Below are 142,206 nucleotides of genomic sequence, written 5' to 3' on the forward strand. Positions count from 1 at the left end.
GGAAGAGTCAAAGAGAGGTGTCCCTCAAAGTGGAGCTTTCCAGGGCAAAGCAGTGGCTGGAAAACAAAGCCTTTGTTTGCTCTGCTGCTCTTGAAGTTCAAAATTCACCCCTTTTTTCCCCACACAACAGAAAAACGTTCCATGGGATTGATTTTTTTTCTTTTGAATCTCACCCAAAACTCCACGTTTGGTGTGGGAGGGACCTGGAATCCCATCCCATTGCAGCCCTTCCACTCTGCCAGGTTGTTCCAGTCCCTGCCCAAGCCAGCCTTGCAGGGGTGCCCATCCACAGTCTGGGGGCTGCTCATCACACCAGCCCATGAGCCAGGACACAGAACTGCCCAAAACACCAGAAACAAACCCGAGATAACCCAGGGATCAACACTTCAGTTTCATTGAAGCTCCAACATCCAAGTTCTCCAGCGGGTTTGGATCACAGAATGGGTTGGGTTTGGGGGTTGGTTTTTTTAAGAACTGAGTTTAAGAACTTTTACAAACAAATTATCTGCAAATGTGGCTTTTACAGGGCCAAAGCATCATCAGGATTGGAAGAGACCTTTGTCACAGACATCTTTTATGAAAAATCCTTTCCTTAGGATTTCTCCTCCTGAGAAGCTGGGAGGCCTCAGGAACAAAATGTAAACATTGATTATCTGCTGCTGTGGAATGCAACAGGTGCATCTGGGATTGGTCCCATGTGGTTGTTTCTAATTAATGGCCAATCACAGTCAGCTGGCTTGGTCAGTGACAAGCCTTTGTTATTCATTATTTCTTTTTCTATTCTTAGCCAGCCTTCTGATGAAATCCTTTCTTCTATTCTTTTAGTACAGTTTTAATGTAATATATATAATAAAATAATAAATCAGCCTTCTGAAACATGGAGTCAGATCCTCGTCTCTCCCCTCATCCTCAGACCCCTGCGAACACCATCACAGACCTTCAAAACGCCCCAGCAGCACCAGCATCACCCCAGGGCCACATCCTGAACACTCCCAGAGACTGCAGCCCCTCCCTGGGCAGCTCATCCCAAGGCCTGACCGCCCTTCCAGGGACAAACATCCTCTAATTTCCAACCTGCACCTCCGTGGGCTCCCAGCTCCACCTGAGAGCACAGATCCAGCCTGTGGTGCCCGGGCCAGGCCTCCAGCAGCCGCCCCTGGCCAGGTGTGCCCAGCCAGGGCTGCTTTTCCTTTCAAGCTGTGCCAGCATTTCCCTCCCTCATGCCCCAAACAGCCACTGGCCAGCAAAGCAAACGCACTCAGGGCAAGGTCAGTGCAAATAATTGGGGAGTTTTCTCCCCTTCAAAAGGAGGAGGAGGAGGATTGCTTCCTCCCCAGCCCCACCCACAGCAAACCCAGCACAAAAGGCTTCTGTTCTGTCTCCCAGAGAAAAATCCCCTGGCGTTTCACTTTGATTGATGATACACAATAAACCGAGGCAGGAACCCAGTGCATGTGTTGGGTTGGAACCCAGGGACTCCAAACATGGATCCTGCCCCATTCCTGGGGCTGCTGATGCCCAGGGACCCTGGAACCAGCCCAGGGAGGAGCTGGAGCTGCTGCAGAGCCCAGAGGAGGCTCCAGGATGGGCAGAGGGATGGAGCAGCTCTGCTGGCAGGAAAGGCTGGCACAGCTGGCATTGTTCACCTGCACAGGAGAAGCTTTGGGCTGAGCTCAGGGTGGCCTTGCAGGGCCTGGAGGAGCCCCAGGAAAGCTGGAGAGAGACAATTGCCAGGGGATGCAGGGACAGCACCCAGGGAAGGGCTGCCAGTGCCAGAGGGCAGGGCTGGGTGGGATCCTGGCCATGAGGAATTGTTCCCTGGCAGGGTGGGCAGGCCCTGGCACAGGGTGCCCAGAGCAGCTGGGGCTGCCCCTGCACCCCTGGCAGTGCCCAAGGCCAGGCTGGACACTGGGGACAGTGGGAGGTGTCCCTGCCATGGCAGGGGTGGCACTGGGTGGGATTTGAGGTCCTGCCCAGCCCAAACCATTCCATGATTCCATGCTTGTCCCTGGCTGATGCTGACATCCCCTGCAGGGGCGCCTCTCCCCGTGGTTTCTGTCCCAGTCCCTCTGAGTGGAGCTGCTGTGCTGCTGCAGGATCTGAGGGATTTCTGGTGCAGGATCTGAGGGATTTCTGGTACAGGATTTCAGGAATTGCTGGTGCAGGATTTCAGGGATTGCTGCTGCAGGGTCTGAGGGATTGCTGCTGCAGAGTTTGAGGGATTGCTGGTGCAGGATCTGAGGGATTGCTGGTGCAGGATCTGAGGGATTTCTGGTGCAGGGTCTGAGGGATTGCTGGTGCAGGATTTCAGGGATTGCTGCTGCAGGGTCTGAGGGATTTCTGGTGCCGGGTTTGCTGCTCCCTCTGGCAGCCACTCACCCCGTGGGCAATGGAGATGTTTGGAAGCAAGGGAAGCAGCACCTGCAGACGGCAGAGCCCTGGTGGCAGCCAGGCTGGGACCATCGGGAGCCTGGCATTGCCAGAGGCAGGATCCAGGGTTCTGCAGTGCCAGCACTGGGGTTTGGGGTGGCTGATGGCACCGAACCAGCACCAAATCCCCCTGGGCAGAGGGTGGCCTCTCCCTGGGGTGTCCTTGGGATGCAGGGCGCTGTTATCCCGCGGGGATGGAGCAAACCCAGCCCCTGCGTGCCTGTCCTGGTGCCCAGCAGGCGGGCTGGGCTCATCAGGAGCAGCCCTGGGGACCCAGCAGGACAAAAGGAGGGCTCAGTGCCAAGGACACGCTGGCACTGCTGCCCACTCTGTCCCTGTTCCCCCTTAGCTGAGGGTCTCTGCTCACACTGCAGCTCTCGGGACAGATTTCTGTTCTGGAGCCTGATGTTTGCCAAGGGAAAGCATCACTGTGAGCTTTGGTGGACAATTAATTAATCATGGTTCAATCAGCCCTTCCCTCCTGCTCCTGCAGCCCTCTCTGGAATCATCTCTCCCATTCCAGCATTTCCTCAGCTGCTCTTCCTCACCCTCAGGAGCTGCAGGAACAAGCAGGGAACTCCAGAAGCTGCCAGGGAAGTTGTGTGCAGCCCAGCCATTTCTCCAATGTGAATTTGAGAGGCTGTGTGTGACCCCTGAGAGCAGGGGGAGGGTGAGGAGCACACACAGGGCACACAGGGCACACAGGGAACACAGAATTCCTGGGGGAGGGACTCGCAGGACCCGCCTGGTGTCACACTGGGGGTCAGAGCTGCTGCCTGGCAGGACAGGGACTGCCCTGGGGGCACATGGGGCACCTGTGGTGAAGGACACTGCCAAGGAGTTTTGCTTCTTGTTAGCGAGGAAAAACCTGCAGGGGAAAATCTGGGTTTGAATTGCATTTCCAGTCTGTGTGAGGTGGCTCTGGCTGAACAAGGCACTGCCCAAGGTGTCTCATCCTGTGTTTCTTGGATCCCCAAATCCCCAAATCCCTGGGGCTGGCACAGCCCTGCCAGCCCATGCAGTGCCAGCTGTGCCCACCTTGTGCCCAGCCCAGAGCACTCAGTGCCACCTCCAGGGCACACCTGCAGGGATGGGCACTGCAAAGCTCCCTGGGCAGCCCCTGCCAAGGCCTGAGCTCCCTTTCCATGGGCAAATTGCTGCTGCTGTCCCAGCTGAGCCTGCCCTGGCCCAGCCTGAGGCCGCTCCCTCAGGGAACCTTCCAGAAGAACACAGGGCTGCTGTACCCACCAGGAAAGGCTGGACGAGCCCCAGCTCTTCACTCTGAAGTCTCAGACATCACTATAGAAATCCACATTACATAAAAACCCTAATGCAAGCCCAGCCAAGAGGAGCCCGGGCAATGTGCTGAGGAAGCCTCCCCTCTCCAGGAGCTCAGCTCTGCCCTCCCAGGGCAGCAGAATGGGCACTGTGCCCCAGGTCACTGCCAGGGCAGCCCCCACCCAGCATTCCTGCCCGTCCCAGCAGCTCCTGCGGATCCAGGAGGCAGCTGAGCAGCCAGAATCCATCCAGCAGATCACAGAGCAGGTGCAGCCCGTGGCAAAGCCCAGCTGGGGCTGTGTGGGAGAGGCGTTCAGCAAGGACTCTCCATGCCTTGGCAGCACGTGGAGCCAGCCAGGCTCCCACAGCCTCCCAGGGAAGGCACTGGCACAGCTCTGGGGAGGGCTGTGCTGCTCAGAAAGAAAAGCTGCTTTTTATGGCAGCTCCTGCATTTCCCCACTGGAATCACAGCAATAAATGCATCATTACTTTATTTACAAAGGCTCGACCCAGCACGGTTCAGCTGCTAGAAAAGGTCAAAAAACCCCCACGCTGCTGTGAAAGGCACTTAAATGAACCCCAGAATTGGGCTGGGAGGGATTTTCAGGATCGTTTCCATGTCCCACAGGCAGGGACACCTCCCACTGTCCCCAGTGCCCAGCCTGGCCTTGGGCACTGCCAGGGATGCAGGGATGGAATTCCCTGCCAGGGAACGATTCCCAATTCCCAAAATCCCACCCAGCCCTGCCCTCCTTCAACTTAAAGCCATTCCCTGAGGGCTGGCACTCTCTGCCCGTGTACCAAACCCCTCTCCCTCCTCTCCAGAGCCCCCTTCAGGCTCTGGGATGGGCTCTGAGCTCCCTCAGGAGTCTCCTCCAGGGAGGAGAGTTATTTGGATGAGCTCTCTGTAAATCCCACGTGCCCTGGGGGTTGGGATCACTTCTACAGAGCCACAAGCAGCACCCAGCATTTCCCTTTTCCATCTGGAGAGATTTGCACAGGGAAATGCAGAGCAGCAGCTTGTGAAGGTGGGATCCTGGGAGGCTGAGGGCTGGCAGGGATGTCAGAGATCTTTTCCAGCAGAGCCAGAGCTGGTGTTATTCAGGACAATGAATGCCATTGTTGGGTATTGAGCTCCACCTATGGGCGCCTCCTCGTGCCTCTGGAAATCCTTCAGCTTCAGTGGGACTCAGTCCTGCTTCAAGGCTCCAACCCCAGGTTTTCAAGGTGGGAAGAGCCCTTCAGGAGCACCCAGGCCCACCCCAGCAGCACCAGCATCACCCCAAGGCCACATCCAGACTCCTCCTGGCACTCCCGGGGACAGGGACCCCAAACCTCCCTGGGCAGCTCTGACCCAAACACCCCACAGATCGTCAGAGGGGCACGAAGAAAGAGATTCCTTTCAGAAACTCTCACAAAGGAAAATTATTCACTAGATTTATCTTCATGATTCACTTGATTTATCTTCAATGGCATCAGGAAGCTCTGCTCTCCAGCCCTGGGCATCCATCAGGGTGCCAATGGATGCCCCAGGGTGCCAATGGATGCCCCAGGCTCTTGTCAGCGGTGCCAAGGGACGGGACCAGAGGGATGGGCAGGGATGGGTGCCCAGCAATTCCCCTCACAGGGGGCACAAGCCCTGCCCTGGCAGTGCCCAGCCCCGAGCAGGGACCAGGGGGGCTCTGGGGGCTCCTGCTGGGACATTCCAGAGCCACCTGGGCCCAGCCCTGTGCCCTGAGCCCACTGCAGTGAAGGGAAATTTCCTGTCCCCATCCCCAGCCTGAGCCATCTGCCCTGGTGCAATTCCAGCCCACGGGATTCCCTCTGCTCCTTTCCCTGCCCCTCCTGTCAGGATTTTGGGGAGCACTGAGGTGCCCCCTGAGCCTCCTCTTGTCCAGCTGCTCCTCCCAGGATGTGTTTTCCAGCCATTTCCAAAGGAACTCCAAACAAAAGGAATTCCTGGCAGGAAAACACACACAGCACGACATGACAAAGGCTGGAATGTGACAGTTCCCTGTTACCAATGGAAATTCTGCCCGGGAAGATAAATCCAGCCCTGCCAGCTCCATCCTGTCCCCTGTCACTGGAGTCACCTCTGTGCTCCTGCCTCACTGCCTGTAGCACTGAAAATTTGCTATTAATTGAAAGTTTAGTGTCAAAATGTTCTTTACCAGTGTCTTGGGGAATGTCTTCATCATTGTTTTGTCTTTCCAGATCCATTATGAATTATTAAAAGCATCAGCAAGGAATAATTCTCTGGAAAATGTTTCTGAAGTGTGTTGGGCAAGGCAGGATAAAAAGAACTTGTGTTCCCCAAGCCAAGCAAACTCGAGCAGGCAGGTGATGAAGCCATGGGCAAAATCCCTGCTGGAATTGTTCAAAAATGGTTCAAAAATTGTTCAAATGGCTCCAGAGCTCTGCAGCTCATTCCTCCCCCAGCCCTGCCAAGTGTGGACTGAAGAAGAAGCTTCTGATGGACTCAAAATTTCCACCCTTGGGACTGCTCTGGAAAACAAAACTGATTAAAAACCAACTTTGGTCCTTTTGAGGCTGCTGCCTTCACCTCTTTAATGAGGCAGGGCTTTAATTGGGCACCAGAAATTCCTTTCTGCCATCACAGGACCTCCATCCCTTCACACAGCAAAACCTCCATGGTTTCCCTTAATTCCTTTTGCAGCAAAAGGACTTAAAGTTTTCAGGGGAAGCCACTGAATACTGATGTATTTCTGTATTCCAGGAGCTTCAGAAATCATGGGAGGGTTTGGGATGGAGGGACCTTAAAGCTCATCTCACTCCACCTGCCACCATCCCAGGCTGCTCCAAGCCCCATCCAACCTGACCCTGGACACTTCCAGGGGTGGGGAATCCAGAACCCCTCTGCAAAAAAACCCCAAATTGTTCATTTTTAATAGAAATATTTCATGTATTACCAATGCACAGGGATTATTCTGGAGCAGGAAGATGCTGATACCTTTATCAGGAACTTGAGGCTCAGAAGAATCAGGTTTGATTCTCACACGATCTCCCACGTGGAGCTCATGCAATTCTCTGAGGGTTGGAAACCTTTTCAAGGTGTCACTTTATGAGGGCCTGGCACAACATTCTGCCCCTCTGGAAGCTGAAAATTCCCATTTTGGTGCTGAACTTGGGGTGGTTCTGTGCAGAAAACACCAGGACATTTACAAGAAGACAACAAAATATTTTAATTTCAATCTGCCCCGTGCTATACAAGTGTATAAAATACCAACTAAGCATCCATTGGAACATTACAAAAATAACCAGGAAAAGCAAGCAGCACACTGGAGTCATGGGGACAGGAGGTGGCAGATCCAAGCAGGAACACACTGAGAGCATTCCAAGATTTCCATGGTTCCCACCTCAGGCAGGGGTCAGGTATTAAGATGACAAAAATCAGATTTATTGATGGTTAGAACTGAAAAGCAGCTCTGCTTTTGGAGGGAACACAGCAGCAGCCACCTGGGTTTGTGCTGCCAAAGTCATGCTTTGATTTTTCGTGGAAGAAGGACAGGACAGGAATTACTCCCAATGCTTTGAACTGAATGTGGTGAGACACAGAGTCCAGCAGTCGTTTGAGAAACATGGAAAAGTCTTGGAAAGGCTTCAAGGCAGTTGTGGCAAACCTGCAAAGTTTTCCTCCATCAGTTCCTCTCTTTTGGGTGTTGAATGCAGCACGTGGAGCCAGCTGAGGGCAACCCAGAATAATCTGATTTTCCTGTGTTGCAGCTCCAGCAATCCATGGAATCAGCTCTTCTCAACCAGGGCCAGGCTTTGCTCCACTTCCCAGGGAATCACAGTCCAAGCCAGAGCAGGAAATTCAGTGTATTCCTGGTCTCCAGGCCCTCATTTGTGTTCCAGTCAGGAGTTCCAGGCCCTCCAAACACCCTGTTTCCCTGCACCGTGGCCTGGAACGGCTCCACTCTTTTTAAAACAAACATTATTTCAAAAATCGAGGTGTCAAACAGTCAACATTTGCTTCAATCTCTTCTCAGACCAACTGTGGCAAGGGCAAACCAGGAGACAGCCACAGTCTGATTCCTAAAAACGCAGTGAGAGGCTCCAGCATCCCTTCTCCAAGACCCCAAGTGGCATTTCCTAGGGATAGCAATTCCTGTCTCCTCCAAAAAAATCCTGACCCCTGTTTCAAGGTGAGGATCTCCAGTTTAAAAAACAGTATTAAAATATTTCTGCCATCTTTCTTCTTTAAAATTTGCATTTAGGAGCCTTTAAACACTGCCAGAAAAAAGCCCTAAAGCTTCTCCCACATATTCCCATTGCTTAAATCAGCATTCCTTGGCATGAAGCATTTCATCCCAGCTGAGTTTGGAAGCAAATCTCAGAAAGTTTGGATTTTTTGATATCCAAAAGCAGTAGAAAAAGATCCAAGTGTGCAGCTTGGAGTAGGAATGGACAAGGAAAAGGCACTCCAGCTCTCCTCACTGCTTCCTGGGTGGAATTTTCCAATCCCAAGCAAATCTTTACTCACCAAAAATGCAGATTCAAGTTTCTCCATAGTTGTTTTTCTCACTGGAAAAATCCCCCTGCTCTGAATATGCACCATCAGCATTATTTGAGTCCTTTTTTCACCCCTCGAGTCAAAGCTCCCAAACAAATCATATTGGAGATATAAATTACCTGAACTTAAAATAATTTAAAATCCACGTATTCCAACAATTCTCCTATTGCACGTTTTTCCACTGCTTTGCCAGGTAAAACCCTCTGCAGGAATTCCAAAGGTTCAAATTTTAAAAGCACAACCTCCAGAGCACCAAAAGCAGGTGCTGGAGGAATCGGATCCTGCTGGAAAACGAGTGCCAATAAAACCAAATATAAATATATCATGTATGTACACATCCAGGAGGAATTCTGGGATGCTGAGATAACAAATACTTCGAAACAATTCCCAGATTTCCAGAAACTTGGGAGAAACTCTACAAAAGAAAGCAAATGACTTGAGAAGACCAAGAAGAAACATGCACAAAAACCTAGCGTAAGAAAAAGGGTCAAATTCCCAAAACTCCCATCATCTCTCCAACCCTGTCATCCCAAGGTTTTCCAAACACCCATCAGGGGCGTCACAACAAGGAACCGTCCCCCGGAACAAGCCCAGTTTGTCCCCAAAATGTCCCCTTCTCCCATCCTGTGCTCCCAGCATGTGGGAATTGGCTCGGCACAGGGATCGAGGCTCCAAACCAAGCAGGGAATTCCCTCACGTGCAGCAAACCTGGGGTTCTGCTCCTGCAGCTGCTGCAGCTGTGCCACGGCAAATCCCTGGAGGGCTCCTTGGAAGGCTCCTTGGAAGGCTCCTTGCAAAGGTGGAATTTCCTCCAGGGCCCGGCTCAGCTCAGCGAGGCGGGGCTGTAGTCGGGCCGACGGGTCTGGATGATTTTGGGTTTGGGTTTCTTGGGCTCCTCCTCGGCCTCGCCCTCCTGGTCGCTCTCACACACGTGGACGACCACGCTGGGGGTGGTGGCTGTGGCAGCGTGCAGCTCGTACTTGTCCCCTGAGGGGAGGGAAAACGGGAATGAAAATGGGAATTCCTGAGGAAAGGGCACCTGGAGGCTTTTCCATGTGGGGTATTCCTGAGGAAATGTCACCTGGGGGCTTTTCCATGTGGGGTATTCCTGAGGAAATGTCACCTGGAGGCTTTTCCATGTGGGGTATTCCTGAGGAAAGGGCAGCTGGGGGCTTTTCCATGTGGGCTATTCCTGAGGAAAGGACACCTGGGAGCTTTTCCAGGAGGTTTTCAGGGGGAGAATTCCTGTGGAAATTTTGGGTTTGGGTTTCTTGGGCTCCTCCTCAGCCTCGCCCTCCTGGTCGCTCTCACACACATGGACAACCACGCTGGGGGTGGTGGCTGTGGCAGCGTGCAGCTCGTACTTGTCCCCTGAGGGGAGGGAAAACGGGAATGAAAATGGGAATTCCTGAGGGAAGGGCACCTGGAGGCTCTTCCATGGTGGGAATTCCTGAGGAAAGGGCAGCTGGGGGCTTTTCCATGTGGGGTATTCCTGAGGAAAGGACACCTGGGAGTTTTTCCATGTGGGGCCTTCCTGAGGAAAGGACACCTGGGGGCTTTTCCATGTGGGGCCTTCCTGAGGAAAGGACACCTGGGAGCTTTTCCATGTGGGGCCTTCCTGAGGAAAGGACACCTGGGAGCTTTTCCATGTGGGGCCTTCCTGAGGAAAGGACACCTGGGAGATTTTCTAGGAGGTTTTCAGGGGGAGAATTCCTGTGGAAATTTTGGATTTGGGTTTCTTGGGCTCCTCCTCGGCCTCGCCCTCCTGGTTGCTCTCACACACATGGACAACCACGGCTGGGGGTGGTGGCTGTGGCAGCGTGCAGCTCGTACTTGTCCCCTGAGGGGGGAAAAATGGGAGTGAAAATGGGAATTCCTGAGGAAAGGGCACCTGGAGGCTTTTCCATGTGGGGTATTCCTGAGGAAATGTCACCTGGGGGCTTTTCCATGTGGGGCCTTCCTGAGGAAAGGACACCTGGGAGATTTTCCATGTGGGGCCTTCCTGAGGAAAGGACACCTGGGAGATTTTCCATGTGGGGCCTTCCTGAGGAAAGGACACCTGGGAGCTTTTCTAGGAGGTTTTCAGGGGGAGAATTCCTGTGGAAATTTTGGGTTTGGGTTTCTTGGGCTCCTCCTCGGCCTCGCCCTCCTGGTCGCTCTCACACACGTGGACGACCACGCTGGGGGTGGTGGCTGTGGCAGCGTGCAGCTCATACTTGTCCCCTGAGGGGAGGGAAAACGGGAATGAAAATGGGAATTCCTGAGGGAAGGGCACCTGGAGGCTCTTCCATGGTGGGAATTCCTGAGGAAAGGGCAGCTGGGGGCTTTTCCATGTGGGGAATTCCTGAGGAAAGGACACCTGGGGGCTTTTCCATGTGGGGTATTCCTGAGGAAATGTCACCTGGGGGCTTTTCCATGTGGGGTATTCCTGAGGAAATGTCACCTGGGAGTTTTTCCATGTGGGGCCTTCCTGAGGAAAGGACACCTGGGAGTTTTTCCATGTGGGGCCTTCCTGAGGAAAGGACACCTGGGAGATTTTCTAGGAGGTTTTCAGGGGGAGAATTCCTGTGGAAATTTTGGGTTTGGGTTTCTTGGGCTCCTCCTCGGCCTCGCCCTCCTGGTCGCTCTCACACACATGGACAACCACGGCTGGGGGTGGTGGCTGTGGCAGCGTGCAGCTCGTACTTGTCCCCTGAGGGGGGAAAACGGGAGTGAAAATGGGAATTCCTGAGGAAATGTCACCTGGAGGCTCTTCCATGGTGGGATTTAGGTGGAGAATTCCTGAGGAAAGGGCACCTGGGGGCTTTTCCAGTACGGATTTGGGGAGGGAATTCCTGAGGAAATGTCACCTGGAGGCTCTTCCATGGTGGGAATTCCTGAGGAAAGGGCACCTGGGGGCTTCTCCACGTAGGGAACTCTTGAGGAAAGGGCACCTGAGGGGGGTTTTAATGGGTGTTTTTAGGTGGGGTGTTCCTGAAGAAATGTCACCTGGGGGCTTTTCCAGGGGGGATTTAGGTGGGGAATTCCTTGGGAAAAGGGACATGGTGACTTTTTAATGGGGTTTTTATGTGGGGTATTCCTGAGGAAAGGGCAGCTGAGGGCTTTTCCATGTGGGGTATTCCTGAGGAAATGTCACCTGGGGGCTTTTCCATGTGGGGTATTCCTGAGGAAATGTCACCTGGGGGCTTCTCCATGGGGGATTTAGGTGGGGAATTCCTGAGGAAATGGGACAGGGTGACTTTTCCATGGAGGATTTAGGTGGGGAACTCCTGAGGAAAGGGCACCTGGGGCACTTCCATGGTGGGAATTCCTGAGGAAAGGGAACCTGGCGGGGTTTAATGGGGGTTTTTAGGTGGAGAATTCCTGAGGAAAGGGCACCTGGGGGGTTTTTAATGGCGTTTTTAGGTGGGGAAATCCTTAGGAAATAGGACATGGTGACTTTTTAAAGGGGTTTTGGGGTGGGGAATTCCTGAGGAAAGGTCTCCTGAGGGCTTCTCCATGTGGGGAATTACTGAGGAAAGGGCGCCTGGGGGGTTTTTCATAGAGGCTTTTAGGTGGGGAAATTCCTTAAGAAATGGGACATGGAGAACCTCTAATCGTTCTTTTTTTAGGAAATGTGACATGGTGACTTTCAATGGGTTTTTTTTTAGGAAATGGGACATGGTGAATTTTCAATGGGGTTTTTAGTTGGGAAAATTCCACAGGAATGCTCAGTATTGGGAAAATGACAAATTTTTTAATGCTTGGAAGGGCCTAAAATATTTGTTTTAAAGTTTCTTTTTGGTTTTCCTAAAATTTGGAAGGAAAACTTGGAGTAAAGGAACAGCAGCATGGAGCAGCTCTGAACTCCCACACAAACTGAGGCTGCTGTGTTATTTATTCATTTATTCATTTATTTACTTTTTTATTCCAAGTGCTCCATCAGAAACAACCTCTGCTTCCAAAACCCATTGCAGGGAAATAAAATCTCTGATAAAAATATTTCATAATAAATTATTAAGAATATTTACTGAGGAGGGTTCTTGATGGGAAGTTTTGAATCCCAGCATGAGGGAGCTCAAAGTTGTGCCCTGCCCTTTTCTCCATCCTTTACAATTCCCTAAGTTTGGCGGTGAACAGGAATTTTAAAAATTCTCCAGTAAAATGAATCTGACACAGTTTTTATTTTCTCTAATCTTATTAATGAGAATAATTATTCTCATATAGTAAGAGTAATTTAATTCTGTTCAATGTTATTAAATGTGACCATTTTTCTCTCCCCTAAAATTAATAATACTGCCCCAAACAGGTTGAATCTGAGCTGGATTTAAGGAAAGATCAATTTGCACCAATTTTCATGGATAAATTGTATAAAATATGGGAGAAAAGGGAAATCAAGGATGTGATCATTAATCACTGGGGAAAGGAGGGGCAGGAATTTATCCCTCTTAAATTCCAAAGAATTTTAAGTTCATACTGATAGTTCCTCCTACACTCAGTAGCAGTTTCCTCATCTGAGGAAAACAGAAATAAAAATATAAAGAAAAAATCGAAATAAAAATAAGTAGAAAATATAAATAGAAAGAAAAAAAGGAAAAAATAGAAAAAGAAAACAGAAGTAGAAATTTATAAAAATAAATAGAAAGAAAATAAATATAGAAAGAAAATAAATATAGAAAGAAAAATAAATAGGAATAAAATAAATAGAAATAAAATATAAATGGAAAAAACAGACTAAAATATAAATGGAAATAAAATACAAATAAAAATAAATAAAATAAAGCCAAGATATAAATACAACTAAAATATAAATGGAAATAAAATTAGAAATAAAATATAAATAAAACCAAAATATAAATAGAAAGAAAATATAAATAGAACTAAAATATAAATGGAACTAAAATATAAATAGAAAGAAAAATAACCAGAAAATAGAAATAAAAATAAACAGAAATAAAAATTTCTTGGAAAAGTTTTAGAAATCCAGGAAGTTTTGAGATGTTTTCCTCCACCAAAGTTCTGGTTTTCCCACCTTCTTACCTGGTCCTAGCTTGGAGATTGCATACAGGAGGTCGTAGTTAATGACTGGGGTGGCATCCTCCACTTGTTTCCAGTCCACAGGAGGAGAGGCAGGAGGGGAGATCAGGAACTGCTTGTCTGGGTTTGGGGGGGCCAGGTGGGAGCTCCCGATGTGCAAAGTCTGCAAGAGAAAGCAGAGCACCCCAAAGTGTCCCTGAATGCCTGAATGCTGCAGCCCTGAACCCCTGAACCCCTGCAGCCCTGAATTCCTCAATGCTGCATCCACACAGCCCTGAATGCCTGAATTCCTGCATCCCATAGTCCTTGCATCCCTCAATTCCTGCATCTCTGAATTCCTGCACCCCATAGTCCTTGCATCCCTGAATGCCTCTATTCCTGCATCCCTCAATGCCTAAATTCCTCAATTCCTGCATCCCTGAATGCCTGCAACCCTAAACCCCTGAATGCCTGCATCCCTCAATCCCTGCATTCCTGAATGCCTGCATCCCTCAATGCCTGCATTTCTGCATCCCTGAACCCCTGCATCCCTGAGTGCCTGCACCCTATAATCCTTGAATGCCTGCATGCCTGAGCCCCTGAATGCCTGCATCCCTCAATGCCTGCATTCCTGAATGCCTGCATCCCTCAAACCCTGCATCCCTGAATGCCCAAATTCCTGCATGCCTGAACCCCTGAATGCCTGCATCCCTCAAACCCTGCATCCCCGAATGCCTCTATTCCTGCATCCCTGAATCCCTCAATCCCTGCATTCCTGAATGCCTGCATCCTTTCACCCCTGCATCCCTAAATGCCTGCATCCCTCTATCCTCTATCCCTGCATCCCTGAATTCCTGAATGCCCAAATCCCTGCATCCCTCAGTTCCTGCATCCCTGAATGGCTGTGCTCCTGAATGCCTGAATCCCTGCATGCCTGAGTCCCTGCATCCTTGAATGCCTGCAGAATCCCTGAATCCCCTAATCCCTGAATCCCTGCACCCCTGTATGCCTGCACCCCTGCATCCCTCAATTCTTACATTCTTGCACCCCTGCATCCCTGAATGCCCAAATCCCTGAATGCCTGCATCTTTTCACCCCTGCATTCCTGAATGCCCAAATCCCTGAATTCCTGCATCCCTCAGTGCCAGCATTCCTGCATCCCCGAATGCCTGCACCCCTGCACCCCTCAATTCCCCATCCCTCAATCCCTGCATCCCCTCATCCCGGGGCTGTCGTGCCCTGCCCGGCACTCAGGGTGGCAGCACCAGCCAGGACACAGCTCTGATCCACCGGGATGCTCTTCCCTAAAACCCAAACCCTTCCAAACCTCCAGGACACAGCTCTGATCCACCGGGATGCTCTTCCCTAAAAACCCAACCCTTCCAAACCTCCAGGACACAGCTCTGATCCATCGGGATGCTCTTCTCTAAAACCCAAACCCTTCCAAACCTCCAGGACACAGCTCTGATCCACCAGGATGTTCTTCCCTAAAACCCCAACCCTTCCAAACCTCCAGGACACAGCTCTGATGGAAATTCCACCGAGATGTTCTTCCCTAAAACCCAAAGCTCTGCCCTCCCACACCTCCAGGACACAGCTCTGATGGAAATTCCAAAGGGATGTTCTTCCCTAAAAATCCAAACCTCCAGGACACAGCTCTGATGGAAATTCCACCGGGATGCTCTTCCCTAAAAACCCAAAGCTCTGCCCTCCCACACCTCCAGGACACAGCTCTGATGGAAATTCTTCCCTAAAACCCAAAGCTCTGCCCTCCCACACCTCCAGCAGGACAGGGCCTCTAAGGCCTTGTGACAAACGGTGCCAGGAGTCATCCTCAAAAGTGGGAGTGGAGGGAATTCCAGCAGGGACAAAAATAACCTGGATCATGGGGGTGCCCAACACTTCTGGATTCATTTTCCCACTCGATTTTCAGAGGGAAAAGCAGCTGGGAAAGCAGCTGGGAAAGCAGCCTGATGCCAGAGCCCGAGTTTGGGCAGGAACAGAGAGCAGGGAGCTCCAGAGCTGCTCTGGTGGAGATGCCCAAGACTGGGATGGGCAGGGAGAGCCTGGAATGGGCAGGGAGAGCCTGGAATGGGCAGGGAGAGCCTGGAATGGGCAGCTCCAGAGCCCTGGAATGGGCAGCTCCAACATTAAATGTGGAGCTCCAAGACTGGCATGTGCACCTCCAGCCTGGAATGGGCAGCTCTGAGCCTGGAATGAGCATCTCTCAGCCTGGCATGGGCATCTCTCAGCCTGGCATGGGCAGCTCTCAGCCTGGCATGGGCATCTCCACACTCTGGATCCCTCTGGACTCCCTGGGTGCTGGCAGAACCCACCCAGCCTCCCCCAGCCCTTTAAATTCTTGGAATATTCTCATTCGCATCCAAGGTTATAAAAAAAAAATGGGAAGTATCAACAGCCTCCAAATGTGTGGAGCTCTGGAACAAGCCTGGATTCTCTAATTCATCTGACAAAAAAACGACCACGAAGGAATTCTGGGATGCTGGGATAATAAACTCTTTGAAACAATTCCCAGATTTCCAGAAACTTGGGAGAAACTCTACAAAAGAAAGCAAATGACTTGAGAAGACCAAGAAGAAACATGCACAAAACCCAGTGTAAAAAAAGGGTTTAGTTCCCAAAATTCCCATCATCTTTCCAACCCTTTTATCCCAATCCCAAAATTTAACCCCAAAATTGGGGTTTTCCACACACCAGCTTGGAAAAAGAAATCCTCCACATCAGCTGGAGGATTTGTGGCAGCCAGAACAAGGAAAGCTTTAATCCCAACCAGCTTTTTTCACCTGAGCAAAATAGAGTCTGAGCTCTTTTCCAAGGAATTCTGTCTTGTCCAGCTGGATCCTGGCATCTGCTGCAGACAAAGGGTTGCTGAAGTTTATTCTCACTCTTTTGAAGCTCTTAAAATACTGGAAGGTGAGGTCCCTGTCATAGGGGCGGAACAGGGACTCAAACTTGGCCTGCAGAGAAAGGAGCAGAGGAGAAAATCAGCATTAAACAGTAAAAAAGGAATTAATTCTAAATGAGAAGTTATTAATAAGGGCAAATTACCACTCTTGAATGTTGATTATTGTAACAGCTTTGTTTATTTTCCTTTTTCTTTCTAGAATGAAGTTGTCTACCTTATCCCTGACTTCTCTGTATCCTCAAAATACATCAATAATAATAATAAATAATAATAAACGATGTTATCACTTATTATCTTATTATCATAAATTAATGTTGGACAAGACACTCTAATTTAGCTACAGAAGATATCAAAATGTTTCTTAGAAAATTAATACCCAAAAACCTTGAGAAAAAACCTCTGCCAAGCCTTTGCCCAGATGTGCAAACTTCAAAGGAGCCACCACAAGTTTTCATAGAGAAACATGAAAAAATCCTGATTTTCCACTAAATCTGATTTTCTGCAGTGACTCAGCACCAAGAAAGAGGTCCATGAACATCTCCTGCTATTCTGAATTTAATTTATGGATCCCTGCAGGATCCCAGAGACACAGGAGGAGGCTCTGGAGCTGCCAGGCCCTTCCCAAGGCTTTTACTCCAATGGATTCAAACTGGGGGAATTCCCAGCTATTTTCTCTCCCTAAAAGCCTCCCAGAAACTCAGGATAAAGCCACAATAAACATTATTCCATTGAGGGAGTTTTACTACAGTATTTTGAATTAGTAGGGGGGAAAAAAGCAGGGAAATTACATAAGAAGGCAGAAATTAATTCAGGGTTTCATTTTCCTCCCTGAGAAGCTGCACTTCACACGTTCACCACAACTGGGTATAAAATCATTCCATTTTAAAGAGATTTTAAAATCAGAGCTGTTCTGCTTCTGCAGCTTCTTCAGAATGAGCTCTGAAACAGGAGCAGGACCCTCCCCACACTGAGCTGGTGTTTGGGAGCCTCAAAATACATCTTTGGTGTATCTCAAAGGTGAGATAGAACCATGGAAAATACACCCAAAAATTCCATTTCCAACTTTTCATTCTCTATTTAAAGACAGAAATCTTTTTTCTTAATTTTAATTTATTTAAATATGTGATTACAGCGATCAGAAATATCACTTTATCACTATGACACTAAAAAAAAAGTTATTTTTGTCCTTAAGGCATCTTAGCAGTAACAGCTCACTGTATCAGGACTGATAAGTATTTTATATTCTTTTATATTTACGTTATTATTTATTTTATATTGCAAATCAGCTAAATACAGACCCAAGAGGATTTCTTATAGTATTACCAGGAAAAAAAAGCCCAGGAGAATCACATGGATTACAAAGTCGTGGATCTTGCTGCCAAAATCAGTGAAGGAACAGCAGCATGGAGCGGCTCTGAACTCCCACACAAACTGAGGCTGCTGTGCTATTTATTCATTTATTCATTTATTTACTTATTTATTCCAAGTATTCCATCAAAAACAACCTCTGCTTCCAAAACCCCTTGCAGGGAAATAAAATCTCTGGCAAAAATATTTCATAACAAATTATTAAGAATATTTACTGAGGAAGGTTCTTGATGGGAAGTTTTAACTCCCAGCATGCAGGAGCTCCACACTGGGCCCTGCCCTTTTCTCCAAAATCAGAATTACAGAGTCCAGAATCACAAGGTTGGGAGAGACCTTCAGGATGGTTGAGTCCAACCTGTTCTGCTCCCTGAACCTCAACTAAACCCTGGCACTGAACCCAGGCTTTGTCAAGCACACCCAGGGATGGGGACTGCACCAACCCTGAGCAGCCATCCCAGAACCCATGAAATATTTGCTGAAAATTCAGAATACACCACACAGTCCAAGGAGTCTGGAGGGAAACTGGAGACAATTTTCCCAACCACAGAGAGCTAAAACTGAATAATTCCCAGAGCTGGAATCATTCCCATCAGAGCAGCCTGCTGCACACTCTCCAAGACTTTTATGGCAAACTGTCCCTGTCATATTTTCTGAAAAATCCTCTTTGCTCAGGATTTCTTCTCCTGGGAAGCTGAGAAGCCTCAGAGAAAAAGGAAAACAACATTGTCTCCTTTGCTTCTCCTGTGTTCTGTGGTTGGAAATTGTTTATCCAACATGAGAATTGTTTTTACTCAATAACCAATCACCATCTGGCTGTGCTGGGACTGAGGAGTCAGCCACGAGTTTTTCATCAGTATTTTGTTGAGCCTTCTGTCTGCATCCTTTCTCCATTATTGAGTACAGTTTTGGTATAGCACTCTTTAATGTAATAGAATAGAATGGAATATAATGGAATGGAATATAGTGGAATGGAATGGAATATAATAGAACTAATATAATAGAATATAACATAATTAATATAATAGAATTAATATAATAACAAATCAGCCTTCTAAGAACGTGGATTCAGATTCTCAATTGCCCCTCTGTCCTGGGACCCAGCAAACACCACAGCAAACTGCAATTTCCCTCTTGTTAATTCTCTGTATCCTTTCTCTGTTCTTTAGTATAGTTTTAGTAAACCATTCTTTAATAGAATAGAATGGAATGGAACAGAATGGAATATAATGTAATGTAATAGAATATAATAGAACTAATATAATAGAATTACTACAATATAATAGAATTAATATAATAGAATTAATATAATATAATAATTAATCAGGCTTCTAAGAACGTGGATTCAGATTCTCAATTCCCCCTCTGACCTGGGACCCAGCAAACACCACAGCAAACTGCAATTTCCCTCTTGTTAATTGTCTGTATCCTTTTTCTGTTCTTTAGTATAGTATTAGCATAGCATTCTTTAATACAATGGAATATAACATAATGGAATGGAATAGAATATAATGGAATGGAATATAATGGAATTTAATATAATTAATATAATAGAATATAATTAATATCATATAAAATAATAGTAGATCAGCCTTCTAAGAATGTGGATTCAGATTCTCAATTCCCCCACTGACCTGGGACTCAGCAAACACCACAGCAAACTGCAATCCTTTCTCTGTTCTTTAGTATAGTTTTAGTATAGCATTCTTTAATAGAATATAATGGAATGGAATATAATATAATGGAATGTAATGGAATATAATGAAATTTAATAGAATTAATATAATAGAATATAATTAATATAATATAATAATAAATTAGCCTTCTAAGAACGTGGAGCCAGATTCTCAATTCCCCCTCTGACCTGGGACTCAGCAAACACTACAGCAAACTGCAATCCTTTCTCTGTTCTTTAGTATAGTTTTAGTATAGCATTCTTTAATACAATGGAATAGAATATAATGGAATGGAATAGAATATAATGGAATGGAATGGAATATAATGGAATTTAATATAATTAATATAATAGAATATAATTAATATAATATAAAATAATAGTAGATCAGCCTTCTAAGAATGTGGATTCAGATTCTCAATTCCCCCACTGACCTGGGACTCAGCAAACACCACAGCAAACTGCAATCCTTTCTCTGTTCTTTAGCATAGTTTTAGTATAGCATTCTTTAACAGAATAGAATGTAATATAATGGAATGGAATAGAATGGAATGGAATAGAATGGAATGGAATAGAATTAATATAATAGAATTAATTGATATAATAGAATGAATAGAATATACTAATAAATCAGCCTTCTAAGAGCACGGAGCCGGACTCTCAGCTCTCCTCCGTCCCGGCACTCAGCGCACAGCCCAGCAGACTCCCCCGGAGCGGCGCTGCCAGCAGAACCCCAGGAACCCAGACGTACCCTGCTCTCAGGCTGGGTGAAGAGCTGCCCGTCGGGCAGGCAGGCGATGAGCGAGCCGAAGCTGTAGTGGAAGTTTCGGAAATGCATTTTCGGGCAGCCGCTCGGGAGCCGCGGCCGCCGCTCGCAGCGCTTATAAAGCGCGGCCGAGGCCAGCGGAGCCAGCCCGGCCCCCGGTGACAAAAAGCTCCCCGAGCACCCCGTGGGTGACAGCGAATTCCTGAGCATGCTTGGGAACAACATGTAAGCGGCACTGGAAAGAGGTGACGTCAGTAATTAGTCAGCTTCCCCCTGCTAATTACCGGGAGCATGGAAAATGCGGCTGAGCCGACGGGGCAGCTGCCGCCGCCTCTCGCACATAGTTTCCACTGGCAGTAATTCCATGCAGCTCCGCTCCGCGCATGGAAAATGTCCCTGCCTTGCTTGGCAGGATGCTCCAGGAGCGGGCTGGGGAGAGGGCAGCAGGGAAAATGCTCAATTCTGATCCTCTGGGGATGGGACACAAATCCCCCAGATTGGTTCTTGTGCCACCAAAGAGCCACAGGTGGAAACACTCTGGGAACAGGGAGAAGGCAGCAGGGAAAATGCCCAATTCTGATGCTCTGGGGATGGGACACAAATCCCTGAACTCACTTCTTGTTCCACTCAATAACCACAGGTAGAAACTCTCTGGGAATGGCCTGGGGAGAGGGCAGCAGGGAAAATGTCTGATTCTGATGCTCTGGGGATGGGACAGAAATCCCTCAGCTTATTCTTGTTCCACCAAACAGCCACAGGTGGAAACATTCTAGAAATGGGCTGCACTGAAGGCAGCAGGACAAAAGCCTAATTCTGATTCTCTGGGGATGGGACACAAATCCCTGAGCTCAGTTCTTGTTCCACCCAACAGCCACAGGTGGAAACATCACCCTGTGTTAAAGGAAAATGTTTCTCCCTCAGCAGCATGCTCTGGGGAGAAGGCAGCAGGAAAATGCCTCATTCTGATTCTCTGGGGATGAGAAACAAACCCTTCAGCTCAGCTCTTGTTTCACTCAACAACCACAGGTGGAACCATCATAGCCCTGTGTTAAACCAGAATGATCTAAAAGCACTTAAAATTTTGTCTGTCTTGTAGCTTTGGAGCTACAGTGCACGGGAGAGTTTCAGATCGCTCGTGAAAGCTTCAGTTTAAACTTTATTAATTAATTGAAATGGTGATGAGCTTTTTTCAGTGGTTCTTGCTTTAAAAAAAAAAAATAAACACACAAAGCAAAAAGACTCCCACCCCCCTCCCAAGAAATCCACAAGAAAAGACCACAAAAAGCTGTGTTGTGTGCTGCTGTTTGGGAAATGCTTGGGGATTCAGGTGTCCCAGAAAACGTCAGGAATTCGGGGAATGGGCTGGGCAGAAGGCAGCAGGAAAATTCTCAGTTCTGATCCTCTGGGGATGGGAAACAAATCCCTGAGCTCAGTTCTTGTTCCACCAAACAGCCACAGGTGGAAATGCAGAGATGGATTTGGGGAAATATTTTCCTGCCATCACAAGGAGGATTCGTTTGGAAGCTTCTTCAAAGCAGCTCTGTGCATTAATTACAGCTCTTGCCTTATTAAGCACCTTCCCAGCCCCACGGAGCAGGGAGGGTTTCCCAGGGCTTGCTTTGTGCCTCTTTTCCCTACCAAAGCCTGTCAGGGTTCCACCAGAACCTGAGACACAGCAGGATGGAGCAGCTGAGCAACCTGAATTCTGACATTTCCTGGGGCACCTGAATCCCAAAGCCTTTCCCAAAAAGCAGCACACAACACAGGTTTTTGTGGGGGTTTTCTGGTCTTTTCTTGTGGATTTTTTTTTTTTGTGTGTTTGTTGGGTTTTTTTTTTTTTTTAAAGCAAGAACCTCTAAAAAAAACTCATCACCACTTCAAGTAATTAATGAAGTTTACACTGAAGCTTTCACAAGCTATTTGAAACTCTCCCATGCACTGCAGCTCCAAAATTACAGCACAGTCAAAGCCTTAAATGCCTTCAGTTCATTCTGATTTAACACAGGGCTATGGCAGAAGCACCAAGTTCTAGGGAATACCTGCAAACAATGCACAGTGCTAAGTTTAAAACCTGATTTCATCACTATTTAACTACACAAAACTTTTCACACCAAGATTATTCTCCATTTTTAGAGGGTCTACTTGCTAAATCCCCATTTAAAGTCAAACCCTCTGCTGTTCTTAGGTTACTTCATACAAATTTTTGGAACCTTTCCTTGGAAAGCATCACTAAAAAATCCAGGATCACTGCATTGGAGAAGCACTTCAGGACTATCAAATCCCACCTGTGCCTGAATCATCACCCACCTTGTCCCCAGCCCTGAGTGCCACATCCAGAAATTCCTGCAGGGATGGGGACCCCAAACCCCCCTGGGCAGCCCCTGCCAGGCCTGAGCTCCTTTTCTGGGCAGGATGGGATGAACTCCAGCAGTGAGGATGGGATGAGAGATCCCACACAGAGCCCAGAAAATGACACTGAGCACATCCCAAACCCTGTCCCTGCCCTGGAATTTCTGTCAGGTGCCCTCAGCCCTGGGGATGTGGAAGGAGCAGAGGTCAGGATGCTCACCTGGAAAGAATGGCCGTGACTCACCTGAGCACAAGCAGGCTGCCAGGGAACTGCAGCTCCTGATAAGAAAGCAGGGCAGGTTCCTGCTCCAGGCTGGCACAGCCCGGGCTCACTGCAGCCCCTCTGGGGACATTTCTGTCCCTGAGGAGTAAAACAGTAAAAATCTCTCTGGTTCCATGCTCAAGGCCAGCTGGGCATTGCTGAGAGCCAGGGAAAATGACTGCAGAAACCAGCCCAAAACCAGAACTTTGTCAGCTAATTCAGGACTAGAGCCTGCCTAGGAACAAACCAAGTGGGGCTGAGAAATGCAACACCTCACAAAAGAATCTTTTCACAGCGTTCTCCAGATTTAAAAGAAACATTTAAGTCCTACTGACACACACAATGTTTGTAATCTGGCTTTTTAAAACCCCAAAGAATCACTTGTAGTATGCTGCACTTTGTCACTGTCATCGTGGTTTATTGACGTGGCTGTGCACCAAATCATGGAATCACAAAAAGGACCTGAAAGCCCACCCAGTGCCATGGCAGGGACACCTCCCACTGTGCCCAGTGCCCAGCCTGGCCTTGGGCACTGCCAGGGATGCAGGGGTGGAATTCCATGCCAGCCCTGCCAGGGAACAATTCCCTATTCCCAAGATCCCATCCAGCCCTGGCCTCCTCCAGCTCAGGCCAGCTCTCTGTGTACCAAATAAACCTCTTTGAATCATTAATGCTAAACTCAAGCACTTTGTCAAAAGGAAAAGCCCCAGTTGCCACTGCCCCTGGCGCAGGAAGAGCTGTTTGGGGCAGTGGAGCCCTGAGATGATGTGGAAACCACGAGGCCGAGTTACAAAAGCCCCGGTGCCCAAGCTGAGTGCTGCAATGTTCCCTTGGGTACCCACAGCAAACAACCCTGGCTGGGACAGGAGCATTGCAACACCTCAGGAGCCCTGGATGGGATGTTCTGATATTATCAGAGGGCAGCTTTGCTGGAGACAGAACAAGGGCAAAATCAGCAGCCCAGGGAGGAGCTGGAGCTGCTGCAGAGCCCAGAGGAGGCTCCAGGATGGGCAGAGGGATGGAGCAGCTCTGCTGGCAGGAAAGGCTGGCACAGCTGGCATTGTTCACCTGCACAGGAGAAGCTTTGGGCTGAGCTCAGGGTGGCCTTGCAGGGCCTGGAGGAGCCCCAGGAAAGCTGGAGAGAGACAATTGCCAGGGGATGCAGGGACAGCACCCAGGGAATGGCTGCCAGTGCCAGAGGGCAGGGCTGGGTGGGATCCTGGCAATGAGGAATTGTTCCCTGGGATGGAAATGAGGGACTGGAATGGATCCCTGGCAGTGCCCAAGGCCAGGCTGGGCACTGGGGACAGTGGGAGGCGTCCCTGCCACGGCAGGGGTGGCACTGGGTGCACTCTGAGGTCCTTCCCACCCATTCCAGGATTCCATGGCTCCCTGGTGCTGCTGCACTTTGGGGATGAAGGCAAAGGCTCAGAGCAGAGGGACAGGACAGCAGGGGCAGCTCCCCCTCCTCAGCTTTCACCTTTGCCCTGCGAGCTGCACATTCCAGGGCTCACATTCTGGAAGCTGAGTTCCAGAATTGCACACAAGGTGCTCAATCAGAACCTCAAGTGCTCCCAAACACCAAGAGCACCTGAGAGATCCTCCAGCACTGCCCAAGGACAGAAATGTGACAGCCCCCCTTTTTTCAGGGGCTGGAAGGACAATCAGAGAGCCCAATAAATGTATGAGATAGTGGCAACACGGAAGGACTGAATGCCATAATTAGCTCCCCAACTTCATCTCCACATGCAGTGGAACAGGCAAGGCACAGAATTGAAGGAAGTGAGGCCACAGAAGCAGAAATCAGGCAAAAGTCACCAAAAGTGCCAATAACTCCAACAGCAAAGTGAAGGGAAATGAATGTGAACTTAAACATGCTGGGAATTCTCTAAGTTGACAGAATTACCCCCAAGAGCCACAAACCAGAACAACCCAGTCCATTCTCCCTCCTCCCTGCAGGTTTTCCAGCTGCCCTTGGAGGTGCTCTGTGTGTAATCCCTGCCCTCCCACTCCAGGCCTGCTGCTCTTTTCCTACCAACACCCAGCTTCTATTCCTGTTCCATGTTCATTATCTGCCTCAGCCCTTCCTCAGCACAGGGATAAACATCTTCAAGTTATCTACAATGAAAATCACACTGCTTTCATTTTCCTGGCACAGCCTTACTCTCATTTTACTGGCTAAAAATAATCCACATTCCCAACCACTCCCTTGCTCCCAACAAAAATAAAATACCCCCCAAACAAAAATCATAAATTCCCAGACTGGTTTGGGTTGGGAGAGACCTTAAAATTCATCCAGTGCCACCCCTGCCATGGCAGGGACAGCTCCCACTGTAACCCAGTGTCCAGCCTGGCCTTGGGCACTGCCAGGGATGCAGGGGCAGCCCCAGCTGCTCTGGGCACCCTGTGCCAGGCCCTCACTGCCCTCAGAGTAAAGAATTTCTTCCAAAAATTTCTGTAACATTAACACTGGGTGATAATTCTGCCTCCCTTGTCCTCCCTGTGTTTGTGACCTGGGTGTGCTTGGCATTGGAAAAATTTACAGGGCTAAGTCAGAGGCTTGAGTGGGTGTGGAGCTATGCCAGGCACGGCCTGTGCCAGGCTGCCAGGGCTCAGGCTGCTGCAGCAATCTGGGGAGAAAACCGTCCTAAAGCAGGACTGCTCTGTTTTACCTCATGAGAAACCCTGTCACACCTGCAGCAAGCAATCCTGCCCAGGTTTCTGCGGAGAGCCTGGTTCAAGCATGGCTTAAAGAAAGAGGCCATGAAGGTATACAGCTGATGGGAAAGTAAAGGGCAGCTGTAAAGCAGCAGTTCCCAGGCTTGATTTTGCAAATAACGAGGTTCTCAGACACCTTTTCTATAAACAGCAGGATTGTCAGACAGTCTTCCCACAACAGGCAAAACACTCTGTCCTTGGGCTCTCTGGGAACAGATATGAAGGTTTTGAGAACTGTTCATATCACAGTGAGAACGCTGGTCCTGTTTTCAATAAACAAACCACAGGTATGGTAAAACAAGAGGAGGGGTTAGAGTTTTCTCTGTAACCTATTGTGAGCTCGGACTGTGCAATATGCAGGAAGTTAATTAACACTGTTACATAAAGTGGCTGATTTTGTCAATAAATCGGAGTTGATGCTGATCAACGACAAGGTGGGTCGGCTCCCTTCACTTTCAACAGGTTTCCTTTCAGACAGAGCAGCTGGGGCTGCCCCTGCACCCCTGGCAGTGCCCAGGCCAGGCTGGAGCAGCCTGGCACAGTGGGAGGTGTCCCTGCCATCTTTAAGGTCCCTTCCGACTGAAACCATTCTGTAATTCTGTGACAGCTTCTGCTTCGTGGTTATAAAGAGCTGTGGTTTAAAGTTACATATTCCAGGTTGTATTTTCTGCATTCCTCAGGAAGGTCCAGTGAAATAAATCCATTCCTCCAGCAGGGAAATCATCTGCACAAAGCAATGTGTTAACCAGCTCAGGAGTCTGAGGGATCTCAGGATGACCTGCACCGATTTACAGCAGAGGAGCCACAGCACAGCAAGGCCACAAAGGGGCTTCCCAATGGCAGGATGCCCTGCTGGAGCCAAGGAATGCCCACATCGGTGGAAAAGGGGCACAGCAGCTGCTGTGGGCTCAGCGCTGCACAGCCCTGCAGGGGCTGCACCCCCTCAGTGCCCAGTGTTTGTGCAGTTTGGGCAGCTGGGAGGAGCTGAACCCATGGGATGGGGCACAAGGGACTGCTGGGGTCCATCCCTGAGCTCCACTGCAGCAGCAGCTGGGACAACTGGAAAATGGCAAAGCCCAGGTACAGCCAGCAGCAGGCAAAGATTTCTCTGGTACAGAGAAAAAAAAATTTTAAAACTTATAAAAACTTTCCTGCACGTTGCTAAAGCTCACAGATAATTGTTCCAACCAATCACCAAAAGCACACAAACACCTGCTGCACACAATGCCTGCTTGACTGCTGTCTATTAACACACAAAACTCCATTATTAAGTTTAAAACCTACTGTCTTTTGAAGCACATTTTTCTGCAGTCTGAAGGTCTGTCTTAGCCAAGCCCAAAACTGAAGCTATTGCTTCATGTCCTTGCTGCACTGCTGTAACTTTTCTACTTTCAGACTCTGCAGTTAGCTCTGAGTTCTCTGCTCTTTGTGTTTCTGTCAGGATGTGAATTTCTGTCAGGATGTGAATTTCTGTCAGAACGTGAATTTCTGTCAGGATGTGAATTTCTGTCAGGACGTGAATTTCTGTCAGGACGTGAATTTCTGTCAGAACGTGAATTTCTGTCAGAACGTGAATTGCTTTCACAGCTCCCTCAAACTCCTCTCACCTTTGCTGTGTTCCCCAAACCTGCCTGGGCTCCACCCAATCATCTGAGTGCTCCTCTCAAGGGAGGAGCCCCTGGATCTAAAACTGCAGCACTGGGAAATGCTGAGATCTTTTCAGAATAAAGACTGTCAGAAATATCTATCAGAGCATTCATTCAGCACAGTTAGCACTGGCTAATGGTACCAGAGATATTTACTGCAAAGGATAAACTCAGCTGACAAGAAAAAATTGAAAACCACATGTCTGGGGTGCAGTGGCACCTCTGGTTTAGGCTTCCAGCTATTCCAGAAAAATCTTCTCCTGTTCCAAACAGAAGGAGAGAAGTGAGTGTTCATTTTCTAAAATGGCAGGCAAACCCACAGGAAAGTCAGGGAAAAGTTATGAGGATTCTACACCTTAAGACACAAAACTCAAATACAAACTCCAGACTCAAATACAAACTCCAAACTCAAACACTTCTCCAGACCTGAAGTTACAGAGGGATAAATGTCAGTGAGTTTGTAAAATAACTCTGCCTATTTCTACTGCCTTTATTTCTGATTAAACTCATTAACTGCTTTACTCTCATTCCAAAATTATCTCCAGATAATGTATTTATAGTAGAAAAAGCACATTATGAAACACCTTTTGCACTAATTGGGTTGGGAGATTAGAAAAGGGAAGGAGAAAGTTCCTGCAAAGTCAATCCAAGAAACATTTCCTTCACCACAGAGAGAGAATTTGGGTCCAGATCACCAAACCAGCCTTCAAGAAGATGCTTTTTAAAAATCTATGAAAATTCCTGAGGAGGACCGTCCAGCAATAATATAATTAATCCATGAGATGTTGGGGTGAGAGAAAGCAAACAGCCAAAGACAACAGAAAAGGCCAAAGATGACAAAGAAGTCATCAAGAACATTCCCATGGGCAGCTGCAGTTTCAGTGCTGATTTTTAGTTCCAATTATGGCAGAAAGGAGGTGACAGGACAAGAGCCCAGTGTCCAGCTCACCATGGAACCCTGCTCAGGCCACCCCAGAAAAAGCAAATTCTGGAAAGGGAAGGGCAGGAAATCCTCCAACAACTCCCCTGCAGCTTGCTGTGGGCTCCTCTAAATAGAGCTGTCTACAGAAATCCTTGCTCAGAGAGGAGCTAAAAACGGGGGAAGAGGTGGAAATTCTCCAAAGATCACCTCTGTTTGTCAGGAACTAGAAAAGGACAAGGACTTTGAAAACAAAATGGGTTAATAGGGCATTTCTCACACTGGAGAAAAGCTATTTCCAGCAGAATTGAAGGAAGTGATTTGTTAAAAATGCTCCTGCAGCCCCCAAGACAAAAAGAGGCTTGTCCCAAGCACTGGGTAACAATGAAATAAAGGAAGCATGAGAGACTCAGGAAAAATCAGCTCCACTCTGACCTTTTCAAGGTTATTTCTTTGAATTAATAGCTCAAAGGGGAAAAAACCCATCCAGACAGTAATTAACAGCTCTGTGGAGCTGCAAGATGAAATAATTCAGAACAGAAAGAAGGGGCACGTTCAAACACGTCACTGCTGAAGCAAAAAGGGGCTTTGGATCATTATTTCTTGAGTGAGGGGGCACCTTCAGCAGGAAGATCTGGCCGTGTTATGGAGAGGGAGCAGCTGTAAAGTTATTTATAAGTGAGTCTGAGCAGAGGGAGAGGTGCAGAGCAGGGCACGAGCTCCCAGTGGCATTCCTGCATTCCTGGAGTGTGTCCTGTGTGCCCTGCCAGGGAGCACAGCTGGAGCCCTGCCCGGCCCCAGTGCCACCTTTGGGCACTGAGCAGGGACCACAGTGCAGAGCAGTTTAACCCAGAGCTGCTGCAATGGTGACAGGGCCACGAGGAGAACAACCCTGAGCTGCCCAAACACGGAGGGACGGGCAAAGGGAGCTCCCACACAAACACAGCCAGGCTGTGACAGCTCCCGAGGGAGGATGGGGGTGAAAGGGACAGAACAAAGCTCAGGGAATCCCAGAACCACCAAATCCCCCATGCAGTGCCAGCTGTGCCCACCTTGTGCCCAGCCCAGAGCACTCAGTGCCACCTCCAGGGCACACCTGCAGGGATGGGCACTGCAAAGCTCCCTGGGCAGCCCCTGCCAAGGCCTGAGCTCCCTTTCCATGGGCAAATTGCTGCTGCTGTCCCAGCTGAGCCTGCCCTGGCCCAGCCTGAGGCCGCTCCCTCTGCTCCTGTCCCTGTTCCCTGGCAGCAGAGCCCGACCCCCCCGGCTGTGCCCTCCTGGCAGGGACTTGTGCAGAGCCACGAGGGCCCCTGAGCCTCCTTTGCTCCAGCCTCAGCCCCTTCCAGCTCCTCAGGGATTCTGCAGCCCCTTCCAGCTCCTCAGGGATTCTGCAGCCCCTTCCAGCTCCTCAGGGATTCTGCAGCCCCTTCCAGCTCCCTCAGGGATTCTGCAGCCCCTTCCAGCTCCTCAGGGATTCTGCAGCCCCTTCCAGCTCCTCAGGGATTCTGCAGCCCCTTCCAGCTCCCTCAGACCCTCCTGGAGCTCCAGCCCCTTCCCTGTTCTTCTCCCAAGCACAGAGTTCCAGCTGTGCCCCCACAAAGGCCCCCTAAAACACTCCCCTAATTCTCTCCTTCCCTGGGAAGAAGGGGGAGTTCCCCACAAAGGATCCAGCAGCGCCACAGTGCAGCCCCACAGCTGCCAGGGCTTTGCTCAGACCCCATGCAGTCGAGGCCAGGGGGCTCAGAGCTGCCCCAGACCCAGCTGTTCCCACGGGAAGCACATCCCTGCCCTGTTCCTGCCTTCCAGCAGCAGCACAGCATAACTGAGGTACAGAACACTGACCCAAACACGGCTCATCATTAACACAGCCCCGTGCCAGCCAGCTGAGATCAGTTCTGCTCCCGTGTGCAGGAGCAGTGATGAACACACAACAGGAGAGCAGCTCTCACAACTTCAGCTCTGGGCTGGTTGTGCAAGGCTGGGATCCAGACCGAGATTCCAGAATCCAAAACAGCCACAAGAACCACGGAGAGAGACAACTGCCAGGGGATGCAGGGACAGCACCCAGGGAATGGCTGCCAGTGCCAGAGGGCAGGGCTGGGTGGGATCTTGGCAATGAGGAATTGTTCCCTGGCAGGGTGGGCAGGGCTGGGATGGAATTCCATTCCTGCATCCCTGGCAGTGCCCAAGGCCAGGCTGGGCACTGGGGACAGTGGGAGGTGTCCCTGCCATGGCAGGGGTGGCACTGGGGGGGCTCTGAGGCCCAGCTCAAACCATCCCATAATTCCATTCCATGGGAATGCCTTGTGGCATTCACATTCTCTACACACACACACAGACACAATTCTCTCTCCCAGGGTTTTTCTGGGAAAGGCAGTGAGAACCTCAGAGAAGAAGAGAAAAATTCTCATCTCTATTCACTGCTCCTGCTGTTTTGCACATGTGGAATGTGTTACAGAAATTGGTTACCTGAAGTAATTTTTTAATTAGACACAGGTGAAAGTTGTTTTGATTGATTAGCCAATCACTCAAAGCTGTGTCTGTCTGGAGACAGTCACAAGTTTTTCTTTAGTATAATACATAATCTTTTTAATATCTTTTTATTACAATTATAATGTAATATTCATGTAATATAGTACAGTTTTAATAAAGTGATTGTTCAGCATTCTGAATCATGGAGTCAGAGCACATTATTCACTGCATGGAGAATGCCCTGATATGAAAAGTCTTCAAAATATTTATTTGTGGAAGAGGTTTTACAGGAACTGCTGTGAGCCAGAGAGAATTCTGATCAGAGGATCCATGTTCACCCCTGAAAGAATTTCCTGCCAAGGTCGTTGACACAGAAACCAAGAAAGAAAGAAGGAGGAATAAGAGAAACTGCAACTCCCTGTTCCAATGAGTATTGGTTTGTCTTTCCTGACCAACGAGTAAAGTGTAAATTTATGAGTTTTGTGAGAATATATAGAAACCATCCATGCTAGAATAAAACCAGGTTTGAAGCCTTCTGAAAATGGAGTGTTGCTTTCTATTGTCTCCATCACAACTACAACATATATCCACTTCATCATCCATATATCCACTTTCTCAAGAGAGAAAGAAGGGACACGTTCAAACACATCACTCCTGAAGCAAAAAGGGGCTTTGGATCATTATTTCTTGAGTGAGACCTTCATAATGTTAGAGCAGGAGCCTGATGTCAGCATCCCAGTCTTTTAAATATTCAAGGAAAAAAATATTTCTTTGGCCTGCTGGCTTGCTGACACACACACTGATCACCACAGCAGCACCGAAGGCAGGTGGAAATTGGAGTTCAGCATGATTCCATCTTCACTGAAACTTTTCTGAGAAGACCAAAGAAGTCAAGATATTTTTACCTCACCCTGTACATTCCAGATATTGAAGGAGGTAAAGATAAAAGGTCAGTACAGAGAAAAAAAAAACAACAAAAGGAATGAATCTGTGTCAGCCTGTCTGTATTCCCTACTCAACATCTCAATCTAGAGTCAATCAGTGCCTATTAAAGGTTCAGGTAAAGCAATTAAACAAGCCCAATTACTTTTTCTTTGAGCAACCAAGGCTTTGCTTCCAATTCTGTTCTGAAAGTCAAAGGGGCTGGAGCTGGGAAGGGCAGGGAACAGAGCTGGAAGGGGCTGCAGAATCCCTGAGGGAGCTGGGAAGGGGCTGCAGAATCCCTGAGGGAGCTGGGAAGGGGCTGCAGAATCCCTGAGGAGCTGGAAGGGGCTGCAGAATCCCTGAGGAGCTGGGAAGGGGCTGCAGAATCCCTGAGGAGCTGGGCAGATTCTCCTCAGGGCATCTCTACAACCTGTGAGACAATTTTGTTCATCATTTAATCCCACACTGGTCTGGGTCAGGAGGGACCTCAGAGCCCACCCAGTGCCAGCCCTGCCATGGCAGGGACACCTCCCACTGTCCCCAGTGCCCAGCCTGGCCCTGGGCAGTGCCAGGGATGCAGGGGCAGCCCCAGCTGCTCTGGGCACCCTCCCCAGCCTGCCAGGGAAGGATTTTTTCCTAATTCCAATCTAAACTTTCCCTCCATCAGTTTGAAGCCATCAGGTCTTGTCTTGTCACCACAAACCGTTGTAAAAACCTCTTGCAAGTTCCAATCTTATTTCTTCCTCCTTCATTTCAAATTCTCACCTTTTCCAGGTGAGAATTCCTGGTTTAATCCAGAATTCTATTCCAGGGCTGTGAATTGCCAACTCAGGCCTGCTCCCATTTAATTCCTCATTTTCTGCATCTCAATTCAACAGCTGCTCCTGGGATAGAAGAAAGAAAACCTTCCAGAAGGCTCCCTGCATCTACTGCTGTCATTTCAAAAGGAGAATAAAGGAGAATTCTGGAATATCCTGAGCGGAAGGGACGCCCAGGATCCCTGATGCAGCTCCTGGCACAGCCTGGGCATCCCTGGCAGCGCTGGCCAAGGGTTCCTGGAGCTGTGGCAGCCTCGGGCCGTGCCCATTCCCTGGGCACTGCAATGAATTCTGTGCAATGCCAGAGCCTGCTCTGCACTGCCAGGGCTGTCTGTCCTTCCAGCAAAAGCTGCAGTGCCCAGGGAGCCCGTGGAAAGGGGCTGGGCAGCACTGGGAGGCTCCTGGGAAGCCAACCCTGAATTCCCACTGCAGCCACCCCACAACGACTCCACTGAAGGATTAAAGAAAGGTTCAAATAAACCCCTGATGGTTTTTTAATGCAAATTCCAAGTGCAGTGCCAAGAAGGAGCTGTTTTTCCTGAAGACTTACAGGATACATTTGAATAGCTCACACTTCAAATGTGTGAGCTGGTGGCACTTTTGCATTAGGAGATCCAAATATATTGAAATCAAATCCCCAGAGCTGTGCTCTGTCACACAAGGGCCATTTACAGATTCCATGGGCCGCACTTTTCCAGCCACCCATCTGAAAAATAAATACCTGCAGTGTGCTTCTTCCATGCTTGGAAAAATCCATGATGTACACTTCCATTTCCAAGCATTAAACACTGAATTCCTGTTCACTGAGTGGGCACTTGGAAATTCCACTACAGAGCAGCTGAGTAACCACCAGCCTCGTCTAGAAAGCTTTTGAATGTGGGAAATATATTCCAAAATGTAAAGGATTTTTCCAACGTGTTTCCACTCCTGCTGGGAATACACTCAAATGATCCAGAGTAAATTAATGATGATTTTGTCCTCATTTTGGGTACTCAAAAGGAAATAAACATTTTCAGACAGTATTTCATGGCAATTATTTTTCTATTCATCTAAAAATAAAATCATTCCATTTGGAAAAACATTCCAACACCTGTGCCATCCATGATTTCCAACCAAACCAGCTGAGAGGAGAACAAAACCCTCTAAGAAAAATCCACAAATCTCTCTGCTTTGTTCAAAAATGGATATTTTGGAACAAAGGAATGTGAGCTGAGGAATCATGATGCTCATTTATCCCTAATCCACTGAAAGGGAAGGAAAATGTCCCTTCGAGGGCTTTCTCCAAGTCATCCTGAGAGACATTTCCCCAAATCATCAGAGAGCAGCCAAAAATTGGAATGTCTGGAGCCTCTTAGAAAATCTCCACCAGGAAAAAGGGTTAAAGGACAAGGGAGAAATGAAAAGTGTATTTGGCAGAGGCTGCAGGTTTGGGTTTTAATAACCAAACACCAAAGTGACAGGAAGGATTCCAAATGGCTCTGAGGCATTGCAAAGTGGATAAAAATTGTGGAGAAATAAAAACCCCACTGGATGGAGGGGTGCAGTGACAGGGTCACCTCAGCTCTGAGGGATCCTGAGTTTCTGAACTGTAAAAATGGCTTTGAAAAGGTGGTCAAAAATGGCTTCAGGTGGATTCACCTGGAAGTGAGGCCTCACCCACTTTCCCAGGAAATTCCAGGTGTTTGAGCACCATTCCTTCACTCTGCTCTCCTCCCAAAGCAGGAGCTGAGCAGGGCAGCTCAGAGGAGCTGAACACAGAACACAGGCAGCAGCTTTCATGTATTAATAACAAAAATTCAACCTATTCCAAAATTCAACCTATTCCCCCCTGGCCTGGCTGCTTGAATCCAGAATATCCCCATGCACGAGCTGCTCCCACAGGAACAGAAACCAGCACCAAAGCCAAGCCACAACAAACCAAAAAACCCAAACACAACCCAACTTCCTCTGCAGCTCCCTACAAATCCTGCAGGCTTCACCTGTGGCAGAGACAGCTCTTGGCAAAGGAGTGGGAGCTGCAGAAAATGGCATTTGGCAGGCATTCAATACTCAGCTCCACATCCCTGACACAAAGCAGCTCCTTCCCAAGCCCAGGAGCTGCCCCAGCCATTTGGATCCACTGCCACAAACTCCCCCAGGATTCACTCCAAGAATGCTGAAAGCTGCAATCCCTCACCCTCCTCAGATTTTTGGTGGCACTTCTGGTTTCTTTGAGCCCTGTAACAGCAGAATAATGAACAGAGATGATGTTAAAACCATGGGAAGGAGTGGGAAAACCATGGAGGTTCTCACACTGCCAGGGATTTGCAGGGGCAAAGCAGAAACTGGAGATAATTCCATTGATAACATGAAATAATTAATTAATCATCAGCCAGAAAAGAAATATTTGGCCAATTTACTGCCTGTGAGGACACCATTCACTGCCAGCTCCTCCCAGCTCCCTTGATGATGCCAGCAGGAAAATTCAGGGAGAAGAGGGAAATTCAGAGAAAAGCCCTTCTGGCTGGTACTAAACGTTCTGTTTATCTCAAAACCAGCATTTTTAGCAATGAGCAGCAATGTTTCACTTGCTCTTTTCCTGAGAGCCTTGCACAGGCTGTGCCACGGTGTGCTCTGCAGGGTGATGGAGAGCTGCCCCGTTTCTGCCAGCACAGGGTGCCCACTGCAGCCTGGCCTGGACTCATTCCTCCCTCTGCCTTTCCCAGCAGCGACCACGGCTGCACCCAGCTCTCCTGGCAGACACTTCTCACAGGCTGCAAGGCATGGAAAGCACAGGGTATTCCCCTGGGCTGCCTTCTCCCCGGGAATCTCTGTGCCTCTCTCTCTGTAGAGACAAAGAGCAGCTTTAATGACTTCATTCCACCAACTCTGATTGAATTATTTTTCCCCTAAATATCAGAAGAAAACAAAACTTATGCATATCTTTCACCCTCTTCCCTGCATATCCTGGTTTCCTGGAACTCCAGCCTTAGAAGCCTCAAACCAGGTGCCTTTTTTTATTATTTTATTGAAAGGAAATGCAGAAAGAGCCTCCCAGAGCACTTGTATCAATTCTGTTCTATTCTTGGAAGTCACAACACTACAAAGAGCCGTGTTACCTCGAGGGGCTGTGCAATAATTACAAGTTCCCTGAGCCTCCGTGGCTGACTGGTTCCCCAAATCCCTCAGGTGTCACTTAAAGCCAAGGCACAGCAGTGGGAGCAGCTCAGACCTGCCCCGAGCCCAGCTGAGCCTGGAGGGGGCTGCCCCAGTGAACCTTCAAAGCAGCTCCAGCCCCCCAGCTCCTCCTGTTTCCACAGGGAACGTGAGGGACCTTTGATCCCCGTGCAGATCCCAGCTGGGGACATTTTCCACTCTGTTATACCTGGGCTGCTGCAACTCCACAGCAAACAAATCCTGCTCTCAGTGCCCAGAGCAGCTGGGGCTGCCCCTGCATCCCTGGCACTGCCCAGGGCCAGGCTGGGCACTGGGGACAGTGGGAGGTGTCCCTGCCATGGCAGGGGTGGCACTGGATGGGCTCTGAGGTCCCTCCATCCCAAACCATTCCATGATTCTGTGATTCATTCTAAGACCAAAACCCATTTCCAGGGTTGTAAAATGTTCCAAGTGAAGGTCAAATAATAAATCTGAGGGTGATAACACACTTGGAGGGAATTCCTAAGGTTTCAAAGGATCCCAAACTGATTTGGGTTGGAAGGGACATTAAAGATCATCTTGTTCCATCCCCACCATGGCAGGGACACCTCCCACTGTCCCCAGTGTCCAGCCTGGCCTTGGGCACTGCCAGGGATGCAGGGGCTCCACAGCTGCTCTGGAAGTTCTATTTCAGCCTCTCCCCACCTTCCCAGGTGGGAATTTGTTCCTAATATCTGATCTGAACCTGTAATTTTTCAGTGTGGAGCCATTCCCTGTGTGCTGTCCCTGCATGCCCTGGCAATTGTCTCTCTCCAGCTTTCCTGGGGCTCCTCCAGGCCCTGCAAGGCCACCCTGAGCTCAGCCCAAAGCTTCTCCTGTGCAGGTGAGCAATGCCAGCTGTGCCAGCCTTTCCTGCCAGCAGAGCTGCACAGGCTGCTTCAGAATTTCTGTTTATGGCTTTCCTCAGCCCCCAGCCCTGCTTTGGAAAATCCCCTCATTCCTTTTTCCCCATGGAGGCAGAAAGGGCCCAAAGGAGGGCTCAGCCCTGAGCTGTTCCTGCTGTGTTTGCAGCTGGTGCCACTCTCCAAGGGGTTTCTGAGGAGCCTCATGAACTCCTGCACCAAGAAGGTTGCAGTGAAAGGGAAAGGCTGTGCTGTGTGCTCAGCCCTCAGCAAGCACTGCCAGCAGGCCCCTGCCCCTCTCAGCAGCTGAGCTTTACCAGTTTCCAGCTGAGCTGGGCTCTGGTTGAGGCACTCTTTAACCTGCAGTGCTTTCAGGTGCCCAAGGGTTCCCCACAGGAACAGCCTGGCCGGGCCTGAGAGCCCCTTCCAGCAGGCAGAGCTGCACAAACTCTGTTTCACATTTTCAGCACCACAAACCAATCACTCCTCAGAGTGATCTGACCCAACAGCCTCTACCCTGACAGTGCCTGCAGCCAGCTCAGAAAATCCCAGCTGACGTTTCCAACCTGGCCAGCAGAGCAAGGAAAGAGCTGAAGCTGCATTTCCAGCTCCACCTTCTGCAACCCCAACGTTCCAGCAGGGCTGAAATGCCAAATTAGAGAGTCCAAATCAGCATTTGCAAGGCAAAGCCCTAAACAGGACAGGCAGCAACAAAGGAGACTCAAATAACTGGGGGGGAGAGAGATTAAACAATAATTTACAAATACATGAAATAAATACAGTCAGAGCTCTCTGCTCATTAGTGAATTTGTGTCCCACATCCAATCTATTTTAAAAAATAAAGATTCTTCACTTTCAGGCTGGCACATGAAAATCTTGCAGCATTTCTTTGCTCATGGTGACTGTGTTTAATTTTTGGATGCAGCTCTTTTCCCCAAACCCTCATGGTCTGTCATGCTGGGTTTTGTTCTCCTCTCCCTCACAGGATCCTTTCCCCTGGGCTGAGTTTATCCTTGGGCAGATTTTAAGGATAAATATAAAATATAATGGTGATAAACCATCAGCACCAAACACTGAACTGGGGCACTTTAACCCAGGCTCAGCCCAGGACAGGGTGACACAGAAGGAGGATCTAACTCTGCTTTCCAATTTACTGAGTGATCACCACCCCATTCCTGTCACTCCATCTGCTCCTCCCAGAACCAAGCATTTGTTACATTTATTTCTTCAGGAGTTTTTTAGATTTTACCTTTTCCAGCACCATTACTCACCAAGGCACTGGAAAGATGCATCTACCACAAATAACTGCAGGGGCTGATGCACAGTGAGAAATGAACACCTCCCAAAAGCAGCCCCCACTGCCAGCACTGCTTCCCCAGCCCAAAGTGGTCCCTAAATAGCAGCAAGCCAGGTCCCAGAATCACAGAAATTCTAGGGTGGAAGAGACCTTTAAGATCATGTCCCAGCTCCTCCTCATGGCCCTGAATTCCACAGCTCAGTGGGGCTGGACTGCACTCTTGATTTATCCTGATTTATCTTGATTTATCTTTATTCCTGCACTGACAACTCCACAGAACCTACCAGAGACAGTCACTGGAATCATTTTAATTTCACCCAAATCCACTCCCCCAGCAGGGCTGGAGGGACAGGACACAGAATGGCCTCAGGCTGGAGGGCAGGGTGGGGTGGGATATTGGGAATGGGAATTTGGGAATGCCCAGAGCAGCTGGGGCTGTCCTGCATCCCTGGCAGTGCCCAAGGATGGATATTGGGACAGGGGGAGGTGGCAATGAGAGCATCCCTGAGCTCCTCTGTCCCAAACCATTCTGATTCCATGCAATGAAAACCTCACTCAGCACTTCCAGATCTCCCTGAACCACAGAAGGGATTCCCAGCAGTGCCCAGGAATGATTCAGCTGCTCATTATTTACCCTGGTTCATTAATTCACTCTGATTAACAAACACTTTGCAGCCATTTTGTGCTTCCCACACACCTTCAGCTCTCTATCATCTCTGGGCTCAGAGGTTTAGGATTTTTTTTGTTTTTGCTTTTCCTGTTTAACTGCCATTTCTGAAAAGTAAAAAAAAATTAAATTAAAAATTCTAACAGGTAAGGCAGCTGTACCTGAAGTGTTTTGCTAAATTTTTGTGGTGTTTTTCCAGCTGGCCCACTGAGTGAAGATGTGACACAATCCCATTGGAGCAGGATGAAAAGTTTATCATGAAAAATGCAGCTGTGTTATGCCAAAACCGTGACTTGAGGGAGAGCAAAGATAAGGCTGGAAACAGCAGGTGTGTCTGGGGTTGTTTTCATTTCCAGTTCCTCCTAACATGACAGCAGGGTTTGTTTCACCCCAATATTAAAGATATCATCCCAGGCAAGCAGAAGTGACGTGTTCATCCCCTGACACATCCCCTGTGACTAAGGGAAAAACAAAAGGAAATCAAAAATTCACCTTGAGCACAGGAGCTGCTGACAGCAGGCTGCTGTTTCTGTGGTCTTTCAAGAATGACATTTTCCACTGCACTCACACAAGGAAGGATGGAAGAGAAACTTACAAAATATTTTCTAAGAATGTTCTGGGAGGGTAGGAAAAAAACTCAGAGCAATTACAAGAAGTTTCTGCATTTCCAAGAACAAAACAAGTGCACCTGGAATTTTCAAAAGGATTTCAAAAGCACTACTAAAGTCATGGAATGGTTTGGTTGGAAGAGACTTAAAAGATCATCTAATTCCAAACCTCTGATAAGATAACAAAAGATAATAAAAGATAATAAAAGGAGCCACAGAAGAGCCTGGAATTTATCCCAAATCTGCTGCATTTTTGGTGAGGTTAATGTAATTATCTTGGCCATTAATTAGTGCCACATCAGCAGCACACTGGCATTTAAAGCTGTTCAGGTACATAACAGCAGAGCTCTGAGGGTGCATTTTATTTCTTGATTTATTCAGATGGCAAGAACCCACCTGCTTTGATTAAAGGGGCAAAAAAAATCAGCATTAGAAAACAAATTTCTGAAAATATTTTAAATTTCTCAATATTCCAGGCAGTGATTTTTGGGTTAGGAACTCCCACTTGCTGAAGGCCAACAGAGTTCTGCATCTCCTACCAAATTCAGGCAGAGAAATGTCTGGAAGTGCCTTTTTCCCAGCAGGGGAGATGATAAAACAAAGATCCCTGCAGGTAAAACAGATAAAACAAAGATCCCTGCAGGTAAAACAGATAAAACAAAGATCCCTGCAGGTAAAACAGATAAAACAAAGATCCCTGCAGGTAAAACAGATAAAACATCCCCTCAGAGCAGTGGGAAGCTCAGAATTGCACCTTGGAAGGAACAGATTCAGGACCAACCTCTCCTGCCAGCAGCTCCAGAGGAGAATTCCTGCACTTCAGCTGCTCTGAGCTTTGGGGTTGGGATAAATCCCTGCAAAACTCCCAAAATTTGGTTTATTTGTACTTTACACAGATTCCAGGCCTTCCCCAAGGGGAGAACACCTCATGATTTCTTTGGGAAATTCTTTTGTGATGGTTTTGGGGAGGCCCTGCTGCTCTCACCTGCCCTGAGCTGGTTTTTCTGTGGTTCACAACCCCAGGCAGGAGCTGCTCATTCTTTCCACTGCCTGGCCCTGCAGCTGCTTCATCCTGGAGCCCCAGAAATTCAAATTTCAGCAGAGTTTCCATGAGCCAGGCAAGGCTGGGCCCAGCTGGATGGCACCAAGGGCCAAGGAATCTGCACAGGGATGGGCAAAAACACCCCAGGGATGGGCAAAAACACCTCAGGAATGGGCAAAAACACCCCAGGGATGGGCAAAAACACCCCAGGGATGGGCAAAATCACCTCAGGAATGGGCAAAAACACATCATGTGGGGCAAAAACACCTCAGGGATGGGCAAAAACAGCCCAGGGATGGGCAAAAACACCCCAGGGATGGGCAAAAACACATCATGTGGGGCAAAAACATCTCAGGGATGGGCAAAAACACCTCAGGGATGGGCAAAAACACCTCAGGTGGGGCAAAAACACCTCAGGTGGGGCAAAACCACCCCAGGGATGGGCAAAAACAGCCCAGGGATGGGCAAAAACACCTCAGGGATGGGCAAAACCAGCCCGGGGATGGGCAAAAACACCTCAGGGATGGGCAAAACACCTCAGGGATGGGCAAAAACACCTCAGGGATGGGCAAAAACACCTCAGGGATGGGCAAAAACACCTCAGGGATGGGCAAAAACACCTCAGGGATGGGCAAAAACACCTCAGGTGGGGCAAAAACACCTCAGGGATGGGCAAAAACAGCCAAGGTGGGGCAAAAACACCCCAGGGAGGGGCAAAAACAGCCCAGGGATGGGCAAAATCACCTCAGGGATGGGCAAAACACCCAAGGTGGGGCAAAAACACCTCAGGGATGGGCAAAAACAGCCCAGGTGGGGCAAAACCAGCCCAGGAATTCGCACTGATTCCCTCTCCTAAAGTTCTGCTTCAGAAACTCTTTCTTGTTATTCAATATCACAACCTGCAAGAAATGGACATTTCAGTTCTTACTTCATCATCTTTTTCCACAGTAATGGATATTTTCATTCTTATTTCATCATCTTTTCCCATAGTAATGGATATTTTCATTCTTATTTCATCATTTTTTTCCAGAGTAATGGACATTTGCATTCTTATTTTCTATTTCCACAGTAGTGGACATTTTAGTTCTTATTTTCTATGTCCATAGTTTTGGACATTTTCATTCTTATTTCATCTTATTTTTCCACAGCAATGAACATTTTAATTCTTATTTCCTACTTCCATAGCAATGGATATTTTCATTCTTATTTCATCTTCTTTTTCCATCGTAATGGACATTTCAGTTCTCATTTCATCACTTTTTTCCACAGTAATGGACATTTTAGTTCTTATTTCCTATTTCCACAGTATTTGACATTTGAGTTTTTATTTCATCACCTTTTTAACAGTTAACAGAAATTTTAGTTCTGATTTTCTTTGTCCACAGCAATGGACATTTTAATTCTTATTTCCTATGTCCATAGTAATGGAAATTTTAATTCTTATTTAATCTTCTTTTTCCCCAGTAACGGAAATTTTAATTCTTATTTTCTGTGTCCATAGTAATGGAAATTTTAATTCTTATTTTCTATTTCCATAGTAATGGTCATTTTAATTCTTATATTCTACTACCATAGTACTGGATATTTTAATTCTCATTTCCTACTTCCATAGTATTGGACTTTAGTTCTTACTTCATCCTCTTTTTGCACAGCAATGGACATTTTAATTCTTATTTTCTATGTCCATAGCAATGGACACTTTAATTCTTATTTCATCTTATTTTTCCACAGTAATGAACATTTTAATTCTTATTTCCTACTTCCATAGCAATGGACACTTTAATTCTTATTTCATCTTATTTTTCCACAGTAATGAACATTTTAATTCTTATTTTCTATGTCCATAGCAATGGACATTTTCATTCTTATTTCCTATGTCCATAACACTGGATATTTTAGTTCTTATTTCACATTCTTTTCCCACAATAACGGAAATTTCAGTTCTGGTTTTCTATTTCCATTGTAATGGACGCTTTAATTCTTATTTCACCTTTTTTTTTTTTTCCACAGTGGGAAAAATGGGACAATGAAACCCCACAGACCCCATTCACCACCTCATTTTTAGTGTTAGCATCCCCAAACATTTTAGGCCACTGACTTCCATCCTTTAATCATGCATCACAGCCACAAAAAAAAATTCAGTGATATTTTAATATTTTAGAGCTCTGTCCAAGTTCAGTTTCACCAAACACAGCCCAGATTTCACTCATTGCCAGAATATTTCTGTATTTTATGAGGGAAAAAAGCACCTGGTCAACAAAGAGATAAAACCCCAATGCAAACAACCCCAAATGGCCACTGGGAAAGGGCTGAATAAATCAATAAACACAAATAAAGCCCAGAATTAATTACCCAAACCCCAGAATTAATTAATTAACCAAACCCCAGAATGAACCAAACCCCAGAATTAATTAACCAAACCCCAGAATTAACCAAACCCCAGAATGAATTAACCAAACCCAGAATGAATTAACCAAACCCAAAATTAATTACCCAAAGCCCAGAATGAACCAATTAATTAATTAATTGGTCCCTGGAGCATCCCTGGGGTCCCTCCCCAGGATTTTCTGTTTCCACACAGGAACAACCCCCAGACTCCACTGCAATTTCTGATTAAACATTAAAAAATAAAAAACATTTTTCAAAAGCTATAGAAGCAAAAAAACCCCAGGAGCATTAAAAATACTGTCACAATTCAATATATGAAATTGCTTCATGGTTTTTTAATTATTTCCCTCATCTTCAGTTCTCAACTTCAGTTAAAACACCAAGAAATATTACTTATTAATAATCAATATTATTTAGAAATTAAAACCTGAATGAACCACTGAATGAACTGCCTCAGCAATAACCTGGCACAGAATTAAACTTTTGGTGCTAAAATGACTTTATCATTTAATCCTGCTCTGCATGGGACAGCTCAGTGACTGCTGACAGTAATAAATAAAAATAAATTAAAAAGTGACTGCTGACAGTAATAAATAAAAATAAATTAAAATGTGACTGCTGACAGTAATAAATAAAAATAAATTAAAAAGTGACTGCTGATAATAATAAACAAAAAACAAAATTAAAATGTGACTGCTGATAACAATAAATAAAAATAAATTAAAATGTGACTGCTGATAACAATAAATAAAATAAATTAAAAAGTGACTGCTGATAATAAATAAAAATAAATTAAAATGTGACTGCTGATAATAATAAATAATAAAATGTGACTGCTGATAATAACAAATAAAAAATAAAAGTGACTGCTGATAATAATAAATAAAAAAAATAAATCAAAAAGTGACTGCTGATAATAATAAATAAAAATAAATTAAAAAGTGACTGCTGATAATAATAAATAAAAATAAATTTAAAAGTGACTGCTGATAATAATAAATAAAAATAAATTAAAATGTGACTGCTGATAATAATAAATAAAAAATAAATTAAAATGTGACTGCTGATAATAATAAATAAAAATAAATTAAAAAGTGACTGCTGATAATAACAAATAAAAAATAAAAGTGACTGCTGATAATAATAAATAAAAAGTGCCCAGATGTGAATTTTGGAACATTTTGGTTCATCCTGGCTGGGCTCTGGTGCTGCCCAAGGTGCATCCATGGAGGCTTTCAAAAAATATTTATTAAATTTTATTTTATTTTAATAAACTATCAAAATTTATGATTAAGTTATTAATTTCTTACAGTATTATAACATAATAATATATAATCTGTTATGTGGTGTCATAATAATTTATCACTAAATTATTATTTAGTCTTTATTATTTAAATAAATAATAAGACTAAATAATAAATATTATTTGTAAGAAATAAATTCCTAAATAATAATATATAAATAATATTATTTATAAATGTTTATACCATTTATAAATGTGATTTATATATTATAAATAATATCTTTTTTATTAATAAATCCCTGCTCCAGCTCAGCCTTCCCAGGGATTTCAGCAACACTTTCCTCAATTTCCCTTTGGTTTCCAGGAAAATGAAATTGTGAATTCTGGGATCTCCCTCCACACTCTGAGCTCTGGAGAGCAGGGAAATCTTTATTTTTTAATATTTCCAACAATATTTGTATCTCCAATATTTAAATCTCCAATATTCTGTTAATATGTCCAACCTCAAACCCATCCATGGCAATTTTCCAACGCTGCTTTTCCAGGTTCAGGTGTTTCATTCTATTTTTGGTGGTTTTGAGGCACCCAACAACCACCTTGTGCAGCAAGAGTTATTCAAATATTGAAATAAATATACAAATATTCTCTATTTCCATTTTTATCTTTACCTAGAAAAGTTGGTTTGAAGTACTGATCAGCAAAAAATTGGCAAAAAATTGACAAAAAAAAAAAATCGGGGTTAAAAGGACCAAAAAATCCCCAGGAATGGGGAGAAATTCCTGTGGGAAAAATTTGAATGAAATTCTGATTTTTGGACCTAAAAATTGGCAAAATATTCCCAAATATCCAAAAAGTAAATCCCAAAAATTTTCTGAGGATTTATTGGGAAACCAGAAGCATTCAAATGTAGAAACAGCCACAAAAATTGAGATTTCTTTTCTTTGGAAACCAGAAGCATTCAAATGTAGAAAGAGCCACAAAAATTGAGATTTTTTTTTTTTTTTTTTTTGAAATCAGAAGCATTCAAGTGTAGAAACAGCCATAAAAATTGAGATTTATTTTTTATTTTGGAAACCAGAAGCATTCAAATGTAAAAAAACAGCCACAAAAATTGAGATTTATTTTATTTTGGAAATCAGAAGCACTCAAATGTAGAAACAGCCACAAAAATTGAGATTGATTTTATTTGATTTTATTTTTTTTTTTTTGGCAGAGAAAGAATGAAAACCTTCAAAACAGATGCGGGTGCCAATAATTCATTTTATATTCCCATGAGGGAAACTTGGCCAAAATCAGGGCTGTGGTCACAAAAATCTATAAATGCAAAACCACTTTTGATTTTTATAGAAATCTGCTTTTAAACTGCTTTGGTTTTAATCCAAGGAGCTTCGAAAACGTGAGGGAAAAGGATTCCAAGGCAGGAAGAGATCAGCAGGAAATTCAGATTCTTCAATATTTCCTTAATATTTCCTTAATATTTACTCAATATCTCCTCAATATTTCCTTAATATTTCCTCAATATCTCTTCAATATCACCTCAATATTTCCTCAATATTTCCTTAATATTTACTTAATATCTCCTCAATATCTCTTCAATATCTCTTCAATATTTCCTTAATATTTACTCAATATTTCCTCAATATTTCCTCAATATCTCTTCAATATTTCCTTAATATCTCTTCAATATTTCCTCAATATTTCTTCAACATTTCCTCAACATTTCCTTAATATTTCCTCAATACCGCTTCAATATTTCCTCAATATTTCCTTAATATTTCTTCAATATTTCCTCAATATTTCCTTAATATTTCTTCAATATTTCCTCAATATTTCCTCAATATTTCCTTAATATTTCTTCAATATTTCCTCAATATTTCCTCAATATTTCCTTAATATTTCTTCAATATTTCCTCAATATTTCCTCAATATTTCCGCAATATTTCCGCAATATTTCTTCAATATTTCTTCAATATTTCCGCAATATTTCCTTAATATTTCCTTAATATTTCTTCAATATTTCCTTAACATTTCTTCAATATTTCCTCAGTATTTCCTCAATATTTCTTCAACATTTCCTCAACATATCCTCAATATTTCCTCAATATCTCTTCAATATTTCCTCAACATTTCCTTAATATTTCCTCAATATCTCTTCAATATTTCCTTAATATTTCTTCAATATTTCCTCAATATATCTTCAATATTTCTTCAATTTCTGCAATACTTCCTCAAGATTTCCTCAAGATTTCTTCAATATTTCCTCAATATTTCCTTAATATTTCTTCAATATTTCAATATTTCCTTAATATTTCTTCAATATTTCTTCAACATTTCCTCAACATTTCCTCAGTATTTCCTCAGTATTTCCTCAACATTTCCTTAACATTTCCCCAACATTTCCTCAATATTTCCTCAACATTTCCCCAGTATTTCCTCAACATTTCAGTTTTCCAGGGAAGTTTTCCCAGAGAAAAGCTGTTCCACGGCAGAACTGCCTGCTCTCAGTTTCTCTGTGAATTTACTCTGTTAATTATGGAAAATTTGCCGCCGCGCTCATTAATTTGCAGCAATTAGCAGATGAAGGTAATTATCACACAGCCATTCAAGGTGGAAGTGACTTTCCCATGGAAATAGGACAAAATGTGGTGTGAAATCCGGAGACAGGTTCAAAATCTGATTTTTAAATGTCTCGAGTGCCACATCCACCACCTCAGAACGCTCTGGGATGGGAACTGCAGCACTCAAACCTCAGCAGCATTTCCATGGGATTTGAGGGAAAATTCTCCCAGTCCCAATCTCTGCCAGCCCCAAAGGCAGAGAATTTCACAGAAATTCAATTTTTACAGCAACAATTTGTGCTGCTCTCGGCCCTCAGAGAAGGGAAATGCAAACTGGATTTGGGGTTTTGTTAAGGTTGGGATTCAATGTGTGGGATGGGATTTTTTATTTATTGGCTTTTATTTATATTACAGTTTCCCAAACTGGGAGTTTTATAGTATTTTATTTCCATAAATTAAAAATGGAGCTGTATTTTTATAAAGGTTTTCAGGAGAAATTGTTTCATTAAGAAATGATACTTTGAGGGGAAATGGAAACTGGATTTGGGCTTTGTTTTGTTAAGGCTGGGATTCCATGTGTGGGATGGGATTTTTTATTTATTAGTTTTTATTTATATTACAGTTTCCCAAACTGTGAATGTTACAGTATTTGATTTTCATAAATTAGAGTTGTATTCCTATAAGGGTTTTAAGGATAAATTGTTTAATTAAGAAATGACACTTTAAGGGGAAATGCAAACTGGTTTTGGGGTTTTTGGTTAGGGTTGGGATTCAAGGTGTGAGATGGGATTTTGTGTTTATTGGTTTTTATTTATATCACAGTTATAATTATTTCTATTTAAAACTGGGAGTTTTATAGAATTTTATTTTCATTAATTAAAAATTGAGCTGTATTTTTGTAAGAGTTTTAAGGAGAAATTGTTTAATTAGGAAATGATTCTAAGGGAAAATGGAAACTGGATTTGGGGTTTTTGGTTAGGGTTGGGATTCAATGTGTGGGATGGGATTTTGTGTTTATTAGTTTTTATTTATATCACAGTTATTATATTATAATTTATTTATATTTAAAACTGTGAGTTTTATAGAATTTTATTTTCATTAATTAAAAATGGAGCTGTATTTTTATAAGGATTTTAAGGATAAATTGTTTAATTAAGAAATGACACTAAGGGGAAATGGAAACTGGATTTGGGTTTTGTTTTGTTAAGGTTGGGATTCAATGTGTGAGATGGGATTTTGTGTTTATTGGTTTTTATTTATATCACAGTTATTACATTATAATCATTATTTCTATTTAAAACTGAGTTTTATAGTATTTCATTTTCATTAATTACAAATGCAATTTGGTTTTTTTTATAAGGGTTTTAAGGATAAATTGTTTAATTAAGAAATGACATTTAAGGGGAAATGGAAACTGGATTTGGGGTTTGGTTAGGGTTGGGATTCAATGTGTGGGATGGGATTTTTTATTTATTAGTTTTTATTTATATTACAGTTTCCCAAACTCTGAATGTTATAGTATTTTATTTCCATAAATTAAAAATGGAGCTGTATTTTTATCAAGGTTTTCAGGATAAATTGTTTCATTAAGAAATGATATTTAAATTATTTTTACTTTTAACTTAATTACTAACTACTTGTGGTTTGTAATGTGGAATTTTAATTTAATTACACAATATTACTTATAGAGAAGGATTAGTTTTTGTTTTAAAACTTTTCTCTTGTTTGATATATATTATTATCTATTAGAACTTATTTAAACTACATTAAAATTTGACACATCCCTGGGGATGAGCCAGGGAAATGTTTCACCTGCTTGGATCTGAGAGCACAAATTCCACCAAAAAACAGCTCCTAAAAATGGGATATCACATGAAAAGGATGGAAAACCACAAAAACCTAATTGGAAATTATTTACTGATACATTTTCTTAAATAAATGAGTACACGGGAACAGAGTTTTTAAAATGAAATTCAAGAATTCCAATTCCTCAAGCACACAGTCAACACTGAAGTTACAGATGCAAAGTGAAAATCAGGTTCAGAAAATCCCAATTTTTCCAATGTAATCTGCCAAGTTGAAGATGAGAAGAAAGGGTTTTATCTGTGGTAATTTCCTGTACTTCAACAAAAGGAAAAAATCCAGAATCTAAAGGAATTCCTAACTGTCATCTGGATAACTTGAGAGGAAGTGCTTGGGTAAATTGATTTTTTTTTACTCTGGAAGGTTTGGGGCTGGTATTAAGAAACTGGGCATGAAGAATTTTTATTTCTTCCAAGAATAAATTGTCATTTAACAAAATTAACAGGAAGGTCAGGGTTTAAGAGACGGCTCACAAACCATTTAAAACTTCTGATTTCTCAACTGGGATTATCAACACCTCAATAACAAAATATTGAAAAACTGAAAAGGAGGAAGAGGAGGAAAATCCAAGCAGCACTTGCAGCACAAATCTTCATTTGGGAGGGACAGAATAGAAACAGTTCCAGTGCCTGTCTTGTCTCACCTTTGATTGGATCAACCCTCCTCAAAGAGGGCAATCCAGGATTATTGAGGGGCCCTCTGAAGGGGGAAAATCCCATTTCAATGGAGAGAAAAATTCCCATTTAACTGCAGAGAAAAAATCCCATTTCAATGGAGAGAAAAATTCCCATTTAACTGCAGAGAAAAAATCCCATTTCAATGGAGAGAAAAAATTCCCATTTAACTGCAGAGAAAAAAATTCCCATTTAACTGGAGAGAAAAAATTCCCATTTAACTGGAGAGAAAAAATTCCCATTTAACTGGAGAGAAAAAATTCCCATTTAACTGGAGAGAAAAAATTCCCATTTAACTGGAGAGAAAAAATTCCCATTTAACTGGAGAGAAAAAATTCCCATTTAAATGGAGAGAAAAATTTCCCATTTAAATGGAGAGAAAAATTTCCCATTTAACTGCAGGGAAGAGGTGTTTTAGGAGCGTTCCACCTGCTGGGAAAAGCAGAGTGTTCACAGAGTGGAACCAACCAAACACAGCGAAATTCAGAATATTTACAAACACTGAGCGTGGGGATCCCTTGATCAGCACCAAATTCCACAGCTCTGCTGCACAAGTTGGCATTTTCTGGGCACATTCTGCACCAAACCAAAGGGATTTTCTTAAAGTTCACCCCCTAACCAAGTGCAGCTTTTAGAGTGACCTCGGAATCCTTCCCAGGTGGTTCAGTGACATTTCAGTGACACCACAACACCTCACACACCTGAGGGACAAAACTCCTGCATTCCTTGGACACCAGAAGCACCAAAAGCGCTGCAAAACTGGATAAACCGTGGCACATGGCAGTATTTTCCTCATTTTTAATAAAACTTTGTTTTTCTTATATCATTCAAATGCTGAGGGCACCTTTGACAGCTCCAAAATCTGGGATTCAGCCTCAGGGCCTCGTTCCACTTTCCCTCTCTGCACCTTCCTGACACGCGGCCAACAAAATAAATTAAAAACGTGGCCAGTCCACGTGGGTTCCTAAAAATGTCATTTATTTCCAGCTTTCAAGAGTTATCAGCTCTTGCCAGCTCTGTCACTTGATAAAACGAAGCTAAATGATGGATTTCAGTGCTGAAATCCAGTGACCACACACCTAAACCAATTTCTCATCCATCAAAAGTCCGTGTGCACCTACCTTCCAAGGACCTCCACCTGCCTTACTTCTGAGTTTTGTGTTATTTCTAAAACTTTGAGACCTTTCTTCCCACCTGGAGACAGACATGTATTCAAGTTCAAGGCAGTTCTCCCATTCTTTACCTCAGAAATGTAATTTATGCAGGATCTATGCATGGTGAAGACGACACAGTTTGTGCTGAGACGATGAGACTCAAATTCATTTGTCACCACTGCCCCATCTTCCATTTGTCACCACTGCCCCATCTTTCAAGTCCATTCTGTTTAATTTAATTAAAATCTGTTTAAAAACTAAGCACCTCCTCCAGTATGAAAGGGTTTGACAGCAAAAACAAGAAAACAAGAATAAAACCACAACATCGGGCGCACCAAACACAACCTTCAGCACAAAGCTCAGCCTAGGGGGTGCAGGGATTTTTGATTTCGTTCCTGTTTCATGCACAGCTTCACCCCGAAGGATGAAGGAATCAAAGGAATGAAGGTAAAGCAGCTGCTGGTGTTGAAAGTCCCGTGGAATCACCGAGGTTTGGGCACCACGGAGTGCCAGCTGTGCCCCGTGGGCACCTTGTGCCCAGCCCAGAGCACTCAGTGCCGCCTCCAGGGCACACCTGCAGGGATGGGCACTGCAAAGCTCCCTGGGCAGCCCCTGCCAAGGCCTGAGCTCCCTTTCCATGGGCAAATTGCTGCTGCTGTCCCAGCTGAGCCTGCCCTGGCCCAGCCTGAGGCCGCTCCCTCCGCTCCCGCAGCCGAGCCCGGCCCCTCCTGGCTCCACCCTCGGAGCGGGCTCGGCTCAGCCCGGCTCGGCACCGAGGGGACGGGCGGGGCACGCAGCCACAGCCTCGCCCCTCATTCCCCGCTCCCCGGAGGTTTCTCTCCTACACAGAGCCGCGGCAGCCCCGGCCCCGCAGCCCGCGCCCCCCTCCCGGCTCCCGGCCCGCCTCACCCGGCACGGGCCGTCCTGGAAGACGCGCGGGTCCAGGTTGCAGGCGATGGTGGCGGTGGGCAGATCGCGGAGCGCCACCGCCTCCATCTCGCCGTCAACGAAGCTCCACTCCGCGTCCGCCTCCTCTTCCTCCTCCTCCTCCCCTTCCTCCTCGTCTTCCCCGGGCGGCAGCGGCTGCTGGAGCGGCGGCTCCTCCATGGCCGGAGGCGAGCGGAGGCGGCAGCAGCGACGTCGCGAAGGCGGCTTCTCCCACCCCCCCGCCCGCCATCTTGTTTCCTTCGCCCCCGCCCCGCAGCAGCCAATCAGAAGCCGCCGCCGCGCCCACCCTGGGCCGTGTCAGCCAATCGGAAGCCGCTGCCGCTGCGGCAACAGGTGGGGCGTGAGGCCACGTCCGCCATGTTGGGCGAGGGCATCGCCGTGAGGGAGCGGCTGGGCTCCCACCCACAAAATAAAATATATATGTATAAAATAGACTATATTTACCGTCTGTACTGTATATTTCGTATACATTGTGTATGTAATACACGTGCCCACTATATATAATATATTCTAGCTGAAAATTTACCATATACCATATTATTTACCATAGACCTTATTATTTACCACATAATATACCATATATTGTTATAAGACCATATATTAATATAATATACCATATATATTATAATTATACTACCATATATATTATAATGCCATACAATATTATACCATATCTAATTTACCATATAATTTACCATATAATATACCATATATATATATATTCTATAGTGTATGTACTGTCTTTATAACATTTTGCTATATTATGTGTAATATAATATAAAAAAATATGCTGTGTGTATAATGCTGTATGTCTATGCTAATACACAGTATATAATACATAAAAAGGTGCTTTATGTAACGATATACTCTGTGTATGTGGGAATATAAATAGCATAGTGTATATAATGCCTATAAAATTTGCTGTATATAATAATATACTGTATGTATATAGATATATATAAGTTTCTATATATAATGCTTTATTATTGCTAGAGATAGAAAGACATGAGCTCCATGTCCCATGCCTGGAAGTGTTCAAGGCCAGGTTGGATGGTCTATAAGATAAATATTAAATATTTATATGAAAATGCCACATGAATATAAAAATTCCTCACTCAAAGACTTACAAGTCAGCTGAAAATTGCCACTGTGTGTTATAATTCACTTATCTGCCTTAGGAACCAGCTGATCCAGCCTTGGTGGGCTTGGCTGGTTAGTCTGACCTAAGAGACCTGGACAAATATTTTTATTATATTTTTAATATAATGTGCCTGTATCTATATAAAATATCTTCTATATTATTACCATTCAGTTTCTTTTTATATATACTTAGCACCACCTCCCAGGGGAAGGCCCAAGCTTCAAAGGTCACAGAGTTTTATGAAGTTATTGCTTTTTATTAAGTTACTGTTTTTTATGAAGTTTTTTATTAAGTTATTTTCAAGAAGTTATTTTTATGAAGTTCTTGTTTATGAAGTTTTTTATGAAGTTATTGTTTATGAAGATACTTTATGAAGTTACTTTATGCAGTTACTTTTTCTCAAGTTATTGTGACATTTGTGCATCTCCAAACATCCCACACCAAATTTCTTCAGCCTCTCTGATAGATTTGGAGTAATTTAAGTATTTTTCTGAGGGATAAGCTAAATAAAAGATGATTTTGTGCTCATTTGTGCTAATTGCCATAAAATCTTCATCCTCTCAGATGCAGACAAATGGTCTCTTGCAAGAAAACAACTTCTCTGAGCAAGGCCAGGTGTTTAATGCTAAATCCAGCCAAAATAAAGCCAATTTTAACTTTTTTTTTTTCCAGAGGTGTTTCACGACAGGACTGGTGACGCTTTCCCCTCTGAGGAGCATCTCTGGATTCTCTGCAGCCCCCTGGAGAAATCCCACCTGAGGAATTCCCACCTGAGATCTGCTGTTCCGCAGAACTCAGAAAATCCAGAAGTAAAACCTGGCAGCAAGAAATCCCCGTCCCTGCAGCCTGGCAGGAAAACCCCCGGGAAATATTCACAATAACCACTTCAGGTGGCACATTTGAAGGGGAAAAGGCGCCACTAATCGCATTTTATGTCATTAATTGTATTTTATGTAATTAATTGGAACTGAGATCTTGCCCTGCAGGGCTCCAAGACCAAAGGACCTCTCTGCCCTAAGATCTTCAAAGTTTTCAGCATGAATTCAACCACAGACGTGAGAAAAAATAAATATACCACGCTGAATCTCCCTCATGTGAGATTTAATTTCCATCTTTTCTTTTTCCTAGAAAGGGAACGCGATGGCGCTTTTGACTGCAAGAGGTGGCGAGAGAGGGGAAAAAAGGAATTTCCTGCAATGTTTGGGGCCAAAAAAAGGAATTTCCTGCAATGTTTGGGGCCAAAAAAAGGAATTTCCTGCAATGTTTGGGGCTGGTTTGAGTGTAAGTGAGGGTGATTAACGCTAATGATTGTGAAAAACGCCAATCACTTGTTTTTAAAATTGTTAAAGTTTAATAGTAATAAAGTGGTTATAAAAATAGTTACACAATTAGAGTAATAACAATTTGGACAAATTGAATTAGGACGATATGAGACAATAAATACAAAGAGTTATGGATGTCTGGGTACCTTTTCTGGGCAGCACGAGCCCGAAAAAGGCCCCACGTTAACAGAGGATTAAACCTTAAAAACAATAACCTGTTGCATATTCATACACCTCATCCATGATGCATAAATTCCATTCAAACACAGGATTCTGTCTGGGCAGTGTCAGCTCCTTCCTCTGGATCCTGACGGCGTCTCCAGGGCTGAGTGAGGCAGGAAGAAGTTCATTTCTCCTGATGATGGAGCAATAAATTCTCTTTCTCTGAAAGATTCAGGTGTCCTGTGGCTGCTGTCTCACTGCAAGTCCTTTCTTTTAAAAAAAGTATCTTACATAGCATCGTTTGTATTTTAACATTTTGTTATAACCTAAAACTATATTTAGCACACTACTTAAGAGAATGAATACAGCATCACTCTCTAACACAACACGTACAACATTCATTTGAACAGTTCCGAAAAGCCAAGCAGAAAACGCATTTCTCCCATGATTAACGCTAATAATTAACGCTAATGATTAGCGGCGGTGGTTTCCCGCAGGAAAGGGACGCGCTGCGCAGCAGGGCCGGGAGGGTGCCCAGCACGGACACCTCCATCTAGCGGCCGTGGAGCCCCGGCGGGACACAGGGAATTGCACTGCGGGGAGCTGTCCCCACAAATCCGCCTGGCACACGGGCATGCGGCTGGCTGCAAGGGAATGAAACAGAATGAAGTGAGAGAAAGTAAAACAGAATAAAATTAAATTAAATAAAATATAAAATAGAATAAAATAAAATTAAATAAAATATAAAATAGAATAAAATAAAGTGAAAAATAAAATACAATTCAAAGATATAAAATAAAATAAAATATGAAATAAAAAATTAAAATAAATAGAATAAAATAAATAGAATAAAATAAAATAGAATAAAATATAAAATAGAATAAAATGAAATGAAAAATAAAATAAAATTCAAAAATGAAATATAAAATAAATTTTTAAATGAAATATAAAATAAAATTTAAAAATGAAAAAATAAAATAAAATATGAAATAAAAAAATTAAAATAAATAGAATAAAATAAATAGAATAAAATAAAATGTAAAATATAAAATGTAAAATATAAAATATAAAATGTAAAATATAAAATATAAAATACAAAATGTAAAATATAAAATATAAAATGTAAAACGTAAAATGTAAAATAGAAAATAGAAAACAGAAAACGTAAAATGTAAAATATAAAATGAAATAAAGTAAAATAGAATGAAATTGAATAGAATAAAAGTAAATAAAATATAAAATCAAATACAATATGAAATTAAATTAAACGAAATATAATAAAATATAATGTCAAATAAAAATATAATGAAATAAAATTAAAATAACGAAACCAAAATGGAATTAAATAGAATTAAATAAAATAGAATAAAATGAAATGAAATAAAACATAAAATAGAGTAAAATAAAGTCAAAATGAAATAAAATTCAAAAATGAAATATTAAAAATTTTTTTAAATGAAATATAAAATAAAATTTAAAATGAAAAATAAAATAAAATTTGAAATAAAAAATTAAAATAAATAGAATAAAATAAATAGAATAAAATAAATAGGATAAAATAGAAAATAGAAAATAGAAAATAGAAAATGGAAAATAGAAAACGTAAAATGTAAAATATAAAATGAAATACAGTAAAATAGAATGAAATTGAATAGAATAAAATAAAAGTAAATAAAATATAAAATCAAATATGATATGAAATTAAATTGAACGAAATATAATAAAATATAATGTCAACTAAAAATATAATGAAATAAAGTTAAAATAACGAAACCAAAATGGAATTAAATAGAATTAAATAAAATATTAAATAAAATAGAATAAAATGAAATGAAATAAAATAGAATAGAATAAAATAAAATAAAAATAAAATATAAAATATAAAATATAATATAAAATGAAATTAAAGATAATATAATATAATATAATATAATATTGCATATTATATATTATATTATATTATATTATATTATATTATATTATATTATATTATATTATATTATATTATATTATATTATATTATATTATATTATATTATATTATATTATATTATATCGTAATGTAATATAATATACATAATTAAATAAAATGAAATTTTAAAAAATGAATAAAATAAAATATAATATTAAATAAAATATAATGAAATGAAATGAAATAGAAAAAAGAAATTAAATAAAATAGAATAAAATAAAAGAAAATTAAATATGAAATTAAATTATAAAATAGAATAAAATATTGATTATCATTCAACAGAGAAAGAATGAACGTCACAGAATTATCGAGGTGAGAAGAAACCTTTAAACAGCAAACCTTGTCCCCAAGGGCCACATGCAGACACTGGGACACTCCCAGGGACAGGGACAGTGACCCCAAAGCTCCCCGTGCAGCTCATTGCAAACCTCACCGCTCTTTCCATGGAATGTTTTCCTGAAATCCAACCTGAACCTCCAGCTTGTGCATTTTGCTTTAAAAAGTCACGAGATGTTTTCAGCCAATGCAGCTGCAAGTAGTGAATGTAAATGGTGAATTCCTTGAATGCTGTTGATAAAAACACCAGCAAATATTAAAATAGTGATCTATTCAAAAATAACTTAAAAAAAAGAAAGAAAACAACAAAAAAAAAAATAGAAAATCTGGTGAACATTTTCCACCTGAAATCTGCTGTTCCACAGAATTCAACAAATTCAGAAGCAAAACCCAGCAGCAAGAAATTCCTGTCCCTGCAGCCCGTGTTGTTTCAAGATGAACAGTTTCCTTAGGAAGAGGTCTGCACCAGGTGTGAAGCCACTTTTAGCAGCTTCAGGAGGAAAAAAGCCACTCCTGAGATGTTTTCAGGGCTGGATGTGCTCAGCTGAGCACAAAGAACAGTGAGGAGAGGCTCCAGCTCAACCTGGAGCACCAGGAGAGTTCTGGTCACAGAGCTAAGAACAAATGGCCCCAGTGATTAAACAGATTTCAGCAAGAAATTAAACATAACTTTAACATTTAGCATCAGAATAAACTGTTCAACGAGGCTGGGGATTTCCTTTAGGTCTGTTTTCTTTTGGAGGGCACGCACTTTGCTCAAAGTGAGGTTAAATTAAAGGATTGGGATTTGGGGGCCTTTATAAACTCCCTTTGAGTGTCTGGATTGTGCTGGGGACGCTCAGGCCTGTGGGTGTGGGACAATCTTGGTGGGAACAACCTGTGTGAGAGAAATCAGCCGAGAGGGGCTGCTTGGCACAGGAAAAGCACCTCAAAAAGTGCTAATTTACCTCAGAAAGTAAAAGGGAGACTTTGCTGAACAGGGTTTTTAGTGCAATATCCCAGGCTGGCAGGAGGGATGCAGCAAGCAGGGGGCGGCCTGTGAGGGAGCCACTGCCTGGAAAGGTCAAAGTGCCCTTGGCACAAGCAGGAGCTGCTCCAGGGCAGGGCAGGATCACACATCATGGAATGCTTTGGGCTGGGAGGGACCTTAAAATTCATCCCATCCATGGCAGGGACATCATCCTCTGTCCCCAGTGCCCAGCCTGGCCTTGGGCACTGCCAGGGATGCAGGGGCACCCTGTGCCAGGGCCTGCCCACCCTCACAGGGAGGAAATTGTTCCTAATATCTGATCTAAACCTGTAAGTTTTCAGTGTGGAGCCTGTGTGCTGTCCCTGCATCCCCTGGCAATTGTCTCTCTCCAGCTTTCCTGGGGCTCCTCCAGGCCCTGCAAGGCCACCCTGAGCTCAGCCCAAAGCTTCTCCTGTGCAGGTGAACAATGCCAGCTGTGCCAGCCTTTCCTGCCAGCAGAGCTGCTCCATCCCTCTGCCCATCCTGGAGCCTCCTCTGGGCTCTGCAGCAGCTCCAGCTCCTCCCTGGCTGGGGCAGCTCTGCAGCTGGGAAATCACCTGAGGGGCACAATCCCAACCCCAACCCCAACCCCAACTGCAATAATAAAAACTAAAATTAAATTTAATTTCATTAAATACTGGATTTAACTAAATTTTCTTAAACAGCATTTTATTTCCATCTTTCTAATGAGAGATTAAAATAAAATGCTGTTTAACAAAACCAGCACAGTGGAGTTGTTTTATGGCAGGCATCCGCCTCAAAAAAGCCACGTTTCGCAAGGGAAATGGAGCGGGCTGGAATAAAATAAAATATAAAATAAAATTTGGCTCCGGAATGAGGTGGGGAGGAGAAATAACAGGAGAGCTAAGAGCTTCCTTGGAGTTTGTTTTCATTTTTATTCTTTTATTTCTTCCAGAGCAATCAGTACCAGCCCCGGTTACTGATTTACAGCTGGGCTCGGTCACGGGTGCTGGGGCACAAACGGGTTTGTCAGGCAGAGCTGCTGAGGGAATCATCAAATAAATGTGAGAACATTTCAGTAAAACCTCTGCCAGAGCTGCTGGGAGAAAGGGCAAGGGTGGGTCCTAATCCTGGGAAAAGGAAAAATCATTGAAAGGGAAGGGAAAGGGAAAGGGAAAGGGAAAGGGAAAGGAAAAGGAAAAGGAAAAGGAAAAGGAAAAGGAAAAGGAAAAGGAAAAGGAAAAGGAAAAGGAAAAGAGGAGGAAAGGAAAGGAAAGGAAAGGAAAGGAAAGGAAAGGAAAGGAAAGGAAAGGAAAGGAAAGAAAGAAAGGAAAGGAAAGGAAAGGAAAGGAAAGGAAAGGAAAGGAAAGGAAAGGAAAGGAAAGGAAAGGAAGGAAAGGAAAGGAAAGGAAAGGAAAGGGAAAAGGAAAGGGAAAAGGAAAAAGGAAGAGGAAAAAAAGAAAAGGAAAAAAGAAAAAGGAAAAGAAAAGGAAAAGAGAAAAGGAGAAAAAGGAGAAACAAAAAAAAGGAAGAAAGAAAGAAAGAAAGAAAGAAAGAAAGAAAGAAAGAAAGAAAGAAAGAAAGAAAGAAAGAAAGAAAGAAAGAAAGAAAGAAAGAAAGAAAGAAAGAAAGAAAGAAAGAAAGAAAGAAAGAAAGAAAGAAAGAAAGAAAGAAAGAGAAAATTAAAAAAGAAAAAAGAAAAAAGCCAAAGAAAGGGAGAAGGGAAAAGGAAAGGATTGTGGCATAACCTGCATGAAAATAAAATAAAATGGTCATTATGAATAAGACAAATTCTCCTTGTACCTCTTGACTGCACATGTCACATCCTTCTACATCAGCAACTCGAATATTTACATTGCTGCTTTGAAATATTCCAGGTTTTATTCCCCACATCCATAATTATCACAAATTCCCTGGGGTGGGAAGAGCCCTTCAGGATGGTCCAGCCCTGCTGTCACCCCAGCATCCCCCCTGAACCCCAACAGTTCCTTTAAAATACATGTTAAACATAAAAATTCCCTGAGTTTTGCAAAGAAGAACTGGAATAAAAGCCAAGATCAATTGGCAGTGGCGCACAATGGAGGGGGAAAATAAAAGCTGTGAAAGATGAAATTAAATTTAAAACAAGAATATTTTTTAAAAATCAAGTGAAGTGTGATTAGGGGTTATATTCCAAGAAACTATTTCAAGAAACAACAGGCACAGTAAATAGGAAACATTTGAAATCAAAGTTTGATGAAGCAGGAGTTAAAATAATGGAGTTCAAGACAATCTGGACACTTTATTTAAAATGAAGAAAACCTCTGGGAGCTTCCAAAAGCCTGGAGTTATTTCCAGGCTCCCAGTAAAATGGCTCTAATTAAGGCTCGCTAACGAATTTTGTGGAGCACTGTGAGGAAAGCAGCGTTTATTGCCCGGAAAACTCGAGTTTATTTAATTCATTCCGAGCCTGAAGGTGTCCCGGGCACCGGGCTCGGGGCAGTTTTATTTGCAGGTTTATTTGCAGTTTTGTTTGCAGATTTATTTGCAGTTTTATTTGCAGGTTTATTTGCAGTTTTGTTTGCAGGTTTATTTGCAGTTTTATTTGCAGATTTATTTGCAGTTTTGTTTGCAGGTTTATTTGCAGTTTTATTTTAGTTTTATTTGCAGATTTATTTTAAGGGCTGGTTTTCATTTGCCTGGAGCAGGTGAAATCCAGCTGAGGTCGGAGTCGTTTTCCACACTCACCTCCCCAATTCCAGGAGGATGAAGAGGATGAAGAGGACGAAGAGGAGGCAATAATGAAATCCCAGCTCCTCAATGAGCCTGGCAAAGGCTCTCAGCATTAAACACCTGAGCGATCCCCCGAGCAAGGAGGGGTTTGGAACTGGGGGTCCCTCCCTAAGGCAGGAATCCAGGAATCCAGGAATTCGGGAATCCGGGAATTCAGGAATTCAGGAATCCAGGAATTCGAGAATCCAGGAATCCAGGAATCCAGGAATTCAGTAATCCAGGAATCCAGGAATTCAGGAATTCAGGAATCCAGGAATCCAGGAATTCAGTAATTCGGGAATCCAGGAATCCAGGAATCCAGGAATCCAGGAATTCAGGAATCCAGGAATTCGGGAATTCAGGAATCCAGGAATTCAGGAATTCGGGAATCCAGGAATCCAGGGATTCAGGAATTCGGGAATCCAGGAATTCGGGAATCCAGGAATTCAGGAATCCAGGAATTCGGGAATCCAGGAATCCAGGAATCCAGGAATTCAGGAATTCGGGAATTCGGGAATCCAGGAATCCAGGAATTCGGGAATCCAGGAATCCAGAAATCCAGGAAATCAGGAGTTTAGGAATCCAGGAATTCAGGAATTCAGGAATCCAGGAATCCAGGAATTCGGGAATCCAGGAATCCAGAAATCCAGGAATTCAGGAATTCAGGAAGAGCCTCTGGAAGCGATGGGAGCAGGGAATTCAGAGCTCGGCAGGGATTTCCCGAGCAGAATCAGAAGCCTGGAGTTGTCCAAAAGGAGCCAACACGAGGTTCCAGGGCAATCACCCGGACTTTGCTGCTTTTCAAATTCCGAATTTAATCCTAAACCACGATTTGATTGAATTAGACTAAAAAAACAATATATAGTGTCTGGTTTTTACCTTGGCTTCATTATTCTATTTTTTCATTATAATTGTGCTGCTTAACCAAAAGAAGAGGAAAATCGAAGCTTCTTTTGGACAATGAGCAGAAAAGGAAAATCGAAGCTTCTTTTGGACAATGAGCAGAAAAGGAAAATCGAAGATTCTTTTGGACAATGAGCAGGTTTAAAGTACTTGAATATAATGAAAGTGACTGAGTTTGATTTCTTTGCAAGCTTTGTTGCTGTTTTTTCAACATATTCCAGAGTGATTTTTTTCAGAATGTAACTCCGGGCTGCTCCTGTGGGAGCCGGGAATTCAGGAATTGAGTAAAACCAGAAGGAAGAGTTGGGCTCGGCATGAAGGAGCATCTCCTCCTTCTCTCTGCTTGTTCGGCCTCATTTTTGGGGAGATTTTTGGGGGGTTTCTGTGCTGCCCAGTGCAGCACCCGGGATTCCCCTGTGCCCTGAACGTTCCTGCCTTTGTCCCGAGCCCCGGAGCAGCTGCCGGGAATTGGGCAGGGATTGGCCCGGATCGGCTCGGCACAGATGGCAGCCCCGCAACCCGCCGGGATTTCCACCAGGACATCCCTCCTCCTCCTCCTCCTCCTCCTCCTCCTTCCTCTGAACCCTCCCAGCCACGAGATACCGGAATTTCACACCAGGAAAATCAAGGAACCCGGGGCAAACGGAACGAACATCCATGTATTCTGAAAGCAGGAAAGAATTCTAGTCCTCCCATAGAATTCTTTCACTTGCAACTTTGTCTTTCCCACAGTTAAAATAGCATTTAAAATAGGATATAGAACGGGCTTATACACAAATAAAGGGGTCTGGGGTTATTTTTTTCCCATCTCAAAGTGTATTAATATTCGGTATTAGTATATAAGTGTTGATAATACAGTATTCATATTCTTATATAGATAATTTTTTATGCCACAAGTGCTTCTTGTCTCCAGCCAGGCAGTTTGTACCTGTCTGTGTTTACCCTGACAAATCCCTCCCTCCATCCCAAGCTGGGGACACCCAATTTAATTCCCCCCCTTCTTCTGGAGCCTCGACTTCCCTCTAATTCCCAGTGCAAAAAATCCGAAGCAAAAGGAGTTGTTTATTTTGTTTGTTTTTTTGTTTGTTTTTTTTTTCCTTATCTCTGGCTGTAAAAAAATATTACAACTTCGGTCTGCAGTGGGAAGAAAAAGGAGTTCCAATAATCCGAGCGAGTCCAGCCTAATTAAAACCCCCCAGGGATAAAAGTTGTCCCCACCAGACTGCGAGGGGATCTTCGGCTGTGGCTAAAGCCTGACATCTGTGAGCATCAATTAATTAATTAATTAATGCCTCCACTCATCCTTTAATAAAGAAGTGTGCGCTAATCCTCCCCGAAGCCGAGCTCCGAAAATCACATTTATTAGCCAAGGGCTGTTTTAGGAACAGATGGGGTGTAAAGAGCTTGACGGAACGGGGGGGGGGGGGAGCGCGGAGAGCGAGAGATTAATTAATTAATTAATTAATTGTTAAGTAATGAGGGATGAGTGAGGGGAGCAAGAAATGCAAAGCTCCGGGATGCCCCTGGGTTTAACATTTCTGTATTCCCAAAATTCCTTCGGGAAACCCAGAGGTGACAAGGGACCTCTTCACCTGTCCCCGGCTCTGTCTGTCCTGCTTCCCGCCCTGTCCCGGTGCCCTCACAAGCTCAGTTCAGCAAAATGACAAAAATCGAGAGAGGGAGAGCTCAGAGAGATCCCTGACAATGATTCCTGCCATTCGCGATGGCATCAAGCACTCCGCCTGAAGTTTGTGTCCCCCAGGAGAATCAGCGGCTGCCCGGGGAGCTGTTAGTCCTCAGCTCTGTCTTTGTAAGGCTCCCGAGAGTGTTTAAACCAGTTAATCTTTTGTTGGGCTTAAACCCGCGCCGGTGTTCGCGGCAGGCACGGCTTAGCGCAGAAAGGGATTTCTGTTGGTTTTTGGTCTGGTTATCACTGAAAGGGTTTGGGCTTTGTTGGCCTTGAAATCCTCACCCTTGTGAGAACTGAAGGCAGGGAACGGGTAAATAAAGGAAAATAGGATCGTGTGTTAATGGATAAGCTGTGCAGGGAACAGGGCACAGGCAGCTCTGCTGGGCTCCACCTGACCGGCAGGACACAAATCCTGGGTCACACTGGGAACCTGAGCCAAACCTGGCACCAACCCAAAGGAGCCGTGCCAGAACCCAAAACATCCAATCACCCAAAGGAGATGTGCCAGAACCCAAAACATTCAATCACCCAAAGGAGCTGTGCCAGAACCCAAAACATTCAATCACCCAAAGGAGCCGTGTGAGAACCCAAAACATCCAATCACCCAAAGGAGATGTGCAAGAGCCCAAAACATTCAATCACCCAAAGGAGCTGTGTGAGAACCCAAAACATTCAATCACCCAAAGGAGATGTGCCAGAACCCAAAACATTCAATCACCCAAAGGAGCTGTGCAAGAGCCCAAAATATTGACAAACTCAAAGGAGCTGTGTGAGAACCCAAAATGTTCAATCACTCAAAGGAGCTGTGTAAGAACTCAAAATATTGATGGACCCAAAGGAGCTGTGTGAGAACCCAAAATATTCAATATTGGGATATTGGGAATGAGGAATTGTTCCCTGCAGGGTGGGCAGGTGCTGGGATGGAATTCCATCCCTGGATCCCTGGCAGTGCCCGAGGCCAGCCTGGACACTGGGACAGTGGGATCATCATTAAAGATCATGGCAGGGATGATCTTTAATGTCCCCTCTGACCCAAACCCTTCTGGAACTCTCTGACATGACCAGCCTTCAGGCCAAGGTTAAGAGCCCTTCAGGTGAGGATGAATAAACCAGTATTATCTCTCCAGAAGTTACCGAGTTGTGTCATTCTACTGCTATCAAACCCCGTAAGAGATCGGGGAGATAATTGCCTCAGGATTGTCTCACCTGCAATACCTTCATTGGCAGGTGCTGAGTTCCTGCTCCTAAATCCTCATGAGCCGCTGTTCCCAAATCTTCCAGGGATGACCCTCTGTTCCTAAATCATCTTCCAGGGATGTTCCTTCTGAGTACAGCTGCCTCCATTCTTCTGTCTCACTCGGGATGCACCTCCGGGCCAGCATCAAAGAGCTGCAGGATTGTTCACTGATTTGGCTGGCCGTGTTTTATCGGGGCAGAGTGTTTGACCCGCTGCAATGATTTATTCTGCAGGATTTCCCCGCTCCTGTCGGCTGCATCTCCCCCCTTCACACCCACTCCAAACCCCGGCTTCTATCCCTGCTTTGTTCCCTCTTAAATGTAAAAATATTTATATTTTATAATGGGGTTATATACTCAAATATAAAAAGTGTATATACAAATACATATATATATATATATACACTATATATATATACACTATATATATACATATATATATACACACACTATATATATACACTATATATATATACATATATATACACTATATATATGTATATATATATACATATATATAGTGTATATATATGTATATACATATATATATATATGTATATACATATATATACTATATATATATATATTTCATTGGATTCTGCTGTGAATCCAATATATACACTATATATATATATACACACACTATATATATATATACATACATATATATATGTATACATATATATATATACTATTTGTATGTACACAAAAGTATATATACAAATATAAAACTGTTTAACTGTCTGTTTTTTTTTTAAATTAGGATACCTCACTCTGGTCAGCCAACTCTGCCTCCGCTGTTCTGTCAGCACCTCGAAAATCAGGATTATTTTCCTCATCTGAAGGAAAAGTTCTGACTTCTTTCTCAGCAGCCGATGGCTCTGCTCAGGACACGCCGTTTCCCACCCCATTTAAATGCAAGCTCGCAGAGGATCCTCGCACATGAATGAAAATTACTTAAAAGCATCGAATCCAGGTGTTTATTTCCTTACACAGAGCGTCGTGTTGTTCCCTTTTACAACTTTCGCGAGCTGATAAGGACACATCTCCCCTTTTAACAGCCTTTGGAGCAGCCCGAAGCGGCTCATCCGTGTTTTTACCCAGGCGTGCAGGCCCGCGGGGGCTGTGCCGGGTCAGAGCATCAGCAGCGGTGTGGGTGTGCAGGGGGCTCCTTCCTGCAGCTGGTTTGGGAAATGAGGCCGGCAGAGCCCCAGCCGCACCTGCCCGCAGGTGTGAGCCAGCCTGGGCACGGCGAGCAGCAAAGCAGGGCACGGACGGGGCGAGGGGTGCGAGGGCAGCCCCGAGCGGGTGCGGGCAACACACACAAGCACGGAGTGGAGATTTTGGGCCACTCTGCAAAGGCTCCGGTGCCGGCGGGCGGGGGTGGCAGCGCTCGGTGCGCCGCGGTCCCGCTGCACAGCGTGGCTGGGCACGGGCTGTGCCCGGAGCGGTGGGACAGGGCAGGGGCTGTGCCCGGAGCGGTGGGACAGGGTAGGAGCTGTGCCCAGGCAGGGGTAGGGACTGTGCCCAGGCAGGGGCCGTGTCCGGAGCAGTGGGACAGGGCAGGGCAGGGGCTGAGTCCGGAGCGGGGCAGGGGCTGTGCCCGGAGCAGGGGCAGGGGCTGTGCCCAGGCAGGGGCTGGGCCCAGGCAGGAGCTGTGCCCGGGCAGGGGCAGTGCCCGGAGCAGGGGCAGGCGGAGGGAGGAGCGCAGCCCCGGCCCCGGCCCCGCCGCGCAGGCACCGCCCCCGCTCCCCGGCCGTGCCCGGCGCTGCTCCGCGGCCGCTCCGCTGCTCCGGCTCGTCCCGCGCTCACGGCGGTCCCGGCATGGCGGAGAGCCCGGGGCGGCCCCCGGAGAGCAGCGATGTCCCGCGGGAGGGGGCTCGGCCCGGGCTGTGCCCCGAGGGGGCGGCCGAGCCCCCGGACGGGCCCGCGGAGCGGCCGCGGCTGAGCGCGGAGGGGGCGCCCGGGGACAGCGGCTCCCCCGAGGGCCCGGGGACAGCGAGCGGGGACAGCCCGGGGACAGCGAGCGGGGACAGCGGGGGGACAGCGAGCGGGGACAGCCCGGGGACAGCGAGCGGGGACAGCGCGGGGCACGAGGGGCGGCCGGGCGGGGAGCCGGGGGTGACGGACGGGCCCGAGGCGGGCAGGGCAGAGCCCGAGGGAGAGGCGGGGGCAGCGGCGGAGCCTGAAGGGGCAGCCCCGGGGGGAATGGAGCCCGAGGACGCGGCTGAGAGCCCGGCGGGGACGGCGCAGGAAGAGGCGGCCGCGGCAGCGACAGAGCCCGAGGACGGAGCCGCGGCCCCGGCAGGGACGGAGCCCGAGGGCGCAGGGGCTGCTCCGACGGGGACGGAGCCCGAGAAAGCGGCAGCGGCGGGGACGGAGCCTGAGGGAGAGGCGGTGGCACCGGCGGGGACGGAGCCCCAGGTGAGAGAGGCGGTGAGGGAGGAAGGCCCGGCGGAGAGAGAGCCCCAGGAGGCGGCCGCGACTGTCCCGGCAGAAGCAGAGCCTGAGGAGGCTGCGGCGACAGCCCCGGCAGGGACAGAGCCCGGGCAAGGAGAGGGGACAGCGCCATCGAGGGCAGAGCCCGGAGAGGCGGTGGGACAGGCGGCCCCAGAGGGGACAGAGCCCGAGGACGCTGTGGCGACAGCCCCGTCCGGGACAGATCCCGAGGAAGCTCCGAGGGAGGCGGCCCCGACGGGGACAGTCGCTGAAGATGCGATGCAAGAGGCAGCCCCGACGGGGACAGAGCCCGAGGAGGCCGTGGGGACAGCTCCAGAGGGGACAGTCCCCGTGGATGCGGTGCAGGAGGCAGCCCCGGCTGATGTGACAATTCCCGAGGATGCGGTGCAGGAGGCAGCCCCGGCTGATGTGACAATTCCCGAGGATGAAGTGCAGGAGGCAGCCCCGGCTGATGTGGCAGTCCCCGAGGAGGCGCTGGGGACAGTCCCGAAGGATGAGCCGCAGGAAGCAGCTCAGGCAGGGACAGTTCCTGAGGAGGGGGCGGCCCCGCTGGGGACAGTCCCCAAGGGTGAGGGGCAGGAGGCAGCTCAGGCAGAGACAGTCTCTGAGGAGGGGCTGGGGACAGTCCCCGAGGATGCGGCGCAGGAGAGAGCTCCAGCAGGGACAGTGCCTAAGGATGAGGGGCAGGAAGAAGCCCCGGCAGGGACAGTCACCCAGGAGGCGTTGGGGACAATTCCCAAGGATGCGGTGCAGGAGGCAGCTCCAGCAGGGACAATCCCCAAGGATGAAGAGCAGGAGGCAGCTCCGGGTGATGTGACAGTCCCCAAGGATGTAGTCCTGACAGGGACAGCCCCTGAAGATGCGGTGCAGGCGGCAGCCCCGGATGATGTGACAGTCCCTGAGGATGCTGTCCCGGATGATGTGACAGTCCCCAAGGATGCTGTCTTGGGTGATGTGACAGTCCCTGAGGACACGGTCCCAGGTGATGTGACAGTCCCCGAAGATGCTGTCCCAGCAGGGACGGTCCCCGCGGATGCTGTCCCAGGTGATGTTACAGGCCCTGAGGACACGGTCCCAGGTGATGTGACAGTCCCCAAGGATGCTGTCCCAGGTGATGTGACAGTCCCCGAGGATGCAGCCCCAGATGATGTGACAGTCCCAAAGGATGCTGTCCCAGATGATGTGACGGTCCCAAAGGATGCTGTCCCAGATGATGTGACAGTCCCCGAGGATGCAGCCCCAGATGATGTGACAGTCCCAAAGGATGCAGCCCCAGATGATGTGACAGTCCCCGCGGATGCTGTCCCAGGTCCTGTGACAGTCCCCGAGGATGCAGCCCCAGATGATGTGACAGTCCCCGCGGATGTTGTCCCAGGTCCTGTGACGGTCCCCGAGGATGCTGTCCCGGGTGATGTGACGGTCCCCGCGGATGCTGTCCCAGATGATGTGACGGTCCCCGAGGATGCTGTCCCAGGTCCTGTGACGGTCCCCGCGGATGCTGTCCCGGGTGATGTGACAGTCCCCGCGGATGCTGTCCCGGGTGATGTGACGGTCCCCGCGGATGCTGTCCCGGGTGATGTGACGGTCCCCGCGGATGCTGTCCCAGGTCCTGTGACGGTCCCTGAGGATGCTGTCCCGGATTCTGTGACAGTCCCCGAGGATGCTGTCCCAGCAGGGACGGTCCCCGCGGAGGGCAGCGCGGACGCTCCCCAGAGCCGCGGGGCCCTGCCCGGCTGTCCCGGGTCCCCGGGCGGCCCCGGTGCCGAGGCGGAGGCGGAGGCGGAGCGGGCACCGGCAGCCCCGGCGGGGAGCGGAGCCCCGGGCCCCGAGAGCGGCTGGGAGCGGAGCCTGAACGGGGAGCGGGAGCAGGAGCAGCTCCGGGAGGACGGGACGGGCTCGCCGGGCGCCCCGGAGGAGCAGGAGGAGCAGGAGGAGCAGGAGGAGCAGGAGGAGCAGGAGGAGGAGGAGGAGGAGGAGGAGGACAAGCAGGACCACGACATCTCCCTCTTCGTCAAGGTAAGGCTGAGGGGCTGCCGGGGAATCTCCGCAGGGAATCTCCCCTTCCTGATAATGTTCCGAGAAGCATCAGCCTCGGGAAGAACCCTCTGGAAGAACAAACCACCAGAATTCCCTGGAGGCTTTCACCGGGTGCTCCCTGATTTCCATTAGCCATGGAACAATGGCATTTACTTCCTTTAGGTAACAATTCCCGTTATCCCAGGTGTTCCAAAGGATCCTGTGGGGAGGAATTTGAGTGTGGCAGGCGCGGGGCCAGCCCGGCTAAGGTGATTTGGTCATTAACGCCCGATATAAACGTGTCTCTGCCTCCCCGTTCCTTCAGGAATCGCTGGCGTGAGGAGCTCCCCGCGGGTTTCCAGATCTCCAAAGCGCAGGGAGAGGGGCTCTCATCATAGGGGCTGGGAGGGAAGAACCTGGGAAATGCCGTTTCAAATGCAATGCTGCGATTTTCTATTTTCTAACGCGAATTATGGGCGACATTTAGAGAATTGTCCCAAATTTTGGCAAGGCTGAATTCACAGTCAGTACACTTGGAATTGCCCAGTTCGTGTTTGTTTGAAGGGAAGATTTGGGTTACAGGGAAATAGGGGAAGAAAACAAAAAGGAGGGGAAAACTAAAACAAATTTCTGATATTTTACTGAGTAGAGCTTTAGACCTTTCTATCCTGTGCCTGGAATCCCACCAAAATCCCTGGGATTTGGCATGGGAACAGCAGCCATCCACAGAGCCTTTATCAACGGGGATTTTTGGTGTGTTGGAAGCATCTGGAGCTGATTTCTTCCCTCTTCTCTGACCCCTCTGGACTAAAATGTGGAGCAGGGTAGGACAAACATAAAGCTAAGGAAATAAACCTGGGGAAGCAGAAGGCATTTGGGAACCTTCTCCTCCACAAACAATCCCATCTTGTCCCTCCTGAGCTGGCTGAGGCTGCTTCTGCCAGCCAGAATTCACAGTCAAAATTATAATTAAAACAATATTAATATTAAAATTAATATTAAAACGTGATGCCTTCCACTTTATGGGAGGAAAACACAGCCAAAACAAGAGAGCAGCCTAGAGAACAAGAGCATTTTTTGTGACTCTGTGGTCCCCAAATATTAGGATTAAACGTGGGCTTTGAAAATATTTGTGAATTAATAAAGGCAGAAGGAGAAGGGAGGAGCATTTTTGTGATGGGCTTCATATTTAAGAATATATTTATATGGGCTTCATATTTAAGAATGCCTAGAAAACAATCCAGCTGCTTTTCTAATTATTTCTGTACTACAAAGCTTGAGTATTTTACCTCACCTGGAGCTGGATTTTTGTAGTTGGGCTTGGATTAGTTTTTAGTCAGAGGCTGGCATGAGTTTCTCCAGGAAAAGGAAAAAAAATCCAGCTGGAGAGCTCAGTGTCTCCCCAGGCACCCAAATGGCCATGCCATGGTTTGATAGCGCAACAGATATACAGAGAAATATAAAAATAAACCCCAAAACGGGGGAAAATGCATAATAAAACAGCACAGGAACAGAGCTGGAATAATCCTGGCAGTTCCCCTGCTGGGGAAGATTACCCCAGGCCAGGCCCACATTAAGATGCTGTGGCAGTGATTATGTTCTGAGAATCATCAGCCTCAGGAGGAACCCCTGGAAGAACAGAACACCAGAATTCCCTGGAGGCTTTCACTGGGTGCTCCCTGATTTCCATTAGCTCACGGAACAATATAATTTATTTCCTTTAGGTAACAATACCCTTTACTCCGGGTGTTCCAAAGGCAAATGTTCCCCAAGGTCACCCAGATATCCTTTCCTTGGGAATTCAGTGTCCCTGGTGCCTTGTGCTCTCTGCTCCTCAAGGACTTTTTCCCCTTCTGTAGCCAAAGCTCTTTATTGATCAGAAAACTTCTGTAAATGTCAGAATTTATTTCTTTTTTACCATTTGAATATACATGAACTCTCACTCAAATTCACTCCATTGATTTTTAAGCAATACAACATTTATTCAAGACTTAAGAGCTTATTTCTAAATTGAAATTGCTATCTAATTATTTATGGATGGAAAACTCAACAGAATCACAGCTGCAGATTTCAGAATTCCAAAGGTGCCCGAGGATTTCTCTGTACCACAAACACTTGGCCAAACAGCCCAGCTGGAGCACAAGGCCTTGCTCATCTCCCTCAGTTTCAGGGTTAAATGGATTTTAGTCAAAGCTGGCCATGAGCACAAGGTGATAGATTTTATCCAGGGAAAGGCGGGGGATTTATCCACTTTGGTGGCATTCTTGGTCTCTACATCATTTCTCTCCGTTCAGAGGATGATTTCATTCCCTTCAGAGACAGAATTTCCCTGAGATACCCCCGAGTGACTTTGCACAGAGCAGTGCAGAGTTACAGAAAGGGCTGGAAAATGGGAAAGGAAAAGCTTTGCTGGGAGTACAGGAATGGGAACAGCTGCATCCCTGCCTGCAGGGTCTGTGCCCAGCTGGAATGGCAATGGGGGTTTCCTACAAAAAAAAAATTCTTCTTTTCTCTGATGTGATGAATCTGGGCCTTAAATAGAACTTGCATTACGAAGCAGCAACTGAATTTTGAGTGCTGTAGGTGAGAATTCCATGTGCAGCAGGAGCTCAGCTCCCTGAACACCTGGATGTCCTTTCCGTGGAGTCTGGGCTGCGCCTGGTGCTTGGTGTAAACACTGCAATTGTCACCACTGGGGAGGTGCTGGTGCTGAAAATCTGGATTTTTCCTCCTCACTCAGGGTGTGACTGGGTGAGGTGAGTGTGGCACACAGCCAGGAGCTGTTGTGCTGTGTCCAAATGCAGGGGGGCAGCTCTCTATGGGCCTTTCTTGGTGCAGACTCACCACAGGAGCTCAGTATTTCAGTGATCTCAGTAAGGGAAATGAAAGATTTCTGTGTGCAGAATTTCCCTGCGCTGCTCCTCGGATACCCTTGAGTGATTTTACTCTCCCTGTAACTTGTGCAGAGTCACAGAAAGGGCTGAAAAATGAGAAAGGAAAAGCTTTGCTGGGAGTACAGGAATGGGAACAGCTGCATCCCTGCCGGCAGGGTCTGTGCCCGGCTGGAATGGAAATGGGGGTTTTGTTCCCTCTTGTTCCACCAGCTCCACACCTGGGGGTTCTGCTCCCTTCTCCTCACTCCGTCTTTTTCTCCTTCCTGAGCTCCACTCCTTGGACCTCAAGGTGCCACTTTTAAAAAAAAGTTAAGTCTTTAAAAACCCTGACATTTTTTGTAAGTTGCTTCCCTCCACCATTCCTTTGGATATTTTCATTTGCATTTTAAGTGAGACTTCTGCTTTTTTAACTGGGGAGTTCTGAAAGCTTTGAGCTGGGGACAAGGTAGGCATGAGGCACAGCTGGGACTCCATGGGCTGGGAGGGCTTTTCCTGTTGTATTTGTGTTTCCTATTGTATTTCCTATTCCTATTGTATTTGGATTTCCCCCAGATGAAGGAAGGAGTGATGAATCTGACTCCATGTTCTCAGAAGGCTAATTTATTATTTTAAGATACTAGATTATATTAAAGAATTATATTATAATATAATTATAAATATAATATATTATTATACTATAATAATAATAATAATAATAATAATAATAATAATAATAATAATAATAATAATAATAATAATAATAATAATAATAATAATAATATACTATTATAATATCATTATTGGTTATTCTATTCTATTCTATTCTATTCTATTCTATTCTATTCTATTCTATTCTACTAAAGAATACAGAAAGGATATTTACACAATGCTAAAAAGATAATAATGAAAACTTGTGACTCTCTCCGGAGTCCTGACACAGCTTGACCCCAGTTGGCCAGTGAGTGAAAATAATTCACAGCAGAATCCAATGAAACAATCACCTGTGGGTAAACAATCTCCAAACACATTCCACATGAGCACTACACAGGAGAAGCAAATCAGATAAGAATTGTTTTCCTTTTTCTCTGAGATTTCTCAGCTTCCCAGGAGAAAAATCCTGGGCGAAGGGATTTTTCCAGAGAATGTGAATGCCACTTTTTCAGCCTCAGGGATCTGGGGATTCTGTGAGAGTGATCCCAGAAGAAAGATGCCCAGCCCTGAGCCCTGTGGGGCTGCCCAGCAGGAGCAGCAGAGCCCCAGAGCTGCTGCTCAGGCCTGGCTGCGCTGATTTGGGGTCTGTGGCTGCACAAAATCTCCAGAGCAGCGTTTCTCCCAAGCCTGAGCAGGAAGTTGGCTCCTTTCCTGTGGGTATTTGCCCTCTCACAGCTCCCTTTGAATGTTTTTTGTTTTTTGTTTCAGCTGGAACATGGCAATTCCAGGTTCCCTAAAGCAGCTTAGAGGAGCTGGCATTACAAATTCCATTCATAACTCCCGGGGTTGTTGCTGGGGGCTCCATGAGCAGCAGCTTCTCTGTGGGTGGGAGTGAGGTGGGCTGCAAGGTCCCTCCCAAACCTTTCCGTGGTTCTGTGATTCCAGGAGGGGCTGAGGGAGCTGGGAAGGGGCTCAGCCTGGAGAAAAGGAGGCTCAGGGGAGACCTACAATTCCCTGACAGGAGAGGCAGTGAGGTGGGGTTGGGCTCTGCTGCTGTGTCCCAAGAGGAAATAAATTGTCATAAATTGCACCAGGGCAGGCTCAGGTTGGAGATTAGAAACAATTTTTCCTTCTGGAAGTGGTCATGCCTTGGGCTGAGGTGCCCAGGGAGGTTTGGAGTCCCTGGAATTGTCCCAGAGCAGTCTGGATGTGGCCTTGGGGACAGGGATTGGGGTGATGCTGGTGGCACTGGGTGATCCTGAAGGGCTCTTCCCACTTGGTAATTCTGGGATTTAGACAACTGACAGACCAACATCCTTTCCAGATTGACATCAACCAACAGACAGAAATCAGTGATCAGAAATACAAAGTTGCATCTAAGTTATTTTTGTATGATTTAGTCAGAGCCACTGACTGGTTTGGGTTGGAAAGGGCCTCAAAGCCCACCCAGTGCCACCCCTGCCATGGCAGGGACACCTTCCAGTATTCCAGATCGTTCCAAGCCCTGTCCAACCTGGCCCTGGACACTGCCAGGGATCAGGGAACCACAACCCCTTTGGGAAAACATTTCCTGGAGTCATCCTTTGCCTGGAAGTGTTAAATAATCTCTGTGGAAGTGTTAAATAATCTCTATGTTCCCCCAGGACTGTTCAGGCCTCAGGCCCCTGCTCATCCCCAGGGCCCATCTCTGTGGTTTGAAGGTTGGTTTTAGCCCCAAAAAAAAAAAAAAACAAACCGAAGGAAAGTCAAGGTCTTCAAAGGCTCCTGGCCCTATTCCTATTTTTACTTCCTCCCTGCAGTAAAGCCCACACCATGTGTTGTGCTTTAAGCACAGGCTTAGGGTCACGTGCAGCGTAAGCCCCTCACTAAGCAGGGAGCCCCCTCCTGATCCAGGCCCAGGACTCAGCCTGGATTTGGGGCTGCCTGGAACCAGCAGAGTCTCCTGACACATCAGCCGGTGCCAAATTCCACCCCTGGGGCCTCTGCCCCTGAATTTTGTCTTTGCACAACTGCTCTTTATGTGAGCAGCACAGAGCGGGCCAAGGGTGCAAGTTCTGCTTGGTGCCCTCAGGCCCTGCTGGGTTGAAATTCCACTTCAGCCCCCTCGGCTCCTGCTGAATTTCCCTTGTCTGAAATTGCACTTCAGCCCCCAAATCCTGTGGGAGAGCCCCAGCCTTGCTCAGGAGCCTCCCCGGGGTGTCCCTCTGCCTGTGGGACATGGCTCAGAGGTGGTCATGGTGGGACTGGGCGAGCTGGAAGGGTTCTTCCAAATGTCACCATTTTGGGATGAGGGGATCATCCTGCAGCTCTGCCAGGGAGTTCTCACTATGCCAAAAAATATTCAATTTTTCTGAGGTTTGATTGATTGTCACAGACATATTTTATGAAAAATCCTTTTGCCAGGATCTTTTCTCCTGAGAAGCTGAGAGGCCTCAGGAACAAAATGTAAACATTGATTATCTGCTGCTGTGGAATGCAACAGGTGATTGGTCTCATGTGGATGTTTTTAATTAATGGCCAATCACAGTCAGATGGCTCAGAATCTCGGGTCAGTCACAAGATTTTATTATCATTCTTTTCTATTCCCTTCAAGCCTTCTGATGAAATCCTTTCTTCTATTATTTTAGTATAGTTATAATATATCATTTTCTTTTAATTTAATATATATCATAAAATAATAAATCAGCCTTCTGAGACATGGAGTCAAGACTCTCATCTCTTCCCTCATCCTGAGATCCACAAACACCACCACATATTGATGTTTTCTGTGGAGGAATAACAAACCAGTCTAGAGAACTCCTGGCATCCACAAATATAAAACATCAGAGTGTGGGGAGTGATGTTCTGGAAAGGGATTTGACCAATTACTTGCAAAATATAACTGTACTAAAATCAAATTATTAAAAACATCAGGGGAACTTTGGAAAGGGCATTCTTTAAATAAAAATCTCCTTGCTGAGATGATCCAATGTCCCCCTGTGCTGAGGCCCTGTGTGCATTTCCATTTGCAATCTGATTATTTCCTGATCAAAACTCAGCTCAAGGGACTCTCTTCAGCTGCTCTCAGTGGCAGCACTGTCTCAGCACTGAAAGTTTTAATTCTTTCCTAAAAATACCGATTTTCTCCCAGAAACAGCTTCCACAGCCTGGCACTGCTGGTGGAAGCACAAGGACAAAAGTGGAATTTCCCTTTTTGCTTCATTTCTCTCCACATTTGAGCACATGTAAAAATATTGCAAATATTCAGAAGTGGAGTTGTCAGAGACCAGAGCCAGGCAGCAGAATGGGAGCGGTGGAAGTGGAGCCTTCCCCGAGTTATTCAAATGGGGCAGTTATAAATGAGTTAAACATTGACTCAGATTGCAGAGAAATTCCCATTTTGTCTTGGTGAATCATTGACATTTCCCTGCTGGCTGCTGTGGAAATGATCTTTAACATTTTCTGTATTTTAATAAATACAGAAAAATCAGTTTTTTCATAATGGAGTAGATGAAACTCAAAACAGGCTCCAAATATACCCAAAATTATTCAAAATTTTTATAGGAATTGGAAGTTACACTGGGAATGGAAATTCAATTTTATTCCATTTTTACATGTTCTTGGAGGGCACCTTCCCACTGCAGCTGACAGGATTTATTTCATTCTTTCTGTGTGGACCAAAACATCACCTTTATTCTATTTCTATTCTTTCTATTTTATTCTTTCTATGTGGACCAAAACATCACAAATTATTTGAGGTGAAAAAACCTCCCACACTCTTCCAATATTTCACTTTTACCTCTTGATTTAAATTAGGAATATCATTGGCAAAGTATTTTCTACCCAAAGCTGCACAAAGGACCTTCTTTATCTTCAGTATTTCTTAGAATTCTTTAAGTATTCTTACTATTCTTTAGTATTTCTCATTTATTTATTGGTTTCCAGCACAAATCATAGGTATTTTAAACATATAATTTATATTTATTTTGTTTGTATGTATTGTATAGAATTTATATGTATTAATTTCTATCACATAAATTAGTTAATTTATTATTAATAATAAATTAATATATTATTATTGATTTTAACTTATTTTATAATTTATTAGAACACATATACTATTTATCTGCATTATTATATTACATATAATTTATTACATATACTACAAATAATTTATAATTTCAGTTTTAATGAATTTATTACATATAATTTCTTACAATGAATTTATACACAAATAAAAATTATATGCATATCAATTCAGAAATATAATTTATAATTTTATATATAATATATATAATTATATATAATTTATACTTTACATACTATTTAGTATTTCTATTTATGGTTTACATACTATTTAGTATTTGGTATTTACATACTATTAATTATGTATTTATTATATGTATAATTATTATATTACATAGCATGTACAATTTCAGTTTTTACTGAATTCATTACATAGAATTTCTTACAAGGAATTTATACACATATATAAAATTGATATGCAATCAATTTAAAATTTAGAAATATAATTTATAGTTTACATACTATTTCTATGTATTAATTATTATATTCCATAGAATTTATAATTTCAATTTTTACTGAATTTATTACATAAAATTTCTTACATAGAATATATGTACGTAAATGAAATTGATATGCACATCAAATATATATAAATATACTATATAATTATATATAATTTATCATTTATATACATACTATTTCTATGTATTAATTATTATATTCCATAGAATTTATTATTTCAGTTTTTACTGAATTTATTACATACAATTTCTTACAAAGAATTTATACACATATAAAATTGATATGCATATCAACTTAGAAATATAATTTATAGTTTATATATAATATATAGATATAATTTTTAGTTTACATACTATTTCTTGTTTCTATTTATAGTTTACATACTATTTATTATTTATTAGTATTTACATACTATTAATTACATATTTATTATACGTAACTATTATTATATTACATAGAATTTATCATTTCAGTTTTCACTGAATTTATTACATATAATTCATTACATAGAATTTATACACATATAAAATTAATATGCATACAATTTATAAATACAATTTTTAGTTTATATATATGATATATAATTATATATATTATAGTTTATATACCTACTATTTATATGTATTTATTACATTACATAGAATTTAAAATTTCATTTTTTACTGAATTTATTACATAATATATATAATTTTATTATATAGGTATATAATAACATATGAAATAATGTATATTATTATATATTTATACATAATATAAATATATAACAATGTATTATATAATATATAATATAAATATAATAATGTATTATATAATATGTAATATATAATATATAATATATAATATATAATATATAATATATAATATACCATATGTAATATGTAATATGTAATGTATAATATATAATATATAATACATTATATACTATATATTATATATTATATATTATATATTATATATTATATATTATATATTATATATTATATATTATATAGTATATAGTATATAGTATATATTATATATTATATAGTATATATTATATATTATATATTATATATTATATTATATATTATATATTATATATTATATATTATATATTATATATTATATATTATATATTATATATTATATATTATATATTATATATTATATGATATTTGACATATAATATATGTGATATTGTTTTATATGTATAAATATATAATATATATAATTATATATATAATTTCTTACAAAGAATTTGTGCATATATAAAATAATACGCATATCAATTAATACATATAATTTTTTTAAAATTAATTCCGAGTTCCATAGGTAGTTTTTATATAATTTTTAGTGCCATTTCTGTATTTGGCTTGGCCCAGCTGTGTTGCAGGCTGAGTGTGAATGCAGCGCAGAGCAGGAAATCCCCTGTAATCCCTTTGCCCAGCCCTGCACCCCGTTTTGAGGAACACAACCCCCTTTGTTGCAGTAATTCCCGGCCAGGGTTCCCAGGGGACGTGGGCAGTTCTGTCCCCGGGCTGAGCTGGGATCGGGAGCAGCAGGGAGGGCCAGAGCCCAAACTGCTGCCCTGGCTAAGGGTAAGAGCCTTTGGGCCGTGCTTGTGACCTGGGAGTGCTTCCAGAACGTTCCTGCCAGGAAGGGATCGCCTGGAATGTTCCCTGCTTTCATTCCATGGCCTGGGGCTGGAGAACAAACTCCTGGGCACAGAATTCCCTGCGCAGGAGGGTGGCATTGCTGCTGGCACATCCAAAGCTCTGGCCTGGAACTGACTGCACCTGCCCTGCTCAAAGGGCTCGGGGCTCCTTCCACTCCTGCAAAGGCTTGGAAATGGTCTTGAAAACTGGAATTAGACTGGGGAAGGATTAAAGGAGTGATACAGCAGGCTGTGGGATGGGGCAGCTTTCCCACCCTCACAGGGAGGAATTTCCTCCTAAAAGAAGACAAAAATTCATCATCATCATCAATCATCTGCTGAAAAAGCAAACAAATGGTGCTGACTCCAATCACTGAGTGAGACACAAACCAAGGACAACCCAAAATGCAAACCAGAATTGCAAAAGGGCATTTACTGCTGTAGGAGAAGGATGCTCCCAAATTGGGCAAGATTAATTCAAGCTCTGCTGAAGTTTTTCACACTCAAGTTTTGCAGCTCAAGTTTTTCAGACTTTCACTCCACAATCTAATTTCCCATTTATTTTGCCATTTAATTTTCGTAGCCTCTGCTAAATCCTGTAGCTGCTGCAGTGGCTTTTACTGCAGGTCTGGTGCAGGGAGACACATTTGAGAAAAGAAAGCTGAAATTTGTATTTTGCCATTGTAATTTCATTGGATTTTAGGGATTTAAAAAAAACCAAACAACTGTAGAGAGCCATGGCTGTGGCTGGAAGTTCCTGTGACACCATGAGGGGCCTGGCCCAATGCAACAGCAATGTTGAAAATCACAGGATTTGTTTATTTTCCTCTTTTTGTAAAGAGTGCTTTCACACATCATCTTTAATTTATTAATTGTAAATAAGTTGAATATTAGTAAAACTCAGTCTCTAAAAATGCAATACAAGACATCTCACATTTTAATTTTCACCTGCACTCCCTTGGTTTTTGCTCACTTTACAGAATTCTCATTTAATAGTTCATTTATTTATCACCTTTATCAGAACTGGAAGGGTGTAGAAATACTGGGCAGGTTTTAATATCAAAATCAAATTTAAATGGGCATTTGATCTGAGTTTGGACCTTTTGTTTCTCATTATTTATAGAGCAACTGGCCACAGGTAAAAATTTGAGTGCCACAAAGTTGCTTCTTAGTGAAGGAGAGTTTCTCCCTCTGCATCAAAAACATTTAATGGCTTACAGAGTGATTAAGTTAATTTCTGCAGTAATTATTTCCCCATGGGCAGTAAACAAAGCAGGGAGAGAAGAAAAGAGCCCTGAAGCACCCAGGGGAGAGGGGGACCTGCATCCAGAGGGAAAATCCTGCCCTGGGAGAGTGGGAGGAGAATTCCCCCCAAAAATAGAATAGAATAGAATAGAATAGAATAGAATAGAATAGAATAGAATAGAATAGAATAGAATAGAATAGAATAGAATAGAATAGAATAGAATTCCCAAAAACCCCTGGCTGCCCCTGCATCCCTGGCAGTGCCAGGGCCAGGTTGGACATTGGGGACAGCGGGAGGTGTCCCTGCCATGGCAGGGGTGGCACTGGGTGAGTTTTAGGGTCCTTTCCAACCCAAACCATTCCATAATTCTATGAAATCACAGCTTCAGGCCCATTGTGCTCTCTGGGGTCTAGGGAAAATTAGAATTTCCAGGTGGATGTCACCCCCTTGAGCTGTGAGCGCTGCTCAGTGCATAAAAACAGGGCTGAGGGAGATACCCCATAAAAATCCAACATAAATAATATCTTAAAAATAACATGTTAAAAATATGCCATAGCATAAATAAAATAGTAAAAATATCCGATAACATATGTTAAAATATCCCATAAATAAATAATATGTTTAAAATATTCCATAACATAAATAATATACCATAAATAATAAAAATCCCATAACATAAATAAAATGTTAAAAATACCAGATAACACAAATAATATCTCATAAATAAATAATAAATGTCCCATAACATAAATAGTATATTTAAAAATCCCACAACATAAATAATATCCCATAAATAAATAAATATCCCATAACATAAATAACTTAAAGTCATAAATATCCCATAAATAAATATGTTAAAAATGTCCCACAATATACAGTATGTTAAAAATAACCCATAACATAAACAATATCCCATAAATAAACATAACATAAATAATATGTTAAAAATATCCCATAACGTAAATAATATCTCATAAATAAATAATAAATAATAAATATCCCATAAATAAATATGTTAAAAATATCCCATAACATAAATAATATATTAAAAATATCCCACAACATAAATAATATATTAAAAAAATCCCACAACATAAATAATATCCCATAAATAAATAAATATACCATAACATAAATAACTTAAAGTCATAAATATCCATAAATAAAATGTTAAAAATATCCCATAAACACCCAACATATCCAACTTTTTAAATCCTGGCCATGGCCTGAGGACCAGGAGCATTCAAAGAACAATTTCCAGCTGAGAGCTTTATTGAGCACACAAGTGATGAAACCTGAAATCAAATAATGGCAGGAGATTGACTCCAACGCTGCCTGAAAGCAAGAATGTCAAATCCCAGCAACCAAAACAGAATGGGAAGGCTTCAAAATGGAATTGTGGCTGTCAGGAGATCATCCATGGCCAGGATAAACCTGGTGCAAAGTTAATTCCTTTAATTCCTTAATTCTTCTGTGCAGGTGGAAAGTTAAAGTTAATTATTTTCTGTGCAGGCGTAAAGTTAATTCCTTTCATCACCTTCAGTGTAAAGTTAATTCCTTTCTGTGCAAGTGTAAATTCCTTTCTGTGCAGGTGTAAAGTTAATTCCTTTCTGTGCAAGTGTAAATTCCTTTCTGTGCAGGTGTAAAGTTAATTCTTTTTGTCACCTTCACTGTAAAGTTAATTCTCTTCTCTGCAGGTGTAAAGTTAATTCCTTTTATTGCCTTCAGTGTAAAGTTAATTCCTTTCTGTGCAAGTGTAAAGTTAATTCCTGTCTGTGCAGGTGTAAAGTTAATTCCTTTCATCACCTCCAGTGTAAAGTTAAATAATTTCTTTCTTTAATTAATAATTTCTTCATTAATTCCTTTCTTCACTTCCAGTGTAAAGTTAACTCCTCTCTGTGCAGGTGTAAAGTTAATTCCTGTCTGTGCAGGTGCAAAGTTAATTCCTTTCTTCACTTTCAGTGTAAAGTTAATTCCTTTCTGTGCAAGTGTAAATTCCTGTCTGTGCAGGTGTAAAGTTAATTCCTTTCTTCACTTTCAGTGTAAAGTTAATTCCTTTCTTCACCTCCAGGGTAAAGTTAATTACCTTCTGTGCAAATGTCAAGTTAATTCCTTTCTATGAAGTTGTAAAGTTGAAGTTATTCCTTCCATACCTTCAGTGTAAAGTTAATTCCTGTCTGTGCAGGTGCAAACTTCATTACTTTTATCACCTCCAGTGTAAAGATAATTAATGTCTTTCTTTAATTCCTAATTTGTTCATGAATTCCTTTCTTCACCTCCAGTGTAAAGTTAATTCCTCGCTGTGCAGGTGTAAAGTTAATTCCTTTCTCTACCTTCAGTATAAAGTTATTTCCTTTCAAGGTTAATTCCTTTCTTCATCTCCAGTGTAAAGTGAATTCCTTTGTTCACCTCCAGTGTAAAGTTAATTCCTCTCTGTGCAGGTGTAAAGTTAATTCTCTTCATCACCTTTGGTGTAAAGTTAATTCCTTTTATCACCTTTAGTGTAAAATTAATTCCTTTCTGTGCAGGTGTAAAGTTAAAGCTAATTCCTTTCTTCACTGTCAGTGTAAACTTAATTCCTTTCTGTGCAGGTGTAAACTTAATTCCTTTTATCCCCTTCAGTGTAAAGTTAATTCCTTTTATCACCTTTAGTGTAAAGTTAATTCCTTTTATCACCTTTAGTGTAAAGTTAATTCCTTTTATCACCTCCAGTGTAAAGTTAATTCCTTTTATCACCTCCAGTGTAAAATTAATTCCTTTTATCACCTCCAGTGTAAAGTTAATTCCTTCCATCGCCATCCCCTGCTCTCAGTTCTTTCCATCCCCTTCCCCTGGTGTCTCCTTTGGGCCAAAACCCTTTCATCCACCCAGAGTTTTATAAAAACACTTCCAAAAATCCTGTGGCATTCCCTGAGCCCTGCCCATGGTCTGTGAATAGAATTTCTGCTGGATTTTAAGTGAGGAGCAGAATTTTCATTCAATTTTTGTTCAGCACTGAGTTCATAGTGCCCGGATGCTGCTCTGAAGGGTTCTTTCCATGCCCCTGAGGAGGAAGGAAACAACTTATAAAAAATATTAATAACTTATAAAGAATAATAACTTATAAATAAATAATAACAACTTAAGTGGGGCAAACTGGGATAGTGGAAAGTGCTTATTAACTGAAAAAAATGAAAGGAAAATTCTTTTCTTTTCTTTACCTGGAGTGTCCAGCTGCTGTTTTCACACCTCTCTTGTTGAATTTCCATTTGGGGATGTCACACACAGCAAGAATCAACCCTGCAAGTGCCAAAAATACAATTTATCTGCAGAAATCACCAGCCACATTTTAATTTAAACATATTTTTGGGGTTTTTTTTTCTGCTGTTTGGCTGAGAAAATAAACAGCAGCTGAAATACCTGATTTTAGAGCTGGGTGTTGGTGGGCCAGAGCTCTGGAGCTATTGAAAGTCATTGGAATAATAAGTGGCAAAATTGGGACTTTCTCCCTGATAATGAATTTTTAATTGCAGCTGCTGTATCTTAAAAATCTTAAAACTGAGCCTGGAACATTTCAAGCCCAGTAGGTGGCATCAAAAGGGTTCTGTAAAATTCAGTGTTTGGGTGTTTGTTCTCCACCTGAGGCCATGGAATAAAAACAGAGAGAAAATTCCAGGTGTTCCCTTCCTGACAAAAAGCTCTGGATTGGATGGGATCTGACCCAAATAGAACATAAATTTTTTATAAGAGTTTCATTGAGTGAACAGAAATTAATTACAATTTTAATTTTTATGGCATTTTTTAACAGCAGCACTGTTGCCAGACAGAAGTAATTTTGAATTTTTAAAACTTTTTTTATAGCCAGTATATATTGTAAAATATTCAATATTATATATTTTTATTAAATAATATAAATAGTGTGTATATATGTATATATATATAAATAAATAAAAAGGATAAATATTAACCGATATAATTTTATATACTTTATATAATTTATATAAATTTATCTAAATTTTATCTAAAATTTATATAAAATTATATATAACATTTTATATGAAATTAATATAAAAATAGCAAAAACATAATATAAATTTTTATATAAGATTCCAAAATTTATATAAGATTTATAAAAATTCTATATAAGATTTCTATAAAAGTTAGGTAAATTTATATAGAATTTTTATAAATCTTATATCTTAAAGTATGATTGATTAGTTATTATATTAATTATATAAATTTATAAACTTTATAAAATGTATATAAATTTATCCAAATTTTATAAAAATGTATAAAAATATATATAAAATTATGTTTGATTGATTAATTATTATAGTGATCATATAAATTTACATAAATTGATATACTTTATGAAATTTATATAGATTTATCTAAATTTTATATAAAGTTTAGGTACATTTATATAAAATTAAGATTGACTCATTATTGTATTAATTATTAATTTTATACAATTTAGTCTAAATTTATATAATTTATATCACAAAAGTGGTCAGGCCTTGGCTGAGCTGCCCAGGGAGGTTTGGGGTCCCTGAATTGTCCCAGTGCAGTCTGGATGTGCCTTGGGGACAGGGATTGGGGTGCTGCTGGTGGGGCTGAAAGGCTCTTCCTGCCTCAGGAACTCTGGGATTCTGGGACCAGCCTGAGCCCCTGGGCCTGAGTTCTGGGATTCTGATTCTGATATTGATTCTGATTCTGATTCTGATATCAGCCTGAGCCTGAGCCTGAATTCTGGGATTCTGATTCTGATATTGATTCTGAGATTCTGATTCTGATCCTAATTCTGATTCTGGGATCAGCCTGAGCTCCTGTGCTGAATTCTGGGATTCTGATTCTGATTCTGATATTGATTCTGATTCTGATGATTCTGATTCTGATTCTGATTCTGGGATCAGCCTGAGCTCCTGTGCTGAATTCTGGGATTCTGATTCTGATATTGATTCTGATTCTGATATTGATTCTGATTCTGATTCCGATTCTGATTCTGATTCTGATTCTGAGATCAGCCTGAGCTCCTGAGCCTGAATTTTGGGATTCTGATTCTGAAATTGATTCTGATTCTGATTCTGGGATCAGCCTGAGCCTGAGGTGAATTTTGGGATTCTGATTCTGGGATCAGCCTGAGCTCCTGAGCCTGAATTCTGGGATTCTGATTCTGATATTGATTCTGATTCTGATGATTCTGATTCTGATTCTGATTCTGGGATCAGCCTGAGCCTGAGCTGAATTCTGGGATTCTGATTCTGATTCTGGGACCAGCCTGAGCCTGAGCTGAATTCTGGGATTCTGATTCTGATTTTGATATTGATTCTGATTCTGATTCTGGGATCAGCCTGAGCTCCTGTGCTGCTATCAGCCAAACCCCCTCAGGTTCTCCTGGCACAGCTCCCAGCCCTGTGGGTGTCACTGAGCCCCAGGGCTGTCCCTGTCCCCTCCCTGTGTCTCTGCGCCCACCCCGGGCACAGCTGGTGCCTCCTGGTGCCCAGGGCACTGCAGGTGCCACCAGAGCAGGACCCTGCTGCTCCTCAGGACAAACATCTCAGGAGGCCCCTGGGTCACCTCAGCTCTGCCATGGCTGGGCCAGCTGCCCAAAGCTGCTCAGCTCCTCTGGATTTCTCCACCCTCCAGGAGCCTCAGGGAGCAGGGTGCCCGGCACAGCCTGGCAGGGCCTGGCACTGGGTGCCTCTGCTGCTGTTCACAGGGGTCCCAGGATGAGGGAGGAGATGAGAATCCTAATTCCATGTTGCAGAAGGCTGATTTATTATTTTATGATATGTATTATATTAAAAGAAAATGATATATTAAAGCTATGCTAAAGAATAGAAGAAAGGATTTCATCAGAAGGCTTGAAAGGAATAGAAAGGAATGGAGTGATAATAAAACCAGAGAGTCTGAGCCAGCTGGGCTGTGATTGGCCATTAATTAGAAACAACCACGTGAGACCAATCCCAGATGCACCTGTTGTATTCCACAGCAGCAGGTAACCACTGTTTACATTTCATTTCTGAGGCCTCCCAGCTTCTCAGGAGAAAAGATCCTGGCAAAAGGATGTTTCATAAAATACGTCTGTGACAGGTGCCTGCAGAGGCTGTGGATTCTCCACCCCTGGCAGTGCCCAAGGCCAGTTTGGATGGATTTGGAGCAGCCTGGCACAGTGGGAGGTGTCCCTGGTGTTGGGTGCACAGCTGGCAGCACAGCTGGGCAGGGGCAGCAGGGCGGTGGCAGCTGCTCCAGCTCCAGAGGTGCAGCTGGGAAGGAGCTGGGTCTTGGCTTCTGCCCCTGTCCGGCTCACGATTGAAGCACTCGAGATGGCATTTCGTGTTCAGACTCAGATGTTTATTATTTCTTATCTGGATTACAAGCTGTGAGTTCTTCTGCATTCTACTAACAAGCTACAAAATGGCTCACTGTCTTTCTCTCCAAGGCTGTGCAGTCTTGACTTCTTTCCACCAGGGTCGGGATTAAATGTGTGAGAGGGTATTTCTTGTTGGGGCTCAGATGTTTATCAGTTCTTATCTCTGTCACAGTCTCACACACCCTGAGCTCTGCAGCACTTCACTCCAACAAACTAAAAATGGAGCCCTGTCTCTCTCTACAAGGCCTTTGAAGGATAAACTGTCCAATTGAGAAATGACACCTCAATTATTTTCACTTTTAACCCAATACCCAACCACCCGTGCCCGCAATGGGGCATTTTTTATCCAATGACACAAAACCACCCAAACCCATGGAGAAGAAGGGGAAGAAGAAGGAGCAGCCTCCACCCTAAAACCTCCATCTTGCTGTATATCTATTCCTGTATTCTAAACCCTTCAGCTCTGAGTTTCCCACCCTGTGATATCACACACTTCTGTTCAAACTCCACACCTTCAATCTCAGTTTTATTATTGAATTTTGGAAGCTTCTCCAGGCCCTCAGGTCAGTGCAGTGTTCTCCTGGGGGTCAGTGCCTGGCAGCACAGAAAGTCTGGAATTCTCAGCACCAGGGTTCCCACAGGAAGGAGCTGGTGACACCCAGATGCCCCAGCCTGCTCCTCCACGCAGGGCCTGTCCCCAGCAGTGTCCCCAGGCTGCTGCTCCTGCCCTGGGCACAGCCTGGGCTCACCATGAGGCTCCTGCCCATTGCCAGCACCCAGGGCTCACCATGGCACTTTGCCCCTGCTTTTCCCTTTGGGGTGGGTGACACCCGGCACCAGAGGCAGGATGAGACCGGATGGAGCTGTTGTGCATTAAAATGCACATTAGAATGCACATTTAAGTGCACACCCTCCATTCTGAGCCCTGCTGGCAGCGTTTCAGGCTCAGTTTTCCAAGTTCCACAGCAGTTTTGTGTCTCCTGGCTGCACAGCGCTGCTCTGAGTGGGAGGAAAACCACAATGGCAGCTTTTGAGCAGCTCTCAGCTTTGCCACCTACAAAACCAGGCACTCCTGACAGAAACAAGGCTTTTCTAAGCCAGCAGTGCTTTACAGCCGGCCCAGCATCTTTGAGAGTTCTCATCCCCTGGCGGTGCTGGAGGCACTCCTGCTTTTCCCAGTGGTTTTGGAGGGATTTCTCCAGGAGATTCCTCAGGTTCACAGGGAGAACCAGAGAATTTATCCAGCCCTTTGCCATGCATCCCTCCAGCTCCTGCCTGCCCCTGGCCAGGCCCTTTATTCCAGACATTGAGCTCTTTGTGAAGGTGAGCACTGTGCAGTGTGTTTATTTATGCAGGAGTTATTGATATATTTGAGATTTCTTTGATAGCAGTGTGTGTTTTTTTATGCAGGAGTTATTGATATATTTGAGATTTCTTTGATAGCAGTGTGTGTTTGTTTATGTAGGAATTATTGATATATTTGTGAAGGTGAGCACTGTGAAGTGTGGGTTTGCTTATGCAGGAGTTATTGAGGTACTTGAAATTTCTTTGATAGTAGCAGAGATTTCTTTGAGATTTGAGATTTATTTGATATCAGCACTGAGACTGATATATTTGAGATTTCTTTGATAGCAGTGTGTGTTTGTTTATGCAGGAGTTATTGATATATTTGAGATTTCTTTGATAGCAGCACAGATTTCTTAGAGATTTCTTATGAGATTTATTTGATAGCAGCACTGACATTGATATATTTGAGATTTCTTTGATAGCAGTGTGTGTTTGTTTATGCAGGAGTTATTGATATATTTGAGATTTCTTTGATAGCAGTGTGTATTTTTTTATGCAGGAGTTTTTGCTGTATTTCAGATTTGTTTGATAGCAGTGTGTGTTTGCTTATGCAGGAGTTTTTGCTGTATTTGAGATTTGTTTCATTGCACTGAGTGAGGGAAAAAGGACAAACAGAACTGGTTTGATTCTGTGTTTTGTTGGCTTATAAGGGCTGCAAATCCTAATGAATTAATTTATTAACTGTGAGACACTTGGGTTTTAGTACTTCTGCCCCTGATTTAATCTCAATTTTAAAGCTGTGCTTTAGGAGAATCATGTGAAGGGCTTAAAAATGAGACCCCTGATCTCATGCAGTGTCACACCAAGTCTCGGCAGCACCTCTGCAAGACTTTGCCTCATGTTAACAAAGCCTCTTCACAAACTGCAATATAAATTACCTGAGAGCAACACTTCCTTGGCCACCTTCTCCAGGGCTCCCACTGCCCTTCAGGTTGAAATTCTAAATGAATTGATTTATTCTGCTTGTTACCTTCAGTGCTTTAGGCATCGTATCTCTGCTTAGGCTGGTAAATATTTCTCTGTTCCTTTCCTGTGGTCATAAACTGATTTAACTCATTTTAATCTTGCAGTGACTTGTGCAGATTTATGCCCACATAGACAAATGAGGTGGAGGCTGTTTCCTCTGGGGGGACTGCTGTGATTTACACACAGATGTGTTTATCATTTGTAATTTTTCCAATTGTAGGCTGGCAGTGATGGGGAAAGCATTGGGAACTGCCCGTTCTCTCAGCGCCTCTTCATGATCCTGTGGCTCAAAGGTGTCATTTTTAATGTCACAACCGTGGATCTGAAAAGGTGAGATTGTGGCTTTTGATTCTGACATTTTAACCGTGCAGCACAACTTTCCCAAAAATGGGGATTTTCAAGGGTGACTCTTCTCTGCCAGGCTGGGAGAGCTGGGTGTGTCCAGCCTGGAGGAGAAATGGTTCTGAGGAGACCTTAAAGCTCCTTCCAGTGCCTCATAAAAAGGAGGGAGAGGGACTTTGTGGTGGTGTTCACAGGGGTCCCAGGACGAGGGGAGAGATGAGAATTGACTCCATGTTTCAGAAGGCTGATTTATTATTTTATGATATATATTATATTGAAAGAAAATTATATGCTAACACTATACTAAAAGAATAGAAGAAAGGATTTCATCAGAAGGTTAGAAAAGGAAAAGAATGGAATGATAATAAAATCTTGTGAGTGACCAGAGAGTCTGAGACAGTTGGGCTGTGATTGGCCATTAATTAGAAACAACCACATGAGACCAATCCCAGATGCACCTGTTGCATTCCACAGCAGCAGATAACCATTGTTTGCATTTTGTTCCTGAGGCCTCCCAGCTTCTCAGGAGAAAAGATCCTAGCAAAAGGATTTTTCACAAAATATGTCCGTGACAGGACTTTTTATGGCTTTTCCTTTCCCAGAAAACCTGCAGACCTGCAGAACCTGGCCCCGGGCACCAACCCCCCGTTCATGACCTTCGATGGGGAGGTGAAGACTGACGTGAACAAGATTGAGGAGTTCCTGGAGGAGAAGCTGGCGCCGCCCCGGTACCGCATTCCCGACCAGCTTGGGGGGCCTCTGAAACACACCTGGGGCTGGGGAGTCACCGGGCTGTCCCCAGGCTGTCCCCAGGCTGTCCCCAGGCTGTCCCCAGGTCACGGCCGTGCTGCTCCCACTGCTGCCCTTCATGCCAAGCTGGCTGCCGGCGCATTCCCAGGGCGTGGGATCCATCCTGTGGAAACCTGGCCTGCTCCCGCTCTGAGCTGGCCTGGTCTGGGGCTCCCCTCTTCACATCACACAGCTCATGGTGCTCGCGGGGGGCAGCTCAGGGTCACCCCTCTGCTCTCCAAAACCACCTGAGGGACCCTGCAGTGAGGTGGGCTGGGCTCTCCTGCCAGGTCCCAGGTGAAGGGATGAGAGGAAATGGCCCCAAGGGAGGTTCAGACTGGGGACTGGAAAAATGTGTTCCCTTCAGGAGTGGTCGGGTATTGAGCGAGTTGCCCGGGGTGGATCTCCATCTCTGGAAGGGTTCCAGTGGCCTGGATGGGGCCCTGGGGACACAGTTTGGGGTGGGGATGGCGGGACTGGGTGGTGCTGAAGGTGTTTCCCTGCCTGCTGGTTCTGGGATTCTGTGAAGCTGAGGGCAGTGAACGCTTCTGCTAGGAAAATTCATCCACAAACAGCAGAGGTTTATGTCCAAAATGGAGACAGAGGAGTCCTTTGACTTTATTCCAATAAAGGCAGAGGCCACGGGGCATTCCCCTGGGGTCTCTCAGATTTTTGGAGGACACAGCCTCCTTTTTATCCCAATTTCCTGGCTGCATTTCTGTTTTCTCTTTTCTCATTTCTGAGGCACTTGAGAGGTTCAGACTTCCCAAAACACCTGATACCAAAGATTTCCCAAAGGTTCCCCTCTAATGTATAACCCTCCCTTTTCATTTTTAATTCTTACAGAATAGGGGTTTTCTCCCATCGTTTCTTTCATCTCTCAATGTCCAATTTCATTTATCAGCAAACCTAAAGTTTACTTGTAAAAGCAAATCTCTTTTTCCATTCATCAATCACTGGAATCCTCCCCATTGTTTCTTTTATCTCCCAGTGCTGGTTTTACCTACCAGCAGCCCCAGAGGTGGTTTGAAAAGACAAATCTGCCATTCCTCTCCCCTCAGTGCTGGGGCCATTTCAGAGTGTCCACATGGGCCCACCAGGCTGCACACGAGGGTCTGAGTTTCAGATTTGTCCTCCCCCACCCCAGCAGCTCTTCCCACCTCACCCCAAACCCCTCTGTCCCTCTGCTGTCCCCCAGCATTGTGTCCCCTACCCCAGAGACCTTCTCTGCTCTGGGATATCAGAGGAAGGGATGTCAGCCCTCTCCCTGTGCTCCCTTCTCAAGCAGCCAAGCTTAAACCAGGGAAGCAGCTGCTTGCCTCCACTTTTTCCCATTCTTCTCCATCCCTGGCTGCTGACCAGGGATGACCAGGCAGCCTCAGCTCTGGAGGAGAAAGCCTGGGAGACACCCTGGGCTGTTTGGGCAGTGCTTGCAGCAATAACCATCACTTCCCATTGCCCTCAGGACGAGATTAATTAGGTAGGGTTTAAAAGAAGTGATTTTTAGTTTAGGGTGGTTCCTTTTGAGTCCTGTGTGGCTCTGTGTGGTCACCCTACAAATAAATGTGCGTTAATTATGGAGACAAAAAAAATAAAGGATAATTGGGTCACTTCTTTTTGTTTCTCTGAACTTCTCAGGTACCCCAAACTTGCACCGAAGCACCCCGAGTCGAACTCTGCAGGAAATGATGTCTTTGCAAAATTCTCTGCGTTTATAAAGAACCCGAGAAAAGATGCAAATGAAAGTAGGTCTGCATTCCTGTCATCAGCCCTGGGAGGGAGAACCCAGACCTGTGCAGCTGTAGGACACTGCTGGGGATGCTCCATTTGCAGCTCAGCTCAAACTGATATTCCAGAGGGTGGAGGCTTTGGAAACGTGTGCCTGTTCCCTCCTTTAGGGCAGGGTTCCAAGAGCTGGTGGAAGCAGAGCTGCTGTCACCAGGGCAGCACCAATTCCAGCCTCTCCTCACTCCTTCAGCCCTGGGGTCTGTCAGGCTGCACCTTCCCCAGAGCTCTGCCAACAGCCCGGCCCTCTGGAAGTGAGGGATTCCCTGTTTCCATGAATGATGAGGACTCCAGCCATTGGCACATCCCCAAAGCAGGAGCCTCGTGGGCACCATGCATGGCCCTGGGCTGGAGGAAGGGTGAGATGAAATATTAGGGAGGAATCCTTTCCTGTGAGGGTGGTGAGGCCCTGGCACAGGTTGGCTGTGGCCTCCCCATCCCTGGCAGTGCCCAAGGCCAGGCTGGATGGGGCTGGAGCAGCCTGGGACTGTGGGAGGTGTCCCTGCCATGGCTGGGGTGACACTGGACGGGCTTTGAGGTCCCTCCCAACCCAAACCATTCCAGGATTCTGTCTGTGTCCTTCAGCTCTCAGGCCTGATCCTTGGGCTGGCTTTGAACACCCTAAAGGGGAACCCCAGGACCTGCTGCTGTCACTGCAGCCTGGCTGTGACACCCCAAAGGGGCACCCAGGGACCTGTGTGACCCTGCTCACAGGGGTTTTATGTTGAAGCAAGAGACGAGGATCTGACTCCATGTTTCAGAAGGCTGATTTATTATTTTATGATATATATTACATTAAACTACACTAAAAGAATAGAAGAAGAGGTTTCACTAGAAGGCTGGCTAAGCTAAGAATAGAAAAAGAAAGGAAGGATAACAAAGGCTCTGTCCCAGACTCTCTGTCTGAGCCAGCTGGCTGTGATTGGCCATTAATCAGAAACAACCACATGAGACCAATCCCAGATGCACCTGTTGCATTCCACAGCAGCAGATAACCATTGTTTGCATTTTGTTCCTGAGGCCTCCCAGCTTCTCAGGAGGAAAAAATCCTAAGGAAAGGATTTTCATAAAAAGATGTCTGTGACAGACCTGCTGCTGTCGCTGCAGCCTGGCTGTGACACCCCAAAGGGGCACCCAGGACCTGCTGCTGTTGTTCCAGCCTGGCTGTGACACCCCAAAGGGGCACCCAGGACCTGCTGCTGTTGTTCCAGCCTGGCTGTGACACCCCAAAGGGCACCCCAGGACCTGCTGCTGTCACTGCAGCCTGGCTGTGACACCCCAAAGGGCACCCCAGGACCTGCTGCTGTTGTTCCAGCCTGGCTGTGACACCCCAAAGGGGCACCCAGGACCTGCTGCTGTTGTTCCAGCCTGGCTGTGACACCCCAAAGGGCACCCCAGGACCTGCTGCTGTCGCTGCAGCCTGGCTGTGACACCCCAAAGGGCACCCCAGGACCTGCTGCTGTCCCCCAGCTGTGCTGCCCTGCCCTGCCTGGGCCAGCACTGCAGTCAGTGTGAGGGCAGGGCCAGGCCACGGTGCCAAACCCCACCCCACAGAGGGGTTTGAGGAGCCATTCCTGGTAACAAGAGCCCCAGGATGGTTTTTCCCAGAACTCCCTTTAGCTCCTTAGGGCCTTTATCCCAGCATTAAGGTTTAAGCTTGGGTCAGGGAATTGCAGGAGCTGGCACAGCCAGATGTCTGGGCTGGTGCCAGCAGACAGGATGCAGGAGTCGCTTGGTGTCACGGGGACCTTGGTACAGCCTTGAATGATCTTTTTATTGTCTTAACCCAGATTTGGAAAAATCTTTGCTTAAAGCCCTGAAGAAGCTGGACAACTATTTAAATAGCCCCCTGCCGGATGAAATCGATGCTTACAGCAGGGAGGAGATCGCTGCTTCCAGCCGGAAATTCCTGGACGGGGATGAGCTCACTTTAGCAGATTGCAACCTCCTGCCAAAGCTCCACATCATCAAGGTTTGCATTTGCTTCTTTAGCCTCCTGCAGAGAAGGGAAGCACAGCAGCTCTGAAATCCTTTTCTAGATTGTGGAAACCTCTCCCCAAAAAAATCCCTTGATGGAGAGATCCTTAAAAAGTTTTGTGCTAGGATTGAGAGATGGACGGGACTTTTGTTTCTTTGTCTTCAGGCTGTTGTTTATTTTTCCCTTATCAATAGTTTAGCACTCCTCTGCATCTCAGTGTATGAAGAAAAAGGCACCAAAAGTCACCAGACACACAGGTTTAAGGTCTTTTAAAGCTATTTTGTTCAATTAGCTGTTAGAATGTATTTTTCTACCTTTCTACCTAAATTATTATTATTATATAATATTAACACCTAGTAACTAATTATTTGTGTGTTCAAACAACATCTGATTGTGGCTCTTTCTAACCAATCACCCTGTGCCACCAACACTGCAGAAAACAGAGCAGGTGAAGAACAAGAAGGAGATCAGACAATGCCCCAAATCCTCCATCTTATCTCCTACCCACCTCCACACCAAAAACCCCAAACTCTGAGTTTTCCACCCGGTGATAAACTCTACCACTGCCTACTTCACACACACAGATTCCAGTTCATCCCAAAGGCTTTTTGGAAGCTTTCTCCATGGATGAAGGTTAAAAGCAGTGCTCTCCATGGATGAAGGTTAAAGGCAGTGCTCTCCATGGATGAAGGTTAAAGGCAGTGCTCTCCATGGATGAAGGTTAAAGGCAGTGCTCTCCATGGATGAAGGTTAAAGGCAGCGCTCTCCTGGGCTCAGGTTAAAGCAGTGTTCTCCATGGATGAAGGTTAAAAGCAGTGCTCTCCTGGGCTTAGGTTAAAGGCAGTGGGCTGAGGTGAGTGCTGGATGCAGGGCTGCAGAGGTGCTCTCATCTGGGTTTCACATGCAAGGTGCACATGAGCACAGCCAAGGAAGGCTACCTTATACTGTCCATCCCCATTTCTGTCTCTGCCATGTTTAATTTCCAATTCTGACAGGCTGGCCTCTACCCAGTGCCTCCCAGGCAAGGCTCCCAGCCTCCTCCTGCAGGACTGTAGGGCATCCACACAACCTGAATGTGGAAACCCAGGGCACAGGGAATATTTCTGTGTCTGCTCTGGTCAAAGTCATGGATGACTTTGACCCTCATCCATGGAGAAACTTTCCTAAACTCCAGAATGGACTGGAATCCACTAAGGTGTGAAATAGATTATGGAGAGCAGTGTAGGTGCATCACTTGGTGAGAAATTGAGGTTTTGGGGTTTTTAGTCTGTTGTGGATGGCAGCAAGATGGAGGGCACAGGGTGTTGTCCTGGGATTCTTCCTCATACTACTTCTTCCTCCTTCTTCTCCATGGGTTTGGGTGATATTTTATAATTGGGCAGAAAAGTCCCCATTGCAGCTCTTTGGGATCAGTTATTGGGTTAAAAAGGGAAATAAGCCAGGTGTCAGTTTTTCATTGGATAGTTTAGCTTTAAAAGACCTTGGAACAAGAGATTGTTGGCCATTTCTGTGATGCTTTTCCAGTGCACTAAGCCTGGTGTGGACAGCGTGCAAAACTCTAGGTAAGATAACAACAAACAAGAATCTGAAGACTGAAAAGATCCAGTACATCTCTCTGTCCTGACACAAACCACCCCAGGAGGGTCTCCCCTGACAGAGGAGCCCCCCGGGAGGGCCCAGCCCGAGTCCCAGACGTCAGGGGATCTGTGACAGGAACCCCAACACCTGAACAGCTCCAGTGGCCTGGGACTGGCATTGCCACAGCCCAGAAGGCTGCAGAGGGACATGGAGGGACAGGACAAGGGGGGATGGCCTTGAGCTGAAGGAGAGAAGGGTTACACAGGGTATGGGAATGAGGAATTCCTCCCTGGCAGGCTGGGGAGGCCTTGGAGAATTCCCAGAGCAGCTGGGGCTGCCCCTGCATCCCTGGCAGTGCCCAAGGCCAGGCTGGGCACTGGGGACAGTGGGAGGTGTCCCTGCCATGCCAGGGGTAGAACAAGGTGAGCTTTGAGGTCCCTTCAACCCAAACCATTCTGTGATTCTGTGATTCTACTCTGCAAGGCTCTGGAAGAGAAATGGCCACACTGGAATTTCACTGCTTTTAAGCAACAAGGTCACCTCAGGAAGTTCCCTGTCAGACTCCCACTCTGCCAGAGGAAGAGGGGATCCAATCTCTTTCCACAAGTGAGAACTTTGCCCAGCCGTGTCCTGGCTGATCCTGCTGCAGAACGCAGCCAGGGATGAGCCCTTCCCACACTCAGGCACAGCAAACCCTGGGAAGCAGCCAGGGCCAGCATGGGGGAGAATCCCCTGGGTCAGGGGATGTCTGGAGAGGGACGCAGCAGGAATGTCACACTGCCACATCACCCCTGCTGCCCGCAGGCAGGGATCAGGGCCCAGCCGAGAGCTGTCTTCCCTGATCATTTGAAATTAAGGCTTTTAATTCATATTTTTCTTATTTTTTATTTAATATTTTTCATATTTTAATTTTAAATATTTATTACCGCACCTGAGTGGGCGCTGCTGGTGATAGAGAGACGGTGAATCTTGTATCTTGATCAGAAGGCTTAATTTATTAAGATATTATATATAATACATTATTATACTAAATAGAATATAGAGAGAGGTTTGCAGAGCAGCTAGGCTAGAAAAGAATCGATAGAAAAGAATCTATAACAAAGTTGTGGCCAAGGACTCAGTCCCCTGGCTTGCACTGGTGATTGGCCCTTAATTATAAACATAGGAAATGAGCCAATCAAGGTGTCCCTGTTGCATTCCACAGCAGCTGATAATAATTGTTTACCTTGTCTTCTGAAGCCTCTGGCCTCCAGAAGATGCAGAAATACAAAAGAAAGGATTTCTGTGGAGAAATGTCTGCGACAAATATTTTTATAGTTTTAATTTATATTTTCTTATTTTTAATTCATAGTTTTATTTCATATTTTTAATATTTTAATTCATATTTTTCGTTTTTAAAAATTCATCTTTTAATTTTTTTTTGTTCACACGTTTCTGTGAAAGTTTTCAAGTTTATTCCTGTAGGTTTATTCTGTTCATTCTAGCTTAAGTTTGCTGGGTTAACCTGTTTCTCTTCCAGTTTGTTCTACTGGTCCACGTGGCTTTGCACATCTTTAGCAAGATACAGATGAAAATAGAGATATAGACACAAAAGAAATCCTTTACAGGGAGTTCAGCAACTTTCTCCACCCCATGTCTTCTTTTTGTGTCTTTCCTTCTTTGCCCTTGCTCACCAACAACACCAGACCCACACACTGGAAATGAAAAACAGGCATAAAGAGTAGGCTTGGGATGTTTTGGGATTTGCAGATTACATGTGTAATGATGTTTTTCTTCTTTACCCTTTTTTTCTTTTCATGAAAGGTCGTTGCAAAAAAATACCGAAATTTTCACTTCCCACCTGAAATGACAGGGATTTCCAGATACTTGAAAAATGCATATGCAAGAGATGAATTCACAAACACGTGCCCTGCTGACCAGGAGATTGAATATGCTTACTTGGACGTGGCAAAGAGAATGAAGTAACCTGAAGATGCCTCTGTTTGTTGCTTCTGTGATGGACAACAGCCAAGCTGGAAAAGCACAAACCAGCAGAGATTCTGCAGTGTGATTTTAAGTTCTGCTATTGGCCAATCCTTTTATAATGATTGTATTGCATTATTTACTCCTTCTTAAATTAAGTGTGTGTTTGTGTTTGTGTGTCTTGCAAAGTCGGTTGTCCATTCCAAGGGAAGGGTATCCATCAATGGCAAAGGCTTGTAGATTTAGGGGAGCAGTGTGGGTCACACACTTACAGCAGCACCACAGAACAAATCACTGCATTTTGGGAAGAACGAGGCTGTTTGAACACTTTGAGCCTTTCATTAGTGCTGCCTCTGGTCTGTGCCACACCAAACTAAACTCTATTAAAGAATACAGAAAGGATACTTACAGAAGGCTAACAAGATAATAATGAAAACTCCTGACTCTCTCCAGAGTCCCAACACAGGCAATGAGTGAAAATAATTCACAGCAGAATCCAATGAAACAATCACCTGTGGGTAAACAATCTCCAAACACATTCCACATGAGCACTACACAGGAGAAGCAAATGAGATAAGAATTGTTTTCCTTTTTCTCTGAGATTTCTCAGCTTCCCAGGAGAAAAATCCTGGGTGAAGGGATTTTTCAGAGAATGTGAATGTGACACTTCCCCTCTGTCAGGGCTGCAGAATCCTCAAACTTCCCTCCTGCTGCTCCCCCAGAGAACGCTGGCATGGGGATGCTCTGCTGGTGGATTTTGGGCAAGGCAGGAGGGGGACACTTGGCTGTCCCTGTGGGCAGAGGAAATGGGTGACATTCAGGCCCAAATACTCATGTGGGATTTCTTTGTCATCCTTCAGTGATTCTTATTTGGGTTTGGAAAGCAGAGAGGAGGAGGAGAGGGCCTAAGAAAGGAACAATCCTTTGTGGATTCTCTGTATTTTCTACCGCTGTCGAGGTCAGGATTGAAGGCACTTGAGATGGTGTTTTGTGTTCGGACTCAGGTTACTATTTCTTATCAGTGTAACAGCCTCACAAACATGAGGTCAGCAGCTTTTCATTAGAAGGCATAAAATGGCTAACTATCTCTTGTTATAAGGTCTCTTAAGACTAAACTATCCAATTAAGAACTGACACCTGGATTATTTTCCCGTTTAACCCAACAATTGATCCCTTGAGGCCTGCAATGCGGACTTTTCTGCCCAATTACAAAACACCACCCAGGCTCATGAAGAAGAAGATGAAGAAGAACCTGTGTCCACACTAAAACCTCCATCTTGCTTCAAATTTATTACTATATTCTAAAACCCCAAACTGTTAGTTTTCCACTCTTTGATACTACACACTTCCGACCAACTATACACCTGTAATCCCTGTGCTATTATTAATTTTGGAAGTGTTCTACATAGCCTCAGGTCAAATGCAGTGCTCTCTTGCGAGTCTGCGCCTTTCAGCACAGAAAGTTTAAAATTCTCAGCATCCAGGATTCCAACAATCCATCTGTACACCCTGCCGGGGGGGTCGGGCTCTGCTGCCAGGGAACAGGGACAGGAGCAGAGGGAGCGGCCTCAGGCTGGGCCAGGGCAGGCTCAGCTGGGACAGCAGCAGCAATTTGCCCATGGAAAGGGAGCTCAGGCCTTGGCAGGGGCTGCCCAGGGAGCTTTGCAGTGCCCATCCCTGCAGGTGTGCCCTGGAGGTGGCACTGAGTGCTCTGGGCTGGGCACAAGGTGGGCACAGCTGGCACTGCATGGGCTGGCAGGGCTGTGCCAGCCCCGGGGATTTGGGGATCCTGTGAGAGTGATCCCAGAAGAAAGAAACCCTAATGCCGGAGCAAGGCCCTGCCCTGGGGCAGCACAGGAGCAGCCCCGAGGCCGGAGGTGCCCAGAGCGGCTCCAGCCCCGGCCGCCCAGCCCAGAGCCCTGTGGGGCTGCCCAGCAGGAGCAGCAGAGCCCCAGAGCCGCTGCTCAGGCCCGGCTGCGCTGGTTTGGGCTCTGTGGCCGCACAGCCCCGTGCAGCTGCTGCCCAGGGATCGGTGTGAGCGGCACAGAGCGGCTGCTGCTGCCCAGGGCTCGGTGTGAGCGGCACAGAGCGGCTGCTGCTGCCCAGGGCTCGGTGTGAGCAGCTCAGAGCGGCTGCTGCTGCCCAGGGATCGGTGTGAGCGGCACAGAGCGGCTGCTGCTGCCCAGGGCTCGGTGTGAGCGGCACAGAGCGGCTGCTGCTGCCCAGGGCTCGGTGTGAGCGGCACAGAGCGGCTGCTGCTGCTGCTGCCTCGGCTGGGGCTGCGGCGGGGGAGCCTCTCCCGCCGGGCCGGGGCTGCTCCAGGCGGGCCGGGCTGTGAGGAACGGCCCCAGCCGGGCTGCCGGGCCACGGGCAGCGTCCCCGCGGGGCTGTGCTGGCTCCGCTCTGGCGGCTGCACAGCCCCGCTGCCAAGGGCTCTCTCCCAGCACAGCTCTCTCTCAGCCGGCCCCAACGGGCGCCTTCAGTTGGCCTGCAGAGAGCAGCGCCAGCCCTGCCCTGCCCGCCCGGCCGGCAGCTCTCCCGCTGCGCTGGGGCTGAGCGCTCCCTGCTCACAGGGGACTCCGTGCCACTGCCTGGGAAAATGCATCGGCACCGCCGAGAGACAGAAATGAAACCTGGGCACTCTGTTCTTGTGCCTTTTCAGAAACTTTATTACAAAACATGCTAATTCTTAAGTAATTGGAACAGTGTTCCTTATCCGGTGATTTCCTGGACATTATAATGTATGGTAATTAGAACTTATTGTACATTCATGTTTTTATATCATGAATTGTTGTATAAACACACAATATGTACTAAATGCTAAGTATGTTCTAACAGACCTATCCATTACATTTTATCTTCATTTCTGTATTCTTAAATTATTTTTCCTATTCTTCTCATTCTACTTCTCTTCTTCCATAATCATTTTATTGTATTGTATTGTATTGTATTGTATTGTATTGTATTCTATTCTATTCTATTCTATTCTATTCCTCTTAATAATATTCTTCCTCACTGAATTTTGAAAATGTTCTCCATCCCGTTCCTCTTCTTCGCATTCTTCATCTCTGCTGTTGTCTTCACCATTTCGGTTCTCCTCTCCATCCCCGTCTCCCCGCTCCCGTTCGCTGCCCCGGCTCCCCCTGGCGTTGGCCGCGGGAGCTCCGGGAGCAGCGGCCGCTGTTGGTGCCGTGTCTGCGCCGCTGCTCGGGCCGCGGCCTCAGGCAGGGACAGCGGAACAGCCCCCGCCTGATTTCAGGTGAACAGGTCTCGTTTTTCCTTCCCGTGTGTGAACCCAGGGACTGACAATGTCCAAGTCCCTGTCCCCGGGAAGCAGATGAGGACAAAGGGCTCTCTCAGTGGGAAGGGGATGAGGATGCAGGGCTCTGCTGAGGAGCACGGGACAGTCCCACTGAGCTGTCCCAAAGGAGGCACACAGCACCAGGGAGCTGCTGCCTGTCTGGAGGAAGCATTACATTACATTAATGTAACAATCCCAGGAGATAATATTTGGAGCAATCCAACGTGGTTTTCTATCCCAAGGACATTTAAAGCCTCGTTTCTTTATCCCAAATAGACGAAACTCCATGGGTTTAGTGTCACATCTCCCACAGCTGGGCCCAGGGGTGACATCGTGGCAGCCCAGCCCAGCCCTGGGGCCGCTGTCCAGGTGCATTTGGAAGGGCACAGACACAATTTCAACGCCGTCTGTCTTTGTGATCTGTGAAAAATGGTTTTGTGATTTGTGTTCATTGGTGATTGTATCTGCTGTGTCAAAAAGAGATGCACAGAAAGGCTTTGAAACTTTCTGACCCAATAGCTAAGTAAAGCATGGAAATAAAAGAAGTGTAGTAGAGTAGAAGAGATGAAGTAACAAGATGAGTGGTGCTTTGAATGAAAGAGAAGAAGTTATGGTAAAGCTAAGAGATACTGCAAGAAAGCAGTGGAATGCTTCTGTACAATAAAAAATGTCACTGTTAGGTTGAATGTAACATATGCACACATGATCAAGGTCCAAGAAGAAAAATTTTTTTATGCTGTGTGTTTGCCAGCTGATATACTCTTAACAAAGCCTGATCTTAAGTCGTTAACTACATCACAATAACTTATTAAATTCATTGGTGCAAAGCAACTAACATCAGTATAATTGGCAAAGCGTTACAGAAATTCAATATGGCACGTATACACATCTACTTATGCACGTAGTGTAGCTTACAAAGATTTTCATGTATCTTTTCTAACCTGTTTCCATGCTGATGGCTTTGTCTTCTTCCTTGCTATGGATGCACTCAAAAATCATCCATTGTTGTTTGTTCTATGAACTCAGCTTTGCTTGCAGGCCAGCTGTGAATGAGGCTCCTGCACAGCCCTTGCACAAAGCAAGGCCAAGGTGTATTTGCAATGTTTGCAGATGCCACACGGAGGGACAGCAGCTTTTGAAGCTCAGTGACTCGGGCAGCACCTGAGGGATGAAGAGTTAGGCAGGATTCCCCACGGCAGGATTCAGTCTCAAAGCTCTGACTAAATCCAAGAGCCACGTTGTGTTTTGCTGAGTTCACAGTAACACAACTGCAAGGACACACACAAACTGGTTTTCCTCATCAGCAGGGTTGAGTTACAGAGTAGCAGCCAAAACTTTCACAGCTTTTGTGCCAGTTCTTGGTTTGTTTTCTCTTCTGTGGGATGAGGATTGAAGGCACTTGAGATTATAGCTCATACTCAGACTCAAATGTTTATTTTTTCTTGTCCATGTTACAGTCTCACGAACTGTGAGTTCTGCAGTATTTCACTTACAAGGTACAAAAATGGCTCACTGTCTTTGTCCCCAAGGTCTTTTAAGGCTAAACTGTCCAATCAAGAAATGGCACCTAAATTAATTTCACTTTTAACCCAATAACTCATCACTCAAAGTTGGCAATGGGGACTTTTCTGTCCAATGACACAAAACCACCCAAACCCACGGAGAAGGTGAAGAAGAAAGAGCAGCCTCTACCCTAAAACCTCCATCTTGCTCTATATCTATTTTTATATTCTAAGCCCTTAAACTCTGAGTTTCCCACCCTGTGGTATCACACACTTCTATTCAAACTCCACACCTTTAATCTCAGTTTTATTATTGAATTTTGGAAGATCCTCCAGAGCCTCAGGTCAGTGCAGTGTTCTCCTGGGGGTCAGTGCCTGGCAGCACAGAAAGTTTGAAATTCTCAGCAGCCAGGGTTCCAACTTCTGTAAGTTTTCCCCTAAACCCAAGGCCCCTAAAGTTTTTTTTTCTTCCCACAGAATATATCTCACTGAGAACTTTTGGCCTTCCCTTCCAGGGGCTCTGGGCCATGACTGGTGAGGTAATTCCTCACAAAAACAATGCTCCTGTATGCTTAAAAAACCAACTTGTAACCAGCCCCTTGCTCTGTGCTGATAAACAATTAATAATCTCCCACAATATTTATTCCCAATGCCTTCCACTCCAAGGCTTCCCAGCCCCAGCTGTTCTGGGGGAGGCCAATGTCCAAGCCAGCCAGCATCACCCCCTGACTCCTGATTAACAATTAACAAACCCATTATTGATTTGTCATGACTAACAACAGCTTTATGGGCAATTGTTTCCAGCTCCTTCAGTCTCAGAAGAGGCAATTTTTCAACTCTGAGAGTCTGAAAGGCAATAAGCAACATTTCAACAAATGTGGAGCTTCTCCACATCACTTACAGTTGTTGTTGCTAATTGGAGAGCAGTTAATTCAGCTTTTATTAAGGAAACTTCTGGCTGTGCAATAAAGGAACTGAGGAACACTTTGCTGTGTCAGGTCTGTAGTTTATTTTCTGTTTCCAATGCACACATCACAAATCTCAGCCACAAACTCTGCTGCAGAGAATGAAAACATATTTTTTGAGTTTTTAAGTTTTTAGTACCACAATAATTAAGTCCCAGAATATAAATCAGTAATTATTTATTGATATATTAATAACACCAACTGATTATGTTTGGCTACAAATGATGGATCAGTGCTATTTTTATTTTCACCGAATTCCATTTAGTTCTGATAGCAAGGAATGTCTGTCCAACAGTGATTCTGGTCTTGAGCCTCCCCCCAGACAGATCACAGCTCTAGAACAGCCCCATCCTCTTTAGAAACCCCTGTGCAGCCTCCAGAACAGCTCTGGATCCTGGAAAATTCTACTGTGATGAGAGATAAGGCACCTGCTTCCTGATCCCAGCTCCATGAGACCCAGCCCAGGGGAGAGGGAAAAGGGAGTGATGGAGTTAGGAATGAAATCAGGAAAATGAGCTCATCCCTGAGCTCACCAGGGTTTGACAGTTTTGTCACTGACAAACTGGCCATGAGGAGCATCAGCACTGGAAGGCAGGAGGGCCAAATACACGGGGGTCTCAGCCCCCTCCTCGGGGGACTTGGGGGCCTTGGGACCTGCCATGTCTGTCCTCACCCAGCCAGGGCAGCAGGCGTTGAGGAGGATGTGCTCGCCCTTCCTCTGCTCGTCCAGCAGCCGCGCTTGGATCCTGGACAGGACAGTGACCCCGATTTTGGACACCCCATAGGCAGTGTTCGGCCAGCCCTCCTTCTCATGGACACCTCTCTTGGTGTCCTCCACAAATTTGGTCATGAGCTGCACCAGCTCCTCCTCAGTGATGGTGTCACTGCGGAATTTCTGCTGCAGCTCCTGGCTGCAGCCTCGCAGGGCTGAGCAGCTCACCATGCTGGAGACATTCACCACCCGGCCTGAAAAGAGAATAAAAATCAATTATTTACACACATTTCTGTCACAGGCATAGTCTGTGAAAAAATCCATTGCTAGGATTTTTTCTCCTGAGAAAAATCCTCAGAGGAAAAGAAAAACAATGATATCTGCTGCTGTGGAATGCAAAAGGTGCAGCTTTGACTGGTCCATCTTGGTTGTGTTTTATTAAAGGCCAATCACAGTCCAGCTATCTCAGACTTTCTGGTCAGTCACAAGAATTTTTATCACTCCATTCCCTTCTATTCCTTTCAAGCCTTCTGATGAAATCCTTTCTTCTATTCTTTTAGCATATAATTTTCTTTTAACATAATATATATAATAAAATAATAAATCAGCCTTCTGCAACATGGAGTCAATTCTCATCTCTCCCCTCATCCTGGGACCCCTGGCACACCAGCACATTTTCAGCTCCCACTGAAGTGGGGCTGCTCTCCAGTTCTGGATTCACTCCTCAGGTGAATATCTATAAAATATTTTAGCTGGGTTGTTTTGCAGAGCTCCTGGAAAATCAGATGAACTCAATGTTCTGATTTCTAGTAAATACCATGAGAGTTAATTTAAGGTGTGAACCTGCAAAAGTTTCAGAAAAATATCCAGGAAACAACTTTACAATCAGCAGGCACACTCTTACTACAGCAGAAATATCACCTGGAGATTTACAAATTCAAGGATTTATCTCCCAGCACTTCAGTAAGAGGAACAAGCCAGCTGAATCAGTAAATCACTCATCTCCAAAATGATGTTTCACTGTTTCCCCTCTTACCTGCCACTTCTGGTGATGAATTTGGTGACTTAATCTTAAAAGCCACAGAAATTAATGCTGTTAATGACTTTATTAACAGTCATCCTTCCATGCAGTACAAGAGCACTAGACTGCAACCTTGGCACTGTTTCCTCCCTCCCCAAATTCACTCACTCTGTTTATTCCTTCTCCCTCAGGAAACAAAAACCTGTTTTTCATCTACTTGACTTCTTTTTTCCTTGAAAACCTCAATGTATTTAAATATTAGGAGAGACCACATTTCCTTTATAGCAGCAAACACATCTGAACACTGCTGCAGAGCCTGAGACTGGAGAGGGTTTCCCATTGAAAAGGGCCAAAACTCAAACAAAACTCTTTCTCCACTTGTTATGTTTCACTCACCATAAGGCTTCATAAGAGGCAGCAATTCTGTGCAAACATTCCTGGTTGCAAAAAAGTTTGTCTTCAGTGTAACCTCAGCTTGGACTGCAAATGGAGTGGGGTCATCAACTGGTCATAAAAGGCAGGAGGGGAAAAAAATAACAAAAGTTAGAACTGTAACACTGTTTGAATAGAAGTTACCAAACCCCAAATAACAACAATTAGAATTGTAACACTGTTTGAACAGAAGTTACCAAAGCCCAAATGTTTATCTTAGTTGCTGTTTTTAATACTTAGAAAACAGGTATATGATCACAGACTGGGCAGGTGTTCATGGTTTCCAAATCCATAATTCAGAAATTGTAACAAGTCATTATTGGATGTGATAATTCAAAAGAGAAACTGTAACAGGTCGTTATTTGATGTGGTTTTTGTTGTAAGACATGTTTAATGACCCACACTCATTTGCAAATCACTCTCTGGCATTTAAATCTCACACATGAAGCCAGATCATGAGGCACGGGCAGGGTTATGGCAGGGGGAGAACTGAAATCCTACAGAAGCCCAAATCCTGCTCCATATCCTGCCTTCCTTGTGAGGGAGAACTTCCCCATACCCCAAACCCCACTCATGTGCCTAACAGGGTACATGGGAACATCCTGAAATTCCATGGTTTAAAGAAGCTTTATTAGACAACTCTTCCCAGAGAGGCTCATCCAGAAGACAACCACAGCTCCAGCACCATTTGATACAGGAAGTTTTTGCTGGTTCAAGGACTTAGCTGGACAAATGCAGCACAAAACCAAAATAACAAAACTTAATGGCAAATCTAATCTTTGACAGGCTGCAATAGCACATAATGCTACAACTAAGAAAGGAAAGCATAAATTCTGGGATGGCAGCAAAAACTTGGTGAGGCAAGAAACAATCTTGGGTAGAAATACCAATGTGGGAAGCAAAATTGGTAACCATGGGAGAAGCATCACAGCAAGTTCTTACACAGATGTTACACCCTGTGTGCTTGATACTCACAGCAACAGTTCCTTTATCAGTTAAACAGTTTAACTGATAATAAAACAGTTTTAACAGTTAAAGTTTAACAGTTCCTAAATTCTGTGACCCGCTGCTGACTCAGTTGCTGTCAGTTTGAGGAAAGCCAAGGCTGAACATCTGGAAGTGATATTTTAACTGCTGCTGGAACCCTTGCTGAGCACACCCTGAAGCTCACACAATTCTATTAAGAGCTGCCCTCCCAAGAAGCTGATCTTAAGCAATTTTCCTATAAAGTAACAAGCAAAAGAGCCAGCAGATCATCACTGCACTCCCACTCCACGAGAAGTTCCCTGCTCTCTCTCAGTGTGAAGCTGTTCCCCCTTGGAATGCCCCAATTAGGCCACCCCAAAGCTTCTCCTGTGCAGGTGAGCAATGCCAGCTGTGCCAGCCTTTCCTGCCAGCAGAGCTGCTCCATCCCTCTGCCCATCCTGGAGCCTCCTCTGGGCTCTGCAGCAGCTCCAGCTCCTCCCTGGCTGGGGCAGCTCTGCAGCTGGGAAATACCTGAGGGGGGAACAGGGGCACAATCCCCTCCATAAAACCACCAGCCAGACTTGTGATCTCCTCTGTCTGGAGCAAATTCTGATTCTGCAAAAATTTATCCTTCCACCTTGAAACTGCTGGGTCCTTCTCACTTTCCCTTGCCTTTCTGCCCACTGGGAGGTGAAAGGGTTAAATTCTTGCCCAGCACAGCAGGATTTGAGTGGTTTAGAGGTGACTGAATGGCCTGGGGACAGCAAAGCCCACCCAGGGACAATGAAGGTGCTTTTCCATCAGCTGGAATCCCTGAGCAGAGAGTGCACAGAACAGAGCAGGGGGTGGAGAAGAGAGAACACAGCAGCTCCCTGAGGCACAGGGAGCCATTCCCAATGGAGATGGCGCTGAGGCAACGAACCCAGCCCAGCTCACTGCCCTGTGTGCCTCAGCACCTCCACGCGGTGCAAACACACCCCTCAGGGAAGCATGTTGACAGAAACATGGAATTGTTACAGCTGGCACAGCCCTGCCAGCCCACGGAGTGCCAGCTGTGCCCCATGGGTACAGAGCACTCAGTGCCACCTCCAGGGGACACTGCAGGGATGGGCACTGCAAAGCTCCCTGGGCAGCCCCTGCCAAGGCCTGAGCTCCCTTTCCATGGGCAAATTCCTCCTGGTGTCCCAGCTGAGCCTCCCCTGATACACTGTTCTCACATCATCCTTAAGATGGGAAGTTTGCCCAAGCAAAAATGCAGCATGGCACTGGCACAGAAGTGTTGGATGCACCCACTGCCCTCTCCACAGAACACAGGAGCACTTCCCACCTTTAAAAGTGATACCAGCATTGTTCACGTTGATCCCTCCATATTCTCCTTGAGGAAGTCCAGGCCCTCCTTGGGCACCTCTAGGGATGGATGGGCACTGCAAACCTCTCTGGGCAGCCCCTGCCAAGGCCTGACCACCCTTTCCATGGAGAAACTCCTCCTGGGATCGAATCTGACCCTCCCCTGGCACACTGTTCTCACATCATCCCTAAGATGGGAAGTTTGCCCAAGCAAGTGTTGGGTGCACGCCCTGCCCTCTGCACAGGAGCACCCCGGGAGAGCCCTGCCCACCTTTGAAGGCGATGCCGGCGTTGTTCACCAGCACGTTGATCCCTCCGTACTTGTCCCTGAGGAAGTCGCGCAGCGCTCGGATGCTCTGCAGGTCGTCGATGTCCAGCTGGTGGAAGAGCGGGCGCAGCCCCTCCTGCTGGAGCTGTGCCACGGCGGCCTGGCCGCGGCCGGGGTCCCGCGAGGTCAGGTACACGTCCCCCGGGAACTGCCGGCACAGCACCCGCACGATGGCCAGCCCGATGCCCTTGTTGGAGCCCGTCACCACGGCCACCGGCACGTTGGACATTGTCCCCTGGGAACGGGAGCCGAGGGCACGGGAACTGCCGGCAGCAAGGGAAAGGCCACTCACACACACAAAATGGCTGCCTGGAAAGGAATCAGGAACATGGGATGGGTTGGGCTGGAAGGGACTGTGGAAACGCACGGCACTTCCTCTGTCTGCTCTGGGGTGCACTGACTCTGACTCTCATCCATGGAGAAAGTCTCCTAAACTCCAGAATATACTAGAATCCACAAAAGTGTGAAATAGGTTATAGAGAGCAGTGTAGGTGTTGAGATCACTTGGTGAGAAATTGAGGTTTTGGGGTTTTCAGTCTGTTGTGGATGGCAGCAAGATGGAGGGCACAGGGTGTTGTCCTGGGTTTGTTCTTCATGCTGCTTCTTCCTTCTCCTTCTCCATGGGTTTGGGTGGCATTTTGTAATTGGGCAGAAAAGTCCCCATTGCAGCTCTTTGGGATCAGTTATTGGGTTAAAAGGGAAAATAATCCAGGTGTCAGTTCTTCATTGGATAGTTTAGTCATAAAAGACCTTGGAACAAGAGACTGTCGGCCATTTTGTGCCTTCTAATGAAAAGCTGCAGAACTCACAGCAGTGAGACTGTTTTACTGATAACAAATAATAAACTCTTAAATCCGAACACGAAACATCATTTTGAGTGCCTTCAATCCAAACCCAGAGAAACCAAAAACTAAAACTCTCACAACCTTAAAGATTATCTCGTTGCCATGGGCACCTTCCACTATCACAGGTCACTCCCATCCAACCTGGCCTGGAACATTTCCAGCAGTGTGGAGCCTCCCCAGGTAAGTGTTTTTTCTTTAAAATATTATTTAAAATTCCACCTCAGATAATGTGAAACTACATTTCTGTGCAAGCTGTGTAAATTCCTAAGGCAACACGAGGTATTCACAGAGATATCTGGTGTTAAGTGTTCTGAAGAAAAGCCAACCAGTGATGGCTAAAAAGAAGAAATGTCTCGACTAAAAATTACCAGTGACTAATCTTTCATACTAAATTAACTTTTTGTAGGAGTAAGCTTTTCGGCACTTACACCTCACAGAAAGACTTTCCACCTTTTAGGAATATTCAATTGGGTCAGCTCAAGTTGTGCTGAAAACCTCAGGCTCCAAACCTGAGCAACCTGGTTTAGTGCAAGGTATCCCTGTCCATGGCAAGGGCCGGAACTGGATGATCTTTAAGGTCTCAAACAATATTTAAAAAAGGATGGGGTATCTTTATCTTCTAGTGCCAGGCAGGAGGAACACTTACAGCCTATTCCGGGAAAAACAGCAGAGCACAGGCTGACTACAATGGCTGGTTGTGCAACACAGCATCCGAAAACTGCTTGCTGCTTTTCTAACAGATACAGTGCGTTTAAAGAGCTGCATTTCCCCCACAAAAATAAGTTTGAACGCTGGCTTTTCCCCCTTTTGACATCATTACCATCTCTTTCTTCCTAATTTACTTGTAACCCTAAGCAGGCATCCAGGGAATACACAACACTCCAGGAATCTCCAGAGTGACGCCTCAGGGTCAGGAACGCCATTCTCCCCTCACCGCAAGTCTCCCTCTGTCCCCCTTGTCCCGTCCCCCTCACGGGAGGGAACCCGCGCGCCGCCATCAACCCCGACGCCCTCAGGGGGGACACCGGAGGGAAGCGTCCGATGGAGGGGACACCCAGAACCCATCACCCACCTCCAGCACCGCGGGCACCTCTCCCTCGTCCCTCAGCTCCACACAGCGAGGACAGAGCACCTTAAATCCAAAGTACAGACAGCCACACACCGCGGGGAAGGGAGATGGAGACGCCCCTAAGATGGCGGGGCAGCCCCGCCTCAGGGGCGGGAGAGCGGGCGGGCACTCGCGCAGAGGGACGGCGAGGGAATGTCGGTGTTTGTGTCTCCTTTCCAGGTGGGTTTGGGATACCGGGGAGCAATTCCAGCCCGGGAGAGCCTCGGGAATCACAGTCTGGGCTGGCAGGGGAGGACGCGGTTGGGGCTCCCGGGGCAGTGCGCGGAGCACGGGCGGTCCCTCAGGAAGTTCCGCTCCCGCAGCGCTGCCGGGGCCGGTTCTGTCCCTCCCAGCCCGGGGGTTTGTGCCAAGCGGGGAATGGAGGTTGGTTAGCACAGGATTCCCAGTTCTGGGGTGGGATGGGATGATAGGGGATGGGGTTTGGACTCGATGGTCTCTGAGGATTTTCTACCCAAAGGAACGGGATGTGATGGAGGGCCGGCCTCTGAGGAGCCCGAGCTCCCGGCTCCCTGCGGCCCCTCCGTCCTGACAGGGAAAAGCTGTGCTTCGAGCTTCAGTTCAGGGCAATTTTAGCAAAAGGAAAGAGATCAGGGAAAGGTTCTTCCCCCAGAGGGTGCTGGCACTGCCCAGGCTGCCCAGGGAATGGGCGCGGCCCCGAGGCTGCCGCAGCTCCAGGAGCCTTTGGCCGGCGCTGCCAGGGATGCCCAGGCTGGGCTTGGTGGGCTCTGGGCAGGGCAGGGCTGGCACTGGATCATCCTTGTGAACTCAGGATATTCCATAAGTCCATGAAATATCATCCAATCTCATCCCATCCCATCCCATCCCATCCCCATGGCAGGGACACCTCCCACTGTCCCCAGTGTCCAGCCTGGCCTTGGGCACTGCCAGGGATGCAGGGGCAGCCACAGCTGCTCTGGGCACCCTGTGCCAGGGCCTGCCCACCCTCACAGTAATAAATTTGACTTTAAATGTTTCTAAATCAGTTATTTTAAATTTTTTTTTTAATTCAGGTTGTCTAAAAAAGGCAAAATCTGTTGCTTAATATGAAGAAAAGCAGAGGTCGGACAGGTCGAAAGAGAAGAAGGAAACACTTGAAGAGTTTTATGGATGGAGGTATCATCATACCTGGAAGTTAAATAAGAAAATAACCAATTGTTCCTCAAGGTGTCACTTTATTATTTATATTTTCAAAAGCCTTTGTGCTTGGAAAATTACATCATAAATGTTAGCTTTTTTATATGCAAATATCTGAGTGTTAGTTTACAGTCCCAAGCAGAGCAAGGTGAATTTTCTGAGCTCACTTTTCTGCCTAATGGCAAATATTACAATATTCTAAAATTCCTTGGATATGCTGAATAACTCACACATTTCTGAGACTTCCCAGTGCCCACAGACCCCGAATTTATTTAGTTTAATTCTTTCTTTTTGTTAATGCTTTAAAATTTCATTTTGTTATGCTTTAAAATGTCCAAAATACAGTTTCTCTGACTATGCAGTAAAATGTTTATGTTTCCTTTATTGTCTATCAGAATGCTCTTTAACAGCATTAGTTTATTTTTCTGTTTTTAGTGAACTGCAGTCACAAGCTGGAATACATTAAACTTAAGAAGTGGCTAAAAGAGAGAGGATTTGAAGACAGTAATTTAAGGCCAGCAGAATTCTGGGGTAATGCTTTAATTATCTCTTGATGGTACAAATTTCTGAATCTTATAAGAATTTTAGATTCCTGCTTTCATTTTGAATTATGCCCCTGTCTGGCATCAGGAAAAAAAAAAAAAAAAAAAGATACTGATACTCTTCCAAGGATACTTGTAATGTCAATTTAACATGAAAAAATAGAATGGAGGCCTGAAAAAGCCAAAATTTGAAGTGTTAATAAAACAGTTTTTGGAATTTAACCTTGTTATAATTTGTTTATCTTTTTATCCCCAAGCAAGTTCAGCAGAGAGCTGAGGTTCACTTAGTAATCTTTACAGTAAAGATTTATACTTATATTTTTTCTCTTTCTGTAGGTTTTATTTAAAACATTTTGTAGCATTATAGACAGAGCAGAAAGAACAGAATGGATCAGAGAAAAATATTGTGACAAGAAATGCTAATGTTCAGTTAAAACTCTGAAACCAAGAGCTGCAGCTGGTGATGAAGGATTTGTGTGAGGGAAAAATGGAGAAAAAGAGGGTGAATAATTGCTATGAGTGGGAGGAAAAAAAGCTGAACAATTGCTAGAATTAGACAGCAAATGCTGCAGGATATGCAGGGAAAAGATCCTGAAAAATAAAGGAAATTGGAGAAAAATAAATGAGGTGTATCTAGAGCAGCCCACAATTGAATTTATGTTTTGTTACACGTGCTGCCTGTTCTTTTAGAGCTTTTCCTTGCTGCCCTGATCCCTGATTTTCCATATCTGCATTTATTTACTCCTGCCCTTTGTTCCTTCTTCAGGGACTGGCAGGGGATTGATGACAACAAAAGCTCTCCAGGTGAGTGATGCTGTTGGTGATGCAGGAGCCCTTCAGGTTTTTCCATTTAATGATTTTTGCAACAAGCAAAGCTCAGAAATCCCTTGCGAATGGAATTTCTGACTTTTGGACTGTGGCAGCCAGAATGTGACCCCACCAGCCCCCACAGTAATGAAATGAATCTTTCCACTTGATTTTTACTGGTTTTCTGTGTAATTTCTTTCCTCCTCCCTCCAAGGCAGGAGATGTGATTATTTCACTGCCTGAGAAGTGTTTGCTCACCACCAGCACCGTGCTCAGCAGCTGCCTGGGAGGGCACATTGAGAGGTAGGTGACAAGGGACACTTGGTGGCCTTCAGTGGGGTTTTCAGCAGGAATGAACCCTCTGAAGGGGTGGTGGAGCTTGAAAGTGAATATCCTGAGTGGTGCCAGCATTTCAGGGCTGTGGAATGCTCAGACGGGGACAGTTTTTGATATATACTGAACATCTGATAAATGCTGAACATCTGATAAATGATGAGCACCTGATAAATGCTGAACATCTGATAAATCCTGGACATTTGCTAAATACTGAACATCTGATAAATCCTGAACATCTGATAAATCCTGAACATCCGATAAATGATGAGCATCTGATAAATCCTGAACATTTGCTAAATACTGAACATCTGATAAATGATGAGCATCTGATAAATCCTGAACATTTGCTAAATACTGAACATTTGCTAAATACTGAACATCTGATAAATCCTGGACATCTGATAAATACTGAACATCTGATAAATGCTGAACATCTGATAAATCCTGAACATCTGATAAATCCTGAACATCTGATAAATACTGAGCATCTGATAAATCCTGAACACCTGATAAATCCTGAACATCTGATAAATCCTGGACATTTGCTAAATACTGAGCATCTGATAAATACTGAACATTTGCTAAATCCTGAACATCTGATAAATCCTGAACATCTGATAAATCCTGAACATCTGATAAATACTGAACATCTGATAAATCCTGAACACCTGATAAATCCTGAACATCTGATAAATCCTGGACATTTGCTAAATCCTGAACACCTGATAAATCCTGAACATCTGATAAATCCTGGATATTTGCTAAATATTGAACACCTGATAAATCCTGAACATCTGATAAATCCTGGACATTTGCTAAATTCTGAACATCTGATAAATCCCGAACACCTGATAAATCCTGAACATCTGATAAATCCTGGACATTTGCTAAATTCTGAACATCTGATAAATCCCGAACACCTGATAAATCCTGAACACCTGATAAATCCTGAACATCTGATAAATCCTGGACATTTGCTAAATACTTAGCATTTGATAAAGTACTGAACATCTGATAAATCTTAAACATCTGATAAATACTGAGCATCTGATAAATCCTGAGCATTTGCTAAATACTGAACATTTGCTAAATACTGAACATCTGATAAATACTGAACATCTGATAAATACTGAACATTTGCTAAATGCTGAACATTTGCTAAATACTGAACATCTGATAAATCCTGAACATTTGCTAAATGCTGAACATTTGCTAAATCCTGGACATCTGATAAATCCTGAACATCTGATAAATCCTGGACATTTGCTAAATACTGAGCATCTGATAAATCCTGGACATTTGCTAAATACTGAACATTTGCTAAATACTGAACATTTGGTAAATACTGAACATCTGATAAATCCTGGATATCTGATAAATACTGAACATCTGATAAATCCTGAACATCTGATAAATCCTGAACATCCGATAAATGATGAGCATCTGATAAATCCTGAACATTTGCTAAATACTGAACATCTGATAAATACTGAACATCTGATAAATACTGAACATTTGCTAAATGCTGAACATTTGCTAAATACTGAACATCTGATAAATCCTGAACATTTGCTAAATGCTGAACATTTGCTAAATCCTGGACATCTGATAAATCCTGAACATCTGATAAATCCTGGACATTTGCTAAATACTGAGCATCTGATAAATCCTGGACATTTGCTAAATACTGAACATTTGCTAAATACTGAACATTTGCTAAATACTGAACATTTGGTAAATACTGAACATCTGATAAATCCTGGATATCTGATAAATACTGAACATCTGATAAATCCTGGACATTTGCTAAATCCTGAACATCTGATAAATACTGAGCATCTGATAAATACTGAACACCTGATAAATCCTGAACATTTGCTAAATCCTGAGCATCTGATGAATCCTGAACACCTGATAAATCCTGAACACCTGATAAATCCTGAACATTTGCTAAATCCTGAACACCTGATAAATCCTGAACACCTGATAAATGATGAGCATCTGATAAATCCTGAACATTTGGTAAATACTGAACATTTGCTAAATCCTGAGCATCTGATAAATACCAAACATCTGATAAATACTGAGCATCTGATAAATCCGGAACATCTGCTAAATCCTGGACATTTGCTAAATATTGAACATCTGATAAATCCTGAACATCTGATAAATCCTGAACATTTGCTAAATCCTGAACATCTGATAAATACTGAACATGTGATAAATCCTGAACATCTGATATGCTGAACATCTGCTAAATCCTGAACATCTGATAAGTACTGAGCATGCCCTTTTAGCTTGGCACAGCTGGAGAGGGCACAGGCTGCAGCTGGAGCTGCCTCAGAGCCTGCTTGGCCCTAAATGCCAGTTAGGAATGGGGTTTGGGCATTTGGGAGCCAGCTTCAATAGGAGAAGGAAGATAAAGCTGGGCTGCAGAGCCAGGGCCTTTGAGAAAATTAGGAACAAATTGGAAATTTGGAGAATTTGGAATATACAATACTTGTGTCTCCTGAAAAAAGCCAGCCCGAGGGGTGAACCTGGAATTGTTATTAAATCCAGCTTTTATTGCCCCTTGGAAATCAGCCACAGCACTTGGAGATGAACTACAAAGAAGTTTGAAATAGAAACTGTTTGTAACTTCAGAGAGCTCTGAGAGAGGTAAAACTGCTGTGCCCATTTCCCATCTCACCCCTGCGGGTCTGCTGCATTAGTGTTTTTATTATTATTTTATCTCGATTTTTCTGTCATTTTTATTTTTATTTTTATTTTTTATTTTTATTTCACTTTTATTTTTAGTTTACTTTTTATTTTTATTTCTTTTCTATTTTTATTTCATTTTTATTTTTATTTCATTTTACTTTTATTTTTATTTATTTTATTTTTATGTTTACTTTTTTTTTAATTTTAAGTTTTAATTTTCTTTTACTTTTTTATTTTTACTTTCCTTTTTACTTTTATTTATTTTTCTTTCTGTTTTATTTTTCTTTCTATTTTTATTTTTCTATTTTCTTATTCTTTTTATTCCTATTTTATTTTTACTTTTGTTTATTTTTATTTAGTTTTAATATTTATTTTTATTTTTATTTTTATTTATTTTTATTTAATATTTATTTATTTTTATTTTTATTTTATTTTTATTTTTATTTTTATTTTTATTTATTTTAATTTTCCTTTCTATTTTATTTTTATCCTTATTTTATTTTTCTTTCTAATTTTTCTTTCTTTTCTTTTACCTTTTTACCTTTATCTATTTTATTTTTATCCTTATTTTATTTTTCTTTCTAATTTTTCTTTCTTTTCTTTTACCTTTTTACCTTTATTTATTTTTTTTTTACCTTTTTAAAACCTTTTTATTTTTATTTTTACCTTTTATTTTTTATTTCCATTTTTTAAACAAAATTCTATCTCAATTTTAATTTTTATTTTTATTTAATATTTATTTAATATTTTTATTTTTTATTTTTATTTTTATTTATTTTAATTTTCCTTTCTATTTTATTTTTATCCTTATTTTATTTTTCTTTCTAATTTTCCTTTCTTTTCTTTTACCTTTTTACCTTTATTTTTTTTTTACCTTTTTTAAGCTTTTTAATTTTTATTTTTACCTTTTATTTTTTATTTCTATTTTTTAAACAAAATTCTATCTCAATTTTAATATTTATTTTTATTTTTATTTAATATTTATTTAATATTTTATTTTTATTTTTATTTTAATTTTCCTTTCTATTTTATTTTTATCCTTATTTTATTTTTCTTTCTAATTTTTCTTTCTTTTCTTTTACCTTTTTATTTTTCTTTCTAATTTTTCTTTCTTTTCTTTTACCTTTTTACCTTTATTTTTTTTTTTACCTTTTTTAAACCTTTTTATTTTTATTTTTACCTTTTATTTTTTATTTCTATTTTTTAAACAAAGTTCTATTTCAATTTAATTTGAATTTTTATTGCATTTTTATTCCCACTAGCTGGAGGCCGCCGGTGTCCCCGCTGCTGGCCCTGTGCACGTTTCTGATAGCAGAGAGACACGCTGGGGACAGATCCCCGTGGAAGCCCTACCTGGATGTCCTGCCCAAGACTCACACCTGCCCTGCCTGCCTGGAGCCTGATGTCATCAATCTCCTCCCAAACCCCTTAAAAGAGAAAGCTCAGGAGCAGAAAATGATGATCCAAGAGCTGTTCAGATCCTCCAGAGCTTTCTTCTCTTCCCTGCAGCCTTTATTTGCTGAGAGCACAGGGAGTATTTTTAATTTCAGTGCTTTGGAGTGGGCTTGGTGCACTGTAAATACCAGGACAATCTACATGGAACATCCCCACAGGGACTGTTTCTCCCTGGAGCCAGATGTTTATGCACTGGCACCATATTTAGATTTGCTAAACCACAGCCCAAATGTTCAGGTGAGAGACTCAAAATAGAGCAGTAAATTTCTTTATTTTTATAAAGTGCACTCTGTCCATGCCATCTGCATTGCTGTGGTGGATGAGGAGTGTGGGGAGGGCAGGGATGGATCTCACAGGGGCAGAAATGGCTCAGCCCCTCAGTGCCAGCACCCAGGGAATGGATTCAGAGGGCAGGGCTGGGGGGGTACTGGGAAAGAATTCCCACCTGGCAGGGTGGGCAGGGCTGGCATGGAATCCCATCCCTGCATCCCTGGCAGTGCCCAAGGCCAGGCTGGGCACTGGGGACAGTGGGAGGTGTCCCTGCCATGGCAGGGGTGGAACAAGATGTTTAAATTCCCTCCCAACCCAAACACTCAGTGATTCTATAATTGAAATATTTCAGTTTGTGCAGCAAAGCCGAGGTGCAGGGAGAGCCCACAGTGGCTGGGGGAGTTTGGCATCCAAACCAGCTGTTGGGAGGAGCCACTTGTAAACACCCCCTGATCTGATCTGATCTGCTGCTGAAAGCAAGACAAATTCCTTGTGCTGACTCAAATTCCAGGGTCCTGACACAAATTCCTTGTCCTGACACAAATTCCAGGGTCCTGACACAAATTCCTTGTCCTGACACAAATTCCAGGCTCCCTGTGTTACCTCACCTCTGGCTGCAGCCTCAGAGCAGCCTGGGGGCAGTGCAGAGACAATTCCCACCTTGGCAGGCTCTGGGTGCCACCACTGGGCTGGGGCAGCACAGGACAGGCCAACCCTGCATGGAACCATCTGTGTCTGCAGATCTGGGGTCTGCCCCAGAGGTCCCCACAACTGAACAAGAATTTCAATCCTCAGGGGTTTCAAAATTCAAAGGTTTGTTTCCTTTTTCACCCTTTTACCTTTTATTTTTCACTCCCTGAAGGTCAAGGCTGGGTTTAATGAGCAGACAAGGAGCTATGAAATTTGGACAAACTCCCAGTGCAAAAAATACCAGGAAGTTTTGATCTGCTATGGACCTCATGACAACCAGAGGCTGCTGCTGGAATATGGATTTGTGTCCATGGACAACCCTCACAGCAGTGTTTATGTCTCAGCAGGTTGGATTCATGGATTGTCTGAGCATTGAAAGGCACAAAACCTGAGAACTGAGTGTGTGAGTTCTCAAGGAGTGCAAAAGGGTTTGATACCTCTTTAATGATTTAATTTTTGCTTAATTTAAAATACTTTTGTTACAATTTTATTTAAAAAAATGTTGTTATTAACAACATCTGTGTAGAGATTCCAGCTGGATGTCTTAGATTGCAGCACTGAGGATTGAAATCCAGATCTCCACAAACTGGACTTGCTTGCAGTGTTTCATAGCTTCAGGTGGAGTCAGGATTTCTGTTATAAGGACACAATCCTGGAGAGTGCTGATAGCTTTTGAGAATTCTGAAAGTTCTCCAAAATTTAACAGGTTTTGGTCTTAGTCCTACATGAAAAATATGGTTGAAATCTGTTCTCAGAATTGATGATTGTGGTTTTTCATACATACTGTTTATTTAAATATTTAAATATTTAAACTGTATTTTTCTGCAGACACCCTCCTCAAATATTTCTCACCACTGGACAAGCAGAGAAAGACCAAAGTTTCCATTCTAAAGGATCATGGTTTCCTAGAGTAAGTATCTGGAGTTTTTTGTGTCCTGGTGAGATTTTAAATCAGTTTTTCTGGAAGTCAAATTTTGCTTCTAGTATCAAAATCCAGCAAAAAAAAAAAAAATAGAATTATTTGTTTTTTAACAAACTCACTGCTTGAGAGAGATGGAGAAGTTATAAACTCCAGTGTCAAAGCTGGACATCCACCATGGCTGATGTGTCTCAGGAAGAAAACTCACTCCAAAGCTCCCCTGACCTTCCTCCCATCCCTTGGACTGTGCAGGAACCTGACCTTTGGCTGGGAGGGACCATCCTGGAGACTCCTCACAGCCCTCAAGGTGCTGAGTCTGGCAGCAGAGCAATTGTGAGTTGGGGCAGCCTCAGGATTGATTGGGTGGGTGTGCAGGAGCCTTTGGCTTGGATTGCCTGGAATCACCAGGGTGGGAAGGGACCCCCAGGACCACCCAGTGCCACCCCAGCCCCACCAGCACCACCCCAATCCCTGTCCCCAAGGCCACATCCAGACTGCTCTGGGACAATTCAGGGACTCCAAACCTCCCTGGGCAGCTCAGCCCAAGGCCTGACCGCTCTGCCAGGGAAATTTTCTGTGCCAGTCTCCAACCTGAGCCTGCCCTGGTGCCATCTGAGGCCATTTCCTCTCCTCCTTTCCCTGCCCCTCCTGTCAGGAGCTGTGCAGAGCACTGGGGTCCCCCTGAGCCTCCTTTGCTCCAGGATTTGCTTTCCAGCCCTTTCCCAGTTATTTTTCCCCTCTCTGGCCCAGCTCCAGCCCCTCAATGTCATTTTTTGGGTGACCCTGCACAAGCTGGGAGTGAATCCAACCCCCTGCCCTGCTCTGGCCCAGGTTTGCAGCACTCCAGGGCAGAAGCTGAGTTTATTCCCACTGTTGCTCAGATTTCAGCTTCAATCCGAAAGGGAATTTAGACCAAGAGGGAAATCAAACTTTTCTCTTTTTTTCCCCACAGTAAGGTCCCAGCTCAGCCCAAGGCCTGACCACTCTGCCAGGGAAATTTTCTGTGCCAGTCTCCAACCTGAGCCTGCCCTGGTGCCATCTGAGGCCATTTCCTCTCCTCCTTTCCCTGCCCCTCCTGTCAGGAGCTGTGCAGAGCACTGGGGTCCCCCTGAGCCTCCTTTGCTCCAGGCTGAGCCCCCCCAGCTCCCTCAGCTGCTCCTCCCAGGATTTGTTTCCCAGCCATTCAATATTTTCTGTTTCCCCTCACTCTTTGTTCCCTGCTGGCTGTGAGTGCCACACTGGGACAATTTTTGGGTCTCCTGTGTCTGATTTGTGGACCCCAGGTGAGAAATGAAAAGAAGAAAGGCAGAGAACACCATTGGCTGTAAACTCCCTCCCCTTTTGCTGCTTTGCTGATTTCCTTTCCTGTATTATTTTCCCTTTCTATTTCAAGCCCCAGATATTCCCTCAAGGCTCAGGCTCCTTTCAGGCCTTTTTCCTGTTGGTTTGATGAAATTTTAAATGCTTTTAACCTGTTTTGATTTCCTTGAGTCATGTGTTCCACAGGCTGGAATTGCAGGGCCAGGGAAGTTGCTGAAATTCATCCCCAGGGACTCTCAGTGCACTTGGAGCATTTATTCCAAATTCCAAATGGCAAATCTGCCTCAGACATCAGGGGTGGGAAATGATTACCTGCACTTTGCTTGGAATAAATGAAATGAGGGAATAAATCAATGAGCAAAGGCTTGTTCAGAGTTGTTTGTGCTTTGAAGATTCATTGCTGAGTGGAATAAATTGATCTGAGAACTAAAAATAAATCCCTGGGCTGGGTGATGAGCCCAGGTGAGGGCAGCAGAGCCACGTTTGGCATCCAGCTGGGGAGGGCAGCAAATCATTCTGGATTCTGAATTCTTCAAGCATTTTGGTTGCAGTGCCTGCTGGAGGAGGGTCCTGCTTGGTGGTGTCTCTTCAGCCAGGAATGAGCAGCAGGCTTTGGCTGCAGCAGCAAAAATTTGTCAGTTTTTAATAGAGGAGACCCAGCATGTCCTTGTCCAGGTAACCTGGGAAACAAGGGAGCTCAGATTCCTTTCTCTAGCAGAACAATGTCATTTTCTGAGTGAGATTTTGATGATTTTTCCCTTTCCCTCTTTTATTTTTCCTTTTTACTATCAAAGTTTCTCTTGTGAAATTAAAAAACCCCACTATTTTACCATAATCAATAAAATCCTTCCAGATTTCCACAGATTTTCTCTTCATGTCCTATTAAATAATCAAAAATTTGAATCATTTCATCCCATTTGTCTTAACTCCAGATTTCCCAGTTGAAAAAGGACAAAGAGAACCTCAAACCCCACTTGGCTCTGGTGGAAATGCTGCGCTCAGAAGACCTCAAGATCCTTCAAAAATCAGCTGAGATTCTTTGCAACCTGAATTTAGGAACAGCTTGAGCCCCCTGGAGCTGAGACAGCTGTAATTGCTCAGGGATTATTGCCAGATTATTTCTCTTTTAATGGACTTGAGCAGCAAAGAATAATTAAAAAATTAATCAGAATAATTTTGTTCTTTGCTGACCTTCACACAAAAGGTTCTGCTGAAGTGGAGAGTTTGAGCTCCTTGGTTTGGAGAAAAGAGAATTTTTTTAAAGGGCATTTCAGGGCAGGACCCTTATTTAAACTGCAGAAACTTCATTTGGAATTGGGATTCTCTTGTGATTATTTTCCATGATGTGATTTTGAAAAGTGTTTATTTTTGTAAATATATTACCTCATTTTCTACAAGACTTGTCTGTTTTATTTTCCTAAAATCCTTCCTGGAGCTGGAACTCCATTTCTCACATCCCTGAGGCCAATTCACCTCCAGATTTGACTAAATTATGTTTTTAAGTCACTTGCCACCCTATTTTACTCTCTAATTAGGCCCTGCACAGTTTAAATTGGATAGCAGGATTTTTTTTTTCATGGGAAGGGTTGTAAAACATTGGAACAGGATACCCAGGGCAGAGTCCCCATCCCTGGGACTGCCCAAAACCGTGGATGTGGCACCTGAGGATGTGATTTTTGATGGTGGCCATGGGGTGATGGTTGGACTTGGAGCTTTCCAGCCTTAGGGATTCTGGGATTTCCTGGCTCTGGGTGCCTCCTGAGGTTCCTTTGGGTTTGGGGGAATTCTCACCAGATTTTCTGCAGGTCCCCTGCCCCTGTGACTGTTTGACCTTCCTTTAATAAACCCCTTTTCATTCTCTACCACCAGCTGTGTTTCTAATTTTATCATTTTATCACAAAATGGTGCCAGAGTTAAAGGAGATAAGGCTGTTTGGCTGGTTTATTTATATATATTTTTTCTTCTGAGGATGTTTATTTTAAGAACAGCTCCTGTACAGTGTGTCTGGCGAGGTGAATACGAGTTTGACAGAAGTTGATTTGCTTTTCTGGGGGCTCCACATTTATTCCAGGTGCTTTGGAAATGAGCTCTGCTCCTGGAACTCCCACACACCCTCCAGGGAGAGCAGGAAAGGGGGTCTGGAAGTGCAGGAAAGAAGGCAGAGCACAGCAATTCATGTGTATATATATAAATATAACTTAAATTTAAGCTTAAACTTTTTTGATTCAACCTAAATTATGTGCAATACAGGGCTGAGAGCTGAGCTGCCTGAGGAAGCAGCAGCCCTGGGAGTGCTCTCTACCTGTTTTACAGAATAAATCAAATTTTCAGAGTGAAAATTCTCCCTCTCAGCCTCTACTTTGAGCTGCAAACAGCATCTCGGTGATGTGCTGATACCATTTCACTCTGGCTCTCTGTTCCCTGGGAAAGGATTGAGCTGGGACCTTACTGTGGGGAAAAAAAGAGAAAAGTTTGATTTCCCTCTTGGTCTAAATTCCCTTTCGGATTGAAGCTGAAATCTGAGCAACAGTGGCAATAAACTCAGCTTCTGCCCTGGAGTGCTGCAAACCTGGGCCAGAGCAGGGCAGGGGGTTGGATTCACTCCCAGCTTGTGCAGGGTCACCCAAAAAATGACATTGAGGGGCTGGAGCTGGGCCAGAGAGGGGAAAAACAACTGGGAAAGGGCTGGAAAGCAAATCCTGGGGGAAACAGCTGAGCTGGGGCGGCTCAGCCTGGAGCAAAGGAGGCTCAGGGGGGACCTCAGTGCTCTGCACAGCTCCTGCCAGGAGGGGCAGGGAAAGGAGGAGAGGAAATGGCCTCAGATGGCACCAGGGCAGGCTCAGGTTGGAGACTGGCACAGAAAATTTCCCTGGCAGAGTGGTCAGGCCTTGGGCTCAGCTGCCCAGGGAGGTTTGGAGTCACTGAATTGTCCCAGAGCAGTCTGGATGTGGCCTTGGGGACAGGGATTGGGGTGGTGCTGGTGGCACTGGGGTGGCACTGGGTGATCCTGGAGGGCTTTTCCCACCTTGGTGATCCTGGGATTCAAGGAAAGCTGAAGTGGGAAGGCGCTCAAAGACAAACTGGGTTCGTTTAGGTAATAAGAGCCACCAGATTTCATGTGTAAAGAGCACGAGGCAAAAATAGCACAGTTGATTTTTTTTTTAGTTTTTAACAGAGGTGTTGATTTAGTGCAGTCACCGAGGTCACTGAAAAATTACAAACATGAAACCTCCTGACAAAATCTTTGCTGTGTCTGTTTATGCCAATAAAACCTGGATTTCCTTTGATCTCCTGCAGAAAGTGGCTCCCAGTTGAGAGTTTTCTCCTGTAATGTGTGCAGCTCATCCATCTCTGCCGAGTGCCCTCAGGCCTGTCTGGTTTGGGACAAGATAAGGGAGTATCAACTTCACAGCCTGATAATTAAAGCTTTTAAATAAGCTATGAAAACACTGCCAATGACATTTCCAAAAGAAAGAGCTTTTTAAAATGATCTTGTCCAAAAGTGCTACACTTGGGCAGAATTCGTAATGTTTGTTTGCAGTCAGTGATTCAAGTGATGGATTTAATATTCTCTGGAACACAGGAAAATATCCCAAAAAAACTTTATGGGTTTCTTTAAACAGTGGCAGGGGCAGGTGGCTGCCCCTGGATCCCTGGAAGTGTCCAAAGCCAGGCTGGGTGGGATTTGGAGTAACCTGGCAGGGGATGAAATAATTTGTAATGTCCCTCCCAACCCAAACCATTCCAGAAATGGGAAGAAAAAAAATTCCATTTCCAGCTCATTTCACTGCATGTTGTAGTGGATATCCATAATCCCAGAATTCAGCTTTAGAAAGCACTGCACTGAAGTGTATTCAAGGGAAAAGCAAAGATAATTAATCCCAAATCAATTGTATAAAATGTAAAACCAATGCAATCTCTGTGCTGTCCACTAGATGATGCAGCTGTACCGCAGAGAAACAAGGAGTTACAGTAAATCCACATCCAATTATCATCCTATTTACTGTGTTACATTTATAACAGAAAAAAGCATTGTCTCCAGTGATGTACCGTAACTGCATTTAGATAAATAGTTCAAATGTCATTTTCTTCGTGCTCTGAAAGCGAAACATGAAGGTTTGTAGTCTTTTATCTTCTCAGTTTTATTGGGATTTAACTTGGTTGTGCAGGTTTCCTCATGGCATTCCTCTTGGAACTGTCACTCAAGACAGCTCAAATCATTGCCTGGATGATCTTGAAGGTCTCTTCCAGCCCTGGTGACTTCAAGAACTCCACTTTGATGGATTAATGAGTGGGATTGCAGTGGAGAAATGTCTGTTCCTGTGTTTTATTCCTTCAGAATGAGGGGCCTGATGGATCTCTGGCACAGATCCTTCCCAACAATGTCCTTGGATGGAGCAGATTGAAACATTTCCTCTGACTGGGGGATTTTGGAGAAGGGAAACTTCAGGGTGACCTCATTGTGGCCTTGCAGGACCTGAAGGAAACATGGAGAGAGACAATTTCCAAGGGATGGAGGAACAGGACACAGGGAATGGCTCCCAGTGCCAGAGGGCAGTGCTGGGTGGAATTTTCATAGGAGCTTTCAGTCACCCAGACTTAAAGAGATGAATAATGATTCAATGAAGTTGTTCCATGGGGCTGGGAGGGAAAATTACCCATAAAATAGGAAATAATGGGATTAAACGTTCACCTGTTGAGACTCCTGGAGCATCATTTGAAGAAATCAGGGAGGATGATTGGCATGGAACCCTTGATGGATGGAGGGATTTGGAAGCAGGATGGGCAGAGGGATGGAGCAGCTCTGCTGGCAGGAAAGGCTGGCACAGCTGGCATTGTTCACCTGCACAGGAGAAGCTTTGGGCTGAGCTCAGGGTGGCCTTGCAGGGCCTGGAGGAGCCCCAGGAAAGCTGGAGAGAGACAATTGCCAGGGGATGCAGGGACAGCATCCAGGGAATGGCTGCCAGTGCCAGAGGGCAGGGCTGGGTGGGATCCTGGCAATGAGGAATTGTTCCCTGGCAGGGTGGGCAGGGCTGGGATGGAATTCCACCCCTGCATCCCTGGCAGTGCCCAAGGCCAGGCTGGACACTGGGGACAGTGGGACGTGTCCCTGCCATGGCAGGGGTGGCACTGGGTGGGATTTAGGCTCCCTCCCAGCCCAAAGCATGCCATGGTGCTGGAGGAACCCCAGCTGGCTCTGCACCCCTCGCAGCCATTCCAGGGCTCTGCATGTGCCCCTTTAGGGCTCCCTCCCACTGGGGCTGCCCTGGCAGGGCCGGCTGGGCCCCGTGACCCCGGGCAGGCAGCGACGAGGGGACAAGGGACACGCTCAGCAGGGGCTGCTGCCACTCTAGGCTGTACCAGCCTGCCCGGGCTGCCTCCCAGAGCTTGTCCGGAATAAACCAACAAGGAATTGTGTGGGAAATGGATTTATAGAAAATTTTTAAAGTTTAATGGAAGATTTATATAGTGTGTGACAAAATAAGTTTATTACAATAAGTATAGTGTGTTACAACAGAGGTTTATATCAATTTATTTTAAGTTTAGACACTTAATAAAATGTAATGTAATATAATGTAATATAATGTAATATAATGTAATATAATGTAATATAATGTAATATAATATAATATAATATAATATAATATAATATAATATAATATAATATAATATAATATAATATAATATAATATAATATAATATAATATAATATAATATATTGTGATATAAAGTGATATATTATGATATAATATGATATAATATAATATAATATAATATAATATAATATAATATAATATAGTATAATATAATATAATATAACATAACATAACATAACATAACATTATATTATATTGTATTATATTATATTATATCACATTTTATCACATTACATCACATTACATTATATTACATTATATCACATTATATCATATTACATTATATTATATTATATTATATTATATTATATTATATTATATTATATTATATTATATTATATTATATTATATTATATTATATTATATTATATTATATTATATTATATTATATTATATTATATCATATTATATTATATTATATTATATTATATTATATCATATTATATCACATTATATCACATTATATCACATTATGTTATGTTATGTTATGTTATGTTATATATTATATTATATTATATTATATTATATTATATTATATTATATTATATTATATTATATTATATTATATTATATTATATTATATTATATTATATTATATTATATTATATTATATTATATTATAATATTAAATGTATATACATTAATTTTTAAAGTAATATTGGTAATAGTGCCTTGTGTACTTCACTGTACACAACAGTCAATAACCAACAAGCTTATAGTGTATTGTAATTAGGAAATAATTGGCTTCTGATTGTGATGGTCTGAATTATAACATCTGCATTGTCTCACCCTTCTCATGAGACTGAAAATAGAATAAAAGTTTTTAAAATGTCTCTCAGTTACCCCATCTCTGGGTCAGAAAAAGGCTTAACCCAACAGAATTTCAGGGAATTTGTGTGTCCTTCCCATGAGATGAGTTCTGAAAGGACAGGGATGGACTTTTGGGGAATTTGGGTGTCCCAGGGATGGAATTTGGGGGAATTTGGGCGTCCTAGGGATGGAATTTGGGCGTCCCAGGGATGGAATTTGGGGGAATTTGGGTGTCCTTCCCATGAGATGAACTCTGCAAGGACAGAGATGGAATTTCAGGGAATTTGGGTGTCCCAGGGATGGAATTTGGGGGAATTTGGGTGTCCTTCCCATGAGATGAACTCTGCAAGGACAGAGATGGAATTTGGGGGAATTTCGGTGTCCTAGGGATGGAATTTGGGCGTCCCAGGGATGGAATTTCAGGGAATTTGGGTGTCCTTCCCATGAGATGAACTCTGCAAGGACAGAGATGCTCGCCGGGGCTGGTCTGGCCTGCAGAGGATGTTGGGGAGGGATCAAGAGGGATCTTCTGGGATTTTTTTGGCATTGCCGGAGCCTTTTTACACTGGTCCACCTGGAGGTGTCAGTGCTCCTTGCACAGATGGATATGGACACAGATCCCAGGTGGGAAATCTCTCATTTTCTGTTATAACAGTTTATCCCAGAATTCCAGAATTTTTTTGGCTTGGAAGGGACCTTAAGGAACCATCCAGTTCCACCCCTGCCACAGGCAGGAACACCTTCCACTGGAAAAATCAGGTGTTCCTTCCAGGGCAGGAATACCTTCCACTGGAAAAAAAATCAGTCAGAGAGTTGTGGAGAGCAAGAAAAAAAAAAAAAAAAAAGGAAGAGAGAAACAACACTGAAAAACCCTGAAAGGTTAAACATTCCTGATTTCCAAATAAAATGTTTTTGTTAGAGAAAATGGGCAGATCCTTGTGAAGCAAAGAAACCCCAGACCCCTGCAAGATGAAACAGCGTGAAAAATGTGGTTAATGCACCCAGATTCTCTGGAGCTTCCCCCTGCTCTCCCCACTGGGTCAAGATTTGGATCGAAGGCAACAACAAAATGCGACTGCTGAATGTCAAGGAGGGGGAAACGGGAGCGTTCCTTGGATAATTCACAAAGCAGCTGCTGCTGCTGGGCTGTGTTAGCCAGGAAAAGATGCTGCTCCCCTTGGGAGGAAGAGACAAATTTCTGCTAATTTGGGGCTGTAGGGGCAGCAGGGTTGTGGTGCTTTGTGAGCCCAGCAGACAGCAAAGAGGACTGAGGCGAAAACTCCTGACAGTTTGGATACAAATGTGCAGCTAAATGGACCCAAATCCTCTGTCTAGGAGGAGAAAAGTCAAGAGAGAGCTAACAGAGAGTTATTTAAGCCATTCTTTAAACACAGTCAGAGGGCTTGAGCTATTTTTACCTGTCTCGAAGCTCTCCAAGATTAATAAATAATTAAAAATTGTTGCAGACATCTTCTCATGAAAAATCCTTTCTTTAGGATTTTTCCTCTTGAGAAGCAGAGAGGCCTCAGGAACAAAATGTAAACATTGATTATCTGCTGCTGTGGAATGCAACAAGTAGATCTTTGATTAGCCCATCTTAAATGTTTATAATTAATAACCAATCGCAGCCCAGCTGGCTTGGGCAGAGAGTCTGAGACAGAGCCTTTGTTATCATTCTTCATTTTTCTAGTCTTAACTTAGCCTTCTGATGAAACCTTTTCTTCTATTCTTTTAGTATAGTTTTAATGTAATATATATCATAAAATAATAAATCCAAACCTTCTGAAACATAGAGTCAGATCCTTCATCTCTTCCCTCATCCAAGAACCCCTGTGAATACCGTCACAAAAAATAAATATAAATAATATAAAATACTAATAATTAGTGTAAAAATATGGAATATCCTCGTTCTTTTTGGTTGCAGTTGATTCATAAATCAAGTGCTGATGGCAGAAAGCTCCATCCAGCGTCTTTGCCCTCTGCCCACTTCAACACTGGGGAATCATTCCCTCCATTAACGCCCTGAAATTTCTGAGGAGTGATGTGGAACAGGAGTCCCAGCAACTCCTCCTTTGTTTATAGCCAGGAACTCTCTGGCTGCTTAACAGAACACGAAAGGCAGCTCCTTTCCTATTACTGTCAAACAAACCTCGCCTCCCCGCTCGCGTCCCGCGGGGTTTGTCACCGGCAGGAAGCGCAAACCCGGCCCTGCACAGAGCTCCCAGTCACTTCAGAGGGAGGAAAAGAGCCCTTTCATCATGTTCGGTTTTCCCCGCTGCTTTATTTCACTGGAAACATCACTCACTACCAAATGGTCTTTGTCAGGAGTAATTGGCAAACGCTGGAGGCGCTTTTCGAGGCCGTCTGGATGGAAAATCTCAAAAGCTGTTGTCTGCACTGAAAGAAAATATTGCATTTGATCTTTTTTTATGATTCCTGCAGACATGATGTATGTCTGCATTCCTCAGCCTGAGGAATTCTCCCTGTTTGGGTTTCTCTGCCTTTCAGTGACAGGAAGTAGCACTTCACCCTCATTTTGCAGTATTGTCTGGGAATTAACCACAACATAACAGTAATGTACATTTGCTTTTTGTGCTTCACAGAGGTCGGTTTTTATTAGCCATTTCTTGTGGTTTTCTCGTTGGCAAGTGGCAGATTGCCTCAGCGATAGCCGTGGCTGTTGCATTTCAGCTGGGTTTGTATTTAAAAGTGGATTTCTTCTGGTGGCTCCTTCCTAAAGTGATGTCCAGCTCTGAGATCCCCGTGCCACAAATCAGCTCTTCCCTACTGCAGTTGTACAAAGGTGGCACTGCCCTGGTCACCTCTGCCCCTGAGAGTTCGTGTCACCCAGAGAAAGGACAGACAGAATGTGACACTAACCCTGGGGATTCCTGGCATGGAATTGTGGAATCGTGGAATGGTTTGGGGTGGAAGGAACCTTAAAGGTCACCCAGTGCCATGGCAAGGACACCTCCCACTGTCCCCAGTGCCCAGCCTGGCCTTGGGCACTGCCAGGGATGCAGGGGCAGCCCCAGCTGCTCTGGGCACCCTGTGCCAGGGCCTGCCCACCCTGCCAGGGAACAATTCCTCATTGCCAAGATCCCACCCAGCCCTGCCCTCTGGCACTGGCAGCCATTCCCTGGGTGCTGTCCCTGCAGGCCTTGTCCCCAGTCCCTCTGCAGCTCTGCTGGAGCCCCCTCAGGCCCTGCCAGGGGCTCTGAGCTCTCCCTGCAGCTTCTCCTGCCCAGCCTCTTGGGAATGGCACAGAATCATCAAAGTGGACGAGAGTTCAGGGTCACCCAGTGCCACCACCCCAATCCCTGTCCCCAAGGCCACATCCAGACTGCTCTGGGACAATTCAGTGACTCCAAACCTCCCTGGGCAGCTCAGCCCAAGGCCTGACCACTCTGCCAGGGAAATTTTCTGTGCCAATCTCCAACCTGAGCCTGCCCTGGTGCCATCTGAGGCCATTTCCTCTCCTCCTTTCCCTTGGGACAGGACAGGAGACACCAAACCCCATCTCAGTAGATCTGGCAGATTCAGGCCCATTGGAAAAGGGGATTTATTAATTCTGCTGCCTATGGAATAACTTGGTGCAATAACACACAGTGCAGAATTCAACAATTTGAGTATTTTTTTATTTTTTGTGGCTATTGGGCCACATCTGCCATGACTCTGTTGATTGTCACTTTTTCACAGTTTCCAAATTAATGCCACATCAGAGACTCCTAAGCCAACAGCACAATTATTGAACAAAACCATGTGAGATTGTGAGGAAAATTAAAGGAAAACTCTGGCAGTCAAAAGTTTTGTGTTTTGGTGATTATCCTCCAGCAGTTACTGTTGTCTTCTTGTAAATCTTATAAAGAATATTCAGGGATGTTTTGCTTTATTTTTGTCACCAATAAGCAGAACACTAAATGCACAAAGAACCCTTCTTCGTTTTTCTCCCTTCTGCTGACAGGAGGAGCTGAGAACTCAGTGATGTGGGTGAGAAATGATCAGGATATTATTAAAGGAGAAGGAGAGAGTGGAATGCCAGACCCCACAGGGTGTCACTTAATTCTGAATTTCTGCAGGGCTGTGTGGTCAGAGAAAAGGCAAGAGAAGCCCAGACACCCACGGAGATGTTGGAGCATCCAGCAGATCAGAGAATCCCAGAATCTCTGATGTTGGGAAAGATTTCCAAGGTCACAGAGTCCCATCTGTGCCCCATGGGCACCTTGTGCCCAGCCCAGAGCACTCAGTGCCACCTCCAGGGCACACCTGCAGGGATGGGCACTGCAAAGCTCCCTGGGCAGCCCCTGCCAAGGCCTGAGCTCCCTTTCCATGGGCAAATTGCTGCTGCTGTCCCAGCTGAGCCTGCCCTGGCCCAGCCTGAGGCCGCTCCCTCTGCTCCTGTCCCTGTTCCCTGGCAGCAGAGCCCGACCCCCCGGCTGTGCCCTCCTGGCAGGGACTTGTGCAGAGCCACGAGGGCCCCTGAGCCTCCTTTGCTCCAGCCTCAGCCCCTTCCAGCTCCTCAGGGATTCTGCAGCCCCTTCCAGCTCCTCAGGGATTCTGCAGCCCCTTCCAGCCCCTCAGGGATTCTGCAGCCCCTTCCAGCTCCTCAGGGATTCTGCAGCCCCTTCCCAGCTCCTCAGGGATTCTGCAGCCCCTTCCAGCTCCTCAGGGATTCTGCAGCCCCTTCCAGCTCCCTCAGGGATTCTGCAGCCCCTTCCCAGCTCCGTTCCCTGCCCTGGACACGCTCCAGCCCCTCCAGGGCTCTCCTGCAGGAGCAGAACTGGGCCCAGCCCTGGAGGGGCCTCAGCACAGAGGGACAATCCCTGCCCTGCTCCTGCTGCACACACAATTCCTCACCCAGCCCAGCTGCCAGGGGCCTCTTGCCCCCCTGGGCACCCCTGGGCTCGTGTCCAGCCCCTGTCGCAGCACCCCCAGGGCCTTTTCCAGCCCTCCAGCCCCTCTGCCCAGCCTGGAGCTCCCTGGGGTTGTGGTGGCCTCATCCCATGGATCCAGCCTGTCCTGGTCCATCCCAGCTGCCCTGGCCATATTCCAGCCTTTTCTTCAGGAATGGATTTACGCCATTACAGATTTATTCTTCACCTGAGGCACTTTCAATTTCACTGGCAAATTTAATTTGGGGATTTGGCTGCCTGCAGGGTACAGGTGTCACCTTGGGACAGTTGGGTTGTGGTGGGTGAAAATGCTGCTTCAGTGCTCAGCAAGAGCCAAAAATTCATCAACAGAGAATTTTTTGTGCCCTTTATAACTCATGGATGTACACCCTTACAGACAGGAAGAATAGAATAGAATAGAATAGAATAGAATAGAATAGAATAGAATAGAATAGAATAGAATAGAATAGAATATGTAAGTGATATAATATAAAAATTTATAAAAATATTTTTATTTTATTTATAAATATTTATAAATATATTTTATTTATAAAAATATAAAAATAAATTTATTTAAATAAATAAATATATTTCTATATATAAATAATATATATTTCTATATATAGAAATAAAATATAATAGACTAGAATAGAATAAATAATATAATATCATATAACATATTATAGGAATATAATATAATATAATATAATATAATATAATATATTATAATATAATATAATATAATATAATATAATATAATATAATATAATATAATATAATATAATATAATATAATATAATATAATATAATATAATATAATATAATATAATATAATATAATATTAGTACAATAACAGACACTGCTTTGGGCATCACATCTCAAATCCAGCAGAATTAAAGAAAAGAGCAGGGATTGAAATGATCCCTGCAGAAATGAAGATTAAAGACAGAAATTTCCTTAAGTTTGGGAAAATGGACAAATGGGGTAAGAAAGGGTCACCATGGGTGCCTATAAAATCCTGAATAGCACAGAGAAGGCAGATAGGGAAAGCTGAAATCTTCTTTCCCAAAACACAAACAGTGGGGGGTGCCTGGTGGGATTATAAAGCCAAAAAACAAAAGGAAAGAGCTTTTCCCAGCAGCGTGGAATTGGTTCATGGAGCTTTATTGCCTCAAGATGTCCTGGAGGCCAAAAGGAGAAGCGTTTTCCAGAAGGGTCGGGACAAGGACAGCGCCAGTGGATGCAAACTGGGACAAGAGCATCACTTTGTTCTCTGCTTTTGGCTTTTCCCTGGAGCCTCTGTCCCAGCTGGACGCTGGGATGGAGTCTGCCTGTTCCCATAGGAATTGCTGTTCCTCTCTCTGGTTTGGGAAGATGCCAGATGATGTTTCCTCAGCCCTGATGCTTCTGCTGCTCCCTCTCTTCAAGCTCTGTCCCCACCAAAGGTGTGGGATGTGCCTGGCAGCCACAAACTGGCATTGGCTGGGAGCTCCAATTCCTGAATGGAGAGAATCATGAATGTGTGAAAAACAGCTTCAGTCTCCTGTGAAAATGTAAAAAGTTTAATAAAGGACAACAGGAGACAAGGAGCACAGAGCAAGGGTTGTTACTCAGCCAAGAGCACCCTGTTATCATCAGGGATACCCCTTAAATACCTTTTCATTACATCAGCCCTTTGCATATTCATATTCATTTATGCACAGTAAGCTTTTCCCCAAAGCAGTTTACATGTTCCAAGAACTATTTAGCATATCTTCTTCTTGGGTCCACTTTTTTAGAGCATGTGTATTCCTTGGGTGTGGTTTCAGTCATTTTTTATCATCATCTTCAGTTTTTGGGCCCTGGCCCACCCTGCCTTCAGAGGGTGAGCACTGATAGCTGGCAGATGTGTACAGGTGTGCTCATCCTGTGTGCATTGAGTGTTATCCCACCCAAGCAAGGAGTTTAACACAAGCACACTGATATCAGCTATTTCACTGAGATCAATTAACAACAGAAACAAAACCCATATCTTTGTAACAAAGCTACTTTAACACCACACTATAAAATCCATTTTAATATTTGCAAAAAGCCAATATTATAGTATGTATCTCTAACAAATGGTTTGGGTTGGAAGGGACGTTAAAATCACCCCATTGCCATGGGCAGGGACACCTTCTGCTATCCCAGGGAGGGAATATCCACAATTTCTCTGGGAATCCTGTGCCAGGGCCTCACAGGAAATACCCTGTACAAATCCCCAGGTCTGCTCTAAGCTCTCTGACTCTGTGACTTAAGGCCAGGCTTAACAACTGCTCAACACTTTTATTATCTCAGTCTTAAGGAGCCTTTCTTAGGTAAATCCTCTCTGGGTTTGCAAGTTTGACTTAGTCATGATGAGTTTTTAAGGGAAAAGGACAGGCTCTGTGTCCTACTCCTTCAACAGCACAAAATTTAAAATCCAGTAGGGTTTAAAAGAAAAACATGATCTGTTTAGTGGACTTCAGTGGCATTTCAGGACCTTAAGATCCTGATTATCCATCTCAAAACCAAGTGGTGTTTTATTTCTCCCTTATAATCCTCCAGATGTGGCTCAGTGTGCATCTTACACAGATTTTTTTATTCCTTAATTTAATTTTTTTTTAAAGAGTAAAGGCTAATGAATATTTGGGTTAAAATTCTTGGTGTGCACGGCTTGGATTTGGTGCTTCACCACTTATCTGCAGCCAAGAATATTTTTAAGAAGCTCTTGTAAGGCTTGCAGGAAATGTATGTGAGCTTTAAATGTCAGGTCTGGAGGGAGTTGAGAAATATTGCAATTGTTTTTGAGTTTGAACTTGTGTGATTCATGACGTGAATGGGGGTTTGTGCCTTTTCCTGCTCTTCCCAGGATCCTTTTGCAATTTCTCTGCAATGAAATTCTCCTCTTTGTATCATCCTGGTGTTGTTTTAAGGCAAAACCAAATCATCAAATGTGGGATTGTAACTGGGGAGCCAGAGAGGGAGCGAAGCAGAGAATAGGAGCAGAAAAGTTGATTTTCCCCAGGTTTTTCATGAGGAATTCGCTGTGAGAATTGGAGCAAAGCCAGTTCAGGATCCTCTGGATGCTCTTATGGCTGTAGGGAGAGCAGATATCAAAATCAATGGGAGAGCCCTTCAGCATCATCCAGTGCCATGATCATCATCATCATCATCATCCCAAACCCTGTCCCCAAGGACGCCTCTGGGACACTCCCAGGGACAACACGGCAACTCCACTGATGCCTTGTGAGGCTGCCCCAGAGCAGAGCTGGGCAGAGCTCCAGAATAAAGCAGGGATTTATTCACAGCATCTCCTCCATGGATGCACCTTGGGCAGCACCAGAGCCCAGCCAGGGCTGCACCCAGGATGAACCAAAATGGCCCCAAAATGCACGGCCGGGCACGGGCTCTGTCCCTGGGATCAGTTCTGCTCCATTTGCACCTTGCAGTTCATTGTCCCATTCCAGCTTTAGCCCTGCAGTCCCACCCTGCTTGTTTTTCTCTCTCCAGCCCACGGGGTTTGTGCTCCTGGGCTGAGATTTGGGTCATTTGTCCTTGGTGCCCAGCTGGAGCAGGAATTGTTTTGTCTCCCTGCTCTGTGCACAGAGCTCAGCATCCCTGAATGTGAACCCAGACCCACACACTAAAGCAGCACAGAACCCAAAAAAACATAAAATCTAAACTTGAGGCATCACCACCACCTCCCTGGGCAGCTTCCAGTGCCCTTTGGGGAGGAATAAAAACCCTTGGAACACCTTTAGAGGCGCAGCAGCGAGGTGTGAATCACCCATTACACAGCTCTGTTTGCTCTCATCAAATATCCATGATGCAAGAAGGGTCACAGCCGATATTTCCTTATCTTTGGGTTTGTTTGAAGACCAAACCACAGCCGTGTTGGGATAAAACAACTGAGGTTTGATAGCGCTGTTAAGTCCTCTCCCAGCTCACCACGAAAACCTCAGGGCTGATACACTCCTGCAGAGGAATTAAAACAATTCCTTGGCTCTCGCTGAGAGGGGAAAGGAGCTGCAAAGCCACGGCTGGAAGATTTTCCCAGGGGGATGAACTGCTTGGAAAAAAACCCAGCTGGAGTTTTCAAAAGTGTGCCCAAAGAAAATCAACATTTCAAGTGCCTGATTGCCTTGGGCACCTTGGAGAACCCAGACAAAAGGTGATATCATGGGTAGTTCTCCCAACATCACTACAGAGCCAAAGAAATGTCTTAAAGACAGGAGTTTTACAGCTTTTCCCCTGTAAGGATAATTTTTATTGTGCTTCTGACTGATTTATAGAGAACTGTATCAAGGGAATAAGACAGGGGGTGTGTGTTGAGACTTTGCTGCAAATTAACCTGGATATTAGATGAAATATATATAGAGAGCATGCTGCAGCACTGCTCTGGGATGCTGGTCCTTCCCAAATATTTGGAATATTCATGGGCTCATGGATTTGCAGGAGATGGTGCCTTGAGCCTCACACTGTCCAGCCTGGGCAGGGTTCAATGCCAGGTGAGGAGGGGTTATCCAGCCCAGGGAAGTGGTGGAATCACCATTCCTGGGTGTTAGGAAAATTCATCCACAAATAGCAGAGGTTTATGTCCAAAATGGAGACAGAGGAGTCCTTTGACTTTATTCCAATAAAGAATAAAGGCCATGGGGCATTCCCCTGAGGTCTCTCAGATTTTTGGAGGACACAGCCTCCTTTTTATCCCAATTTCCTGGCTGCATTTCCCTTCTCTCTTTCCCCATTGGCTGAGGTACTTGAGAGGTTCAGACTTCCCAAAACACCTGATACCAGAGATTCCCCTCTAATGTACAACAATCCCTTTAAATTTTTAATTCTTATGGAATTTAGGGGTTTCCCCATTGTCTCTTTCATCTTTCAATGTGCAATTTCATTTATCAGCAAACCTAAAGTTTATTTGTAAGGGTAAATCTCTTTTTCCATTCATCACTCAGTGGAATTCTTCCCATTGTTTCTTTTCTCTCCCAGTGCTGGTTTTATCTACCAGAAGACCCAGAGCTGGTTTGTAAAGACAAATCTGCCATTCCTCTCATGGGGGGATTTCAAGCCCTGCAGGTGTGGCACTTGGGGACATGGGTTAGTGGTGGCCTGGCAGTGCTGGGGAATGGTTGGCTTGATAGTTTTGGAGGGTTTTTCCAATGAAATCATTCCACGATTCCATTGCATTTCCATGGTACACATGCCTGGAGCTCTGTGTGAATCACAAACCAAGTGGTTTTTGCTTTTCATTCTGTCAGAGGTTTTAGTGTGAATCCTGGAGGATTTGGGCACTCTGGATGTTCACCTGGCATTGAACACTTCAGGGATAGTCCAGCTGGGCTGGATGGGGAATTGTGTGTGCAGCAGGAGCAGGGCAGGGATTGTCCCTCTGTGCTGGGAGACCTCCATGGCTGGGCCCAGTTCTGCTCCTGCAGGAGAGCCCTGGAGGGGCTGGAGCGTGTCCAGGGCAGGGAACGGAGCTGGGAAGGGGCTGCAGAATCCCTGAGGAGCTGGAAGGGGCTGCAGAATCCCTGAGGAGCTGGAAGGGGCTGCAGAATCCCTGAGGGAGCTGGAAGGGGCTGCAGAATCCCTGAGGAGCTGGAAGGGGCTGCAGAATCCCTGAGGGAGCTGGAAGGGGCTGCAGAATCCCTGAGGAGCTGGAAGGGGCTGCAGAATCCCTGAGGGGCTGGAAGGGGCTGCAGAATCCCTGAGGAGCTGGAAGGGGCTGCAGAATCCCTGAGGGGCTGGAAGGGGCTGCAGAATCCCTGAGGAGCTGGAAGGGGCTGAGGCTGGAGCAAAGGAGGCTCAGGGGCCCTCGTGGCTCTGCACAAGTCCCTGCCAGGAGGGCACAGCCGAGGGGGTCGGGCTTTTCTGCTGTGTCCCAAGGGAAAGGAGGAGAGGAAATGGCCTCAAATGGCACCAGGGCAGGCTCAGGTTGGAGATTGGCACAGAAAATTTCCCTGGCAGAGTGGTCAGGCCTTGGGCTGAGCTGCCCAGGGAGGTTTGGGGTCACTGAATTGTCCCAGAGCAGTCTGGATGTGGCCTTGGGGACAGGGATTGGGGTGATGCTGGTGGGGCTGGGGTGGCACTGGGTGATCCTGGAGGGCTCTTCCAACCCTGGTAACTTTGCAATTCTCCGTTTTTAACACCTGCCAGGGCTCAGTTGCCCTTTGCTGTCCTGTCTGTGAGAAGGTGCTGTGCTTTTCAGGCTGTCACTGGCAGCAGCTCTGACCTTGGGACTGTCAATGCTGAACCTCTTCAGCCTGAGCTGAACGAAATAAAAGCCCTGACCAACTCTGGAAGTAGCAGCAGCCACTCCTGTGGCCCACCCAGGGTTTCCAGCCTGCAGAGCAGCACGCTGAACATGTGTCAGGATGAGGAAAAGGCACTCTGAGGTTTCCATCTGTTTCCACTCCTCCTGCAGCAATGTGGGCACCACGCCTCCTGAGGGTTTGAAGACAACTGCAGGCCTCCACCCTGAAGAGTAAAAACCTCCTTGATGAGAAGATCTTTGATGACACGCGGAGGTTTTCTGTGTCCTCTGCTCTCAGCTCTGCACATGGAGCAGCTGCCACCTGTGGTGGTGTTCACAGGAGTCCCAGGATGAGGGGAGAGATGAGAATCTTGATTCCATGTTGCAGAAGGCTGATTTATTATTTTTTGATATATATTCTATTAATTATAACATATAATTATATATTATACGTATAAATTTACTATATAAAAGCTATATAAAATTATATAACTATAATTATATAATTATGAAATTATATAACTATAAATTTGCTATATAAAAACGATATAAAATTATATCTTAAAACTATAATAAATTATATCTTACAACTATAATAAAAGAAGAAAGGAGTTCATCAGAAGGCTGGCAATGAAAAGAATGGAGTGGAATGATAATAAAATCTTGTGACTGACCAGAGAGTCTGAGACAGCTGAACTGTGATTGGCCATTAATTAAAAACAACCACATGAGACCAATCAAAGATGCACCTGTAGCAGGATAATTATTGTTATAATTATTATAATTACAGGATAATTATCATTATTATAATTATCCTGCTACAGGATAATTATAACAATTATAGTATATAATAATTATTATATAACTATAATATAATATTATATAACTATAATATAATATCATAGTATATAATAATTATATTATATATTAATAATCAAAATATACCATATAATAATTATATAACAATTGTATGATATATATATAATTATATAAGTTATATAATAATGTATTACGCACAGCAGCAGATAATTATTGTTTACATTTTGTTCCTGAGGCCTCTCAGCTTCTCAGGAGAAAAATTCCTGGCGAAAGGATTTTTCAGACAATATCGTGGCTCCAGCCAGCCTGGCTGGGACATCCTCCTTGCCAGGGCAGCTGTGCAGAGCTCTGCATCCCACGGCTGAGGGGAACAGCAGCAGGAGGGGGCAGGGAACGGGGTCAGGACCACACTGCAGACCTGGTGTTGAGCTGACAGCAAGAGACCCATGAGGAGATTGCAAAGGGCCAGCAAAATCTGTGTTTGGGCAGCACGAGCTGACCTGGATTATGGAGGTGGATCTCTGACTCGCCGGGATGAGGATTAATTTGTGTTTAAAAGTGAGATTGTCCCGGGAGAATCACACAGAATTACAGACACATCAAGGTGGGAGAGCCCTTCAGGATCATCCAGCCCCACCAGCATCACCCCAATCCCTGTCCCCAAGGCCACATCCAGACTGCTCGGGGACAATTCAGTGACTCCAAACCTCCCTGGGCAGCTCAGCCCAAGGCCTGACCACTTTTCTGCCAGGAAAATTTTGTTTCTAATCTCTATTCTGAAGCTTTAGAAGATTAGCTGGTTACCTGTCACCTTTTAAATAAGGACCAGAAGCTCAAAGAAAACTTGAGCAGCACAGCAGCAGCTCTCACCTCAACCCCAGCACTGATTTACCCCAGGATCTGCTCCAGCCAACTTTTTATCCTGTTTTATATCCCAGCAGGTACAGAGAATTGGGCTGACAAAGGAGGGAAGGTGTGTTTCTTTTGGAAGTGCTCTGGTAAATACCACGACTAACATGACAATAAAAAAGGAGTGCACTGCCCCTCTGAGGGAATAGAAACAAAATATGGGTAGGAACTCCTGACAGGAGGGGCAGTGAGGGGGGTCGGGCTCTGCTGCCCTGTCCCAAAGGAAAGGAGGAGAGGAAATGGCCTCAGATGGCACCAGGGCAGGCTCAGGTTGGAGACTGGCACAGAAAATTTCCCTGGCAGAGTGGTCAGGCCTTGGGCTGAGCTGCCCAGGGAGGTTTGGAGTCACTGAATTGTCCCAGAGCAGTCTGGATGTGGCCCTGGGGACAGGGATTGGGGTGGCGCTGGTGGGGCTGGGGTGGCACTGGGTGATCCTGGAGGGCTCTTCCCATATTGATGATTCCAGAATTCTGTGATTCCCTGTTCCACAATTGCTGCTGTGGCTTTCAAACCACATTTCCAGAGTTCAAAGGCTGGGAGTCTCCTTTCCACACTCCCTTTCCTTTTCCCTGAGCTTCAGGCAGAGGGAGAAAGCAGCCAGGCCCATTCCCATTCCCACACTTGGGAAGGAGCTGTGGCTGTTGGGCAACAAAAGCTGGAAACACAAAAGATAGGGAGGGCTCCCAGCCCGCTTGGTAAACCCAGCACAGGTGGTGGAAATCAAACCTGAGCAAACATCCCCACTCAGGGCTGAGCATTTCATTGTAGGAACATTTGCTGTAGGTGGTTCACACATCTCCTGGCGTTTGCTTGGCAAACAACCCGCTCTGGAACAAAAGGAAAAGGCTCAACAGGAATGATTGTGCATTAATTAACCTCGTAGATAATGTTATCAGCATTACTTTTTCTGCCATTATGAACCTTTATGCCTTTCTCAGTTTTAATCTCAACGTTGACACTGCTTCAGAAATTCCAGGGTTTGAAGGTGGGGTTTTCTCAGCCTGGAGGTTTTGGAGACTCTTCAGCAGCTTCCCTTTGTCCCCAAGGCTGCATTTTGCAAAGGAGGAAGAGTTTATTTGGTCAGGTTGATGCCTCAGGTTTTGGCTTTTCTATGTTTCACATTCTGTGCTGCTTTAGTGTGTGGCTCTGGGTTCACATTCAGGGATGGTGAGCTCTGTGCACAGAGCAGGGAGACAAAACAATTCCTGCTCCAGCTGGGCACCAAGGACAAATGCCCCAAATCTCAGCCCAGGAGCACAAACCCCGTGGGCTGGAGAGAGAAAAACAAGCAGGGTGGGACTGCAGGGCTAAAGCTGGAATGGGACAATGAACTGCAAGGTGCAAATGGAGCAGAACTGATCCCAGGGACAGAGCCCGTGCCCGGCCGTGCATTTTGGGGCCATTTTGGTTCATCCTGGGTGCAGCCCTGGCTGGGCTCTGGTGCTGCCCAAGGTGCATCCATGGAGGAGATGCTGTGAATAAATCCCTGCTTTATTCTGGAGCTCTGCCCAGCCTCTGCTCTGGGTCAGCCTGCACAAGGCATCAAGGCAGCAAACTGAGCATCCCTGATTTTTCTTCATGGGTTTTGTGCCGCCTTTTAGTATTTGTATGTCTCAGTTTTCCTTTGGAAAACTGGAAAACTCCATTCTGAGGACTGTAGAATTGCCCATAGAGAAATAAATGCATTGCAGATGGATATTTCTTTCTCTAAGTAGGTTTGATTCAAGGAAGGAATACAAATTTTGCAAGATCCCACCAGCACCACCCAAATCCCTGTCTCCAAGGGCACATCCAGATTCCTCTGGGACAATTCCGGTGACTCCAAACCTCCCTGGGCAGCTCAGCCCAAGGCTTGGCCACTCTGCCAGGGATTTTTTTCTTATTTTATCTAATTTAATCTTATCTGAACTCCCTTGATGCTGTGGCCTCTTTAGGAAAAAGAAGATGGTTTGAAATATGCCATTATTTTAGTAAAGGTACAGCAGATGTTTCAGAACATTTTAAAATCATAAGCATCTTTTACTACCCTTGGAGGTGCTGCATTTTTGGACCTGCCTGAGGTGACAAGGTCCCCTCTAGGATCAAAACTCCAAGTCCTCCCTCCCTCTTTGCCTCCCATATCACAGAGAAGGAGCTATCCATGCTTTGGGTGCCTCCTGCTCTGACTTGTGCCACACAGTGATCCCCAAACCCACAGGATCCCACAAAATGATGCTCTGCCTTTCCGAGAACTTTGCTATCCATCAGCCAAACATCCCAATCTCCTGCTCAGAGAGGTGAAAAGCAAGAAGGTTTCAATAGGAGAAACAGAGCTCCCCTGGGGATAATTCCAAGGGAATTATCAAGGGAAATACAGGGTGGAGAGCAGGGAAAAGGTTTTTGCAGCCAGGGTGAGAAAGTTCTGGAATGGCTGCCCGGGGAGGGGGTGGAGTCCCCATGCCTGGGTGTGTTTAACAAAGCCTGGATGTGGCACTGGGGGCCAGGGTTCAGTTGGGGCTGGGCTGGACTCGATGGTCTTGGAGGTCTCTTCCAACCCAGGGATTCTGGGAATTCTTTGGATAATTCCTTGGGCAATGGAACCGTATGCCCAGGGAGGTGCTGGAGTCACCATCCCTGGATGTGTCTAAAGGAAGCCTGGATGTGGCACTGGGTTTAGTTGATCTGGATGTGACACTGGGTTTAGTTGATCTGGATGTGACACTGGGTTTAGTTGACGAGGAGGTGTTAGGCTGGCTCATAGGCTGGACTTGATGACCTCAGAAGTTTTTTCCAATCTGTTTCATTCTGGGGTTCTGTGAATTCCACCTCTGCTGGCTGAGGCACTGCTGGAGCCAGAGCTGGGAGATGCCCTCACACCCTTTTATAGACGGAGAAAAACTCAGGCTTCTCAAGGCTCTTCCCCAAAGCACTTGGGCCCTCAGGCTCTGCTCCTCTCACTGGTTGATGTTTTCAGGTTTGAGCTTTCTCCTGACAACACATTCAGAGGAGCAAAGGTGGAGGTCCAAGCACAGTGGATATCTTTTTGGAGGCAGCTTCTGCTTCCCTCCAGGGCTTGGTGCTCTGGGATCAGTGAAAACTCAATGTGACACTGTGACAGTGCTGGTGGCACTGCCAGTCCTTGGTGTGCAGCACGAGTGGGGAACACGAGCGCCTCAACAAATCAGTCTGGCAGCAGCAACAGCCCCAAGAACAAGAACATCCACAGGGTTCCAGGAAGGTGTTCACCATCCCTGAACTCCTTAGTGGAAAAAAAATCCTTTTCTTTGGAAGACTTTGCTGCCACATCAGCTTTTCCTAGAAATTATATCTTAAGAGTCATGAAGGGAATTTTTTGGTGGAAATAATTATCTGACCTCACTGTTATGTCTAGAGATAACAAAAGATAAGAGAAAAGGAGGGGGGAAGAGAGCAAAGGAGGCTCGGGGGCCCTCGTGGCTCTGCACAAGTCACAGCCGGGGGGGTCGGGCTCTGCTGCCAGGGAACAGGGACAGGAGCAGAGGGAGCGGCCTCAGGCTGGGCCAGGGCAGGCTCAGCTGGGACAGCAGCAGCAATTTGCCCATGGAAAGGGAGCTCAGGCCTTGGCAGGGGCTGCCCAGGGAGCTTTGCAGTGCCCATCCCTGCAGGTGTGCCCTGGAGGTGGCACTGAGTGCTCTGGGCTGGGCACAAGGTGGGCACAGCTGGCACTCCATGGGCTGGCAGGGCTTTTCCAAGCTCAATGCAAATTATTTTTTGTGAATTCTTGGAATTCTGTGAACTTTCTTTCCCTGATGCTTTTACTCCGATCCCCTGTGTGGAGAGGGCCGGGTTTGCCACAATCATCCCAAAGACATCACAGCAAACCCCGAGCCAGGAATTCCTCCAGCCCTGGGACTCAACCCTGCAGATCCTACAGGTCCTTTCTCCCTAACCCCACCCCAAACCCCCTTCCTGCAGCAGAGGTGGGGTTTGTGCCCTGCATTGTTCCCTCTTTTTGCCCTATTTGCCCAGCTGGTGTCAGCTCCCGGCTCTGTTTGGATTGCTCCGCAGCAAGGTTTGCCTGAAAGGTTTGCATATTCCAAGAAACCACAATGATTAAGTAGACATGAAAGAAAGCATTATGATGAATAATCAGGGCATAATCAATGATCCCTTTTTGCATTATAAATGATGACGCTTGTACTCCACAGCTTTTAGGCAGAGCGTGGGTGTGACAGCTTGAAAAACAGTGTCGAGCCTGACATGAGACCTGTCAGCTCTTAAATGAGGTAATTAATGACCTGCTAAGCATGCAGATTTTAAATGTCAGGGGTTTTTTTCCCCTTTGGAAATATCTCGGGAGTAAAAAATTATTTGCAATTTATCATTCCAGGAGGAAAAACTCAGAGCGAGGACGCACGAGCACGGTGAGAAATAACAGAGTTATGGCAAAAATGCTTTGTGCTTTTAATAGAAAAATAAAAATCAAACCTCCCTCCGAGATTCCTCTCGCTCCACATCCTCTTCACATCACTTTGGAGGCTGACAACTTTATTTTTGTATACATGGACTCGCTGGATTTTAGGATCTTGTCCTCCAGGCCAGGACCAGCTGCTTAAAACTGAGGCTCAGAAGAAAAGCAGG

At 44.8% G+C, this 142,206-nt stretch overlaps 5 protein-coding genes and 1 long non-coding RNA gene across 16 annotated transcripts; 4 read left to right on the top strand and 2 right to left on the bottom strand.

Moving 5' to 3' along the window:
• Window positions 1-6,886: 6,886 nt before the first annotated feature.
• On the bottom strand, window positions 6,887-50,753 carry RCAN1 (regulator of calcineurin 1). 3 transcript variants are annotated; one of them, XM_063180455.1, is made up of 4 exons: window positions 50,518-50,753; window positions 16,042-16,215; window positions 13,262-13,421; window positions 6,887-9,229 (listed from the first exon to the last, which is right to left on the bottom strand). In XM_063180455.1, exons 1-4 carry the CDS (start codon window positions 50,713-50,715, stop codon window positions 9,066-9,068), a joined length of 696 nt encoding a protein of 231 aa, XP_063036525.1. In that variant the 5' UTR covers window positions 50,716-50,753; the 3' UTR covers window positions 6,887-9,065. The 3 variants fall into 3 exon arrangements, with proteins under 3 accessions (XP_063036525.1, XP_063036511.1, XP_063036519.1); XM_063180441.1 differs by lacking the exon at window positions 50,518-50,753 and adding an exon at window positions 19,955-20,105; XM_063180449.1 differs by lacking the exons at window positions 6,887-9,229; window positions 50,518-50,753 and adding exons at window positions 10,232-10,465; window positions 19,955-20,109.
• A 2,184-nt stretch (window positions 50,754-52,937) lies between these two features.
• Window positions 52,938-53,409, top strand: LOC134415047 (uncharacterized). The gene is made up of 2 exons (XR_010026904.1): window positions 52,938-52,978; window positions 53,289-53,409. It is a non-coding gene; the product is annotated as an uncharacterized LOC134415047 (long non-coding RNA).
• An 11,453-nt stretch (window positions 53,410-64,862) lies between these two features.
• On the top strand, window positions 64,863-67,912 carry LOC134431481 (fibrous sheath CABYR-binding protein-like). The gene is made up of 3 exons (XM_063179497.1): window positions 64,863-65,025; window positions 65,110-67,423; window positions 67,840-67,912. Exons 1-3 carry the CDS (start codon window positions 64,863-64,865, stop codon window positions 67,910-67,912), a joined length of 2,550 nt encoding a protein of 849 aa, XP_063035567.1.
• Window positions 67,436-95,701, top strand: CLIC6 (chloride intracellular channel 6). The gene is made up of 6 exons (XM_063180464.1): window positions 67,436-67,514; window positions 87,330-87,439; window positions 88,054-88,179; window positions 89,879-89,985; window positions 91,816-91,997; window positions 95,385-95,701. Exons 2-6 carry the CDS (start codon window positions 87,384-87,386, stop codon window positions 95,544-95,546), a joined length of 633 nt encoding a protein of 210 aa, XP_063036534.1. The 5' UTR covers window positions 67,436-67,514; window positions 87,330-87,383; the 3' UTR covers window positions 95,547-95,701.
• A 5,630-nt stretch (window positions 95,702-101,331) lies between these two features.
• CBR1 (carbonyl reductase 1) lies at window positions 101,332-108,190 on the bottom strand. Of its 2 annotated transcripts, none has more exons than XM_063180540.1 (4): window positions 108,035-108,190; window positions 106,061-106,426; window positions 103,441-103,548; window positions 101,332-102,277 (listed from the first exon to the last, which is right to left on the bottom strand). In XM_063180540.1, the coding sequence occupies exons 2-4, from the start codon at window positions 106,344-106,346 to the stop codon at window positions 101,841-101,843; spliced, it is 831 nt and encodes a 276-aa protein (XP_063036610.1). In that variant the 5' UTR covers window positions 106,347-106,426; window positions 108,035-108,190; the 3' UTR covers window positions 101,332-101,840. The 2 variants fall into 2 exon arrangements, with proteins under 2 accessions (XP_063036610.1, XP_063036620.1); XM_063180550.1 differs by having other exon boundaries at window positions 106,061-106,380; window positions 108,035-108,177.
• On the top strand, window positions 106,973-125,755 carry SETD4 (SET domain containing 4). Of its 8 annotated transcripts, none has more exons than XM_063180494.1 (11): window positions 106,973-107,142; window positions 109,102-109,204; window positions 109,661-109,756; window positions 110,534-110,571; window positions 110,789-110,877; window positions 114,873-115,302; window positions 116,198-116,372; window positions 116,854-116,935; window positions 117,197-117,277; window positions 118,816-118,939; window positions 119,197-119,661. In XM_063180494.1, exons 2-11 carry the CDS (start codon window positions 109,135-109,137, stop codon window positions 119,329-119,331), a joined length of 1,320 nt encoding a protein of 439 aa, XP_063036564.1. In that variant the 5' UTR covers window positions 106,973-107,142; window positions 109,102-109,134; the 3' UTR covers window positions 119,332-119,661. The 8 variants fall into 8 exon arrangements, 7 of the variants coding, with proteins under 7 accessions (XP_063036564.1, XP_063036544.1, XP_063036585.1 ...); XM_063180474.1 differs by lacking the exon at window positions 106,973-107,142 and adding an exon at window positions 108,161-108,250; XM_063180500.1 differs by lacking the exon at window positions 106,973-107,142 and adding an exon at window positions 108,225-108,250 and having other exon boundaries at window positions 109,102-109,255.
• Window positions 125,756-142,206: the final 16,451 nt, after the last annotated feature.

This window comes from Melospiza melodia, chromosome 2 (genome assembly GCF_035770615.1).
Source record: "Melospiza melodia melodia isolate bMelMel2 chromosome 2, bMelMel2.pri, whole genome shotgun sequence".
In the NCBI taxonomy this organism is placed as follows: Eukaryota; Metazoa; Chordata; class Aves; order Passeriformes; family Passerellidae; genus Melospiza; species Melospiza melodia.

What these genes read in the sequence shown, in the direction of transcription:
- RCAN1 (XM_063180455.1), bottom strand. Translation starts at nt 50,715, where the DNA reads ATGGAGGAGCCGCCGCTCCAGCAGCCGCTGCCGCCCGGGGAAGACGAG. An exon ending in TCAGACTCTATTTTGCTCAG is followed by an intron (nt 13,422 to 16,041) that starts GTGAAAAAAGCT and finishes TTTCTCTTGCAG; the next exon opens with ACTTTGCACATCGGGAGCTC. An exon ending in AATCTCCAAGCTAGGACCAG is followed by an intron (nt 9,230 to 13,261) that starts GTAAGAAGGTGG and finishes CCCTCCCCTCAG; the next exon opens with GGGACAAGTACGAGCTGCAC.
- LOC134431481 (XM_063179497.1), top strand. Translation starts at nt 64,863, where the DNA reads ATGGCGGAGAGCCCGGGGCGGCCCCCGGAGAGCAGCGATGTCCCGCGG. An exon ending in GGACAGCGGCTCCCCCGAGG is followed by an intron (nt 65,026 to 65,109) that starts GCCCGGGGACAG and finishes GCCCGGGGACAG; the next exon opens with CGAGCGGGGACAGCGCGGGG. An exon ending in GCCCCGGAGGAGCAGGAGGA is followed by an intron (nt 67,424 to 67,839) that starts GCAGGAGGAGCA and finishes CCGTTCCTTCAG; the next exon opens with GAATCGCTGGCGTGAGGAGC.
- CLIC6 (XM_063180464.1), top strand. Translation starts at nt 87,384, where the DNA reads ATGATCCTGTGGCTCAAAGGTGTCATTTTTAATGTCACAACCGTGGAT. An exon ending in GAGAAGCTGGCGCCGCCCCG is followed by an intron (nt 88,180 to 89,878) that starts GTACCGCATTCC and finishes TGAACTTCTCAG; the next exon opens with GTACCCCAAACTTGCACCGA. An exon ending in GAGAAAAGATGCAAATGAAA is followed by an intron (nt 89,986 to 91,815) that starts GTAGGTCTGCAT and finishes GTCTTAACCCAG; the next exon opens with ATTTGGAAAAATCTTTGCTT.
- CBR1 (XM_063180540.1), bottom strand. Translation starts at nt 106,346, where the DNA reads ATGTCCAACGTGCCGGTGGCCGTGGTGACGGGCTCCAACAAGGGCATC. An exon ending in CGCCGGCATCGCCTTCAAAG is followed by an intron (nt 103,549 to 106,060) that starts GTGGGCAGGGCT and finishes TTTTATGACCAG; the next exon opens with TTGATGACCCCACTCCATTT. An exon ending in GCCTCTTATGAAGCCTTATG is followed by an intron (nt 102,278 to 103,440) that starts GTGAGTGAAACA and finishes TTCTCTTTTCAG; the next exon opens with GCCGGGTGGTGAATGTCTCC.
- SETD4 (XM_063180494.1), top strand. Translation starts at nt 109,135, where the DNA reads ATGAAGAAAAGCAGAGGTCGGACAGGTCGAAAGAGAAGAAGGAAACAC. An exon ending in AAGGCCAGCAGAATTCTGGG is followed by an intron (nt 109,757 to 110,533) that starts GTAATGCTTTAA and finishes TTCCTTCTTCAG; the next exon opens with GGACTGGCAGGGGATTGATG. An exon ending in TGACAACAAAAGCTCTCCAG is followed by an intron (nt 110,572 to 110,788) that starts GTGAGTGATGCT and finishes CCTCCCTCCAAG; the next exon opens with GCAGGAGATGTGATTATTTC.